General features: G+C 44.4%; 1 protein-coding gene and 1 pseudogene across 1 annotated transcript in view; one reads left to right on the top strand and one right to left on the bottom strand.

The window, feature by feature from the left end:
- LOC140722883 (uncharacterized) overlaps positions 1 to 14,403 on the top strand; it is a 222,387-nt gene extending 207,984 nt beyond the window's left edge. The window contains 1 exon segment of the mRNA XM_073037517.1: positions 13,635 to 14,403. Within this exon segment, the coding sequence (XP_072893618.1) occupies positions 13,635 to 14,403 (769 nt within the window).
- An 18,889-nt stretch (positions 14,404 to 33,292) lies between these two features.
- Positions 33,293 to 94,654, bottom strand: LOC140722882 (uncharacterized; annotated as a pseudogene).
- Positions 94,655 to 144,179: the final 49,525 nt, after the last annotated feature.

Below are 144,179 nucleotides of genomic sequence, written 5' to 3'. Positions count from 1 at the left end.
AGTATCCATTCCGGCACCGGGGAATCATCTATCATAATGTTTTCCAGTTTCAAGCGCATCCTCTTTCTCAGCGTCGGCATGTTCTGGCATATCTGCCTTTTGACGCTGTGTTCACATTCATTAATGTATTCAGTGAGGAACTTGGACTCCAGACACAAGTTTTCCTCTTTTGCCTCTGATCTGCCACACTGTCTCCAGTCTCCTCCTGTTCTTCACAGTGCAACTCGCCAAGGATTTCTCAAATCCCCTTCTAAATGTTCTAAATCCATTACTAAATTCTCTTCTGTGTGCTTTGTGACCTTCCATAACCCTGCCAGATCCTTTTTCCCGAAACCTTAAGTACCTTTCTTTCTTCCTCTTGACGAGTTGTTCCAACATTATTGCCACCTAGGATTACTTTATCCTATCATCCTTGCCCTGTGTCAATGAGACAAACACTTATTGAACCCCATGTCAGTGCTCCCTAAACAATCTCCACATATCTGTTGCACATTTCCCAGAGTGCATCGTTTCCCAATGTACGTTCCCATGTTCCTGACAGGTAGCACCATACACCGCATTCAATGCTCCCTGGTCCTATCCATGTGCAAGTTAAATCGAGGGCAGATCTGCCCTATTGCTCTGAAATGCTGTCCCACCGAGAGATCTGTCACCTGATCCGTTTCCTTTTCTAATATTAGATCCGGTATGGACTGTTCGCCAGTCCGCCTGTCTTCTTATAGTGACATAAATCCTTCCTGGACACAACTGAGTAATTATGCCATACCAAGACCTTTTACCCTGAGGTGGTGCCAGAGAATATTCTGGAAGTTTCAGTTACCCGTGCCAATAACACGGCCGATGTCAAGTATTGGCTTCCCGATCGGATCTTTACCGTTTCCGTTGCACTTATTTGGTTGATCTGGTGGGCGGCTGTATAGAATACTCCAAACGGAGTGATCAGCTTCATGTTTGTGTGTTAGTCGCACTATCTATTAAAAAGCAAACGCTCCACGTTGTCCTCCCTTTCTGCAGCTGCGATACTATCCGTGGTTTCCTATAGCGTCCCCTTTACACTCTGTTACCCGACCCTGTCCATTTTGAAACATCTAAAACCCGGAAAGTCCTGCAGCCATTCCTGCCCTTGTGACAGTCGAGTGTCTGTGATAGTTTCGAACAAACTTCAACCAAAGTGACAATCACGCCAGCAGCATTGAACGTTTGTATTGCTACCTACCTGAACAGTATGAAGTCAGCAATCCTCCGCCAATTCTGCATTTTCCGGATGGCCAGGCATATTATTGTTCGATTTTATGACATATTTGCCAAACCTGTTCATTATAAATCGGCTTTATTTGAAAACTCCGCAGAATTGCAATTGGACACGGGCGTTATCTATACAGATGGCCATTTAATGTCAACACATACTTCATTCCATTCCTCAGCTCTTCTCTGAATTTCCTCTGTGTCAGTGTATAGATACAAGTATTGGTGCACATGCTGAGAATTTGTAACATGAACCCAAGTTGTTGTAGGATGTATACCGGGGAACTCAAATATCTGTCCTGGTAAAAATAGTTTTGCACTTGCCAATTCAGGGAATGGGCTACAAACGGCATCCAAAATAATATGAAATTAGCTGATATAGAAAACAGCAAAATCATGGATTTTCTGCGTTTTTCCACCTCGGCATCTTTGTGATTGTCGCTGCTATACCGAAGCTTTCTGCGGACTCTATTTGCCACAACGATATGCCTTACGGTTAACCCGTTAAACACCAGGATTAAGCCGATTGGTAGCAATGGTGTTAAAATACTGTTCAGTAATTGGTAACCTCTCCACACGGGTGAAGTAGCGTATTCATATGTGATGGTGCACCGCCACGGCGTGTTTTCAATGATGACGTAAGGTTCAACGGCAAAGTATAACGGGACACATCTCCCGCAGCTCACTATAACCACGGTCACAATAACCACCGTTGCTGTTCTCTCGGTGCAATATCGCTCCCGCAGCTTTTGGCAACAAATTGCGATGAAGCGATCGAAGGTAAAACTGACCGTGAACCAAACAGAACAGTCCTGCGTCATGACCCTAAATACAAGTGTCAGAGCGCATACAGGAGTGATGAGCAGGGATCTAGAATAAATGTAGATATTGTTGGTCTGTTCCACTAAAGCAGCAACGATGACAACCAGCAGATCCGCAGTTGCCATTCCAACCAGGTAACGGGTGATGCATTTGGAGAGTCCGCATTTGCCCCGAGAGAGGATCACAATCGCCATTAAGTTAACTGCAAGAAATTTGGAAACAAAATAGAAATTTGGTCAGCTCCCTGAATGCCTTCATTCTACCGATGCTATGCAGGGTATGGTCTATTTGGAAGTGGAAAGAGGAAATCCAGTGTGTGCGGTCTCCGTCGCTGCACTCCGGCTGGAGGACAATGACGGATGTGAGTCTCAGTGGATTGGCGACATTCCGACAGTTTTGAACAAGGCATCCGAGTTCCAGGACTCACGTACCGGTGGGCACTCGATCACTCCTGTTAGCAAAACCATTTCCATTACTAGTGGTGAAAGAACTGAAGGGATTGTTTGCAGCCGTGACAAAGTGGAATCAAAAGATACAAAGCACAAGTTATCCTTTCAAGAACAGACCTACGTGTCGAAAATAGACTGGACCGTCATTTAAATAAGCTGTCACGTTGTTATAAGTCGAAGTGTCTGCACTGATAGAGACACGGACCGAGATAAGCAGTGACCAGCATCACTACCGAAAGCCTAACGAGGTGAAATTATGAAACAGTGACAATATCGGGACCAACTTAATTGAGAAAAGAAGAAAACTCTGCGATCAAAGTATGGAAAATAGAAATAAAACCATTAGATGCCTGAGTCCTCCAATTTCAGCCGAGGGTAGCATCTGTGCTCAGTAGCAGTGCGGATACCGCAGCAGAGTAACGACGGCACCATACATAAAGTAACCAGCTCCGGCATCTTACCGGGGACACCAACCGCTACAAGTGTGGGATAGAAAATGCACGCGATGTGGTAAATCGTCGAATATCCCATATTCCGTCAGAAGCAGCGTTCAGTTGTACGGAGCGTTTCAGCTGCTCAGATGGACTGGTGATCGGTTAACAGACTTTTATTGAGCAGAGAACAATTCCACTGAGGCAATTAGCGTGGCCGATCACGACAAGGACATTAGTGACAACCAACTGCACAAACACTTATCTTAAACTATTTATACTCACTCTGTCCCCGTGTCATGAATTTGACTCCTCAATAGAGTCCATTACTGTAAAACAAAATAGAATGTGTTTTTTTCCATGTTATTTTGGATGATACCTGGCTTCAGCTATTTAAATGGAATTTTTTATATCATTATTGCTTTAAAACAGGCATTCATCTTGAAGTTGATTTATTTTGTAATATTTCACCGTGCACATTCGCTTCTGAAATTGAGTGAAGGAGTTTGTTCTGGCGGGTGAAATGAACAAAACTTCCTTATTAAAGGGGAACATTCGTTTGTTCTTTTCTTTCGTTCGTTCCAGTCATTTCGGTCTGTTTGTGTGTTGGAAATCACAGTTACAGCTGACATAAAATAAAATACACTGCACGTATTCCTGCAAACACTGTAAAGATCCACAGCGATATTCCAGAGACCTGTGATCAAAAGGGGAGAGTGTCCTCGGGAGATTAGCGAGGGCTGTGGATAGTTTGAAGAACAATGTTTTCCAGCGCACACATGGGCCGTTTGGCAGGAACCTGACCTCTGCCAATGAATGACTTGATCACCTCATACCCATGACGTGCCATGCAGTCTATTTAACCTTAAAGATATTCTCAAATCTGCCACTATTCTACCGGTAATTTTCCATCCATTCTGTTTCAGTAAATATAGTAAGTAAAATCTATGGACAATCCGCATGTTTTCAGGCCGTTCTGTCATTTTCCACGAAGTTGTATTTTTTTCTCCTGATTTACTGTCAGGTATATTGCCTTTCGAGCGTCACTATGAGTGTGTGCAGAACAGCGGCTGTGGTCAAGCTCACCTGTCAATCACACTTCCTTCTGCAGTGCACCGCTCCGTGGCGGTTGTGATACTCGTAGCAATGAGCGGCCCTCGATTTATTGGAGAGAGTCTTATCACTCCGTTTCCATTGCTGAATTCGTACTAATGTGCGGCCCTCGATTGACTCAAGAAAGTATCATCTCTCCCTTCAAATTCGTCCTCCCAAAATGGATCACTCCGTAACCTTCCGGGTTGAACTCCATCTGTAACTACTCAGCGCTGCTCTGCGTCCTGTCACTGTTCTGTTGTAATCTGTGACAAACTTCTATACTGTCCATAATTCCACCAACCTCCACATTATTGAAAATACTATTATCCACCTTTCCACCTCCTCATCCAAATCATTCATAGAAACACATAAGCCGGGAGTCTCAGACTGATCACTGCAGGACTCCACTGGTCACCAACATCCAGGGAGAAAACGCTCCATCCACAACTACAGTCTGCCTTCTGTAAGCATCAGTGCTGAATCCACCAGCCACCTCTCCCTGGATGCCAAGCCTTCTGACGCTATGAACGGTCGTACCATGGTTAACCGTATCAAATGCTTATTAAGATCTAATTATACCAGATCAACGTCAGCACTTTTCATTGTCCAGTTGTGGAAGCCTCTATCCACTTGGTGACCGCATCCACTATCCCGAGGATATATTTCAGTCCTCCAGGGGCTGGATGCGAATATCCAACAAAATAAACCTGCAAATCAACACGTGGTCATTCTACGGGACGTGTCTTAAAACTGCTTCTCGAGCCGATTTATCTGGGTTAGATCAACATAGATAAAACCCAATTACTTTCATATTGCTATAGCCCACCAAGAGAAAGTAAAATTCGATAGCCCTGGGCATGGCACACAAAGTCTTTCAAATATTTGGGCATCATTATGCCAAAAGATTTGGCAAAATGATCAGAATGTAACTATCAGCCTTTATATAAAAAGGAAAAATAAGGAAGATGTGGCAAGATGCAGCCTGATTCCTTTTCTCAGTCTCAGTTCAAGGATTGAGTCTATTAAAATGAATATACTGCCCGAACTGTTATATCTCTTTCAGACCCTACAAATAGAGATTAATCAAAATCAATTCAATGAATGGAACAAGACGCTGTCAAGGTATATTTGGCAGGGTAAACGGCCTAGAGTTCGTCTCAAAACTTTGCAATTAGCATAGGAAAAGGGGGGATGGGGCTTGCCTTCTCTTAGAGGTTATAATTTTGCAGCACAGTTGAGAGCTGTGATATGTTGGTGCAACCCATCATCTGACGCTCAGTGGAAAAACATGGAGGAGCGAGTACTTCCCATCCCCATACAAGCAATTTTGTCTGATAACAAACTGCAAAGGTACGTAAATACTATTGATAACCCATGGGTGAAATTGACTCTTAAAATATGGAAAACAACTATAAAAGAATATAATCTAGAGGGAGATATTGCAATTCTTAACTGGTGTGCCTATGACTTGGATTTTACACCGAATAAACTGAATGCTAGATTTAAGGACTGGACAGCTAAAGGAATAACAGTTCTTTGCAACATAATGAAAGAAGGAACACTGTTCAGTTTTGAAATGCTTAATGAGAAACACCTATTAGGAAAACAAGATTTTTATCGGTATTTACAGATGCGACAATATGTTAATAAGACGCTTAAAAATGTAACCAAGGCAATTACATGCTTGATTGAACTCTTTAGAAAAGCATATAATTCAGATAATGGTAGTAGAATCATTTCAAGCATGTATAAGGGGTTGTTAAATCTCAGAACACATTTGACTTCATACTTTAAAACAAAATGGGAGAAGGAAGGAGGGATAATTATATCTGAGGAAGAATGGACAACAATATGGAGGTATCAATGGAAGTGTACCAGTTCACAGAAATGGAGGGAGTTCGGATGGAAAAACTTGATAAGATATATTATTACACCCTCTCAGAAATACCATTATGATAGTAACCTCCCTTCTTGCTGGAGAAATTGTGAAAATCAAAATGCAAATCATTATCATATTTTTTGGCACTGCCCCGTTATCAAAGACTATTGGAGGGGGATACACAATGCCCTACAAGACATCTTTAAATGTGAAATACCCTTAGAGAGTAAGACCATATATTTTCTGTACAAAGCGGAAGAATGGTTGAAAAGAGATAAATATTTAATGAATATACTGTTGGTGGCTCGTTAAAAAGACTCTTGCTAGGAAATGGTTATCACAGGATAGCCCAACTTTAAATGCATGGATGGAAATTACAATGGACATTTACAAAATGGAGAAGAGAACAGCATCTGTTAATCATAAGCTGGAACAATTTGATTCATACTGGGATAAATGGCTTAACTATATAATGCCTCATAGTCCTGATTTTATTCTCAGAAATCAATGAATCTGTTGTAAAAAAAAATGATGACGCCCTACTTATACATAGTTCGTTCCTTTTGCTTATTTTCTTTTTCTTTCAACTCTTTTCTATAAGTGTATACCTTAGATCAAGTCGTCAAGTCAAGTCAAGTCAAGTCAACTTTTATTGTCATTTCGACCATAACTGCTGGTACAGTATAGAAAAAATGAGACAACGTTTTTCAGGACCATGGTTTACACGACACAGTACAAAAAACTAGATTGAACTACGTAATAAAAAAAAAACACCGAGAAAGCTATACCAGATTACAGACCTACACTGGACTGCATAAAGTGCACAAAAACAGCATTACAATAAATAATAAACAGGACAGTAGGGCAAGGTGTCAATCCAGGCTTCGGTTATTGAGGAGTCTGATAGCTTGGAGGAAGAAACTGTTATATAGTCTGGTCGTGAGAACCCGAATGCTTCGGAGCCTTTTCCCAGATGGCAGGAGTGAGAAGAGATTGTATGCGGGGTGCACTGTCCATTCATAATGCTGTTTCCTTTTCAGATGCAGCGTGTAGATAAATACTTTGTGGAGATTTGTGAAATATATGATTATATGGTATATATGAACAATGTCTGAAATACATCTTATGGAAATGTTTGTTTAATGATGAACTTCAATAAAAAATAAATTACAAATCAAACAATTCTTACAATAATATTGTACATCCTCTCGCAATTTCGACATCCAACACAGATTCTTCAACTGTTCCATAATTCTGTCTGCTCCTTGATACCCACAAATGTAATGGTGACAATACATCACCTGGTTTCTTTCACATTCTGGCACAAATAAATACCATTATTAAGAACAATCCCATTCCGTGCCTATATCCCTCGATATCTGCCAAACGCTTCAGAATCCTCGCCTCTTTGTAGCTTTGCTAACTCCTGACCCTGTTAATGAGTCATGACTAAGTCTATATCTGTACAGTTTGCTGGTTTCTCTGTCATCCCTACCTCTACATCTGGATTCCCTTTTACCACCCAGCTTGATTCTAGTTTGGCGACCTCACCAGCCTTCCTGCTCCCTTCCGGGGAAGTCTGTGATTGAGCCTTCACCTTTTAGTTTAATCGATAAGTGTTTCCACTTCCCTCCTCAAATATTTATTTCAACATGGGAGCTGATGGTACTAGTTTGCCATCTTTTGAGATATAACCTCTAGATTCCCATAACGGTAAATATTCAGCCAAAGCACATGAGTATGAAGTGAATGAAGGGAGATGGGTCATGTACAGTCATCGGAGTTTAATCTCATTCGAGTTTTTGTTCAGCGCAGAAGTAGTGAGTCAAAGGGCTTGTTCCCGTGCTGTACTGTTCCCAGGATCCCAACATCTCCAGCTGATGTGTTCACATTGTAATATCAATTTATTAATTATCATCTCTCCATTCTCCTCCATTCATCTCATTCTTCAGCACTGTGTCATATAGGACACGGTGCCTTGCAACACAGGAGCCATCACTTCCTTCCACCCTGTCCCAGACGGGCGGAACAGTCCCGTCTGAGCTGTGACGTAACCAGTAACGTCAAATTCTCAGGAGGTCATCAATGAACCGGGTGCTGCAATGTGGAACTTGGATCATTCGAAAGGTGGAACTTGACTTTCCCTCGCATTCCTATTCACAAACTCTCTCAGTGCTACACAGAACAACGGAGACACAATTTTATCAATGGAAAATGCAAGGCATATTGCAGACAAGTCTGAAGTTATCAAGTCTTATGCAAAAACCTCCATCATCCACCCTGGTGCATTCAAACGACAGCAGACCCGAGAAAGATACAGTCGTATCAGATTGAATGGTTAATAAAACACTGTTGGCCAGAAGATACCAAAGTCTGATCAAGGACAGGGGAAGCAGACAAACCAGTTCTCTCTGTCTTCCCTCATTTTGTGGACTATGAACTGATTCTTGCACTGGAATAATTTAATCAGAGGAACTGTATATGGACACAGGAAGCTTCAGGTAATGATCTGCTAAACCTGAGACCATTCTCAAACAAGTCGCCATTTGTTATGTGAAGGGCGTCGACTCTGAACTGATTCTTGACTCTGGGACAATCTAATCAGAGCAATAAACCTGAAACCATGCTCAGAGGAGCAGCTACTTGTTATGTAAAATGCCAGACATATCAAAGAAGCAATCTGCAGTCTCGTTAGACTCTGTCTGGGTTGCCTCATTTAACTGGTTTGGACTAGTCAGGGTGTAACGATACGAATACACAAGGCTGGGGTGGGCAGAGCCACGTTGATCTTTCTTCAAGTTATGACTCCACCACTCCAGGGATCAGTCAGGTGAATCTTCATAATCTTCCTATAACAAATACTCTTTAATCTCTTTGCTCATCCTCTATGGAATTAATTTCCATCTTCTGCAGCCCGTGTTGCCCTAAACACTCAGCTCCCACCCCTGTCACTATTTCCACCTTCCCACCTCCCCCCTCACCTGGATCCACCTCTCACTCCCCAGCTCTTGCCCCATCCCCACCACTCACCTCTTTTCTCTGACTATATCCCGTCCACACTCAGTCCAGAGGGTGGGTCTCGGCCCGAAATGTTGACGGTCCATTTCCCTCCACAGATGCTGCCCGACCCACTGAGTTCCTCCGGCAGTTTGTCCTTTGGTCTGTATAACCCGTGTTAGTATGGGGAGCGGGATTTTACACCATATTCCAGGGTTAGGGTTAGAGTTAATGGACATCTCGGTGAGAAAACAACATTAATCACGGGTTTCATCTATGAATCCAGTGTTGTGAGATGTAAAGTCCTCTGTTATGTGTCCGGCTGTGCCGTGTTGTTGGTGGAGTGGGTAGCGTGGTGTTTGTCTCGATTCGAGTCACAACACCAGAATTGCCAGCGGGGTCCACACACAGTGTATTAGTCAACAAAAAACCTCTCGTCCCTGCAGACTTTGTCTCCTGGTAAACTCAACACCCTGACAGTGTGGACCATAGATACCCCTTCCTCTCAGAGTCAGGGATCATTCAGACAGCTGATCGCTGAGAGGAATTATATTTATTGGTCATTAAAGTTCACCCAGATTCGTTTGGACGGATTTGATGTGGAGTTCGGGGTGTCACAGTGAAAGGGCCGGACGGCCGAACTCTCCCCGTTGCCCAAACATCCTTCCACGTGAGGCGACACTTCACCTGTCAATATTCTGTGGTCGCCTGTTGTGTCCGTTGCTCCCGATGTGGCCGCCTCGACACTGGTGACACAGTTGTACCGGGTAGGAATGCTTTTTAACGGGTGTCGATATTTTTCTTCCCTTTTGTGCGGGAAGGGTGGGTTTTGGGGGTTGATGATCGGGATGCCGTCCTTTTTGATTCAGGGGGTGGGGAGGGAGTTTCATTTTTTTTCTCTCTGAACGAATTTCCTGTTTTCTTTGTTCCGTTGTTCTCTGGAGAAGAAGAAAACTCAGCGTTATTTATGGATACCTGCTTTGATAATAAATTAACCTTTGAACTATCCACTCCGAGCGGGACTTACTTACTTAGTCACTCAGACAGGAACAGTCTGTGAATGCTCCCACCCAATTCACTAATTCCCCTTACACCACAGATATATCTGTCCAGATACTCCCCACACAAGACAGGCTGGAGCCAAAATTATTTACTACATGACAGACCCTAAAGACAAATTAAAAAATAGTCATAATGGCTTACACACAGAGAACAGACAGAAGCTGTCCTATCTCTACACATGAGTGCACAAGGAGATAAGCATCCTGAAACCCTAGCTAGCTACCCTGAAGAAGAAATATGGCTCAGCACGGCTTAGCAGATTTGTTGATCATCAGAAGTTTCTTTCAGAAAAACAAGCTGCTATTTTTTAATGTAGAGTTAACCCTTTTACATACTTTATCATTCCCTCCTTTACATCATTACATGATCAACAAAGCAGTAACCTTTTACAGAGAAAGCAACCAAGTACAGCATTGACTTCTCAGTGGGTAAAAACGGCATACCTCAGTAATTATAACAATGATATGTACAACCATTTGGACATAATGCAATATCATGCCCCACTTATCACCGACAGGTCTTCGAAGATCAGCATTTCGACCCTTCGGTGAACCCGTGTAAATCCTGCCCTACTCTCTTGATGCTGCCAGCCTCCTTGGCAGTGTGCTTGGAGAGGGATGTAACGTTAGTAGACTCATCAGGGATATAGGTGCAGCATTCTGTGTCAATAATAGCACAGGTTCCCCCTTTCTCAGCTGGGATAAAATCTAAAGCTGTACGATTCTATACGACTGTTTGCCGGATTGCAATCATTTCAGTGGATATTTCTGTTATTTGGGCCTGTGTTTCTGTCAGGGCCCCTGCAGTATTGTGGCCAGCTCCTCAAGTGCTTGTAGCCAAAGTGATTATCTCTCGTGAATTCCTGGCTACTCCATAGGAGAGAAAAGCGATCATCCAAAATCGCTCAGTCTCAGTTATTCCTCTCGGCTGCTGGGCACCTGCAGTTATGGCCAGGATGCATGTTTCCCAGTGTAGGAAGTTCAGTTTGGTGGGGGCCTGCGATACCATCCTTCAAAACACGGACAGCCACAGTCCTCTCTGACTGGACCACAGTTCCTCACTCTCTTCCCCAGGTGTTATTTGAGGAAGGCCAGGCTGAGAGTTCCTCACTCTGGTTGAGCAGGATTACTGACATTGGAATCATAGTTTTACCCAACAGGCCCCTAGTTCTACCAGTTTGGCAAGGTGTGACAGACAGACAGAAAGATGTTAACATGGTGGCCCCCATAAATACATAAACACGAACACCTCTGTTATATTCCTGTAACGGTTTAAATGAACCAGCAGCAATAGACCACACCTGGAGTGTGCTTTTGATGTTAAAACCACTGTCTTAATTCGTATCTACTTATAATATAACAAATTAAGCAAAATAATCAAAAGCTAAAAGTGTTACGAGTACACATATGTGTAAATATAACTCCCAAACCACTGAGCTCAGGGAATACCAAGCTTAAAGTCTTGAGATGGTAAAGTATGAAATTCAGTTGATCCACGGAATCAATGACGAGAGAGAGGTATTTGTAATCCAAGGTGAATGTCGACAGAAGGCAATTACGTTGAATTCCACAAATTCCACAGTGGTAAAACAAGATAACAGTCGCCGTAGGTCTTATCCGTCGTCGTTCTAAATCCACATAAGAATTATCTCCAAAAGTAGCTTATCACAGGCGTACTGTCTTCAGAAGGATCTACCACCGAAGCAAGGGTTAACACACGGATAGATTCGGCAAGGTACTCCCAATCCAGATCCAACACACAAAGTATTACCGACAGTGATTTCCACAGAATATCCCTTCTCACAAGTGGATACCGCATAACACACCCGAATCCAGCTAAGGGTTAACAAAAGTGGTAGCCACGAGATACTTCAACAAAATCCCCAGATGGATTATACGAATTATCACCAACAGTGATTGGTCACAGGGGTACCTCTTCAAGTGAATTACCACACCCAGGCAAGGGTTAGCACAAGTGGTCCTCACAGGATACTCCCAAACCAACAGATCCACTCCTATGGATCAAACAAAGTGACAATCACACATTCGGTATACGCTGGATCAATAGTCAACCCACCTTGTGGGCACAGGAGATTCCAGACAGTGACCTTTGGCCACTAGGCCCTTTGTTTCGAACTTTCCATCTTCTTTCTTTCTCTCTGGCTGACTGTGTTTGTGACTGTCCTTGCTTAAATAAAACAAACTGTGAGCTATGTAAACACAAGCTGCAAGCAAGTGTAAACACGCTGCATTGTCAAATAGTTCCGCCCCTCTCTCTCTCTCAGTAAGAATCAAACAGGAGCCGGGAAAGCCAGGCTTGTATACACAGGAATTTAGAAGGAGAATTTAGAATTTAGTATTTTCTCCCCGTATTCCCTTTTTAGTTATCTTCTGTTGCTCTTTAAAAGTTTCCCAATCCTCTCGCTTCCCTCTCATGTTTGCTATGTTATACATCTTCTCTTTCATTTTTATACTGTCCTTGACTTCCCTTGTCAGCCATGGTCGCCCCCTACTCCTCTTAGCTGGATTTGACCACTGAGATTGGGTGGGACTACAACCAGGGGCCATGGGCTAAGAGTGAAAGGTGAAATGTTAAGGTGAACATGAGGGGAAACTTCTTCACACTGACGGTCATCCGGGTGTGGAATGAGCAGCCAGCACAAGTGGTGCATGCGAGCTCGATTTCAACATTTAAGAGGTTCGTGTAGGTACCTGGATGGTAGGGATGTGGGAGTGGGCAGTTTAATTAGTTTAGCACAAACCAAATGGCCCAAATGGCCTGTTTCTGTATTGTAATTTTCCACAAGAACCTGAAGTAATACTAATATTCATTCTAAATCCTTTTAACAGCTGTGCAAACCAACCATTCACCTCAGCAGGGATTTTTTTATATGGCGTTAAAATTGTGGAACTTTAAGTTAATAATACGTGACAGAAAATCCCAGATGCACGTCAAGAAAGACAATTTGCATAAGAGTGTTTCAGATACTGTAGGGCCAGGCACCCATGCAGCTCAGCAGGAAGAGGGAATAATACCAATGGAGAGAGTCAAACTGAGCCAGGGTACAAATTGCAGATGGCAGAAATGCCCCATTCTTATAGAAATAGGAAGAGCATCGGGAAAGTAATGGTCATTCCAGATACCAGCACTCTGCCCAGTCAGGAGATGATTTCTCTGTCGAACTTGGGTTCAACCTCATTGTAACAGTGAGGAACAGCCAGATCAAAACTTGACGACTCAAGCAATCTCATCTGAAATGTTGTCCTACAGCCATTGATGGACTTTGTAAATCATTACACAGGTTAAAACGAGAAGGAATTTGTCTCCAGGAATCTCAAACACAACACGCCAGTTTTGCTGTCTCTGTCTAGGTATTTAAGAAGTGGAGCGAGGGATTCAATCGACTATCCTTCCTACTCAAGACTGTGGGGAGGGATTTATTCGGTCATCTGACTAACTGGTACGCCCGTCAGTTTACACAGGAGAAAGGCCGGTCACCTGCTCAGACAGTGGGAATAGATTCACTCGGTCATCTCAACTGAAGGTACATCAGCAAGTTCACACTGGACAAGACCATTCACCTGTTCTGTTTGTGAGAAAGGATTCAATTGGTCTTCCCACCTGCGGACACACCGTCAGTTTACGCCGGCAAAGGCTGGTGATCTGCTGAATTTGTGGGAAAGGATTCACTCAATCATCCGACGTAATGGCACACCAGCGGGTACACACTGGGGAGAGGCCATTCACCTGCTCAGAATGTGCGAAACGATTCACTCGGTCATCCGACCTACAGAGACACCAGCGAGTTCACACTGGAGAGAGGCCGTTCACCTGCTCAGAATGTGGGAAGAGATTCACTTGGTCATCCGACCTACAGAGACACCAGAGAGTTCACACTGGGGAGAAGCCCTTCATTTGTTCAGAATGTGGGAAGCGATTCACTCGATCTTCCACCCTACAGGTACATCAGCGAGTTCACACTGGGGAGAAGCCGTTCACCTGCTCAGTCTGTGGGAAGGGATTCAGTCAGTCATCCAACCTACGGAGTCACTTGCGAGTTCACACTGGGGAGAAGCCGTTCACCTGCTCAGTCTGTGGGAAGGGATTCCGTCATTCATCCAACCTACAGAGTCATCAGCGATTTCACACCGGGGAGAGGCCATTCACCTGCTCAGTCTGTGGGAAGGGATTCACTCTATCACACCACCTACAGAGACATCAGCGAGTTCACACTGGGGAGAAGCCGTTCACCTGCTCAGTCTGTGGGAAAGGATTCACTCAGTCATCCACCCTACAGAGACACCAGCGAATTCACACTGGGGAGAAGCCATTCACCTGCTCAGAATAAGGGAAAGGATTCACTCAGTCATCCCACCTACTGCCACATCAGTCAGTTCACAATGGGGAATTGCCGTTGTTATAAATCCCTAGATTTCGTTTGCTGTAGACTGCCAGTTTAAGAGAGAGAAATTAAAAAAGTTAAATCAGTTTGACTTGCAGCTTGTTTACATCGCTTACAGCTTGTTTAGTTTTAACCGAGGACACAGACACTCAGAGTCAGACGGAGACGAAGTAGGTAAAATGGAAGGATCAAAACCAGGGAACTAGTGGCCAAGGGTCACTGATTGCAATTTTCCTATGCCCACAAGGGTGGGTTAATTATCGATTCAGCGTACTCAAATGTGTGGTTGTCACCTCGTTTGATCCGTAGGAGTGGATCTGATTTGGGGTATCCTGTGAAGACCACTAATGTATTAACCCTTGCCTGGGTGTGGTGGGGTAATTCACTTGAAGACGATACCCCTTGTGACAAGTCACTTTCCGTGATAATTCGTATGTGGATTTGGAATGATGACGGATAAAATTTACAGCAACTGTTGTCTCGTTTTACCACCATGAAACCTGTGGAATTCAACATAATTGCCTTCTCTCAACATTTACGCTGGATTACAAATATCTCTCTCATCACGTATTCCATGGTTGAACTGAACTTTCATACTTTGCCATCTCAAGACGCCAAGCCTTGTTTCTCCCGAAATCAATATTATATTTGCACACATATATACACATAACACATTTGTTTATCTTGTTTAAGTTATTATATTATAAGTAGATTCTAATAAAGTTGGTTCTAACATTAAAAACAGAGTCCAGGTGTAGCCTATTGCTGGTGTTCGTTTCTAAAGCGTTAAAATTCATAACAAAATTTGGGCCTGCGTCTGGGATATGAACAGATTTGGGGGCGTAGTCATTAATTATCGATTTCATTGGGGAAATTCCTTTTGATTTATTTGTGTGTGAAAAATCTGTAGCAATGGATGTTGATAAATGTCTCGAAGTGACAGGCATTGGAGGACGCCAGAAGGATCGAGTTGTTACATATTGGTAAAAGGTTAAAACTTGCTAAGGGGAAATCGACAATGAGGAGGGCACAGATGCGGAGTGTAATAGCCGAACATTATGTATCTGAGGGTGTGTTTAAAGTGGAGGAATTGGAGGTGTTTCCTGAACGTAAACCTAGTGAGCTTGAGCTCCAGTACAAGTGAGAAAATTAAATGCGGAGGCTGTGGAAAGGCAGAGGCAGTTCGAGCTGGAAAGGATAGAGAGATTGCAGCAAAGGGGTCAAACGTTAGACTCTTGTGAAAAGTTGAAGGCCAGTCAGGAAGTTAAATTGGTGCCTCCAGATGGCTGCTCAGAGTTTAATGTGGCCAAAAGAGGTTTGGCCTATTCTCTTACAAAGTGTAATTAAGGGAAAGGCTCAGCAAGCCTATTCTGCTTTGACAGTTGATGAAGCAGCTGATTATGACATAGTGAAACAAGTTGTGCTCAACGCTTACGAGCTGGTCCCAGAAGCATACAGGCAGAAGTTTAGAAATTTCAGGAAGTCTGTGAACCAAACTTATATGGAACTTGCTTATGATCAGTTTTTGTGTTTAGCTGCTGTTGCACATATAAAAATATAGATGATTTTAACAGTTTGTAAGAGTTGATTTTAATTGAAGAATTCAGAGGGTGCGTGCCTGATGACATAAAGAGATATTTAGATGAAAAGGATGCTGCCACTTTGCAGGAGTCTGCTGGATTAGCAGATAAGTTTGCTTTAACTCATAAAGTTCTGAACATTCTGTTTGAGGCTCTGATAGGAAAAAGGAAAATGAGTCAGTCCCGAATGCCTGTGATCAGTCTGTTGAAGCACCTGTCAACCCACAGGGTTCTGAACATCCTGTTGAGGCTCAGATAAGGATTTGAGAGGTCTGACCCAGTTAAGATGAGATTCGATCATTTTACGTCAGATGGGATTGTATTATTAAAGGAAGGATCAACCCCGGTACCACTGAAAATTGTTTGAGATACAGGGGCTTCTCAGTCACTTATATGAGACAGCATTCCAAAGTTTGGTGATGAGACTGAAACAGGTGAGGTAAATCTTATTAAAGGGATTGGGGGCGGTGTGGTTTCTGTTCCATTGTACAAGGTAACTTTACAGTCAGGGTTGGTTTCGGGACCTGTTAAAATCGGATTGTGCTCCAGTTTACCGGTGGAAGATGTTACTTTGCTGTTAGGGAATGACCTGGCAGATGTTAAAGTAGTTCCTGCAGTGTAGTTGACAACTAAGCCAACCACTGACGACACACAGATGGATTTTAACATTTATCCTTCCTGCGCAGTAACTCGAAGTATGGTTAAAAAGTCTGCCGACGCAGACGGTTCTGTGCAGCATGATTCTGATACCCATGATAGCCAAAATCGGGATTCAGGTTATGATGACTTGTCAGGGACTTTCCTGCCTTCATTGTTTCAACAGGATTCAGGTGGCAAGTTTGATGAAAAATATTTATCCCTGTCTAGGAAGGAGTTTATAGCAGAACAGAACCGAGACCGTGAGACTGAAGCTTTAAAAGAAACAAATCTCTCAGATGATGAGATTAAGAAAGTGCCAGTAGGGTATTATCTCAAGGATGGAGTGATAATGAGGAAGTGGAGGCCACCTGCTATACCAGAGAGTGAGGAATGGGCAATTGTTCACCAAGTTGTAGTTCCTAAAGTTTAAAGGAATTAAATTTGAACTTTGGCCCACAGTATGCCCTTAGGTGGCCATTTTCGAGTGAATATAACTGTAAACAGGTTTACGAAATAATTTTACTTGCTTAATTTCAGGAAAGATGTGACCTTTTGCAAACCTGTCACACTTGTCCATTTGTGGGTAAACCCCACCAGGACACCCCAGTGGCCCCACTGTAGTCTATACCTGCATTCGGTGAACCCTTTTCTAAAGTTATAGTGGATTGTGTTGGCCCAGTGCCAAAGACTAAACCTGGCCATCAGTAACTACAAAGTATTATGTATACTGCATCCAGATTCCCAGAGGCAATACCTTTCAGAAATATTAAAGCTAAAACTGTAGCGAAAGTTCTTATCAAGTTTTTTTTTCACTTTTTCTGGATTGCCTAAAGAAATCCAGTCTGATCAAGAAAGTAATTTTACACCTGGATTATTTCAGTAGGTATTTTATGAACTAGGAGCTGAACAAATAACATCATCTGCGTACCATCTGGAATCACAAGGGCTGCAGAAAGTTTTCATTCTACACTCAAAACAATGATTAAGACATAGTTTGTTGAAAATGGAAAGACTGGGATGAAGAAATATATTTGCTTTTGTTCTCAGTAAGAGTCAGTACAGGATCACTGGGCTTTAGTTCACTTGAACTATTTGGTTGTAGACTGAGGGGACCTTTGACATGTTAAAAGAACAGTGGATTGATGGGGATGTACATGTTAACTTGTTAGACTATGTTTTGAAGTTCAATAAAAACTACACCAAGCGTGTAGTCTAGTGAGACTAAACTTAAACATTTCTCCAAAAAAACTGAAGTGTTGGTTTGATAAGCGGGCTTGCGAACGAAAATACCAGGTGGGGGATATCTTATCTTTTCTTACTTTATCTCCAATGTTGACGAATCCACTCCAGGTGAAACTCAATGGACCGTATGAAATAGGCTCTCAAATTAACGTTGTAAATTATGTTATTAAAACACCCGACTGACGTAAACTAACACAGGTTGTACACAGAAATATGATAAAGCCTTATTTTGACAAACAGGCACCATCTGTGAGTGTTGCTGTCAAAACATATGAATCTGGTAACCCTGAGAATAAAACAATTGTCTTGTCTTGAGACTTTTCACAAGCCAAACGTTACCCCAGTTAGACTAATGAACTCGGTTGTTCTGGAAAAAAAAATGATAACAAGCTGGGTCATTTGCAGCCAGAGCAACAACAGCTGAAGGAATTAATTCTGAAGTTTAAAGATTTATTTCCTGATGTTCCCAAGCAAACCACAGTCGTAGTACATGATGTAGATATTGGTCAAGCCAAACCGATTAAACAACACCAATATCGTATGAAAGTAGAAAAGAGTAAATTGGCTGAGCAAGAATTTGAAAATATGCTGGAAAATGGTATTATTAGTCCTGCAGCATCAGATTGGAGTCACCCACCGTTATTGTGCCCAGACCTGATGGCAGTATTAGATTTTGCACTGGTTATAGGAAGGTAAATGCAGCAACAAAAACAGATGCCTATCCTATCCCTAGGGTGGATGATTGTATCGATAAAGCTGGAAAAGCTAAATTTCCAACAAAGATTGATCTGTTGAAAGGGTTTTGGTGTGTTCCATTGATGGACAGAGGTAGAGAAATTTCAGCGTTTGTGATACCTTCTGGGTTGTATGAATACAATGTTTTGCCGTTTGGAATGGAAAAATTGTCCAGGATCATTTCAGAGAACGTTTGATTCTGTAATTCGAGGGTTAGAACACACAGATGGCTATATTGATGACTTAGTCACAGGGGGTGACACTTGGAAAGAGCATATCTCTGCAGTAGAGAAGCTGTTTGACAGGCTTTCCCAGGCCAGCCTTACATTTAGCTAAGTTTGAATTTTGCCATGCCACTGTGACTTATCTTGGCTATGTTGTAGCTCAAAGCAAGTTGGCTCCTGTTCCGGCAAAAGTCCAGGCAATTTCTGAAGTTCTTATTCCGACTGGTAAGAAGGCTCTTAGAAGGATTCTGGGAATGGTTGGATAAAGTTCAGCAAGAACTTTACTGATATCGCTCTTCCTCTGACTAATGTCCTGAAGAGGGGTCAAAAGTTTGTTTGTACCGAGCCTTGTCAGGAGGCATTTGATCGATTGAAAGCCATTTTTATGTCATTAACCTGTGCTCAGGGCACCTGACTTTACAAAACCATTTTCTATAGTTGTGGATGCCAGTGATGAAGCTGCCGGGGCAGTGTTATTACAGAAAGATGATGATGATGTTAAACATCCTGTAGCTTACTTTTCGAGAAAATTCAATCAGCATCAAAGAAATTATTCCACCTTAGCCGGCTCACTTTTGACATTTAAGAAAAACTTGGACAGATATATGGATGAGAGGGGCTTGGAGGGATATGGCCCAAGTGCAGGTGAGTGGGACGAGGCAGAAAAATAGTTCGGCACAGCCAAGAAGGGCCAAAAGGCCTGTTTCTGTGCTGTAATGTTCTATGGTCCTTAGAGAAAGAGTTGTTGTCACTCATCTTGGCTTTGCGGCATTTTGATGTTGATGTTTGTCCTGAGAAGAAACCTCTTGTAGTTTATACTGATCATAAACTGTTGGTGTTTTTGATTAAGGTAAAGGGCAAAACCAGATGATTGTTAAACTAGTGTCGGATTTTGCAAGAATATGGTATTGTGATAATGCATATGAAAAGCACGGACAATATCATTGCCGATTGTCTTTCCAGATGAAAGCTTACAGTTTTAATAGTGAAGCAGAATCTGGTATTTGCATATGATTCTGCAATGTGTTACATGATAACCATACATGCATTATTTTACATACTGTAGCTTGCAGTTAAAATTTTTCTCTTTTAGTTCAGAAAGAAATTTCCTTTGTGGGGGGCGAAGTGTTATGTATCTCTCGGTATCGTTTGCTGTGGACTGTCACTTTAAGAGAGTGCCTGAGTGAGGTGGGGACTAACAATGACGTCAGCCGCTGACTTTCTCAGCTCACTTTTGATTTTTACAGAGAGAGAGCTCAAGGAGGCGGGACTGTCTGACTTGCAGCTTGTTTACATTACTCGCAGTTTGTTTCGTTTTAAGCGAGGACACAGACACTCACAGTCAGAAGGACGCAAAGAAAGAGAACAAAAGGATTTAGACAAGGAAGCTAGTGGCCAAGGGTCACTGTTTGGAACTCTCCTGTGCCCACAAGGGTGGTTTGATTATCGATCCAGTGCACATTGAATGTGTGCCTGTCACCCCGAATAATCCACAGGAGCGGATTTTGTTTGGGGATCATGTGGAGACCACTTATGTGTTAAACCTTGCCTGTGCATGTGGTGTGGCGATTCACTTGAAGACGATATCCCTGTGAGAAACACGAGGAAATCTGAAATTCAAACAACAACACACACAAAATGCTGGTGGAACACAGCAGGCCAGGCAGCATGTATAGGGAGAAGTGCTGTCGACGTTTCGGGCCGCGACCCTTCTTCAGGACTAACCGAAAGTTAAGATAGTAAGAGATTTTAAAGTAGTGGGGGGAGGGGAATTGCGAAATGATAGGAGAAGACTGGAGGGGGTGGGATGAAGCTAAGAGCTGGACAGGTGATTGGCGAAAGTGATACAGAGCTGGAGAAGGGAAAGGATCATGGGACGGGAGGATTCGGGAGAAAGAAAGTGTGGGGGGGGGGGTAGATGGAGAACAGGTAAACAACTAAACGTGTCACAGATGGGGTAAGAAGAGGAGGAGGGACATTAACAGAAAGACATTTAATTACACGCCCCATTCCCATTCTGATATGTCTATCCATGGCCTCCTCTATTGTCAAAATGAATCCAAACTCAGGTTGGAGGAACAATACCTTATAATCGGTTGTGTAGCCTCCAACATGATGGCATGAACATTGACCTCTAACTTCCGTTAATGCCGCTCTTTCCCTTCTTACCCCATCCCTGACATATTTAGTTTTTTGCCTGTTCTCCATCTCCCTCTGGTGTCCCCCCCCCCACCTTCTTTCTTACTCCCAAGGCCTCCCGTCCCATGATCCTTTCCCTTCTCCAGCTCTGTATCACTTTTGCCAATCACCTTTCCAGTTCTTAGCTTCATCCCACCCCCTCCGGTCTTCTCCTATCATTTCGCATTTCCCACTCACCCCACGACTTTCAAATCTCTTACTATTTTCCCTTTAGGTTAGTCCTGACGAAGGGTCTCGGCCCGAAACTTCGACAGCGCTTCTCCCTATAGATGCTGTCTGGCCTGCTGTGTTCCAACAGCATTTTGTGTGTGTTGTTGATCCCTGTGACAAGTCACTTTCGGTGATAATTTGTATGTGGATTTGGAACGCTGACGGATAAAATCTACGGCGACTGTTCTCTCATTTTACCACCGTGGAACCTATGGAATTCAAGGTAATTGTCTTCTCTCTGTATTTGCCCTGGATTACAAATATCTCTCTCCCATCCCTTATTCCGTGAATGAACTAAACTTTCATACTTTACCATCTCAAGACTCTAAGCCTTGCTCCACCCCCCCCCCCCCCCACCCACCACCAAGCTCAATAGTTTGGGAGTTATATTTACACATGCATATACACACATATCTTGCTTAAGTTACTATATTGTAAGTAGATACTAATGAAGATAGTGGTTTTAACATCAAAAACGTGCTAGTCAGAGCAGAAATAGGAGGATATTTCAGATGAATACGTGGCTTGAAAAATGGTGCAAGGGGGAGGGATTCACATTTTTGGGGCATTGGAACCTGTTCTGGGGGAGGTGGGACCGGTATGTCTGCGCCTGGGCTGGACTGGAACCAATGTCCTAGGGGAGCGTTTGCTACTGCTGTTCAGGAGGATTTAAACTAACGTGGCAGGGGGATGGGAACAGGTGCAGAGAGACAGAGGTGTGTAAAATGAGGGTAGAAGCAAAAAGTAGTAAGGTGAAAAGTAAAAATGGCAGGCAGGCAAATCCGGGGCAAAAAGCAACAAGAGCCACTTTTCAACATAATTGTATAAGGGCTAAGAGTGTTGTGAAAACAAGCCTGAAGGCTTTGTGTGTCAATGAGAGGAGCATTCGTAACAAGGTGGGTGAATTGAATGTGCAGATATTTATTAATGAATACTATATAGTTGAGATCATAGAGACATGGTTCCAGGGTGACCAAGGATGGGAGGTCAACATCCAGGGATATTCAATATTCAGGAGGGATAGACAGGAAAGAAAAGGAGGTGGGTTAGCATTGCTGGTTAGAGAGGAGATTAACGCAATAGAAAGGAAGGACATTAGCCTGGAGGATGTGGAATCGATATGGGTAGAGCTGCATAACACTAAGGGGCAGAAAACGCTGGTGAGAACTGTCTACAGGCCACCTAACAGTAGTGGTGAGGTTGGGGATGGCATTAAACAAGAAATTAGAAATGCGTGCAATAAACGAACAGTAGTTATAATGGGTGACTTCAATCTACATATAGATTGGGTGAACCAAATTGGTAAGGGTGCCGAGGAAGAGGATTTCTTGGAATTTATGCGGGATGGTTTTCTGAACTAACATATCGAGGAACCAACTAGAGAGCAGGCCATTCTAGATTGGGTATTGAGCAATGAGGAAGGGTTAGTTAGAATTTTGTCGTGCGAGGCCCCTTGGGTAAGAGTGACCATAATATGGTGGAATTCTTCATTAAGATGGAGAGTGACATAGTTAATTCAGAAACAAAGGATCTTAACTTAAAGAAGGGTAACTTTGAAGGTATCAGACGTGAATTAGCTAAGATAGACTGGCAAATGATACTTAAAGGGTTGACGGTGGATATGCAATGGCAAGCATTTAAAGATCGCATGGATGAAGTACAACAATTGCTCATCCCAGTTTGGCAAAAGAATAAATCAGGGAAGGTAGTGCACCCATGGCTGACAAGGGAAATTAGGGATATTATCAAGTTCAAAGAAGAAGCATAAGTTAGCCAGAAAAAGCGGCACACCTGAGGACTGGGAGAAATTCAGAGACCAGCAGAGGAGAACAGAGGGCTTAATTAGGAAAGGGACGAAAGATTATGAGAGAAAGCTGGCAGGGAACATAAAAACTGACTGTAAAAGCTTTTATAGATGTGTGAAAAGAAAAAAAAAAAGATTGGTCAAGACAAATGTAGGTCCTTTACAGTCAGAAACAGGCGATTTGATCATAGGGAACAAAGACATGGCAGACCAATTGAATAACTACTTTGGTTCTGTCTTCACTAAGGAGGACATAAATAATCTTCCGGAAATAGTAGGGGACCGAGGTTCTAGTGAGATGGATGAACTGAGGGAAATACATGTTAGTAGGGCAGTGGTGTTAGGTAAATTGAAGGGATTAAAGGCAGATAAATCCCCAGGGCCAGATGGCCTGCATCCCAGAGTGCTTAAGGAAATAGCCCAGGAAATAATGGATGCAGTAGTGATAATTTTTCAAAACTCCTTAGATTCTGGATTAGTTCCTGAGAATTGGAGGGTGGCTAATGTAACCCCACTTTTTAAAAAACGAGGGAGAGAAAAATCGAGGAATTATAGACCGGTGAGTCTGACGTCGGTGGTGGGGAAAATGCTAGAGTCGGTTTTCAAAGATGTGATAACAACACATTTGGAAAGAGGTGAAGTCATCGGACAAAGTCAGCATGGATTTGTGAAAGGAAAATCATGTCTGACGAATCTTATAGAATTTTTTAAAGATGTAACTAGTAGAGTGGATAGGAGAGAGACTGTGGATGCGTTATATTTAGATTTTCAAAAGGCTTTTGACAAGGTCCCACAAGGAGATTAGTGTGCAAACTTAAAGCACACAGTATTGGGGGTATGGTATTGATGTGGACAGAGAATTGTTTGGCAGACAGGAAGCAAAGAGTGGGAGTAAACGGGACCTTTTCAGAACGGCAGGCAGGGACTAGTGGGGTACCGCAATGCTCAGTGCTGGGACCCCAGTTGTTTACAATATATATTAATGATTTAGACGAGGAAATTAAGTGCAGCAACTTCAAGTTTCAAGATGACACGAAGCCTGGCGGCGGTGTTAGCTGTGAGGAGGATGGTAAGAGGATGCAGGGTGACTTCGGTAGGTTAGGTGAGTGGGCAAATTCATGGCAGATGCAACTGAATGTGGATAAATGTGAGGTTATCCACTTTGGTTGCAAGAATAGGAAAACAGATTATTATCTGAACGGTGGCCGATTAGGAAAAGGGGAGGTGCAACGAGAGCTGGGTGTCATTGTACACCAGTCATTGAAGGTGGGCATGCAGGTACAGCAGGCAGTGAAAAAGGCAAATGGTATGTTGGCATTCATAGCAAAAGGATTTGAATGACAGGAGCAGGGAGGTTCTACTGCAGCTGTACAAGGCCTTGGTGAGACCGCACCTAGGATATTGTGTGCAGTTTTGGTCCCCTTATCTGAGGAAAGACATTCTTGCCATAGAGGGAGTACAGAGAAGGTTCACCAGATTGATTACTGGTATGGCAGGACTTTCATATAAAGAAAGACTGGATCGACTAGGCTTATACGCACTGGAATTTAGAAGATTGAGGGGGAATTTTATTGAAACATATAAAATTCTAAAGGGAATGGACAGGCTAAATGCAGGAAGATTGTTTCCGATGTTGGGGAAGTCCAGAATGAGGGGTCAGAATTTAAGGATAAAGGAGAAGCCTTTTAGGACCGAGATGAGGAAAAACTTCTTCACACAGAGAGTGGTGAATCTGTGGAATTCTCTGCCACAGGAAACAGTTGAGGCCAGTTCATTGGCTACATTTGAGGAAGTTTGATATGGCCCTTGTGTCTAAAGGGATCAGGGGGTATGGAGAGAAAGGAGCTACAGGATTCTGAGTTGGATAATCAGCCAAGGTCATACTGAATGGTGGTGCAGGCTCGAAGGGCCGAATGGTCTACTCCTACACCTATTTTCTCTGTTTCTGAAACCAGATTCCAGGTGCAGTCTGTTCCTGCTGGTTTGTTTCTAAAGTGTTACTGTTCGTAACAAAATGCTGGAATCTATCCTGCCATACCCTATGATCATAGCTTACAACTCTTACCCCACCAGGTGCTGCATTCACTTACAGCTCTTGTCGTTCTAGCTAAAATAAAACGATTCCTGGAAAAATCAGTGAGATAGAAGGTGCAAGCTATTACTTCACAATGAAGTCAAATGTTACAGGAAACTTTACTGATACACTGTACATCATTGCCTCTGTCAAAGTAAGAATTATAAAGCTCAATTGTTTAATCACATATTGTGTACCATTTGTTATTTTGGGGTACAGTACTGATTTGTAACAGGGGACACAACACGCAGCATCCACCCAATTGAGATTTCTTCAGTTTGGCCGGGTGGGGAGGGGACTATCACCTCCTATATTAAGCTGCCAGCCTAAGCGAGAGTTACATAAGGTTAGATGAATAAGCGAATCACTTCCCACATTCACAGTAGGTGAACAGCCTCTCCCCAGTGTAAAGTCAGTGATGCACATTTGGTTGATTTGGCTGAGAGAATCTCTTCCCAAAGTCCGAGCAGGTGATCAGACTCTACCCAGTGTGAATTCGCTGGTGTCCCCGTAGTTGAGATGACCTCATGTTTCCTTTTAGGGATATCGTCTTCAAGTGAATCGCCACACCACATACCCAAGCAAGGGTTAACACAGAAGTGATCTCCACAGGATTCCCCAAACAAAATCCACTCCTGCGGATTATTCGAATCCCTTCCCACAGTCGGAGCAGGTGAACGGCTGCTCCCCGGTGTGAACTCGTTGGTGTGCCAGTAGGCCGGATGACCGTGAATCCCTTCCCACAGTCTGAGCAGGTGAACGGCTTTTCCCCAGTGTGAACTCTCTGATGTACCTTCAGTTGAGATTACCAAGTGAATCCCTTCCCCGCACATGGAGCAGGAGAACGGCCTCTCCCTCGTGTGAACTGACTTGTGTACCAGAGGGAGATGGAGAACATGCAAACAACTAAATATTTCAGGGATGGGGTAAGAAGGGGTGGAGTGGCATTAACGGAAGTTAGAGAAGTCAATGTTCATGGCAACAGCTTGGAGGCTACCCAGCCGGTAGATAAGGTGTTGTTCCTTCAACCTGAGTTTGGATTCATTTTGACAATAGAGGAGCTATGGCTAGACATATCAGAATGGGAATGGGACGTGTAATTAAAATGTCTAACTTCCGTTAATGCTGCTCCTCCCCTTCTTACCCTATCCCTGACATATTTAGTTGATTACCAGTTCTTCATCTGCCCCCCCCCCCCTTTCTTTCTCCCGAGGCCTCCCGTTCCATGATCCTTTACCTTCTCCAGCTCTGTATCACTTTCACCAATCTCATTTCCAGCTTTTAGCTTCATCCCACAACCTCCGGTCTTCTCCTGTCATTTCGCATTTCTCCTCCCCCCACTACTTTCAAATCTCTTACTATCTTTCCTTTCGGTTTGTCCTGACGAAGGGTCTCGGCCCGAAACGTCGGCAGCGCTTCTCCCTATAGATGCAGCCTGGCCTGCTGTGTTCCACCAGCATTTTGTTTGTTTTGTTGTTTGAATTTCAGATTTCCTAGGGGATATAGTCTTCATGTGAATCGCCACACCACATACCCAGGCAAGGGTTAACACGTAAGTGGTCACCACAGGATTCTCCAAACAAAATCCACTCCTGTGGATTATTCGAGGTGACAGGTACACTTTCGATGTGCACTGGATCGATAATCAAACCACCCTTGTGGGCACAGGAGAGTTCCAAACAGTGACCCTTGGCCACTAGCTTCCTTGTCCAAATCCTTTTGTTCTCTTTCTTTGCGTCCTTCTGACTGTGAGTGTCTGTGTCCTCGCTTAAAACGAAACAAACTGCGAGTAATGTAAACAAGCTGCAAGTCAGAGAGTCCCGCCTCCTTGAGCTCTCTCTCTGTAAAAATCAAAAGTGAGCTGAGAAAGTCAGCGGCTGACGTCATTGTTAGTCCCCACCTCACTCAGGCACTCTCTTAAAGTGACAGTCCACAGCAAACGAAACTTAGGGATTCATAACACTTCCCCTCACAGAAAACATTTATCTGGAAAGACAATCGGCAATGATATTGTCCGTGCTTTTCATATGCGTTATCACAATACCATATTCTTGCAAAATCAGACTCTAGTTTAACAATCATCTGGTTTTGCCCATTACTTGAATCAAAAACACCAACAGATTATGATCAGTATAAACTGCAAGAGGTTTCTTCTCAGGACAAACACAGACATCGAAATGCCGCAAAGTCAAGATGAGTGACAACAACTCTTTCTCTAAGAACCATAGAACATTACAGCATAGAAACAGGCCTTTTGGTCCTTCTTGGCTGTGCCGAACCATTTTTCTGCCTAGTCCCCCTGACCTGCGCCTGGGCCATATCAACCCAAACGGCTCTCATCCATATACCTGTCCAGGTTTTTCTTAAAGGTCAAAAATAACCCGCTAAGGTGGAATAATTTCTTTGATGCTCATTGAATTTTTTCGAAAGGTAAGCTATAGGATGTTCAACATCATCATCATCTTTTTGTAATAACACTGCCCCGGCAGCTTCATCAGTGGCGTCCACAGCTACAGAAAATGGCTTTGTAAAGTCAGAGCAGAGGTGAATAACATAAAAACGGCATTCAATCGATCAAATGCCTACTGACGAGGTTCGCTCCGAAGAAACTTTTCACCCTTCTAGAGGAGATTAGTCAGAGGAAGAGCGATATCAGCAAAGTTCTTACAGAACTTACGATAATATCCATCCATTCCCAAAAACATTCTAAGAGCTTTCTTACCAGTCAGAATAGGAACTTGAGAAATTGCCTGGACTTTTGCCTGAACAGGAGCCCACTTGCCTTGAGCTACAACATAGCCAAGATAGGTCACAGTGGCATGGCAAAATTCACTCTTAGCCAAGTTACCTGTAGGGCTGGCCTGGGAAAGCCTGTCAAACAGCTTTTATACTGCAGAGATATGCTCTTCCCAAGTGCTACTCCCTGTGACTAAGTCATCAATATTGGCATCTGTGTGGTCTAATCTTCGAATTACAAAATCAATCATTCTCTGGAATGTTCTTGGAGCATTTTTCCTTCCAAAAGGTAAAACATTGTATTCATACAACCCAGGTGCTGTCACAAACGCAGAAATTTCTCCACCTCTCTGTATCAATGGAACACACCAATACCCTTTCAACAGATCAATCTTTGTTGGAAATTTAGCTTTTCCAACTTTATCGATGCAATCATCCACCCTAGGGATAGGATAGGCATCTCTTTTTGTTGCTGCATTTACCTTCCTATAATCAGTGCAAAATCTAACACTACCATCAGGTTTGTGCACAACAATGCAAGGTGAGCTCCAATCGAATGCTGAATGATTAATAATACCATTTGCCAGCATATTTTCAATTTCTTGCTCTGCTAATTTACACTTTTCTACGGTCATGCGATATGGGTGTTGTTTAATCGGTTTGGCTTGACCAATATCTACATCATGTACTGCGACCGTGGTTTGCTTGGGAATATCAGGAAATAAATCTTTAAACTTCAGAATTAATTCCGTCACCTGTTGTTGTTGCTTTGGCTGCAGATGACCCAACTTGTTATCAATGTTTTCTGGAACAACCGAGTTCATTAGCCTAACTGGGACCATGTTTGGCTTGTGAAAAGTCTCAGACGAGTCAATTGTTTCATTCTCAGGGTTACCAGATGCATATGTTTTGACAACAACACTCACAGATGGTGCCTGTTTGTCAAATTAAGGCTTTATCATATTTATGTGTACAACTTGTATTAGTTACGTCAGTCGGGTGTTTTAATAACAGAATTCGCATCATTAATTTGAGAGCCTATTTCATACGGTCCATTGAATTTCACCTGGAGTGGATTCGTCAACATTGGAGGTAAGATAAGATATCCCCCACCTGGTATTTTCTTTCGCAAGCCCGCTTATCAAACCAACACTTCATTTTGTTTTGAGAAATCTTTAAGTTTTGGCTCACGAGACTACACGCTTAGTGTAGTTTATTATTGAACTTCAAAACATAGTCTAACAAGTTAACATGTACATCCCCATCAATCCACTGTTCCTTTAACAAGGTCAAAGGTCCCGTCAGTCTACAACCAAATAGTTCAAGTGAACTAAAGCCCAGCGATCCTGTACCGACTCTCTTCCTGAGAACAAAAGCAAATATATTCCTTCATCCCAGTCTTTCCATTTTCAACACAGTATGTCTTAAACATTGTTTTGAGTGTAGAATGAAAACTTTCTACAGCCCTTGTCATTCCAGATGGTGCACAGATGATGTTATTTGTTCAGCTCCTAGTTCATAAACTACCTACTGAAATAATCCAGGTGTAAAATTACTTTCTTGATCAGACTGGATTTCTTTAGGCAATCCAGAAATGTTAAAAAAGAACAACTTGGTTAGAACTTTCGCTACAGTTTTAGCTTGAATATTTCTGAGAGGTATAGCCTCTGGGAATCTGGATGCAGTATACATAATACTTTGTAGTTACTGATGGCCAGGTTTAGGCTTTGGCACTGGGCCAACACAATCCACTATAACTTTAGAAAAGGGTTCACCGAATGCAGGTATAGACTACAGTGGGGCCACTGGGGTGACCTGGTGGGGTTTACCCACAAATGGACAAGTGTGACATGTTTGAAAAAGGTCACATCTTTCCTCAAATTAGGCCAGTACAATTATTTCATAAACCTTTTTACAGTTATATTCATTCCAATATGGCCACCTAAGGGCATACTGTGGTCCAAAGTTAAAATTTCAGCCATATAAACTTTAGGAACTACAACTTTGTGAACAATTGCCCATTCCTCACTCGCTGGTATAGCAGGAGGTCTCCACTTCCTCATTATCACTCCATAATGATATAATACCCCACTGGCACTTTCTTAATCTCATTATCTGAGAGAGCTGTTTCTTTTAAAGCTTCAATCACAGGGTCTCGGTTCTGTTCTGCTATAAACTCCTTCCTAGACAGGGATAAATCTTTCTCATCAGACTTACTACCTGAATCCTGTTGAAACAATGAAGGCAGAAAAGTCCCTGACATTCACCATAACCTGCATCCCGATTTTGGCTATCATGGGTATCAGAATCATGCTGCACAGAACCGTCTGTGTCGGCAGACATTTTAACCATACTTCGAGTTCCTGCGCAGGAAGGATAAATGCTAAAATCCATCTGTGGGTCATCAGTGGTTGGCTTAGTTGTCAACAGCAATGCAGGAACAACTTTATCATCTGCCAGGTCATTCTCTAACAGCCAAGTAACATCTTCCACCGGTAAACTGGAGCACAATCCGATTTTATCAGGTCCCGAAACCAACCCTGACTGTAAAGTTACTTTGTACAATGGAACAGAAACCACAATGCCTTTAATAAGATTTACCTCACCTGTTTCAGTCTCATCACCAAACTTTGGAATGCTGTCTCATATAAGTGACTGAGAAGCCCCTGTATCTCAAACAATTTTCAGTGGTACCGGGGTTGACCCTTCCTTTAATAATACAATCCCATCTGACGTAAAATGATCGAATCTCTTCTTAAGTGGGTCAGACCTCTCAAATCCTTATCTGAACCTCAACAGAATGTTCAGAACCCTGTGGGTTTACTGGTGTTTCAACAGACTGATCACAGGCATTCGGGACAGCCTCCTTTTCCTTTTTCCTATCTGAGCCTCAAACAGAATGTTCAGAACCCTGTGGGTTTACTGGTACTTCAACATACTGATCACAGGCATTCGGGACTGCCTCCTTTTCCTTTTTCCTTATCTGAGCCTCAACAGAATGTTCAGAACCCTGTGGGTTTACTGGTGCTTCAACAGACTGATCACAAGCATTCGGGACTGCCTCCTTTTCCTTTTTCCTTATCTGAGCCTCAACAGAATGTTCAGAACCCTGTGGGTTTACTGGTGCTTCAACATACTGATCACAGGCATTCGGGACTGCCTCCTTTTCCTTTTTCCTATCTGAACCTCAACAGAATGTTCAGAACCCTGTGGGTTTACAGGTGCTTCAACAGACTGATCACAAGCATTCGGGACAGCCTCCTTTTCCTTTTTCCTATCTGAACCTCAACAGAATGTTCAGAACCCTGTGGGTTTACAGGTGCTTCAACAGACTGATCACAGGCATTCGGGACAGCCTCCTTTTCCTTTTTCCTATCTGAGCCTCAAACAGAATGTTCAGAACCCTGTGGGTTTACTGGTACTTCAACATACTGATCACAGGCATTCGGGACTGCCTTATTTTCCTTTTTTCTTCCCCAGGAGGCAACAATTAGCCATCATATGAGCAGCTTTCTTACAATAGTAACATGAGAATATTTCTCCTTCAACTGCTTCCCTTCATTCTTACTCTTGTCACTAGTCCCAGCTTTAATTTCTGGATTACACTGTTGAGCACGGCTACTCTTTTGGAAGCTCTTATTCGGAATAAATTTAACCTTATGAGTAAAAACAAACTCATCTGCTCATCCAGCAGGCTCCTGCAAAGTGGCAGCATCCTTTTCATCTAAATATCTCTTTATGTCATCAGGCACGCACCCTCTGAATTCCTCAATTAAAACCAACTCTTACAAGCTGTTAAAATTATCATTTATATTTTTTATATGTGCACCAGCAGTTAAAACACACAAACTTCTCATAAGCAAGTTCCATATAAGTTTAGTTCACAGACTTCCTCAAATTTCTAAACTTTTGCCTGTATGATTCTGGGAAAAACTCGTAAGCTTTCAGCACAGCCTGTTTCACAATGTCATAATCAGCTGCTTCATCAACTGTCAAAGCAGAATAGGCTTGCTGAGCCTTCCCCTTAATTACACTTTGTCAGAGAATAGGGCAACCCTATTTTCGCCACTTTAAACTCTGAGCAACCTTCTCAAAATGCTGAAAGTATTTATCAACCTCTACCTCGTCAAATGGAGGTACCAATTTATCTTCCCGACTGGCCTTAAACTTATCACCAGAGTCTAACACTAGACCCCTTTGCTGCAATCTCTCTATCTTTTCCAGTTGGAACTGCCTCTGCCTTTCCGCAGCCTCCACATTTAATTTTTTTCACTTGTACTGGAGCTCAAGCTCACGAGGTTTACTTTCAGGAAACACCTCCAACTCTTCCATTTTAAACACACCCTCAGATACATAATGTTCAGCTACTACACTCTGCATCTGTGCCCTCCCTATTGTCGATTTCCCCTTAGCAAGTTTTAACCTTCTAGCAATACGTAGCAACTCAACCCTTCTGACGTCCTCCAGTGCCTGGCACTTCGAGACATCTATCAACATCCGTTGCTACTGATTTTCCACACACAAATAAATCAAAAAGGAATTTCCCCAATGAAATCGATAATTAATGACCACGCCCCCAAATCTGTTCATATCCCAGACGCAGCTCCAAATTTTGTTATGAATTCTAACGCTTTAGAAACGAACACCGGCAATAGGCTCCACATGGAGTCTGTTTTTGATGTTAAAACCATCTTTATTAGAATCTACTTATAATATAGTAACTTAAACAAGATAAACAAATGTGTTATGTGTATATATGTGTGTAACTATAACTCCCAGACTATTGAGTTCGGGAGAAACAAGGCTTGGAGTCTTGAGATGGCAAAGTATGAAAGTTCAGTTCAACCACGGAATAGGTGATGAGAGAGATATTTGTAATCCAGCGTAAATGTTGAGAGAAGGCAATTATGTCGAATTCCACAGGTTTCATGGTGGTAAAACAAGACAACAGTTGCTGTAAATTCTATCCGTCATCATTACAAATCTACATACGAATTATCACGGAAAGTCACTTGTCACAAGGGGTATCGTCTTCAAGTGAATTACCACACCACACCCAGGCAAGGGTTAACACATCAGTGGTCTTCACAGGATACCCCAAATCAGATCCACTCCTACGGATCAAACGAGTTGACAACCACACATTTGAGTACGCTGAATCGATAATTAACTCACCCTTGTGGGCATAGGAATGTTGCGATCAGTGACCCTTGGCCGCCACTTCCCTTGTTTTGATCTTCCCATTTTTCCGTCTTCGTCTCCGTCTGACTCTGAGTGTCTGTGTCCTCGGTTAAAACTAAACAAGCTGCGAGTGATGTAAAGAAGCTGCAAGTCAAACTGATTTAACTTTTTAATTTCTCTGTCTTAAAATGACAGTCAACTTCAAACGAAATCTAGGGATTCATAACAACGGTCACTCCCCATTGTGATCTGACTGATGTGCCAGTACTTGGGATGACCGAGTGAATCACTTCCCTCATTCTGAGCAGGTGAACGGCTTCTCCCCAGTGTGAGCTCGCTGGTGACTCTGTAGGGTGGATGACTTACTGAATCCCTTCCCACAGACTGAGCAGGTGAACGGCTTCTCCCCAGTGTGAACTCGCTGGTGTCTCTGTAGGGTGGATGACTTACTGAATCCCTTCCCACAGACTGAGCAGGTGAACGGCTTCTCCCCAGTGTGAACTCGCAAGTGACTCCGTAGGTTGGATGACTGACTGAATCGCTTCCCACAGACTGAGCAGGTGAATGGCTTCTCCCCAGTGTGAACTCGCTGATGAATCTGTAGGTGGGATGACTGAGTGAATTCTTTGCCACAGACTGAGCAGGTGAATGGCTTCTCCCCAGTGTGAACTCGCTGATGACTCTGTAGGTTGGATGACTTACTGAATCCCTTCCCACAGACTGAGCAGGTGAACGGCTTCTCCCCAGTGTGAACTCGCAAGTGACTCCGTAGGTTGGATGACTGACTGAACCTCTCACCACAGACTGAGCAGGTGAATGGCTTCTCCCCAGTGTGAACTCGCTGATGACTCTGTAGGTTGGATGACTTACTGAATCCCTTCCCACAGACTGAGCAGGTGAACGGCTTCTCCCCAGTGTGAACTCGCAAGTGACTCCGTAGGTTGGATGACTGACTGAACCTCTCACCACAGACTGAGCAGGTGAATGGCTTCTCCCCGGTGTGAACTCGCTGATGTATCTGTAGGGTGGAAGATCGAGTGAATAGCTTCCCACATTCTGAACAAATGAAGAGCTTCTCCCCAGTGTGAACCCGATGGTGTGCCATTACTTCAGATGATTGAGTGAATCCTTTCCCACAAATTCAGCAGATCACCAGCCTCTGCCCGGTGTGAACTGACTGGTGTGTCGGCAGGTGGGAAGACCGATTGAATCCTTTCTCACACACGGAACAGGTGAATGGCCTTGCACAGTGTGGACTTGCTGATGTACCTTCAGTTGAGATGACCGAGTGTATCTATTCCCACTGTCTGAGAAGGTGAACGGCCTTTCTCCTGTGTAAAATGACGGGCGTGCCAGTTGGTCAGATGACCGAATAAATCCCTCCCCACAGTCTGAGTAGGAAGGATTGTCGATTCAATCCCTCGCTCCACTTCTTAAATATCTGTACGGAGACAGTAAAACTGGCGTGCTGTGTTTGAGATTCCTGGAAATAAGTTCCTTCTCGTTTTAACCTTTGAAATGATTTACAAATTCCATCAATGGCTGTAGGACAACATTTCAGATGAGATTGCTTGAGTCGGCAAGTTTTGATCTGGCTGTTCCTCACTGTTACAATGAGGTGGAACCCAAGTTGGACAGAGAAGTCATCTCCTGACTGGGTAGAGTGTTGGTATCTAGAATGATCATTAATTCCCCGATGCTTTTCCTATTTCTATAACAATGGGGCATTTCTGCCAGCACCAATTTGTACCCTGGCGCAGTTTGACTCTCTCCATTGGTATTATTCCCTCTTCCTGCTGAGCTGCATGGGCACCTGGCCCCACAGTAAATGAAACACTCTCATGCAAATTTTCTTTCTTGACGTGCATCTGGGATTTTCTATTACGTATTATTAACTTAAAGTTCCACAATTTTAACGCAATATAAAAAATCCCTGCTGAGGTGAACGTTTGGTCTGCACAGCTGTTAAAAGGACTTGTGGAAAATTGCAATACAGAAACAGGCCATTTGGGCCATCTGGTTTGTGCTGAACTAATTAAACTGCCCACTCCCACATCCCTACCATCCAGATACCTACACGAACCTCTTAAATGTTGAAAACATGCTCGCATGCACCACTTGTGCTGGCTGCTCATTCCACACCCGGATGACCGTCTGTGTGAAGAAGGTTCCCCTCATGTTCCTCTTAACATTTCACCTTTCACCAACATGCAACACCTCGCACTTGTCCGCATTGAATTCCATTTTCCATTTCTCAAGCCATATTTCCACCTGGTCCAGGGATATTCTGTGGAAATCACTGTCGGTAATACTTTGTGGTTGGATCTGGATTGGGAGTACCTTGTGGAAGCTACCTGTGTGTTAACCTTTGCCTGGGTGGTAGTTCCTTTTGAAGACAGTACTCCTCTGATAAGCTACTTTTGGAGATAATTCGTATGTGGATTTAGAACAACGACGGATAAGACCTGCAGAGACTGTTATCCTGTTTTACAACTGTGGAATTTGTGGAATTCAACGTAATTGCCTTCTCTCGACATTCACCTTGGATTACAAATATCTCTCTCTCGTCATTGATTCCGTGAATGAACTGAATTTCATACCTTACCATCTCAAGACTTTAAGCTTGGTATTCCCTGAGCTCAGTGGTTTGGGAGTTATATTTACACATATGTGTACTCATAACACTTTCAGCTTTTGATTATTTTGCTTAATTTGTTATATTATAAGTAGATACGAATAAAGACAGTGGTTTTAATATCAAAACCACACTCCAGGTGTGGTCTATTGTGGCTGGTTCATTTAAACCGTTACAGGAAGTAACAGAGGTGTTCGTGTTTATCTCTTTCTGGGGACCCCCATGTTAACACCTTTCTGTCTATCTGTCACACCTTGCCAAACAGGTAGAACTAGGGGCCTGCTGGGTAAAACTATGATTCCAATGTCTGTAATCCTGCTCAACCAGAGTGAGGAACTCTCAGCCTGCGCTTCCTCAAATAACACCTGGGGAAGAGAGTGAGGAACTGTGGTCCAGTCAGAGATGACTGTGGCTGTCGGTGTTTTGAGGGATGGTATCGCAGGCCCCCACCAAACTGAACTTCCTATACTGGGAAACATGCATCCTGGCCATAACTGCAGTTGCCCAGCAGCCGAGAGGAATAACTGAGACTGAGCGATGTTGGATGATCGCTTTTCTCTCCTATGGAGTAGCCAGGAATTCACGAGACATAATCAATTTAGCTACAGCACTTGAGGAGCTGGCCACAATACTGCAGGGGCCCTGACAGAGACACAGGCCAAAGTAACAGAAACATCCACTGAAATGATTGCAATCCGACAAACAGTCGTACAGAATCGTACGGCTTTAGATTTTATCCCAGCTGAGAAAGGGGGAGCCTGTGCTGTTATTGACACAGAATGCTGCACCTATATCCCTGATGAGTCTACTAACGTTACATCCCTCTCCAAGCACACTGCCAAGGAGACTGACAGCATCAAGAGAGTAGGGCAGGATTTACACGGGTTCACCGAAGGGTCGAAATGGTGATCTTCGAAGACCTGTCGGTAATATGTGGGGCATGATATTGCATTATGTCCAAATGGTTGTACATATCATTGTTATAATTACTGATGTATGCCGTTTTTACCCTCTGAGAAGTCAATGCTGTACTTGGTTGCTTTCTCCGTAAAAAGTTACTGCTTTGTTGATCATGTAATGATCTAAAGGAGGGAACGATAAAGTATGTAAAAGGGTTAACTCTACATTGAAAAATAGCAGCCTGTTTTTCTGAAAGAAACTTCTGATGATGAACCGATGTGCTAAGCCGTGCTGAGCCATATTTCTTCTTGAGGGTAGCTAGCTAGGGTTTCAGGATGCTTATCTCCTTGTGCACTCATGTATAGAGATAGGACAGCTTCTGTCTGTTCTCTGTGTGTAAGCCATTAGGACTATTTTGTAATTTGTCTTTAGGGTCTGTCATGTAGTAAATATTTTTAGCTCCAGCCTGTCTTGTGTGGGGAGTATCTGGACAGATATATCTGTGGTGTAAGGGGAATTTGTGAATTGGGTGGGAGAATTCACAGAATGTTCCTGTCTGAGTGACTAACTAAGTAAGTCCAGCTCGGAGTGGATAGTTCAAAGGTTAATTTATTATCAAAGCAGGTATTCATAAATAACGCTGAGTATTTATTCTTCTCCAGAGAACCACGAAACAAAGAAAACATGAAAGTCGTTCAGAGAGAAAAAAAATGAAACTCCATCCCTACCCTCCGCATCAAAACGGACGGCATCCCGATCATCAACCCCCAAAACCTGACCTCCCCCGCACAAAAGGGAAGAAAAATATCGACACCCGTTAAAAAACATTCCTACCCGGAACAACTGAGGAGGAGCCGGTGTCACCAGTGTCGAGGCGGCCACATCGGGAGCAGCGGACACAACAGGCGACCCCGGAAGATTCACAGATGAAGTGTCGCCTCACCTGGAAGGATGTTTGGACAACGGAGAAAGTTCGGTCGTCCCGCCCTTTCACTGTGACACCCCAAACCCCACATCAAATCCGTCCAAACGAATCTGGGCGAACTTTAATGACCAATAAATATAATTCATCTCAGCGATCAGCTGTCTGAGTGATTCCCTGACTCTGAGAGGAAGGGGTACCTATGGTCCACATTGTCAGGGTGTTGAGTTTACCAGGAGACAAAGACTGCAGGGACGAGAGGTTTTCTGTTGACTAATACACTGTGTGTGGACCCCGATGGCAATTCTGGTGTTGTGACCCGAATCGAGACAAACACCACGCTGCCCACTCCACCAACAACACGGCACAGCCGGACACATAACAGAGGACTTTACATCTCACAACACTGGATTCAGTGATGAAATCCGTGATTCATGTTGTTGTCCCACTGAAAAGTCCATTAACCCTAACCCTAACCCTGCAATATGGTGTAAAATCCCGCTCCCCATACTAACACGGGTTATACAGACCAAAGAACAAATTGCAGGAGGAACTCAGTAGGTCGGGCAGCATCTGTGGAGCGAAATGGACCGTCAACATTTCGGGCCGAGACCCTCCCTCTGGACTGAGAGTGGACGGGAAATAGTCGGAGAAAAGAGGTGAGGCGTGGGGATGGGGCAAGAGCTGGGGATGTAGATGTGGATACAGGTTAGGGGTGAGGTGGAAGGTGAAAATAGTGACAAGGGTGGGAGGTGAATGTTTGGGGCAACACGGGGCTGCAGAAGATGGATATTAATTCCATAGAGGATGAACAAAGAGGTTAGAGAGTATTTGTTATAGAGAGCGCAATGAAGATTCACCTGACTGATCCCTGGAGCGGTGGGGTCATCATATGAAGAAAGATCAAATGTGATAACTCTAAATGTCATTTAGAGAATCGAGGACCGAGAGGTGAACACATTGAAATGCACAACATCATTACGGGTTGAACCAGGGATCCCAGTCTCTGAAAAAGGGGGTGGACTGTCCGGGACTGTGATGAGGGGAAATGTCTCCATTCCGAGGGTGGTAAATGTCTGTAAATCCCGACCACAGAGGGCGGTGAAGACTCAGTGATCATCATCACGTAGAAAAGAGGCCGGCAGATGTGTGGAGACCCAAGGGATCGAGGAAATGAGGATGGGACAGAAAAATGTGGCTGAGTTGGGAGAGCAGCCGCCATCTTGTTGATGGTTAGAGGGGCCGAATGGCCACCTGCTGCTGTTTCTCACTTGATGTTTCAGTGTTCCTGTCCACTGAGGCCAGAGGAATGTGAATAGAAATTAGTGTTTATAAACACAGAACCGATTAAAATGAAACGTGAACACTTCCTGTTTGGGCTTGAATTATGTTTAGGAACGGGATGGGAATCGAGCCCTTGACTCTGTGACCTGGGGGTGGAGGGAAAGGGATCGGTGTAGATATGGTGTGGAAAAGCAGACATGTATCTGGTGTAAATATGGAACAATGTGGGGAATGCGGCGGATGGGTCGGGCAGTGTTTGATGGGCGAAGAGCAGAGTCACCGGTTCAGGTGGGAGACCCTCCACGCGTGATCTGATACCGTTTCCTGTTCACGTTTTTCTGCAGATCTGCAGCATCTGCGGGTCACTGTTCTACGTGTCCGTGTAGCTTCACCTTTCCCCCTTCAGACAAGGCAGTGAGATCCGGATCTGTCACGTCCTCTCGTTGTGGGTGGACAATGTTTTTTTTCCTGCAATATTTTCTGCATGTTTCATTCACTGTTTCAACGTGCTGAAGTGCAGCCGATGTTTCTGAGTGTATGACCCATTTATGTGAGAATTTAACCATTTATATTTATCTGAGCTTCTCATAAATGTGTAAAGTTTAATTCAGCTTCACTTCAGAATTTCCAAAGCAACAACGCAGTCAGTCAAATAGTTCCACACAATTAAAATGGTTTATTACATTTACACAATTAAAATAGTTTATTACATTTTTATTTTTGTACTATATATATATATATATACTTATTTTAAATCACAATTGTTAAAATCTTTTGTTAAGAATTAGGTTCTACTGCTACCGCAGAGACAACGAATTTCAAGGCATATGCCGGTGCTATTAAACCTGATTCTGATATTGATATGGGAGACCCAACACCGGTCACCTGATCCCAGTTACTGCAGATCGTAATGTGAGATTGAAGCATCTTCCATATATTTGCTTTCCTCAGAAATGACAACAGTTCAGTTTCCTTCTGTGGTTCCAGAGCAGAAGCTCAGTCTGTCTAATATTTCGACACAATTAAAATGGGGAAATTTGTTTATTATCATCATGTACTGAGCTACAGTGACAATCTTGCCTGACGTACCATCCGCACAGATAGATACATTACAACAGTACATTGAGCTGATATACGACAAAACAATAACTGTAACAAAGCATTAATGCTGCAGAGAAAGTGCAGTGCAGATAGACATATGCTGCAGGGTCAAGTCGAGTTACATTGTTAGGTCGAGTCCATTTTATCCTTCATTTGGCTTATAACTGCAGACAGGAAGCCATCCTTCAGCCTGGCGTTACGCACCTTACGGCTTTTGTATCTTTCCGCCAATGTGGGAGCGGATTTGCAGCAAGAATGTCCAGGTTATGAGCTTCTTTGTGTACATGGCCTGCTTTTCTGAGGGAGGGGAAGTGTAGGGAGAGTCCATGGAGTGGAGGCTTGTTTCTCTGATGTTCTCTGCTCTCGAAAGTTATCTGCAGTTCCTTGCAGTCATAGGCAGAGCAGTAGCCATACAAAGCATGAAGTATCGACAAGAAGCTCAGAGACCTCGGCCTTCACCCTGTCTTGTGTAGCTGGATCCTGGACTTCCTGTCAGATCCCCAGCAGGTGGTAAGAATGGGCTCCCTCACCTCTGTCTCTCTGACCCTCAGCATACATACCCCACAGGGTTGTCTCTTTGGACCTCTCCTTTACTCTCTGTGCATCCATGACTTGTGTTTCCACCCACAGCTCCAATCTGCTAATTAAATTTGCTGACAATACTACATTGATTGGTCTAATCTCAAAAAATAACTTTCAACCGATCAAATGCCTACTGACAAGGTTCGGTCCGAACAAACTTTTCAACCTTCTTCAGGAGATTAGTCAGAGGAAGAGCGATAGCAGCAAAGTTCTTTCAGAACTTACGATAATATCCATCCATTCCCAGAAACCTTCTAAGAGCCTTCTTAGCAGTCAGAAAACGAACTTGAGAAATTGGCTGGACTTTTGCCCGAACAGGAGCCAACTTGCTTTGACCTACAGCATAGCCAAGACAGGTCACAGTGTCATGGCCAAATTCACTCTTAGCCAAGTTAACTGTAAGGCTGGCCTGGGAAAGCCTGTCAAACAGCTTTTATACTGCAGAGATATGCTCTTCCCAAGTGTCATACCCCGTGACTAAGTCATCAATATAGGCATCTGTGTGTTTTAATCCTCGAATTACAGAATCAAACGTTCTCTGGAATGTTCCTGGACCATTTTTCATTCCAAACAGCAAAACATTGTATTCATACAACCCAGATGTTGTCACAAACGCAGAAATTTCTCGACCTCTGTCCGTCAATGGAACACACCAATACCCTTTCAACAGATCAATCTTTGTAAGAAATTTAGATTTTCCAACCTTATTGATGCAATCATCTACCCTAGGGTAGGACATTTGCCTTCCTTTTATCAGTGCAAAATCTAACACTACCATCAGGTTTGGGCACAATAACGCAGGGTGAGCTCCAATCTGATGCTGAAGGGCTAACAATACCATTTTCCAGCATATATTCAATTCCTTGCTCAACTTATTTACACTTTTCTACGTTCATGCAATATTGGTGTTGTTTAATCGGTTTGGCTTGACCAATATCTACATCATGTATTGCGACCGTGGTTTGCTTGGGAACATCGGGAAATAAATCTTTAAACTTCAGAATTAATTCCTTCAGCTGTTGTTGTTGCTCTGGCTGCAGATGAGCCAACCTGTTATCAATATTTTCTGGAACAACCGAGTTCATTAGCTTAATGGGACCATGTTATGCTTGTGAAAATTCTCAGACGAGTCAATTGTTTCATTCTCAGGGTTACCAGATTCATATGTTTTGACAACAACACACACAGATGGTGCCTGCTTGTCAAAATAAGGCTTTATTATATTTATCTGTACCACCTGTGTTAGTTTACGTCAGTCGGGTGTTTTGATAACATAACTCACATTATTAATTTGAACGACTATTTCATACGGTCCATTGAGTTTCGCCTGATGTGGATTCGTCAACATTGGAGATAAGGTAAGCAACTTATCCCCCACCTGGTATTTTATTTCGCAAGCCCGCTTATCAAACAAACACTTATTTTGTTTTGAGAAATCTTTAAGTTTTGTCTCGCTAGACTACAGGCCTGGAGTATTTCATTGTTGTACTTAAAAACTTAGTCTAACAAGTTAACATACACATCCCCATCAATTCATTGTTCCTTTAACAAGGTCAAAGGACCCCTCACACTATGACCAAATACAAATTCAAATGGACTAATGCCCAGTGATTCCTGTACCAACTCTCTTACTGCGAACAAAAGCAAATATATTCCTTCATGTCAGTCCTTTCCATTTTCAACACAGTATGTCTTTTTTTGGCATGTGTGTGCGTGCGTCCGATGATGTATTTGTCAAGCATTTACAAGGCACGGAGCGAGAGAGAGAGACAGTGTGGAACACATTGTGTCTTAATCAGTTTTGAGGGCAGAATGAAATCTTTCTAGAACCCATCGTAATTCTGGATGGAACGCAAAGAATGTAATTTGTTTCGCACCCAGTTAATCAACTACCTGCTGGAATAATCCAGATGTAAAATTATTTCATGTCAGACTGGATTTCTTTAGGCAAACCAAATAAAGTAAAAAACTCGGTAAGAGCCTTCGCCACAGTTTTAGCTTTAATATTTCTGTGAGGTGTTGCCTCTGGGAATATGGATGCAGTACACCTAATAGTTAGCAGATACTGATGGGCAGCTTTAGTCTTTGGCAATGGGCCAACACAATCCACTATAAATTATGAAAAGGTTTCACCAAATGCAGTTGTATATAGACTGCAGTGGGGCACTGTGGAGATCTGATTAGGTTTACCAACAACTTGACCAATGTGACAGGTTCTGCAAAAGGTCACAATATCTTTCCTCAGATTAGGCCAGTAAAATTATTTCATAATCCTGTTTACAGTTTTATTCACTCCAAAATGGCCAACTGAGGGCAGAATGTCGGCCAAAGTTAAAATTTCAGTCCTATAAACTTTAGGAATTACAGCTTGGTGAACAATTGCCCATTCCTCACTCGCTGGTATAGCAGGTGGCCTCCATGTCCTCATTATCGCTCAATCCTTGTGATAATACCCTACTGGCACTTTCTTAATTTCATCATCTGAGAAAGCTGTTTCTTTTAAAGCTTCAAACTTAGGGTTTTGGTTCTGTTCTGCGATAAACTCTTCTGCATCGGCAGACATTTTAGCCATACTACGAGTTCCTGTGCAGGAAGGATAAATGTTAAAATCCATCTGTGGGTCATCAGTGTTTGGGTTAATTGTTAACTGCACTGCAGGAACAACTTTACCATCTCCCAGGTCATTCCCTAACAGCAAATTAACATCTTCCTCTGGTAAACTGGAGCATACTCCGATCGTAACAGGTCCCGAAACCAACCCTGACTGTAAAGTTACCTTGTGCAATGGCACGGAAAACACGTCGCCTCAATGAATTTAGTAAGGTTTACCTCACCAGTGTGAGACTCATCACCAAACTTTAGAACGCTGTCTGATATAACTCACTGAGAATCCCCAGTAACTCGAAGAATTTTCACTCATACCGGGGTTGACCCTTCCTTTACTAATACAAACCCATCTGACATAAAATGATCGAATCCCTTCTCAACTCGGTCAGACCTCTCAGACCTTAACTGAGCCTCAACAGAATGTTCAGAACCCTGTGGGTTTATAGGTGCTTCAACATACTGAACACAGGCATTCGGGACTGACTCCTTTTCCTTTTTCTTCTTCAGGATGGAACAATTAGCCATCATATAACCAGCTTTCTTACAATAGTAACAAGTGAGACCAGAATATTTCTCCTTCAACTGCTTCCCTTCATCCTTACTCTTGTCACTATTCCAGCTTTAATTTCAGGTTTACCATGGTGATCCCTGCTACTCTTTTGGAAGCTGTTATTCGGGATAATCTTAACCTTATGAGCAAAAACAAACTCATCTGCTATTCTATCAGACTCCTGAAAAGTGGCAGCATCCTTTTCATCTAAATAGGTCTTTATGTCATCAGGAATGCACTTTGTGAATTCTTCAATTAAAAGCAACACTTTCAAGCTGTTACAATCATCATTTATATTTTTACATGTGCACCGGCGGTCAAAACACATAAAGTTCTCATAAGCAAGTTCCATATAAGTCTGTTTCACAGATTCCCTCAAATTTCCAAACTTTTGCCTGTATGATTCTGGGACCAACTCGTAAGCTTTGAGCACAGACTGTTTCACTAGGTCATAATCAGCTGCTTCATCAACTGTCAAAGCAGAATAGGCTTGCTGAGCCTTCCCCTTAATTACACTTCGTAAGAGAAAGGGCCAACCCTCTTTTGGCCACTTTAAACTTTGAGCAACCTTCTCAAAATGCTGAAAGTATATATCAACCTCTGCCTCGTCAAATGGAGGTACCGATTTAACTTCCTGACTGGCCTTAAACTTAACACTAGAGTCTAACTCTAGACCCCTTTGCTGCAATCTCTCTATCTTTTCCAGCTCAAACAGCCGCTGTCTTTCTGCTTCCTCCCTGTTTTTCTGCCTCCCAACCATCAAACTGCCTCTGCCTTCCGCAGCCTCCATCTTTAATTTTTCTAACTTGTGCTGCAGCACAAGCTCATGAGGTTTACTTTCAGGAAACACCTCCAACTCCTCCACTTTAAACACTCCCTCAGATACATAATGTTCAGCTATTATCCTCTGCATCTGTGCCCTCCTCATTGTCAATTTCACCTTAGCAAGTTTTAACCTTCTAGCAAGACTCAACAACTCAACCCTAATGCCTCAGAGGTTGGCGCTTCCTGACATCTATCAACATCCATTGCTGCTGATTTTCCACACACAAATAAATCAAATGGACTTCCTCAATGAAATTGATAATTAATGACAATGCCCCAAAACTGTTAATATCTCGGACGCAGGCCCAATTTTGTTATGAATCATAATGCTTTAGAAATGTACCAGCAGCAATAGACTACACCTGGAGTCTGTTTTTGAAGTTAAAACAATCTTTATTAGAATATACTTATAACATAGTAACAAGCAAGATAAACAAAAGTTAACAGTGTTATGTGTATATATGTGTGTAAATAGAACTCCAAAACTATTGAGCTCGGGAGAAACAAGACTTGGAATCTTGAGATGGCAAAGTATGAAAGTTCAGTTCAACCATGGAATAGGTGATGAGAGAGATATTTGTAATCTAGCGTAAATGTTGAGAGAAGGCAATTGTGTTTAATACCACAGGTTTCATGGTGGTAAAACGAGACAACAGTTGCTGTAGATTTTATCTGTCTTCGTTCCAAATCCACATATGAATTATCACCGAAAGTGACTTGTCACAAAGGGTATCATCTTCAAGTGAATTGCCACACCACACTCAGGCAAGGGTTAACACATCAGTGGTCTTCACAGGTTACCCCAAATGAGATCCACTCCTATGGATCAAATGAGGTGACATCCACGCATTCGATGTATGCTGAATCGATAATTAACCCACCCTTGTGGGCATAGGAAAGTTGCAATCAGTGATCCTTGGCCAGTAGTTCCCTGGTTTTGATCCTATTTTCCATCCTTCATTTCAGTCTGACTCTGAGTGTCTGTGTCCTCGGTTAAAACTAAACAAGCTGCGAGCGATGTAAACAAGCTGCAGGGCAGACTGATTCACCTTCTTAATCTCTCTCTCTCTTAAAATGATAGTCCACGGCAAACAAAACCTAGGGAATCATAACAACGGCCAGTCCCCAATGTGAACTGACTGGTGTGCCAGTAATTGGGGTGACTGAGTGAATCCTTTCCCACATTCTGAGCAGGTGAATGGGCTCTCTCCAGTGTGTACTTGCTGATGTCTCTGTAGATGGGATGACTGAGTGAATGTCTTCCCCCAGACTGAGCAGGTGAAGGCCTCTCTCCAGTGTGAACTCGCTGATGACTCTGTAGTGTGGATGACTGTGTGAATCCCTTCCCACAGACTGAGCATGTGAATGGCTTCTCCCCAGTGTGAACTCGCTGGTAACTCTGTAGGTGAGATGAATTAGTGAATAACTTCCTGCAGACTGAGCAGCTGAATGGCCTCTCTCCAGTGTGAATTCGCTGATGACTCTGCAGATTGGATGACGGAGTGAATCCTTTCCCACAGATTGAGCAAGTGAACGGCTTTTCCCCACTGTGAACTCACTGGTGTGCCATTAGGTCAGATGACTCAGTGCATTCTTTCCCAGAAATTCAGCAGATGACAACCTCTGCCCGGTGTGAACTGACTGGTGTGTCCACAGGTGGGAAGACTGACTGAATCATTTCTCACACACAGAACAGGTGAATGGCCTTGCCCAGTGTGAACTTACCTTCAGTTGAGATGACCGATTGAATCCATTCCCACTGTCTGAGCAGGTGAACGGCCTTTTTCCTGTGTAAAATGACGGGCATGCCAGTTGGTCAAATGCCCGAGTGATTCCCTCCCCACAGTCTGAGCAGGAAGGATGGTCGATTGAATCCCTTGCTCCACTTTTTAGACTTCTAGACAGAGACAGCAAAACTGGCATGCCGTGTTTGAGATCCCTGGAGACAAATTCCATCTCATTTTTAACATGTAAAAAGATTTACAAAGTACATCAATGGGTGTAGGACAACATTTCAAATGAGATTACTTGAGTTGCCAAGGTTTGATCATCCAATTTACTATCTCATTTTGAATGCTGAGTGACTGAACCTTCTTGACCAAACTCCCTTAGGGAGTTTGTCATGTGCCTTGCTAAAGTCCATGTAGACAACATCCACTGCCTTGACCTCCCCATCTATTTTGTTTCCTCATATGGATTACCATTCTGATCTTGCAGAGGATTAATTTTTTCCCATGTAATATTTTTTGCTCTTAACATAGCTGCAGATTTCCTGAGGATTCCCCTTCACCTTGTCTGCAGGGGCAAACTCATGCCTTCTTTTCTTTCTTTCATAAGTTTTCACTTGAATTTCCTGTATTTCATAAGGACCCCATTTGTTCCTATCTGCCTGTACCTGGTATGCACCTCCTTTTTATTTATCTGGGAGAGGAAAGCCAAAGGGATGATAGAGCTGCATGCTGGGAGGTGGGGCTAAGGGGGGGGGGTGGTTAAAAGAAAGCTGCAGGGGGAATGGGCGCCCGAATAACTGAACAGAGAGTGGAGTGTTTGTGGAGATAGTTGTTGTTCAGTCCTCAAAGTCAGGAATGAAAAAGTTGAGCATGATGCAGTAAATATGCTGAGCCCTGTATATTTCAATACAACGAGCATTGTAGGAAAGGTGGATGTGTTGAGGGTATGGATCAACACCTGGAATTAATATACTAGGATCTAGCAACTGTGGATTGGGACAGTCTGCTTTATGGCAAAGGTATAGGCAGGCAGAATCTTATGGAGTATAAGAAATGCAAGAGAACACATAAGAAATAAACCAGTATGGCTAAAAGAACGAATAAGGTTGCCCTCACAGAAAAGGTGAAGGATAATCCTCAGGGATTCTAGTGATAGATTAATAGTAAAAGGATTGCAAGGCACAAAGTTGGTCCTCTGGAAGACCGGAATGGCAATCCACGAGTGGAACCAAAGCAGATGGGGGAGATCTTAATTCTTAAATATTTTTCCATCTCTGTTTACTCAGGAGATGGACAAAGAGTCTATGGGAGTTTGGAAAACTGGTATTAAAATCGTGGACCCTGTACAGATTAAAGAAGAGTAGTTACTTCACTGTTCAAAATAGAAGATAGAAATCTACAGCATATTCCAGGCCATTCAGCCGAAAATGTTGTGCCAACCATGTAACCTACTCTAGTAACTGCCTAGAATTTCCCTAGCACACAGCCCTCTGTTTTTCTAAGCTTTTCTAATAGGCTGTTAAAAGACCCCATTGTATCTGCCTGGAACACCGCTGCTGGCAGTGCATTTCACACACGTGTAAAAATCTTACCCATGACATCCTTCAGTATCTATTTCCAAGCACCTTAAAACTATGCCCCCTCGTGTTAGCCATTTCAACCCTGAGAAAAAACCTCTGGCTATCCACAAGATCAATGCCTCTCATCATCTTATACACCTAAAAAAGGCTCTAAACATAAAGAAGGAAATTATACATTGGATTGGAGATTTGTTATAAGTATAGAAAATTATGGGAGTATAGATAGACTAAATGCAAGCAGCTTTTTCCATGGAGGTTCGGTGGGACTACAACCACAGGTCAGGGGTAAGTGGGGAAGGTGAATATTTAATAGGAACATGTGGAAAAGCTCTTTACTGAAATGGTTGTGAAAGTGTGGAATGAGATACCAGCACAAGTGGTGAATAGGAGCTCGGTTTTACCATTTAAAAGAATTTTGGATGGGAGCCTGGATGGTAGGGGTATGAAGGGCGATGGTCCCAGTGCAGGTAGTTGCATTAGACAGCTTAAATGTTTTTTTCAGCATTTACTAGATGGGCCAAATAGCCCATTTCCGTACTGAACTTCTCCATGTTTCTATGACAGAGAAGCTGGCCAAACTTGTTTGGAAGGGAAAGGTAGGAGTGACAACGGAGCAACAATGGCTGGAGTTTCTGGGAGTAATTCGGGAGCTGAGTGATTCCACAGAAGTGGAAATATTAGAAAGACAGGAGGACACAACCGTGGCTAAAATGAGAAGCCAAAGCCAACATAAAGCCAACATAGAGGGCACATAATAGAGCAAAAACTTTTAGCAACCAACGGCAGAAAACTAAAAAAACTCAGATGAGCTCAGTGCGTGGAATCCTGATATTGTAGTCATTAATGGGTCTTGGTAGCACCTAACAGTCTGAGGGATTTAGAGGAACAAAATATCTGGGGCCTCGATATCTCTGAAAACCAAGGTTCCCTGTACCAGTTATCACTCAACTTTTATTTTGGCAGGCACATACAAACTCTACACCCTCAGAATTTCACTTCTGAAGGCCTTCCACTTACAAGTACTCTGTTGCCAGGGGACAGCCTGTCCCAAACCACACTTGTTAGATCCTTTCTCATACCATCAAAATTGACCTTTCTCCAATTTAGCATCTCATCCTGTGGTCCAGACCTCTCTTTTTCCATCTTTATTTTGAAACTCATGGCATTATGATCACTAAATTCTGTCACCAGCCTTGGATCATTTCCTAACAGCTTATTGCACACTTCTACGTCGGAAATTTTACATACTGATTAAAGGCACATTTGACAAACTTTACCCCATCTAGTCCTTTTACAGCATGGGAGTCCCAGTCAATATATGTAAAGTTAAAACCACTTACTGAATAAACCTAAGTTTATTGACATGGTCTACAATCTCTCTACAAATTTGTTTCTCTAAATCCCTCAGACTGTTGGGTGTAAACAAGTCCCAATAATGGCTACAATATCTTAATCCCCTGTCCTGAGCTCATCGGGCTTTCCTACGATGCTTCTTGCATTGTGATATACACAGCTCAGCACATCCATCGCACCATGCTCAACCATTTGATTGCTGACTCTGTCTGAGGTCTGAACAACATCTGACTGGTGTCAAGAAAACAAACTCTCCCACATTGTCATAAAAACAAAGGAGCTGATTGTGGACAACAGGAGGAATGGAGACAGGCTTACCCCTATTGACATTAATCAATCTGTGGTTAAGAAGGTGACGAGCTTTAAGCTCCTTGGCATAAACACCACCGAGGATATCACATGGTGCCCTGACGAAGGGTCTCGGCCAGAAACGTCGACAGTGCTTCTCCCTATAGATGCTGCCTGGCCTGCTGTGTTCCACCAGCATTTTGTGTGTGTTGCTTGAATTTCCAGCATCTGCAGATTTCCTCGTGTGTATGTACCGGCTGTGTTGTGAAAAAAGCACAGCAGCACCTCTTTCACCTCAGACAGCTGAAGAAGTTTGGGATGGGGTCCCAAATACTAAGAACTTTCTACAGGAATGTAATTGAGAGCATCCTGACTGGCTGCATCACTGCCTGGTATGGGAAATGTACTTCCTTTAATTGCAGGAACCTGCAGAGAGTGGTGTGGACAGCCCAGCACATCTGTAGATGTGAACATCCCACTATTCAGGACATTTACAGAGACAGGTGTGTAAAAAGGGCCCAAAGGATATCGGGGACCAATTCCACCACAACCACAAACTGTTCCTGCTGCTAGCATCCAGGAAACAGTACCACAGCAAAATGACCAACAGGCTCCTGGACATCATCTTCTACCAGGCCATCAGACTGATTAATTCCTGCTGATACACTTGCATTTGTATGTTATATTAACTGTTCTATGTACAAACTATTTATCATAAATGACTATATATTACACATTGCACATTTAGACGGAGACGTAATGTATAGGGAGGATCGATGTAATAAAGTCAATTCAATTCACCCTCTCCACTATCGGTTCTGTCATTCCGGCTCCCATTCCCCCTACAACTTATTTTAACCACATTACCCCTCACCCCCCACCCTACCACTAGCAACCATTACCACTAGGATATTAGTCCCCTCTTGTTCTGTTCCCCTAACTATCCAATCCCCTATCACCCCTTTGACTTTCCTCTGCCAGGGAATCCCTCCCTCCCCAACAGTTTCTAAAGTGGTCCACCTGTTGTTGTTGGGGATGGCCACAAGAGTACTCGGCGATGGCTATTTAACGTCATTACCCTTCCTGACTCTCATCCCGTTTCCTGTGTCCTGCACCTTGGGTGTAACTCACCTCTCTTCATGTCATATCTATCACACCCTCCAACTCCTGGATGATCCAGAATTCATCCATTTCTAGCTCCAACTCCTTAAATTGCAGCTGGACACACATCTTGTAGGTGAGGGCATCAGAGACACTGGATGTCTCCCCACCCTCCCACCAGTGTCCCCTCAAATTTCTAATGACCATTGTGCACATAAATCATGTAATGTGCATTCTTTCACCCAGTGACAACATGTGCACAGTGAATTTTATCTGGAGAGGTAGGAACTTGGATCTCCTTTGGGTTCGATCGAGTTCATCTGCACTCTCACAGAACCTATGTAGCAGGCCTGTAATGGGTAATGAAGGATTTGCACATTGCCTATATGTGGTTTGCCTGCTAAATTACACTTTAAAAAGACAGATTTCCAAATATCACTCCACTTCTTCCCACTTGTAAATACTCCAGCAACTTTTGCATCGCCACAATACACACATCAGTTTCTGTATTGTACATATATATTTCCCCTGAAGCCTCCCCCAGGTGACTGACAGTGGTGAACTCAGTGATGGCAATGCCAATGAATATGAAGGGAATGGCAGTAGTTTGTCTCATTGGAGTCTGGCACATTTGCGATGTGAAAGCTACTTGTTGCCCAAGGACAAAGGTTTTTGATGTCATTATCTTCCCAGACAGAATGGGTCAAAACATGTCGTCACGGGCAGAAAAGTCCAGAACAAACGGAGTTAGCTCAAGCAACACACACAAAATGCCGGAGGAACTCAGCAGGCCAGGCAGCATCTAGGGAAAAGTGTACGAATGCTGAGTTTCTGGTGATTTTCTCAACTGGTTATGTAAAAGACCCGAATTTGTTCCCTTTCTCCGAGTTCCTAATCCTTGCATTTTGATAGCTGGAGCTCAGCTCTGTCTGAGAGATCCATCGGGTCCCATTCCCTCAACAGTCGGTGTACGGATCGTGGGGCTGAGAGACAGGGAGGTGAGCAGGACTGTCCCGGGATTGCGGGGTGCAGTGTCGGAAGGTCACAGCAATGGTCCCTCAGTCGGTGTTTAGGACAGTCGCCCGGAGATAATCACTTAACTGAGTACGATCCAGAAGCCGCGCTCCCGAGGCCTTTCGTGAACTGCCCGCATGCGTGATATTCGCAAACGTCATCAATCTTGACGCCTGCGCATGTGATCGATGCTTCAGCGCCGGCGAAATTTTTAATGCAGGGCATTATCGGTAATCAAGGTGCCGTTAAAAGTTTCTGCAAGCTCCGGTTCCATCTCCAAACCTCAGTTTTTTTTTGTATATAGAAAACTCAGGAGCTGTTTTAACGCAGAAAGCGGCTCCCATAAACAATATACTCACTATCAAAGTGTATCTAATGCCCAAGTCCAATCCACAAAGGCAGGTATAAAACACAGGAGATTCTGCAGTTGCTGGAAATACAGAGACGCACACACACACACAATGGTGGAGGAACTCTGCAGTTCAGGCAGCAACTAGGCAGAGGATTACAAAAACAGCAAAGGGAAAAACAGAGAGCTGAGAATACTCTGCCGCCGACCCGAGGGTGCGGCAAATCCCGTACCACCATGGCCGGCATCTGACGGCCCAGTCCTGCCCGGAATGTCCACTGGAATTCTGAATAAAGGACAGGATCCAAAATATCCCTGGTTCCTCCGGACCACATCCCTCCCATACTAGTGAAATGATCCTCGGTGGTGAGGAGCGGAGGGAGAGGCATGTGTGGCTTCCGATTCGGGTCAAGTAGGGACAACGTAAAAGTTTAAATCCCCATACATGTAAGGCGGGATGAATTTTTAGAGAACGGGGAACATGTGATGTGTATGTTGCCGGGGCAGTTTCCCTCATGACTTTAGAGAGACGGATAAAGCGAGGGGCTAGTTTCCGCCATTCCACTTTGAGTGGACGATCTTTACTTGAACAGAGACCCGCTTGTCAATATTGAAAGAGGGGCCAAGCCGCCTGTGTCTGTTGGCCTTGACCTGCAGCCCGGCTAAACTTCCTTTCCGAGTCTCTGTCCTTGAGAACCTTTGAACAAATTACTCGGCGGAGGGGACCCCGACATCTAATTCCTGATCAGGAGACTGAGCGGGCAGAAACTCAATTTGACATGCGAATGGGGTCAGACCCAGCGGTGAATGCTGAAGGGTATTGTGGGCGGACTCGGCCCGGATTAAATGGTCACTCCAAGAGGACAGATTCCCGGACAGAAGGCAGAGAAGGGTTCGCTCCAGGTCCGGGTCCGTCCTCTCAGCCTGCCCATTAGTCTGAGGGTGGAACACCCACTGGCACAAACTGATGGGGAGGATCAGAGACATTGCCGGGTGTTGGTGGCGAAGAAGAAGATTCAGAAGTAGGGTTCAGTGAGGTGGTGTGTGGTCTTTGGATATGTGTAAAACGTGTGCGGTGGGTGTCGGTGATTTCAATGCGAAGGGCCTGTGCTGATGGAATGGACTCGGGGGGTTTCTGTGTAGGAGGACTGGGCTCATTCGGACAGGGTATTGGGGGAGACGTGTGTTTATTGGGAGGTGTGTTTAATGAGCAGGCGAGCTGAGGGGGAATGGTCTCTGGTGGAGGGATGTGGGTACAGCCTGTACAGAAGGCGCTGGGTGATTGGAAGAGGTTAGAGGAGGAGTTATGGTGTCTGTGGGGGCTAAGCGATCCCGATGGTCAGTATCTGTAGCTACTTGGAGAGACGCATAGTCAGTGAGTGAGTGTCGTGGAAGAGGCGTGTTTCATTATCGGGAGTCACGATCTTCAGTATTTTATTTCATCTGCTATATTTCCCATTAACCTTCCTAGTCTATATCTCGGTTATGTTCTCCCAAAGTTTTCCCGCTCTCCATTAGTGATTATAAAAATTTGCAAATGCTACTGACATCTGAGGAAGTCCAGTGTGAATCCTTCACCGGTCCGGAGAAACAGCAACATTTCAGGGCTTGATTCTGCAGAGTCGCGCTCCCCGTTATTGCACGTTATAAAATCTCCATGGCAACCCGATTATCCAGCAGCTTTTGGGAGTCAGTAACTGCCCCGTTGCATTAGCTTGCGCATCTTCTGCTTCACTGAAGGGTTCTTCCGTGTTACTAAGAAGCGATTATTTTTAACAACTTCGTTCTAACATATATCTCAATTGTCCGCGTGAATGCAAATTGAGCCCCTTCCCTGCATCTCCATCCTCTGTGTGGAATGTGTTTTGATTCCCGGTTAGATTCTTCGAGACACATTCACTGTATTCTTCCGGTACCCACCGTCCACAGTCCTTACACCGGCTCTGACTCTGCCTTACAAATTCTCATATCATCCCGGCAGATGCCCCACATCTTCTTTCTTCCAAGGATAATTTATTGTCAGTTCTACTCTCCAAATCGTCCATATAACTGAAAGCCAACGTACTTAGCATTTGACTGCTCTTCAAACCTCAATATCATCCTGGCAGATTCCATCACAACCTCCCGTCTTCCAAGGATAATCTCACCCCTCTCTGCAAATCACCCGTATCACTGATAGCAAACACTCTTAGCAATTATGTTGCAAGTTTATCGCTTGATTGTCACGATAAGAAGACAACATAAATAATAAAAAAAATACTGTGATTGACCTTACTAAAGCAAAATGGCCGGACACACATTAGTCCGACTGAAGATAATGTCAAAGGTGAAAACCAGGCAGCTTCATAACAATAAATGACTCGTGACTGCCCCCTTCAGGAATGGTTGGAGTAACGCATGCCCTTTCGTCCAATTCATTTCATGTCTTATTCCTCAGTAGACCAGCAAGAGCTTCCGGCCCGGAACGTCGACTCTACTCTTTCCCATAGATGCTGTCTGGCCTGCTGAGTTCCTCCAGAATTCTGTGTGTGGAACCTGTAATTCGACAAGAAGTGCATCAGCTGCACGAACTTCCTTCTAAAACCTTCCCTGCACGGAATATAAACATCGAGAAATCGCCATTGACCGCGGTATTCGTGAAATCTGGTGGAAATGATTTCCCGTCATATAGTCAGCATTGAGCATGGGGAATGCTTTCATAGCCTAAGAATGTTACCTTCCGGCCTGTTCCTGAGCAAAAACAACGAGACCGCTCTCACTGCCGACTGACATGTACAAGCAATTTATTCCGTTCATTTACAATTGATATTTGTGGTTGTTGCCGACTGTGTCAGCGACCCTGCACCACGCGATAGGGGAAATGTGTGAACGGGTTTAAACGATGGCTTTGGAGAGCGAGGGGCTGGAAACGGAACTGCAGGAGAGCGAGCAACTCCGGAAAATTTGGATTTAACTCATTTCCTCTGTCCACAATGCCGGTTATGACGTCAGATCTCCATTGCTATTAATTATTCTTCTACATTCTTCAGGTTTTATCTTTCGTCCATTTTAATCTCGGAAAACACTGAAATGAAATGAGTTTACATTTATTGGAATCGCACTGACACTCCCTAATTCCAAACACTACACCTACGGATAAACTCACAGAGCGGGGCTGCATCACCACTGAACGATCCTTTGCTCTAATTGTGTAACATTGAATGCGCTTTCTTCACTAAAAGACATTTAACCCCACTGGGCCGTTACACAGCATCATAATCGATTGTGTCCGGCTCATTTTACCGTCGGATCATGCAGGTAGAATGAGAAAAGGACACCTAGCATCTTCCAGTAGCTTCGGCATTTCAGAATTATTTTCCTAAGCAATGAAAACACCGGGCACGACTTTGTCAGTCAGAGATAGATCACTCACGTCAGGAACGAAACACGCAAAGGAATAGGTCTGAATTTTAAATCAGTAATCAGACTCTGTCGGTACCTGCGAGTAGAAGTGAATCCAGGGTTTTGCTGCATATCAAGTTTAAAATATTCTAATGGGGATCACTGAACTGAAACATACGGCAACTCCACCCTTTCTGCAACTTTTCCTCGAAAAAAGTTAAGGGAAACAAAGCGGCACCCACCTGTGCAGGAATTTCGGGACAATTCTGATGTTTCAGTAATTAGAAACGACTTCTCATTGACCTAACGCTTTATCAGTGATACACCAATTCGGATTGCGTAGTATGTTTCCAGAAATCCCGAATCAGACGAAGGAGCAATTTCAATGGCGGGGACTCGATCGAGATATGAAGTCGCTCCGCTGATTGGGACGTTTCTCCGGAGAGTGTCTTTAAATGCTGCAAACCGGGCAGAGATCAAAATCAGCACGTCAGCTTTATATTGAGTTAATCCCGGGTAGGTAGAGTCAAACATAGTTAATTGAACGCTCTTAATTAGATAATCTGTACTGTTCGTGCTTATTTTAATATACCGGCTGCCAACGTGTCAGTGGGACAAGGACAGACTCTGAATTTCCAGACGTATCGCGCTCTTTTGAAATTGGAGAATGATGACGAATATATTCAGTCCCGCAGGAAAACCGGACAGAAAGTCGCCAGATGATTCTGACTTTGAACTTGCATTTTAAAATCTAAGAACAGGCGTTGAAGGCTTGAGAAACCGGTGTGATGTGTCTTTGAATCAGAATAAATTTAATAAGACCATAAAACCCTTGAAAAGTATTAGACATTCGGCCAGTCGAATCCGCTCCGCCATTCCGTTATGGTTGATTTATAGTTATTTTTCTGCCTTCGCGCCCCTAACCTTTGACGCCCTGATTAACTAAGAAGCTATAAAACTCCGCCTTAAATCCATCCAGTGTCTTGACCTGCACCGCCGACTGTGCCAATCGATTCACAGATTTACCGTGCGTGGCTAAAGGAAAAAAATCCTCATCCGTGTTCTAAATTGACGTCTCTCAATTCTGTATCCTCCCCTCCTAATCTCCCCCACTACTGGAAAATGCCCTTTCAACCCCACTCTATCGAGGCATTGCAACATTCGAAATGTTTCAATCAGATCCCGCCTCATTCTTCTGAACCCCCGCGAATACAGACTCGGAGCCATCAATTCACAGGAATTGTTTACAACCCAGTTGCGTGCGACACGTGACACTGCAAAGAGGTCACAGTTCAATATCATCACAGTCCAACAGCCCTGGGAAACAATGAAACCCGGAATATATAAAGCAGGACATTAGCTTGAATGATCAGGGCAGTAATGGCTCGAACTCAATGTGAATGTATACATTTTAGAATTAGTGTAAGGAACAAAGCGTAAGGTCTTTAAACTTGCTTCTGATCGTTCCCCATGTTCGACATCATTACTGTGAAGGGCCGGTGCTGCAAATCTACTATAACAAGGATAACCTGTATTTACTGTATGGAAATACTGTCAGGCCAATGGGAAATGTGTCCCGATGTGTTGTCAAATTACAGCGAAGTTGGGCCGAAGCAAAATGATTTCTCATTCATACTGTGGGCTTCGACTTGTGCCGAAACTAGAGAGCTTCAGCCAGACAGAGAAAGAAAAAAAAAAACAATCACCCTGCAGAAATAAATTTAGCGAAAACACCGAACAAGAGAGAGAGAGAATGAACGTTGGGTGTCCGGTTCGGCAGCCACGACCAGCACTCTGCAAACTTTTAGGTAATACACACCTCGAGAATGGATATATGTGTTTTCAATATTAGATACCCGGTATTAGATACCCGGGTGATTTAATCTGCAAAGGAACATACATTGCTACGGGAGGGATGTAATCAAACGCCGTTATCAATAACGGGAAAGGAGAGTCTGAATGAAAGGCGATGCAGTCCTGCTGGGAAGAAATGTAATCACTGAAAATAACGATATCAGGGAGTTCAATTTATTACCATCCCTGTGGATCAGGTGTGGGATTACTTCCGATATTGGAACATTATTTGACGCGTTCATCTGAGCGGTACAGACTTCTAAAAAAATTCAAAGCTGAGGTAATGGGGGAGAGCAGAAGAGCTTTCACCTGCTCTCTGAATCTGGTCTGGGTCACTCCGTAGATAAATGTATTTATGCAGCTGCTGAAATTCTGAATCAAAGAACCCCAAAACTGTGCCTGAAAAAGCCAGATTGACATTTCCAGTTCAGTGTAGAGGCATCGCATGAGAATGAAGACCAGAGTGGTTGTCGCCCAACAGAGAAGGAAACTCGCCGACAGGCTGAAGAGCAGAATGATGGATTGTCTCCGACTCTCCATCTCCAGATCTCGCTGTTTCCCGCAATTTCCCCGTCCGTTCAGCCCCCTTTGGACTCTGCTCGCCGCCAGTATCTGTCTGACGGTCAGAGCATTGAGGGTCAAAATGAGGAAGAAAGGAAGTAGCGGATTCAACAGACGGTCACCCAATAAAACCCCTCAAACGATCCCGAGAAAAGAAGTACGGACCTATCGAAACAGACCCAGATACCCCTCACCAACAACGCCTTCCATGTATATGACATAAAATGGTATGTTTTTTTAAAAAAAAGAAACCGATCGATATTGCGCCAATCACTATACCCGCAATTTTGGGGATGCAGTAATTTGTTTTATATTGAGCGGAGCAAATGGCCACAAAGCGATCAAAATTGAAAGCGACAGTAAACCACACGGAACAGTCAACGGCCACGTGACACAGGACGTAGTGGACAAGGCAGAACGGAGCGTTGTCCAGGAATCTGTGAAGTTTGTTTGCTTGACCCATTTGGTAGAACAGGACTTCGATAATCACCACCATTAGATCCGCCGCAGCCATCGCCACCAGGTACCGCGTGACACATTTGGAGAGACCGCAGTTTCCTCGGCAGACAATGATGATCGCCACAATGTTAACTGCAGTGTGACAAAAAAGACCAAAAATAAGAATAAAGAAATGCAAACGTATTCTTTGTAGAAACACAGCCGTCAATTGGTCTCTTGAAATTAAATCTCTGCTGGACATTATCAGTGGAAGTAAAAAGATACTTTGTTTGTTTGAGCACCTGACCGCAGCATAAAGCGTTTTACAGGAGCGTATGCTCACATTAATCTCTTCAAGTTCACCGATGCAGCAGCGATGAGCGGAGTCCAGGAATGATAGAGCACAGTAACGGGTCCTTCGGCCCAATATCTCCATGCTGACCGACATGGTCATCTGATGCCGTTGTCCGTGATTGGGTCAGATTCGTAAAACTGTCCATGTGTACTTTAAATATCGTTAACGACTCTGTTTCTCCCATTTCCTTTCTCAGGCTGTTCAATACACAGAGCAGGTTCTTTGTGAGGAAACGTCGCTCGTAATCCAGCTACATTTCTGCCCTCAATAAAATGCCCCTCGGCCGAACCTCTCCCTGTAACTCAACCCCGAGAGTCCCTGCAGCATCTCTGTGAATACTGTCTGCACTCCTTTCAGCGGACTTCTGCCTTTCCTATAACAGGGCGACCAAGACTGTTCACAGAACTCCAAGCGCGGTATCCCCAAGGAGAGGGGAAGTGTAATTGAAGTGCGCATCTACGCTTCTTTCCGAAAGTCTGAGTTACTATTCGACTGCAAGGTCAGATTCTGAAAACAAGATCTTGCACCGCAGCAACCTTCCCTCTGTTTTATTTTACTGCTTCCGGGACAAACCATTGCTCTGAGCAGAACATTGTTACCCGGTCTTAAAAGTGCTCGGCACTTGTAATGTTTTATTTAAATCTGTAATAGGCAAGTCAAACGATGACAAAACATAACACACAACACACGGAAACACTGTCAGGCAGTGACAATTGACAGGGAGGATGCAACAGTGAAATGTTCTGACGGGACGGCGATGGTGGTTTCTGAACAGTGAGCGACCGACTTCCATTCTGTCTTCATTGTGACCATTTGTGATAGTGTTGTCACTTGAAACAATGACAATGCACGTACGCTGAAGCTAAAATGTTTCAAAGTAAATGTGGTTAGTTTAGTGTTTAGCCATTTATGGATTATACTCATTAATACAGTTAAATTCATCATTATATTACCAAAGATTTCGAAAGATTTTAGCACAATTTCAAAATGATGTTAACATGGTGTAAAAGAAATTCCAGCTGCGTGTCCACAAATGCCATGTTCGGGGGACAATTTCAATCATGGCGAGGCTGTGGTCTGGAATTGATGACGGGCGCAGGAAAAGAAGTCCTGATCCTTCGAGCCGGAATCGAATCAGCGACCTAAGGATTACTCCATTTCCTCTACAGTCCTCCGCTCTACCAACTGAGCTATCGAAGGAAAAGCGACACCAAATTTCTCCACGTTGGCTCCTACCGACAATCATTATGCAGATTTCAGCCTGGCATCTGTCGATCGATGGCAGAAGCCTGCCTATGGCAACTATCTCGTCCTTCCAGCACTGGGGGCCACAGGCCACGGGATGACGCATATCACCGCGCTTCTGACAATTCTAGGGACACTACGATTCCAACACAGCTCTTTGATCGTCCTTGCCCGTTCAAATCAAAGGTGACTCCGCTTTCTCTTTTCACCCAGTAACCAGGGTAATGTCGTTCTAACCACTCACCTGATTTATGCCTGAATCGTCGCCTGCAGCTCACTAGACAGGTGGAGGAGCAGCAAGTGTTGTTTTAAGGAGGGCGGGTGCAGGAGGACATAGACTGATTAAGAGAATGGACAAAGTGGTGGTATGAATCGCTTTGCGCTCGAAAGTTACCCGTCGTCCCAACTCCTACTTCAATGTTGTTGTGAAACTCCGATCGGGTGGAATACCCACCAGATGATGAATGGAAGAAGGTCCCGTGTTCGAATCCACAGACACGAGGTACTGTGGTGTTTCTCCTTGTTGTGAAACTCCGATCGGGTGGAAGACCCATCAGATGATGAATGGAAGAAGATACCGTGTTCGAATCCACAGACACGAGGTACTGTGGTGTTTTTTCCTTGTGGTGAACAGTAACTACAGAGACCTCAAATTTAAATTAATATTTTAAAAAGAACCTACATTATCAGCTGAGCGTTTTCTGCAATTTCTGTTATAATTCGGATTTCCAATATCATATTTCCTTTTCCTTTTCAAAAATCGATTATATTGCAAGATAATGTCCAGTTAGTTGCAGAGAGAGAGAGAGAGAGAGAGAGAGAGAGAGAGAGAGAGAGAGAGAGAGAGAGAGAGAGAGAGAGAGAGAGAGAGAGAGAGAGAGAGAGAGAGAGAGAGAGAGAGAGAGAGAGAGAGAGAGAGAGAGAGAGAGAGAGAGAGAGAGAGAGAGGGAGAGACGGAAAAAGATCAAAAGACGTTTTTTTTAAAGGTGGCTTTGAAAGTTATTTAAAGTGCAACGTACATTTATGATCAGTGTAAATATATGTTCCGAAATGCTACAATGAGATGTATTTTGCTCAGTAGGGGACCAGACGTGTGGTCGGAGAGAAACAGAGATCAGAGGGAGAAGTAAAGCAGCAAATTGTCACGGAGCCTTGGGAGGTGAACACAGATAAAGACAGAGATATGAAAGAACAAAGAGGGAGCAGTCCGGAGATGGAGAGATTGTTGAGAAAGAAAACAAAACACACGACTCTGCTGTGTGAAGGTCCAATAAACACCGTGAACATCACTAAATAGGAAAATGAGAAACAGCGAGGAGGATGGAGAAAAGGGAGCTGATCCACTCTGACTGGACCAGGCCGGAGTAAAACACCGTGAACGTCACTAAATAGGAGAATGAGAAACAGCGAGGAGGATGGAGAAAAGGGAGCTGATCCACTCTGACTGGGCCAGCCCGGAGTAAAACACCGTGAACATCACTAAATAGGAAAATGAGAAACAGCGAGGAGGATGGGGAAAAGGGAGCTGATCCACTCTGACTGGACCAGCCCAGAGTAAAACACAGTGATCATCACTAAATAGGAAAATGAGAAACAGCGAGGAGGATGGAGAAAAGGGAGCTGATCCACTCTGACAGGACCAGCCCGGAGTAAAACACCGTGATCATCACTAAATAGGACAATGAGAAACAGCGAGGAGGATGGAGAAAAGGGAGCTGATCCACTCTGACTGCAACAGCCCGGAGTAAAACACCGTGATCATCACTAAATAGGAGAATGAGAAACAGCGAGGAGGATGGAGAAAAGGGAGCTGATCCACTCTGACTGGACCAGCCCGGAGTAAAACACCGTGAACATCACTAAATAGGAGAATGAGAAACAGCGAGGAGGATGGAGAAAAGGGAGCTGATCCACTCTGACTGGACCAGCCCGGAGTAAAACACCGTGATCATCACTAAATAGGAGAATGAGAAACAGCGAGGAGGATGGAGAAAAGGGAGCTGATCCACTCTGACTGCACCAGCCCGGAGTAAAACACCGTGAACATCACTAAATAGGAGAATAAAAAACAGCGAGGAGGATGGAGAAAAGGGAGCTGATCCACTCTGACTGGACCAGCCCGGAGTAAAACACCGTGAACATCACTAAATAGGAGAATGAGAAACAGCGAGGAGGATGGAGAAAAGGGAGCTGATCCACTCTGACTGGACCAGCCCGGAGTAAAACACCGTGAACATCACTAAATAGGAGAATGCGAAACAGCGAGGAGGATGGGGAAAAGGGAGCTGATCCACTCTGACTGGACCAGCCCGGAGTAAAACACCGTGACCATCACTAAATAGGAGAATGAGAAACAGCGAGGAGGATGGGGAAAAGGGAGCTGATCCACTCTGACGGGACCAGCCCGGAGTAAAACACCGTGAACATCACTAAATAGGAGAATAAAAAACAGCGAGGAGGATGGAGAAAAGAGAGCTGATCCACTCTGACTGGACCATCCCGAAGTAAAACACCGGGAACATCACTAAATAGGAGAATAAGAAACAGCGAGGAGGATGGAGAAAAGGGAGCTGATCCACTCTGACTGGACCAGCCCGGAGTAAAACACCGTGAACATCACTAAATAGGAGAATGAGAAACAGCGAGGAGGATGGAGAAAAGGGAGCTGATCCACTATGACTGGACCAGCCCGGAGTAAAACACCGTGAACATCACTAAATAGGAGAATGAGAAACAGCGAGGAGGATGGAGAAAAGGGAGCTGATCCACTCTGACTGGACCAGCCCGGAGTAAAACAACGGGAACATCACTAAATAGGAGAATGAGTAACAGCGAGGAGGATGGAGAAAAGGGAGCTGATCCACTCTGACTGGACCAGCCCGGAGTAAAGCACCGTGAACATCACTAAATAGGAGAATGAGAAACAGCGAGGAGGATGGGGAAAAGGGAGCTGATCCACTCTGACTGGACCAGCCCGGAGTAAAACACCGTGAACATCACTAAATAGGAGAATGAGAAACAGCGAGGGGGATGGAGAAAAGGGAGCTGATCCACTCTGACTGGACCAGTCCGGAGTAAAACACCGTGATCATCACTAAATAGGAGAATGAGAAACAGCGAGGAGGATGGAGAAAAGGGAGCTGATCCACTCTGACTGGACCAGCCCGGAGTAAAACAACGTGATCATCACTAAATAGGAGAATGAGAAACAGCGAGGAGGATGGAGAAAAGGGAGCTGATCCACTCTGACTGGACCAGCCCGGAGTAAAACACCGTGATCATCACTAAATAGGAGAATGAGAAACTGCGAGGAGGATGGGGAAAAGGGAGCTGATCCACTCTGACTGGACCAGCCCGGAGTAAAACACCGTTGTCATCACTAAATAGGAGAATGAGAAACAGCGAGGAGGATGAAGAAAAGGGAGCTGATCCACTCTGACTGGACCAGCCCGGAGTAAAACACCGTGAACATCACTAAATAGGAGAATGAGAAACAGCGAGGAGGATGGAGAAAAGGGAGCTGATCCACTCTGACTGGACCAGCCCGGAGTAAAACACCGTGGTCATCACTAAATAGGAGAATGAGAAACAGCGGGGAGGATGGAGAAAAGGGAGCTGATCCACTCTGACTGGACCAGCCCGGAGTAAAACACCAGGAACATCACTAAACAGGAGAATGAGAAACAGCGAGGAGGATGGAGAAAAGGGAGCTGATCCACTATGACTGGACCAGCCCGGAGTAAAACACCGTGAACATCACTAAATAGGAGAATGAGAAACAGCGAGGAGGATGGAGAAAAGGGAGCTGATCCACTCTGACTGGACCAGCCCGGAGTAAAACACAGTGAACATCACTAAATAGGAGAATGAGAAACAGCGAGGAGGATGGGGAAAAGGGAGCTGATCCACTCTGACTGGACCAGCCCGGAGGAAAACACCGTGAACATCACTAAATAGGAGAATGAGAAACAGCGAGGGGGATGGAGAAAAGGGAGCTGATCCACTCTGACTGGACCAGTCCGGAGTAAAACACCGTGATCATCACTAAATAGGAGAATGAGAAACAGCGAGGAGGATGGAGAAAAGGGAGCTGATCCACTCTGACTGGACCAGCCCGGAGTAAAACAACGTGATCATCACTAAATAGGAGAATGAGAAACAGCGAGGAGGATGGAGAAAAGGGAGCTGATCCACTCTGACTGGACCAGCCCGGAGTAAAACACCGTGATCATCACTAAATAGGAGAATGAGAAACTGCGAGGAGGATGGGGAAAAGGGAGCTGATCCACTCTGACTGGACCAGCCCGGAGTAAAACACCGTTGTCATCACTAAATAGGAGAATGAGAAACAGCGAGGAGGATGAAGAAAAGGGAGCTGATCCACTCTGACTGGACCAGCCCGGAGTAAAACACCGTGAACATCACTAAATAGGAGAATGAGAAACAGCGAGGAGGATGGAGAAAAGGGAGCTGATCCACTCTGACTGGACCAGCCCGGAGTAAAACACCGTGGTCATCACTAAATAGGAGAATGAGAAACAGCGGGGAGGATGGAGAAAAGGGAGCTGATCCACTCTGACTGGATCAGCCCGGAGTAAAACACAGTGATCATCACTAAATAGGAGAATGAGAAACAGCGAGGAGGATGGAGAAAAGGGAGCTGATCCACTCTGACTGGACCAGCCCGGAGTAAAACACCGTGGTCATCACTAAATAGGAGAATGAGAAACAGCGAGGAGGATGAAGAAAAGGGAGCTGATCCACTCTGACTGGACCAGACCGGAGTAAAACACAGTGATCATCACTAAATAGGAGAATGAGAAACAGCGAGGAGGATGGAGAAAAGGGAGCTGATCCTCTCTGACTGGACCATCCCGGAGTAAAACACCGTGAACATCACTAAATAGGAGAATGAGAAACAGCGAGGAGGATCGAGAAAAGGGAGCTGATCCACTCTGACTGGACCAGCCCGGAGTAAAACACAGTGATCATCACTAAATAGGAAAATGAGAAACAGCGAGGAGGATCGAGAAAAGGGAGCTGATCCACTCTGACTGGACCAGCCCGGAGTAAAACACCGTGAACATCACTAAATAGGAGAATGAGAAACAGCGAGGAGGATGGAGAAAAGGGAGCTGATCCACTCTGATTGGACCAGCCCGGAGTAAAACACCGTGAACATCACTAAATAGGAGAATGAGAAACAGCGAGGAGGATGGAGAAAAGGGAGCTGATCCACTCTGACTGGACCAGCCCGGAGTAAAACACCGGGAACATCACTAAATAGGAGAATGAGAAACAGCGAGGAGGATGGAGAAAAGGGAGCTGATCCACTCTGACTGGACCAGCCCGGAGTAAAACACCGGGAACATCACTAAATAGGAGAATGAGAAACAGCGAGGAGGATGGGGAAAAGGGAGCTGATCCACTCTGACTGAACCAGCCCGGAGTAAAACACCGTGGTCATCACTAAATAGGAGAATGAGAAACAGCGAGGAGGATTGGGAAAAGGGAGCTGATCCACTCTGACTGGACCAGCCCGGAGTAAAACACAGGGAGCATCACTAAATAGGAGAATGAGTAACAGCGAGGAGGATGGGGAAAAGGGAGCTGATCCACTCTGACTGGACCAGCCCGGAGTAAAACACCGTGATCATCACTAAATAGGAGAATGAGAAACAGCGAGGGGGATGGAGAAAAGGGAGCTGATCCACTCTGACTGGACCAGTCCGGAGTAAAACACCGTGATCATCACTAAATAGGAGAATGAGAAACAGCGAGGAGGATGGAGAAAAGGGAGCTGATCCACTCTGACTGGACCAGCCCGGAGTAAAACAACGTGATCATCACTAAATAGGAGAATGAGCAACAGCGAGGAGGATGGAGAAAAGGGAGCTGATCCACTCTGACTGGACCAGCCCGGAGTAAAACACCGTGATCATCACTAAATAGGAGAATGAGAAACTGCGAGGAGGATGGGGAAAAGGGAGCTGATCCACTCTGACTGGACCAGCTCGGAGTAAAACACCGTGGTCATCACTAAATAGGAGAATGAGAAACAGCGAGGAGGATGAAGAAAAGGGAGCTGATCCACTCTGACTGCACCAGCCCGGAGTAAAACACCGTGCACATCACTAAATAGGAGAATGAGAAACAGCGAGGAGGATGGGGAAAAGGGAGCTGATCCACTCTGACTGGACCAGCCCGGAGTAAAACACCGTGGTCATCACTAAATAGGAGAATGAGAAACAGCGTGGAGGATGAAGAAAAGGGAGCTGATCCACTCTGACTGGACCAGCCCGGAGTAAAACACCGTGAACATCACTAAATAGGAGAATGAGAAACAGCGAGGAGGATGGAGAAAAGGGAGCTGATCCACTCTGACTGGACCAGCCCGGAGTAAAACACCGTGGTCATCACTAAATAGGAGAATGAGAAACAGCGAGGAGGATGGAGAAAAGGGAGCTGATCCACTCTGACTGGACCAGCCCGGAGTAAAACACCGTGGTCATCACTAAATAGGAGAATGAGAAACAGCGAGGAGGATGAAGAAAAGGGAGCTGATCCACTCTGACTGGACCAGCCCGGAGTAAAACACCGTGAACATCACTAAATAGGAGAATGAGAAACAGCGAGGAGGATGGAGAAAAGGGAGCTGATCCACTCTGACTGGACCAGCCCGGAGTAAAACAACGTGATCATCACTAAATAGGAGAATGAGAAACAGCGAGGAGGATGGAGAAAAGGGAGCTGCTCCACTCTGACTGGACCAGCCCGGAGTAAAACACCGTGAACATCAATAAATAGGAGAATGAGAAACAGCGAGGAGGATGGGGAAAAGGGATCTGATCCACTCTGACTGGACCAGCCCGGAGTAAAGCACCGGGAACATCACTAAATAGGAGAATGAGAAACAGCGAGGAGGATGGAGAAAAGGGAGCTGATCCACTCTGACTGGACCAGCCCGGAGTAAAACACCGTGGTCATCACTAAATAGCAGAATGAGAAACAGCGAGGAGGATGGGGAAAAGGGAGCTGATCCACTCTGACTGGACCAGCCCGGAGTAAAACACAGGGAGCATCACTAAATAGGAGAATGAGAAACAGCGAGGAGGATGGGGAAAAGGGAGCTGATCCACTCTGACTGGACCAGCCCGGAGTAAAACACCGTGAACATAATCAGATAGAAGAATGAGACCGAACGGAGAGAATGAAAATAAAAAAAGAAAGAACGGGAGGGACACGAGTGACCCGTCCCCAACAGTTCCCATGTTCTACAGAGCGACCATCTGGGTGAACAGCTGAACTGATCCTTACATATTACATATCTGATGATGGGCACATTTCATCTCTACAGGGTAGACAGCGAGTGAACTATATCACCACGAAACGCATGCGCATTTCAGAGAGCTCAGTTGTTAACCGTGATTCCACATATCGGCAGATGGATAGCTTATGGAGGAAACATGGCGTTTGACTTAATTCTACTGCAGAAACCAGCTGGTCTCTCTATGGTTAACGAATGTGGATAACCGTTTCAGCGGGCATTTCTCCGCGTTCATCAGACCGCACGGAGTATTGTGATCGGTCTGGGACACCTCATTAAGAAAGGTGGTGCTGGTATTGGATAAGGTCCAGAGGAGGCTCACTGGAATGATTCCGGGAATGCACGGCTGAGCGTATGAGGAGAGTTTCACCGCGTTCATCAGCCGGCACGGAGTATTGTGATCGGTCTGGGACACCTCATTAAGAACGGTGCTGCTGGTATTGGGAACGGTCCAGAGGGGGCTCACTAGAATGATTCCGGGAATGCACGGCTGAGCGTATGAGGAGAGTTTGAAGGTTCCGAACCTGTACTCGCCTGAGCTCAGAACAAGGAGGGTGGATTTATGGAAATCTATCGAATACCCAAAGGACTAGATGGAGTAACTGTGGAAACAGGACCAGAGGGCACAGCGTCAGTACAGAAAGACGCCCATTTAGAGCAGAGACGAGAAGGAATTCGCTCGGCCAGGTGGTGTTGAACCTGTGTAATTCACTGCCATCGGCGGCTGTAGACGCCAAAACACTGAATATACTAAAGCGCGGATTGGTTGGTCCCTGGTTAGTCTGGAAGCCACGTCACGGGGAGAAGGCGGGAGAATGGGGTTAAGAGTAGTTATAAATGAGCCATGATAGACTGGGAGAGAAGACGCGATCGGCCGAGTGGACTACTGCTCTTGTATATAATGGTCTAATCACACTGGGAAAGATGGGGGATCGAGCTAGAATATGAAGCTGGAGGTCATAAAAGATAGAAGGCGATAGATAAAGCTAATTAGGTGGGGTAGGGGCGGGATGAAAGAAAATAATCGTGTCCCCATTATTCCCCACAGCAGCGCTGAGGTGTCTATAAAATCACAGACTGCTCTGTTTATTGAAGTGGTGTCCTTCTGAAGGTCTATATAAACACAGACTGCTCTGTTTATTGAACTGAAGTGTCTTTTTTGAAGGTCCAAATTACGACTTTGATGGCTCTAACGTGTTGGCATACCGTTCAGTTTGTGTTCGGGTCTGCTGACCTCTTCAGTCGTGGCGGTGTCTCTCCAGGACGTCACAGACACGCGGTCAGTATGCCGAGTGGAGAGTTTGTGCTGATCCAATAGGAATGATTGACGTTCTTCTCCGTCTGCAGATCTGCCTCGATTTGATTCCCTGCTGCGTACAGACTCACATTCACAAATCTTTCAAACGCACCTTCTCAGTTGTTTGGCAGCGGCTATCTGCTTATGTGTAGCTGTTGGGGGAAAATAGTTTAATTTTCTTCCACACCCTCCTGTAACAGCCAGAAAATAAAAAGATCTTGAGATTGGATATGGTAACATATACGGACTTTGATGATAAACTCACTTTGAACCGGTAATTCCTAACGTATCCTGAGATTGGAATAACACAGGGATTCGTGTTTTTATTGGAGATCGTTTAATAACTTGTCTATATTTGATTTTTCGCAAACGCACAACTGTGATTGAGTCATCCCGTGATTGTACACTTCGGCTCTTGACGGAAAATTCACAATTTAATATGCAGAATAAGGGTTGGGTATTTAGAATTAAATGTAATATTGTGCTCGGATATTCAGTCACAGTCCGTGGTCGATGATTGTGGGGTATTATTATTGACGAGTTTAAATATGCTGTGCCCGAGTTGGGACAGGAAATGTAACGGCAGTGTTAGTTTAGTGAGGGAAGTTCTGAATGAGCAATGAGATGATCTGTGCGGATATTCATGGACCTGATACAAACATTTCTAACACGATTGCCGATATTGAGGGAGAAGCCTTGTCCCTCTGGTCAGTGACCGGTCTGAATACACAGTGACAATACCAGAGCGTCAGTGATGCGCCACCAGCAGTCGTGATCGCTCTGTTTACTCCACGTTGAAGTGACAGGTCAGATCACTCGCGTTTCTCCTCTGATTCAGGGAATAAAGCGATAACCTGTTCAAGCTATCCTTATAGCTCTGTCCTCAACACCCCGCAACAGTCTCGTAAAAGCCCTATGAACTCATTCAATCTTATTGATATCGTTCCTTCAGAAAGGTGACCAGATCTGCATACAATACTCCTAATTCGGCCTCAGCGACGTCATAAAACTTCAACATAACATCTCATCACCGATACCCAATACCTTAACATATGAAGGTCAATGTACCAAATACCCACTTTACGGCCCTGTCGACCTGTGATGCGACTTTCGAGAGATTATGGATCTCCATTCCCAGATTCCCCTGTTCTACCACAATCATCGCTGCCCCAACATTCAACGTGTGAATCCTCCTAACGCAACAGCTCGCAGTTCCCTGAATGAAATTACATCGACCACTTCTCAGCCCATTTTACCGGCTGCTCCACTGGCTCTGAATGACTTTGATAGGTTTGGGGAAGTCAGGTAAGTTTGGAACACCCGCCAATGGCATTAGGTCTGCGCTAAGTCTGAAGGAACGCGCAGTTCCAGAGTTTTCAGTCTCTCGATCCCTATAGGTAAAACACCAAAGTATGTGCGCTGTATTTCCCCCGCGTTTCTTTCACATTGGAATCCGGCGACGTGTCTGTCCCCGCCTTCCCCCCTCGACCAGACTGAGGCTTTATAAAAAACGACAGCAATTGCACCCCACATTGCGGACTGACATTCGCATTTCCACAGAACTAGCATCGACTTTTCAAGCTTCCGTTAACACTGAGATTGCAAGATGTTTCCGGAATCCTTGGTCTCGGTCAGCGATACCAGAGACAAGATCTCCAGTCCCGAACTGCGAACTGGGGGAACTGGACCGCTGAACAGGAGAGGTTTCGGGAACACAGAATCTCACGCTGGAGCGGGGCAGTGCATCCGCACCAGGTGGACGGTGGGACTTGCAGGACAGAAATGTGGGTCACCAGGGCGGCGCTGATCTACACTGACAAACGTAGGTCGTTCCACTCGGGAAGAGAGGGGAATATACACTGGTGAATGCAGAAAAAAAGCGATTCAAAGGGTCGTCAGTTGAGCTGGAGTGAGGAATCATGCGCGATAGTAAAGCGAGTGCGGAATGAGACAAACTCGTATTTACACGGGTCCCCTTTGGTGCAGAGTTTGCCTGCAATGAGTGGTGAATTAGTTGAGCCAGGCAGGGAAACATCATTAATTCATGACATCCTTCCAGCAATGAGAGCCAGGGGATATTTTATCGCGTCCTTCAGTTGCTCCCTGAACTTAGTCTGGGTGACGGCGTAAAGAGCCGTGTTTGTGCAGCAGCTCAGAAGCTGCAGCATCAAGCCCAGTTCTCGCAGAGAATCAGGAGGAAGATTCGCCCCAGAGGAAGCAGACAGTCGGTTCCACAAAGAATACACAGTGAACGGTCCCCACAGCAGGACGAAATTACCAGAGATGATCAGCAGTAAAACGAGGGATTTCCTGCGGCTCTCCATCTCCGGGTCCCTGGCACCCTGTCCCTTGTCAGCACACCGGAGTCTCCTGCGCCCTCTGCTGGTGACTAAAACATGCCGGACGGTTAATGCATTCGTCAGGAGAACCAGCAGGAATGGGATTACAGGGGTGAGAAGGTAATGAAATAAGTCTATTGGCATTGCGACAGATAAGGACAAATAATACTCAGTTTTCATGCAAATAAATGGAGCAATTATCGCTTCATAATGTCCTGAGAACCGAAAATACCAGTAAATGTTCTTTAAGCAGCTGATCGCAGTCACTGTCCCCAGAATCACAGCCGCAGTTTTCCCGGTGCAATATTTTGTTTTCAGCTTCTGGCAACAAATGGCCACAAACCGGTCAAAGGTGAAAGTGACGGTGAACCAGACCGAACAATCGCTGGCGGCGTAAAGCAGGACGGCGTGGATTTTACACACTGGTGTACCCGCAGCCCAGAGGAAAAGTTTCACTGGCACGTAAGTGTACGGAATCTTGCTGAATATCAGGTCCAGGACAACGACCATAAGATCCGCCGCTGCCATGGCAACCAGGTAGCGAGTGACAACTCTGGAGAGACCGCACTTTCCTCTGGACAGGATTAAAATCGTCACCAGGTTCACTGCGAGGAGGAGAAAAATAATATTAAAGTGAAACACATCAGGAAGCATTTTCTGTTAAGAATTTATCCGATTTGTGGCTAGTGTGTAGATTTGTGGCTGGCGCTTAGTCGACAGGGCAGTTGGCTGCGAGAATATTGCGGATTTGGATTATATTTCCAAATATTTGGATTTGGAAAATTAATTTGCATTGTAAACACAAGGTCTGGAAGCAACTTGATTCGGCAGCTGATGTTCTCGATGGGAGAAGAAGCGGCAGGAAAGAAGCAACGTTTCCAGAGGCAAAATATCAAAGCCCCGGTCATGACATGATGTGTGCAACGTTTGGACAGAGATTGCCGGTTAGATCACCGACCTGCGCAGTTCCGAGAGTCACAGAGAACAGCATCGCTGCAGAATTTGAAGCTTTCAAAATGTCTTATCCGCAGTGTGCGACAGCAGCAATGATTTCAAATGGGCGATAAACATTAGAAAACAGTTAAATATTGTTGCATAGTTGAGCTTTGGAGAGAGACTTACCGGGAAGAGCAATGATAGCGAGGACGGGAAAGAAAATCATTTGAATTGTTATTAACGCATGCGTAATTCGAAGATCTAAGGTCATCCATTCATAATTAGCAAAGACAAACTGAGCAGCCCAGAAGACATTCTTCGGAATTTCTGCCACACTCCACGCTGCTGTTCCCGGACTCTGATCCATTCCGGAACCAGCAAACCTTCCTTCTGCAGCGTGCTCTCTCTGTCCCGCTGTGTGGATCGGCGAGTCACTGTGAGTGCCGGAGCGGCTGTTCAGTGAGAGCTCAGTGATTCAGATGCTTATTAATAGGAGAGGGAAACTCCCTTGTGACGCTGAAACCCTCCGTGGAAATGACGATATCGGCACTTAATGAAATGACACGTGCAGTTAACCCTTTTTGCGTAGCAGCTGAGGAGCAAGTGTGGGGAGGTGTCAAATAATATCGATGTATGAAGTTCTATATGTCCATAATTTATTGATAAAATATTCAGTAGATTTCGCAAAAAAACTGAGTAAAATTCGAAGATGTTAGAATAAAACGTGCAGATTCTATCATTAAGCTCTTTTAAAGAAAAGCGGTATATGTTTCAAAAGCTTACTTTTGAATATTGTGATTGAAAAGCAGGGTGGCATGAGTATTTGGCTTAAGGAGAGAGACAGTGAGAGCGAGAGAGGGAGAGAAGCGAGAGAGACGGGAGAGGAGAGAGAGACTGACAGAGAGAGGGGAGAGGAGAGAGGGGAGAGACTGAGTGAGACTGAAGGAGGGAGGGAGAGAAGGAGAGAGGGGAGAGTGAGAGAGACAGAGACTGGAGGGAGGGAGAGAAGGAGAGGGGGGAGAGAGAGAGAGAGAGAGAGAGAGAGAGAGAGAGAGAGAGAGAGAGAGAGAGAGAGAGAGAGAGAGAGAGAGAGAGAGAGAGAGAGGGAGGGGAGAGACTGAAAGAGAGACAGTCACAGACAGAGAGACTGACAGAGGGAGGGAGAGGGGGGGAGAGACAGAAAGAGACAGTCAGGGAGAGAGACAGAGAGAGACTGACAGAGGGAGAGAAGGAGAGAGGGGAGAGTGAGAGAGAGACTGTCAGAGAGAGAGAGACTGACAGAGAGAGGGAGGGGAGAGAGGGGAGAGAGAGAGAGAGACAGTCACAGAGAGAGACTGACAGAGAGAGGGAGGGGAGAGAGGGGAGAGTGAGAGAGAGAGACAGTCACAGAGAGAGACAGACAGATAGAGAGAGAGAGGAGATTATTATTCTCAGCCCTCGGTCTTTCTGTTCCTTTTCACGTGTTTCATGGCCAATTTTCACATCATCATAATACAGTAGAATTGTTCATGAAACATGTGGGGGAGAGTTTCTGAATTACAAAACCTTTGGCATTGGGACAGTTCCACTCTTTTGACCTCACTAGTCCGTGTCCAGTGGCACAAACCGACCTCTTTCTTGGTTCCAGTGAAGAACCGTGAGTTCATCTGTGCCTTGACATGCCCTTCGCTCTCTCCGGAGCGTTGCAGTACCGAATGCAAACAGATATTCTCATGATCAAAATCACGTTTAATATCACCGGCATGTGCCGTGATATTTGTTAACTGAGCAGCAGCAGGTCAATGCAATACTTAACATAGAAAAAGTAGATAAATAAGTAAAGTAAATACATCGGGTGTATAGTGAATTTTAAAAATCGTGCAAAACAGAAATAATATATGATAAAATGTGAGATAGTAAGCGCGGGTTCAATGTCCATTTAGGAATCGGATGGCAGAGGGGAAGAACCTGTTCCTGAATCGCTGAGTGTGTGCCGTCAGGCTCCTGTACCTCCCCCCTGATGGTAGCAATGAGGACGCTGACACCGCTCCAAGATGACGTCCTGGGAACTTTACAGGCTAATATCCAAGATGGAGCTGCCTACATTTACGACCCTCTGCAGCTTCTTTCGGCCCTGTGCAGTAGCACCGCACCTACAACCCCCCCCCCCCACCAACAACCCTCCATACCAGACAGTGACCCAGCCTGTCAGAATGCTCTCCCGTCTATAGAAATTTTTGGAGTTTATTTTGTTCACATACCAAATCTCTTCAAACTACAAAATGAAGTGTAGTCGCTGACTGGCCGTCTTTATAGCTGCATCGATGTGTTGGGACCAGGTTAGGTCCTCAGAGAAACAGACACCCAGGAACTTGAAACTGCTCCTCTCTCCACTTCTGATCCCTCTGTGTGGATCGGTATCTGATCCTTTGTCTTGCCGTTCCTGAAGTCCACAATCAGCTCTTTCGTCTCACTGACGTTGAGTGCCAGGTTGTTGCTGAGACACCACTCCACTAGTTGGTATATCTCGTTCCTGTGCGCCCTGTCGTCTCTATCTCATATTCGACCAACAATGGTTGTATCATCAGTAAATTTATAGATGGTATATGAGCCATGTCTAACCACACAGTCATGGGTGTACAGAGAGTAGAGCAGTGGGCTAAGCACAAAGCCCTGAGGTGCACCAAAGTTGATCGTCAGCGTGGAGGAGATATTTTCACGAATCCGCATAGATTTTCGTCTTCCAGTTAGGAAGTCGAGGAGCCAATTGCAGACGGAGGCACAGAAGGCCAGGTTCTGTAACTTCTTAATCACGATTGCGGAATGATGGTATGAATGCTGAGCTATTGTCACCGAACAGCATCCTGCATAGGTGTTTGTATTGTCCAGGTGGGCTAAAGCCGTATGAAGAGCCATTACGAATGCTTCTGACGTTGACCTGTTGTGGCGATAGGCAAATTGCAGTGGGTCTAGATGTTTGCTGAGGCAGGACTTCACTCCAGTTATGAACACCCTCTCAAAGCATTTCATCACTGTAGATGTGAGTGCTACCGGGCGATAGTCATTAAGGCAGCTCACATTAATCTTTTTAGGCACTGGTACAATTGTAGCTTTATTTGAAGCAGTGGGAAATTCTGCCCGGAGCAGTGAGAGGTTGAAAATGTGCTTGAATACCTCTACCATTTAGGTGACAGGTTTTCAGAGCCTTACCAGGAATTCCATCGAACCTTTCACCTTGTGAGGGTTCACTCACTTTAAAGACAGCCTAACATCGGCCTCTGAGACGAAGATCACAGAGTCACCGCGTCCAGCAGGGATCTTCACAGCTGTAGTTATATTCGCGCGTAGAAGACGTTGGGTACATCTGGTAGTGAAGCATCGCTGCCATTCATGCCATTGGGTTTCGCTTTGTAGGACGTAATGCCTTGCAAACCCTGCCAGAGTTGTCGTACATCCGATGTCGCCTCAAACCTCGTTGGATATTGTCACTTCACCCTCCCCAAATCATACCTGTTTTTCTGGTACAGTCCCTGGTCGCCAAATGTAAATGCCACAGATCTAGACTTCAGCAGACAACATATCAACTGGTTCAGCCATGGCCTTTGGTTTGGGAATGTACAATAATTCTTTGTAGGCACACTCTCATCCACACAGTTTTATTGAAGTCCGTAACAACTATATCATACTCATCCAGATTCGAAGATGAATCCCTGATACAGTCCAGTCCACCGATTCAAGACAGTTCTGTAGTCGCTCCTATGCTTCCCTTGTCCAAACCTTCTTGGTCCTCACTCCTCTTGCTGTAGTCTTCGGTCTCTGGCTATACTCACGGAGCAGAAGTACAGCCAAGTGATCAGACTTCCCGAAGTGAGGGCGTGGAATAGGACAGTTCGCATTCTTGGCGGTGTTGTAGCAATGGTCCAGTGTGTAGTTTCCTCTGGTACTGCAAGTGATATGTTGATGGTAATTGCTTAGTGATTTTTTCAGACTGGCCTGGTTGACAATTCCCAAACCACTGGTGAAGGCGTTAGGGGGCGCTGTTTCGTGCATGATGATCCCATTATTCCTTCCTTATGCCACCGAAAGTACGGTTCACACCATTTACGATGGTGATTGATAGGATCGTTGCCTAAGGTAGAGGGAATCAATTTTAGAAAAGCTAGCATATTTATTTTTCAACATAGTTCCCTCCTACACGTACGCACATAGTCCAGCGTGGTGGAGCATACGGATCCCTTCGTTGTATAAGTGGTCCACAGCAGGGGTGATTGATAAGTTCGTGGCCTACGGAAGAAGGGGATGAGTTATTCCCTTCAAACTCTCTGCATTTTCACCCAAAGAGTTGAACTGCACGTGCATGTAACAGAGCGTCTTGGACCTGCAGGTGGGCCACAGCAGGGATTATTAAGTTCGTGGTCTAAGCTAGAAGGAGATATACAGCTCTCGTTACATGCACGTGCAGGTCAACTCTTTGAGTAAAAATGCAGAAAGTTGGAAGTTAACAACTCATCTCCTTCAACCGTAGGCCACGAACTTATCAATCACCCCATGCTGTGGACCACTTCTGGAGGTCCAAGACGCTGACTTATACAAAGAAGGGATCTGTATGCTCCACGACCACTGGACTAAGTGTGTAAATGTAGGAGGGGACAATGTTGAAAATTAAATGTGCTAGGTTTTCTAAAATTGACTCCTTTTACCTTAGGCCACGTACTTATAAATCACCCCTCATAGGTTATTGATTGAAACGTCTGTTTTCTCTCTAACAACCTGGAAACGAGTAGGATGATGATCATTCGTCCCAAACGAGTTCTCCACTGACACAGAAGCCGCTTGACCCGTCTCGTTCCCTCACAAGTGATCGAGTGCAACAGTCTGTCTTTCAGTATAAACTTCATTTCATTTCTCAAAGCGGTGCCGAAGGCACAAAGCACATTTGACCCAATCTTCATCGGTGGCACTTCGGCAGTTCTGGGCAATATTTGGGAGGAATTCATCGGGTATTATTATATTTATTATTATTTTACTCGCCTACCTGTTTCTGAGTTCCACAAGTATTCTCATCTCTACTCTACCCGTAATAACGTGTCGCTCGTCATGTTATTGTCGGACTCAGGCTCTAAAACAGGACGCGGTTTGTATTTATAGTAATGTATGGCACCTTTTATGAGTTTGCCACTTAAAGCAACATTTCGGTGAATGATGTTTGCCCCGTGATTGTGTCCGTGTCAGTAACCAGATGAGAAGCTCCCGCACGGGAGGCTGGTCACGAAGGTTCAGTCGCTCGGCATTCACGATGAGGTAGTAAATGGGATCAGACATCGGCTTTGTAGTGGAAGCCAGAGAGTGGAGGGAGATTGTCGCATCTCTGACTGGAGGCCTGTGACTCCTACAGTGCCGCAGGGAGCAGTGCTGGGTACGTTTTTGTTTCTCGTCTCTATCAACCATCTGAATGATAATGTGGTTTACTGGATGACAACCTGATTGGAGTTGTAGTGGACAGCGAGGAAGGCTGTAATGACTTACAGCGGGATCCGCACCAGCTGGGAAAATGAGCTGAAATGGCTGAAGGAATTTAACGCAGACAAATGCGAGGTGTTGCTCTTCGGTAGAACTAACCAGGGGAGGTTGAACGGTAGGGCACTGAGGAGTGCGGTAGAACAAAGTGAGCTGGGAATACAGGTCCATAATCTGTTGAAAGTGGTGTCACAGTTAGATAGGGTCGTAAAAAATGCTTTGGGCACATTGGCCTCCATGTATCAGAGAGTTGAGTACAGGAGATGGGGTGTCACGCTGAATGATACATTTTTGAGGAAATTTACAAAGATGTTGCCGGGTCTGGAGTTCATGCACTTCCGTTGGTTAACAATTTCTTCTGTCGTGATACTTCCTTCATTTTTTTATCCTTGTGCTTTCATTTAATTTCAGTTCCGTGTACTTATTAGAATAGTATATGTTCGTTGGAGTGGTGAATCATGTTTCCATTAATGAAAATATATCCTTAGAAGTTTTATCTGACTGTTGTATAAAGTATTTATGTTTTATTCTGTTCATCCTTCTTTCCCAGGTGGAGTTAATATAAATAGGTTTGAGTGTACATGGTGTTTTCTAAAATTCCTCATTTCAGTCCTTATTTTCCTTTGTAAGTTTTCCAGATTGGTTTCAGACCGGGTTATATATGTGTTATATATGTGATATATGTGTTATACCGTCAACATGTATTATTTTGTTTTTCTCGGCTCAAGCTGTTAAAACCAGAGGTACGGGCACACTCATTTCTCAATTGCTCAGAACTTTCCGACTATTCTAATGGTGGTCAGTATTGAGCTTTTCTGGAGATTTACTGACATACTGCTGTGTGAGGATGGTGACGGGTGAGGATGACGGGGGAGATGGAAGAGGTGAAGCGTGCGGACAGAGGAGAGAAGATGGTGAGGGAGCTACACACACTCAGACAGCGATTTGAGAAGATGCAATCTCTCTCACCCAAGCACAGTAACCAAGACAGCACAAGGGGAGGGTCTTATGTTTCCCATTCTCGCTCCGTTCGCCAGTTCCTCCTGTTCCCGAGCTGCGGTGCGAGTTTCTGCTGCTCTGAATGGAGCCTTTCACGCGTCGCTGTTCCGTCCACATCTCGTCTCCGATTGACACTGATCCTGACATTCACTGTCTCTCTCTGTCTCTCTTTAATTATCACTCTATTTTTTTACTCTTACTCCCTTCCTCGGCCTCTCACCCTCTCTCTCTCTCTCTCTCTCTCTCTCTCTCTCTCTCTCTCTCTCTCTCTCTCTCTCTCTCTCTCTCTCTCTCTCTCTCTCTCTCTCTCTCTCTCTCTCTCTCTCTCTCTCTCTCTCTCTCTCTGTCTCTCGATGTTACTCACCGTTCTGTCGGACATCCTCTCACTCTCTCCCTCTTGGGTTTGCTTTCTGTTTTTTTCTGTCTCTCTCCCGTATTTTCTGCCTGTCTGACTGTCCATCTCCTTTTATTCTCATTGCCTCTAAATAATCATCTATAACAATTCCTCTCTCTTCTCTCTCTCTCTCTCCTCGCATAACCTCCAGTGGGGAGTGTCTGCGGTTTGGTATTGAGAGAAAGGGACTGCGGCATTAAGGGGAAGGGGGCGGGGAAGAGAGCGATAGATAGATAGATAGATAGATAGATTAATTGAGAGAGAGAGAGAGAGAGAGAGAGAGAGAGACATTTACCCCCACCACACCTGTCACACTCACCGTTACCGTAGATGTGAAGTGGGGGGGGCGGGGCGAAAAGAGGGAAACAGCAGAGAGAGAGAGAGAAGAGGAGAAAGGGCTCTGGGACTGATAGTCTGAGGCAGACAGAGGAGGGTGAGGGAAGAGTTGAAAAGGACCCTGGAGGAAGAAAACCCTGTCTAATTACCATCAGCATAAATATTTTATTGATTCTATTATGGATATTATTTTATTTTGGTTTTCTGGGTATGCCTGCAAGAAAATGAATCTCAGAGCTGTATATGGTGGCATAGATGTACTCTCATAATAAATTTGTTTTTAACTTTGTAAGAGCCTGTTGGAGAGAGAGAGAGTCTGGCAGGGCGGAGAGAGAACGACTGAGGAGGGAGGAGAGTCAGGCGGCTGAAAGGCTAGTAAGGGAGGGAGAGACCGTTTGGAGAAATTCCAGGAGGAGAGGGAGAGAAATCGTACATGAGAGAGCAGCCGGAGTGAGGGGGAGATTTGAGATGCGACCGGGGATATAGAAACAGGGCGAGGGGGCATGGGGAGGGTAGAGACACTGGGGTCCTAGAGGCCTAGAGAGTAAAAGAGGGTAGGAAAAGACCGGTAGGAGCAAGAGCGCGGGAGGGTTAGAGAGACATGGGAACAGCCGGAGAAAAGAAATAAATGGTGGTGAGAGAGGCTGGAGGGCAGGGTGGGGGGGAGAGAGATGGAGCCGGAAAAAGGGACAGAGGGGGAATAGTGGGGAGTGAGGGTGAGAGACTGTGAGTGGGTAATAAACGACGCGGGGGCGATGATCGTTTTACTCATCTCGTCTCCTCTCCGCAACTTTCCTTTCTTCCCTCCCCTCCACAATCCGATCCCTCCCTCTCAGTCTCGCCCCCTGTTTACCAGCCCGCACCGACAGACCTCTCCTTCACCTTCTCCAACAAGCCCGCGCCCACTGCTGCCTTTGGCGGGCCTCAGTGACGACACTTTCCCCACCGGAGAGCCTGAAGGATTCGTGCCAAGCGACCTGAGAAGGGGAGGGAAAATCAAGGCGGTACTTTGGAGATGGGAGGGGCGTTGTAACGGTGCCTAACCCTAAACCTAGCCCTAACCCATTCCTCCCCATGATAACCACTCAGTGTTCCAGCTTCCTTGTTAAGAGTCGCCCTGTCCCATCCTTGGCATCCCGTCACTCCTTAAACACTTCGCTCTCTGTTCTCCCTCTCCACTCTATCACTGCCTATCTCACCCTGGCTGGCGGCCATTTTGTGATGATTACTATTGACAACCGCTCTCCCTGTATCGTAGAATGATATACACCCTTTTCCTCACCTTCCACTCATTTCCCTTCCTGTTTATTCAATCTCAACTCCTCATCCCTTCTCTCCTTTCCCTCGGTGCGCCTTCTCCCGACTCTCCATTTAACCTTCTGCCTGCAGCCAATGTGTGACAGTGCGTGACCCTCCCTCCCACTTCTTCCACCACGAAGTCTGTCACTCCCTCACACTCACCATCTTGTCACCCTCCTTTCCCATCCCATCACTCGCAAACCCCTTCCCTCCTCCCCCTCGCTTTCCTCTCCCCGCCATCTCGATGCTCGGCATCCTATGCTGGTTGGCTGCCATTGTGCGATGACAATTTCCCCCTCTCCTCATCTCCCTCTCTCTCTGTGTTACCCGTTGAGTCACTCCCCTACTCACCCCGTCACTCCTGAACCCTCCCCTCTCTGAGCCCTTGTCCTTTCTCCCGCCATCCACCACATCCTGGCTGGTGATCATTTTCTGATGGGAAATTTCGCTCCCCCTCACCCGATCCCTTCCCTCCGTCGTTGAATGTGTCGCTCCCTCTCCCTCAGCTGAGACGCTCAACTCTCCACCCCATCGGCCCAAACACTTGGTTTAACTACATAATGCTTCATAGGCCTGATTTTATACTCACAAATCAATGAATCTGTTGTAAAAAAAAAAGATCACTCCCTACTTGTACATAGTTCTTCCCTTTTTGTTGTTTTTTCTCTCCACTCTTTTCTATAAGTGTGCACCTCAGATAAATACTTTGTGGAGATTTGCGATATATATGATTATATTGTGGCGACCCAATTACTAGCACACTCGATCCGGCTCACAATTAGCCAGCGTGCAGGCACAAAGGCTAGGTCCGCAACAAAGGGAGAAAACCTGAGGGGGTGTCAGTACGTGCCTCTCGAGGCATCCGCGCGGGGGAGGGCGGATGGAGGGAGGCTTTAAAGCAAGGCTGTGAAGTTCGAATAAACTTTAACTTTGACTGCAGTTTACCGACTCCGTGTCGTTATTTTAGCGCTGCGTGCAGCACACCGCTACAATTGGTGACCCCGACGGTCCAAACGATTTTTGGACCGGAGATGAACGACGCATGTGGTTTCCTTGAAACTGCCAAGCTTCTGGACGCTGCAACCTCACCTATGGTTTCAGCAAGCAGAAGCCCAATTCCACGTTCGGCAGATAACCTCAGAGGACACCCGTTACTACTACGTGGTGAGCTCCCTCGACCAGGACACAGCAGCCCAGGTCGCGGAGTTCGTACAGTCTCCCCCGCGGACGGCAAGTACACGGAATTCAAAGCACTGCTCATAAGGACTTTCGGACTCTCCCGCCGCGAGCGAGCTGCCCGTTTACTGCACCTGGATGGCTTGGGAGACAGGCCTCCATCAGCTTCAATGAATGAGATGTTGTCTCTGGCCGACGGACACACACCCTGCCTCATGTTTGAGCAGGCATTCCTGGAGCAGCTGCCCGAGGACATACGCCTGCTGCTGTCCGACGCGGATTTCAGCGACCCCCGGAAGGTGGCAGCCCGGGCGGACTTGCTGTGGAACGCCAAGAAGGTGAGTGGGGCGTCCATCTCACTGATCACCGGGCCACGCTCCCAGCAGCAGACCAGTCCAGGCCCGGCCGCAGAGCCCGCTAAACCCAAAGGCCAGGGTGTGGAGCCCAACGATCAATGGTGTTTCTACCACCAGCGGTGGGGTGCAGAAGCCCGCCGTTGTCGCCCGCCCTGCCAGTTCCCGGGAAACGCCAGGGCCAGCCGTCGCTGATGGCTACGGCGGCTGGCCATCGGGATAGCCTCCTGTATGTGTGGGACAAGAGGTCGGGACGCCGTTTTTTGGTCGACACCGGTGCCGAGATCAGCGTCTTACCTCCGACGAGTTACGACACCCGCAGCAGGGCGCCGGGTCCCCCCCTGAGGGCTGTGAACGGCAGCACTATAAGGACCTATGGCACCCGTCCGGTGCAGCTACGGTTCGACTCCAGCCAGTTCACGTGGGACTTCACACTGGCCACCGTAGCGCAACCGCTTCTGGGTGCGGATTTCTTGCGGGCTCACAGCCTACTGGTCGACCTGCCCAGGAAGAGACTGCTTCACGCCGAGACCTTTCAGACGTTCTCCCTGGGTGCAGCCCAGTTGCCAGCCCCTCACCTCGGCTCCATCACGCTGTCCGACAACGACTTCATCAGGGTCCTGGCGGATTTCCCATCGGTTTTGGCATCGCAGTTCGCGGCAGCCATGCCCCGACACGGCGTACAGCACCACATCCCGACCCAGGGACCACCCCTCCACGCCCGTGCTCGGCGGCTTCCCCCTGACAAGCTCCGACTGGCGAAGGAGGAGTTCAAGAGGATGGAGGAATTGGGGATCATCCGGCGGTCCGACAGCCCATGGGCCTCCCCCCTGCACATGGTGCCCAAAGCGACAGGGGGCTGGAGACCGTGCGGCGACTACCGCAGGCTGAACGAGGCTACAACACCGGACCGCTACCCTGTGCCGCACATTCAGGACTTTGCAGCAAACCTGTACGGCGCACGGATCTTCTCCAAGGTAGACCTCGTCCGAGGATACCATCAAATCCCGATGCATCCGGACGACGTCCCCAAAACGGCTCTCATCACCCCGTTTGGCCTGTCTGAGTTCCTCCGCATGCCGTTCGGCCTGAAGAATGCCGCACAGACTTTCTGGGGCCCACGCCAAATTTCTCCAACCGTCTGAGGTGAAAGAGGCGCACAGACCACGTGAGTTCCCCGGTGATGTTTATGCCGAGCAACTTAAAGCCGTTCAACCCCTCAACCCAGGTACATTGATGTCAATAGGGAAGAGCCTGTCATTTGCTTAGTACAGCTGAAAATACATTTATTGACATGTTTCGTTTTAATTAAGTTGTGGCACGTTAGTAAATGAATTCAACCGAAACATTTAAAATTCGCCTGATTGCTAAAACGTGTCTTCGCACTTAATACAGTGTAATTGCAGCCTATGATGATGATGATGATGATGATGATGATGATGATGATGGTGATGATGATAATAATAATAATAATAATAATAATAATAATAATAATAATAATAATAATAATAATAATAATAATAATAATAATAATAATAATAATAATTTAGTGATCCCGCGTGGCCTAGTGGATAAGGCATCGGACTAGCAACCTGAAGGTCACTGGTTCGAGCCTCAGCTGAGGCAGCATGTTTGTGTCCTTGAGCAAGGCAGTTAACAACACATTGCTCTGTGACGACACCGTGGCCAAGCTGCTTGGGTCCTAGTGCCCTTCGTTTGGACAACATCGGTGGCGTGGAGAGGGGAAGGTTTGCAGCCTGGGCAACTGTCGGTCTCTCATACAAACCTGCCCAGGCCTGCCCCCTGGAAAAACCTTCTAAGGCGCAAATTCATGGTCTTACGAGACTAACGGATCCCTATTATTAGTGATCCCGAATGGGAAATTCTTTCATTAGAGCAGTAACTTTTAAAAACACACTATTGAAGAATTTAAGACTATTTTGATATATAGAGATTGTGAATGTTCCTGAGGTTTAGCTAAAATCAGCAAGAAGGAGGTTGCGGCGCCGGGAGGGGTGCAGCCAATATGTTGTGATCAAGGTCTAAGTTCAAAGTCAAGCAATGTTCTTGTTAAGTGTTTTTAGTTACACCCGCTGTATCTATATAATGAAGCGTGACTACAAGCTAAGCAGAGCCCTCACACACCGCTCTCAGGTGCAGAGGCTCTCTGTGATATCATGTATAATAAAGTCCTTCAGTTTGAAACAATTCTCTGAGTCGGCCTGATTTGTTCTGTCTGCTGCTCCAGAGATTTATCTGCAACAGATTGGCGACGAGGATGGGATCCTCAATTTAGTCTTCTGGCTGAAAGGGGGAGGCTGGAAGAGCGGGATCCAGAAAAGGAACCCTAAGCGGAAAAGGAAAAGCAAGATAAAAAAGCGCCGACCAACTTGGGAAGGGAAATCAGTCTGCATTCCTCAGTTGGCTTGTCCAAATGTGTGAGATTTACAAACCATTGAAAATTACAGCACAGAAACAGGCCTTTTGGCCCTTCCTGGCTGTGCAGAACCAATTTTCAGCCTAGTCCAATTGACCTGCACCTGGACCATATCCCTCCATACACCTCTCATCCATGTACCTGTCCAAGCTTTTCTTAAATGTTAAAAGTGAGCCCGCATTTACCACTTCATCTGGCAGCTCATTCCACACTCCCACCGTTCTCTGTGTGAAGAAGTCCACCCCCCCCATGTTCCTTTTAAACTTTCCCCTTTCACCCTTAACCCATGACCTCTTTTTAAAAAATTTTTCTCCCCTGGCCTCAGTGGAAAAAGCCTGCTTTCATTCATTCTATCTATACCATGTTACCACTGAGTGACAGGCCCTGAGCTGGAATGATGAACAGACCCCAGCGCATGCGCAAGCATTGTGTAAAACGGCAGCTGACCTGCATGAGAGAGTGCGACAGGCGCTGCCCCCTGTGGGAAGCGAGATTAAGCATCCTTTTCCAACCCGCTGAAGGGGTATATGTAAAGGAGATAAAAAAGGACTCTTTTTCTCCTAGGTGGAAGCGCCCTTACACAGTGCTGATAATAACCAGAACCGCGGTGAAGTTTGAAGGAAAAGGAGAATGGATTCACGCTACTAGGTGCAAACGGCACCAGGAATTAGAAGACAAGAATGCATGAAGCTAACAAGCCAGATGCTTTTATGAGGATTGATACTGCGGGGAGTCAGTGTGGCCTTGTCCAGAAATACCTCTTTGTCCTTATGTCACACTCATGCCAGTCATTAACGTGAAGAGTTGGACTCTTGTTGGGTGTGTGTAAAGATACCTCAGCATGCCGCCCATCACTGGAAGGGATCCCCATGAACGGAAGCGAAAAGCTCTCTGTTCAACTTATGAAACTATTTGACACATCCTATTCCAGCTTTAGAACGAGAGATTGGCAGAAGGACTGTGATGTCAGCGAAGGGGATTGTGGATGGTACCTCCCTACCCCGATGGAGGGAAAAAGGATGCCCTCCTTCGAGTTAGTAAATACACAGAAAACTGTAAATGGAATTTGTTACTGCAATACGGCGGGGGGAGATGGGAGATTTTTGGGTCATTGTTCTTGTACTGAACGGAGGGTGGGTCCTCCTCCGCTTACTCCTAATGTGCCTTACTGGGTATGTGGGGAAAGAGCTTGTCCTTGGCTTGCAAGGCCGCCAGGCGAAAGTCGGAATGTGTCCCCAGGAAACTGGACGAGCTGCTGTTATCTGGCCTATATATTGCCCTCCATGCATCCTATAAAAGATATATCGCAACATCCTTATTGAAGGCGAAGTAAGCGAGGGATAACTGAAAGTGAAAGGTTTTGAATGTTAGCATTTCCCTCATGCGGCGTGGCCCGAAATTCACGAGAAATTATTAGTATGGCAACCGCTCTAGAGATATTGGCCAATGACGATGCCGATACACTAACTCACGCAAGGGAAAGACCTAACAACAAAGGTAGTTGCCCTTAGAATGGTAGCCTTGCAAAATAGAATGGCCCTGGACCTGCTCTGAGCCGAAAAAGGAGGGGCAAGCGCCGTGGTAGGGCAGGAATGTTGTACTTATATTCCCGATGCGTCAGAAAACACAACTCACCTTAGTCAACACATTAGAGGAAAGATTAAGTAGTCTACGAAGATAGGGAAACAGTTTTTTTATTTTCAGGAACGAAATGGTGGGAAATACTAGAGGGTTGGTTTTCTGGCTGAGGAAGCTGGATTACCCATGGGATAATTATAGTGGTAATAATATGTGTTTTAGGATGCTGTGTATGTGGATTATTACGATTGTATTGTGACCAGTTAATGAAAACAGATTTACTCGGACCTGAAAATGACCCTATCATACCCCAGATGGTGAGGGAAATGCGCAGTAAGCGAAACTGGTGGACAGATGAGGTACATCCTGGCAAAGAAATACCCCTTCAGGAGGGATATGAACCCCTTATGAGGAAGAGGAGTAATTACTTCATGAGGAGTGTTGATCTGAAAAGATGAACAACGAGGGAATTGTGGAAGAATTTAAGACACTTTGGATATGCAGGGGTTAACCTAATCGCCTGTGAATACTCTTACAATTTAGCTAAAATCCTTGCAGGTCTTGGAATTCAGCGAATGTCCTTCCAAGAAAGATGTTGTGGCCCCGCATTTACGCAATGCTCTTGTTTGTTGCAATCTCGTTCTAAGATCAAAGTCACGTTGTTGGTTGAAATCTAGTCCTAAGTTCGAAGTCAACCAATGCTCTTGTTAAGTGCTTTTAGTCACGTACTCTGTGTCTATATAATGAAGCGGGTCTGCAAGACAAACAGAGCCCCCAAGCACCGCTCTTAGGTGCAGAGGCTCTCCGTGATATCACGTATAAATAAAGCCCTTTAGTCTGAAACGATTCTCTGAGTCGACCTGATTTGTTCTGTCTGCTGCTCCTGAGATTTTTTCTCAACAAACTATATGTCGCATATGCACTTTATGTCAACTTGCATATGTACAGCATATTCTACCTGTTAATATTATTGTATTGCTTTAATATTATTTTTTGTGCGGTATGTGATATATGTTCTGTGTTTTCCACTTTGGTCTCTGTTTCGTTTCGCTGCATACATGTGTACAGATCAATAAAACTATATCTGAACTTCAGCTTTAAATTGGACTTGAGTGTTGAACAATTTCCATATTTCACTCTGACGCGATCCTTAGACCATAAGACCATCAGCATAATTAGGCCCTTCAGCCCATCGTGTCTGCTTTGCCATTTCATCATGGCCGAGCCCGGAATCCACACAACTCTATAAATCTTCCTTTTTATCACATCCTTCGATGTCCTGGTCTATCAGGAAACGGTCAACTTCTGTCTTAAATACATCCACGGACTTGGCTTCCGCCTCAGTCTGTGGCAGGACCTTCCACAGCGCGCTACTTTCTATCTGAAGAAAATCCTCTTTCCCTCTGTTCCAAAAGTTGGTCCATCAATTTTGATGATATGCCCTCGTCTGGGTCCCCCCACTATAGGAAACATGCCCTCCACATCCACCCAATATAGTCCCTTCAAAATTCGTTAGGTTTCAGTGAGATCCCTGTGTATGCTTTGTTACGTATTCGGGCAACAATAATATAGATGAGTTAGGCAAGGGGTTTTATAACAAATAACACGTTTATTAAACACTGATAACAAACCCCCTTCAAATGTAAACAAACCCAAACAATGGTCCGAGCTCAGCTGCTGGCAGCTGGTCAGACAGTTCTTAATAGCTTTGCAGTCTCAAACAGTCTTTAAAGTAGTATTGAAAAAAAACAGTTCTCCAAAGCGAATTGCCGAATGAAAACAGTTCAAAGAACGATATGCCGACAGTTCAAAAGCTCACGGTACTTTTAAAAGGAGAGACTTTTTAAAGCGATGTAAATTCTCTTCCACGTCGATGTCCTTCGATTCCCAGCGTCGAACTCCCACGTCGAATTTTATTAAATATAACAACTTAAAGTGACTGACCTTCCTTCCAAAATATTCTCAATCTCCCGCTTTTCCCAGCGGAGACTATCGTGAGAATAGTAAACGAAATCCTTCCAAATGAGGATCACACAAGGTCGAAGTCAATCCATCGAAAATCGATTCTTCTCAATTTGTCTTCCAAACTTCACTCTCCATCAGCAAATAAACCGTTGGCTCTGACCTTTTAAACTTTAGGCATTATATAAAACTTCATTTATAACTAAACTGCGTCATCACATTAAATCACACAGTAACATGAAGTCATCTTGGCAAATCCAGCCACGAACTGCCCCACCCGACAGGGTGGGTCTTCCTTTTATACCCTGTAGAAAAAACCTGTCACATGACCTCTACTGGCGGGAAAATGACATCACTCCACCATTACCTCATGCCCAGTATAACTTCAACCCCAGTCACGTGACAAGGGTACCACCGTCACGTATCACGGGTACGTAACACCTCCCTCCAAAAAAAAAACATTTTTGGTCTGACAAGAACAAAAATTTTTAACAATTACTTACAAAAAAAAACAAATGTATAAATTATATAACATACACAATATACAATACAGTAGGAGTGTTACAATAAAAAAAACCACTCCAAAAAAAACATTGTACATTCAACATCGAGATAGACAATCAGCAACCACATTATCTTTACCTTTAATATGAGTTATCACAATATTGTACTCTTGTAACATCAAACTCCAATTTAACAATCTTCTGTTTTTGTTTTTCATCTTACTCAGAAAAACTAACGGATTATGATCAGTGTAAACAATAAGTGGTTTTTGAGTTGTACCAACATATACCTCAAAATATTCCAAAGCTAAAACAAGAGATAGCAATTCTTTCTCTATTGTTGAATAGTTTCTTTGATGCTTATTAAATTTCTTAGAAAAGTAAGCTACTGGATGATCAACCTCATCACCCTCATTCCTTTGCATCAATACTGCTCCCGCAGCTTCATCACTAGCATCTACAGCTAATGAAAAAGGTTTTTCAAAGTCAGGTGCCTTAAGCACAGGTTGTTGACATATCATTGTTTTCAATTTTTCAAATGCTTCCTGATAAAACACTGTCCACACAAACTTTACATTCTTCTGCAGAAGATTAGTTAATGGAAGGGCAACATTAGCAAAATTCTTACAAAATTTTCGATAATATCCTACCATCCCCAAAAACCTTCTGAGAGTTTTTTTCCCCGTCGGAGTGGGAATTTCCAAAATTGCCTGAACTTTTGCCTGAACAGGAGCTACCTTACCTTGACCTACAACATAACCAAGGTAAGTCACAGTAGCATGTCCAAATTCACTCTTGGCTAAATTAATAGTCAAGTTAGCTTTTGAAAGCTTTTCAAACAATTTCTCCACCGCAATAATGTGTGCTTCCCAAGTATCATTTCCTGTCACTAAATCATCAATATAAGCATCAGTATCTTTCAAACCCTGAATTACAGAATTAATCATCCTCTGAAAAGTACCTGGCGCATTCTTCATCCCAAATGGAAGAACATTATACTCATATAACCCAGATGGAGTTACAAATGCAGAAATCTCTCTACCTCTGTCTGTTAATGGAACACACCAATACCCTTTCAATAAATCAATCTTTGTAAGGAACTTTGCTTTTCCAACCTTATCTACACAATCATCTACTCTAGGAATTGGATATGCATCTGTTTTCGTTACAGCATTCACCTTCCTATAGTCCGTACAAAACCTAATACTACCATCAGGTTTTGGCACCATAACACATGGCGAACTCCAATTCGAGTTAGAATGTCTAATAATATCATTCTCTAACATGTATTCAATTTCCTTCTCAGCAAGTTCACATTTTTCCATGTTCATCCTATATGGATGTTGTTTAATAGGTTTGGCATCTCCAACACCTACATCATGTGAAGCTATAGTAGTCCTTCTCGGAACATCTGGAAACAAATCCTTATACTTAAAAATCAATTCCTTCATCTGTTGTTTCTGCTCTAGCTGTAAATGTGCTAATTTCTCATCCATATTTTCCAAAATAGTCGAATTAGGTAACCTAACAGAAACAATGTTAGATTTAGAATGAAAGTCAGATGAATCATCTATCATGTTCCCAGTTAAATCCAACTCATTCTCACTAACCACAACAGTCACAGTATCAGATTGTTTCTCAAAATATGGTTTAATCATATTTATGTGGCAAAGTTGTGTTGACCTTCTACGATCTGGAGTTTTTATTACATAATCCACATCATTAACTCTAGACACAATTTCATAAGGTCCATGAAATCTAGCTTGTAAAGGATTTGTCTGCACTGGGAAAAGAACCAACACCTTATCTCCAGGCTTAAACATCCTCATCCTAGCTTCCTTATCATACCAAGTCTTCATTTTCTCCTGAGCCAACTTCAAATTTTCCTTGGCTAAGCTACAAGCTCTATGTAACCTGTCCTTAAATTTCAAAACATAGTCCAACAAATTAGTATGCACTTCCTTACTAATCCACTGTTCCTTCAATAAAGCTAAAGGTCCTCTAACTCTATGTCCAAACACAAGTTCAAATGGACTAAAACCTAAAGAATCCTGTACCGATTCCCTTACTGCAAATAAAAGTAAGTTTATACTCTCATCCCAGTCACCTTCATTCTCCACACAATATGTCCTAATCATATTCTTGAGAGTAGAATGAAACCTCTCCAAGGCACCTTGCGATTCTGGATGGTATGCAGACGAAGTAATTTGCTTAGCTCCCAATTTATAAACTATCTGTTGAAACAATCCAGACATAAATTTACTACCTTGATCAGTTTGTATTTCCTTAGGCAATCCAAAATAAGTAAAGAATTTTATAAGAGCCTTCGTCACAGTTTTAGCTTTTATATTCCTAAGTGGTACTGCCTCTGGAAACCTAGACGAAGTACACATGATAGTCAACAAATACTGATAACCAGTTTTTTGTCTTTGGTAATGGACCAACACAATCTACAATAACTTTAGAAAACGGTTCACCGAATGCTGGAATAGGTTGTAATGGAGCTACTGGTGTAACCTGATTTGGTTTACCCACAATTTGACAAGTATGGCACGTCTTACAAAACATCGCCACATCTTTTCTTAAACCAGGCCAGTAAAAATGTTTTAAAATCTTGTCCACAGTTTTCCTTACCCCTTGATGTCCACCTAAAGGCACACTATGAGCTAAAGTCAAAATCTCATTCCGATAAACTTTAGGAACAACCACTTGATAAACAACATTCCATTCCTCACTTGCAGGAATTGTAGGCGACCTCCACTTCCTCATCAACACTCCTTTTTCCAAATAATATCCTACTGACACCTTCTCAATTTCACTACCTAGTAAAGCTTGTTCCCTTAATTTTACAATCTCAGGATCTCTATTCTGCTCTGCTATCATCTCCTTCCGTGACAGAGATAAATCTTCATAGTCAGACTTACTCCCAGAACCTTGTTCAGACAACGAAGGTAAGAAAGTTTCTGACACATCCTCAAAACTCAAATCCTGAGTTGAACAGTCATGAGTAACAACCTCATTCTGCACATCAATCTTTTTAGCCATAGCTCTAGTCACAACACAAGAAAAATCTGTGTTAGAATTCACCTCAGGTACCTCTGACTCCATTGTCAAATGCACTTCAGGAAAAACTTGTCCACCTGCCAAGTCATTACCTAACAATAAAGAAATACCCCTCACAGGTAAGCTATGCTGTAATCCTACCTTAACAAATCCTGTAACTAACCCTGACTTTAAATTTACTTCATGTAAACATACAGGCATAAAATCACTTCCAACACCTCTTATGTAATTCACCTCACCAGTATCACTCTCTTTATTAAACTTCAACACACTATCTAACATCAGTGATTGAGAAGCTCCAGTATCCCTAAGAATCTTTATTGGCACCAGAGTAGATCCTTCTTTCAAGGATACAAACCCTTCAGTTATAAAATGATCATATCCCTTTCTAACTTTGTCAGACTCTAACAAATCCTCATTTGTGTTTACCAAACCCTGTAACTTTACAGGTGCTTCAGTATGTTGCACACAAGCATCCGGAACTGCTTCCTTCTCTTTCTTTTTCAATTTGAAACAGTTAGCTATTACATGGCCAGGCTTCTTACAATAGTTACAAATAAGACCAAACTGTCTTTCCTTCACAGGTTTTCCTTCCTCATTACCTCTCTCATTAACCTCTGATTTAATTTCTGATTTACCTGGAGTCTCCATATTATTTTTCCTCTTAAAAATTCTACCCTGAGGAAATTTATTCTTATGGATTAAAACATACTCATCAGCTAATCTAGCACAGTCCTGCAATTTATCAGTATCCCTCTCATTTAAGTAGGTCCTTACTTCAACAGGAATGCTTCTTTTAAATTCCTCCATTAAAATCAGCTCTCTCAATGTATCATAGTCCTCATTTACATTTTTAGAAGAAACCCATCTCTCAAAACACATAGCTTTATCATAGGCAAATTCCACATAAGTCTTTTCCACAGACTTTTTCAAACTCCTGAATCTTTCCCTGTACGCTTCTGGGACCAATTCATACGAATTGAGAATATTTTCTTTCACAATATCATAATCTAATGCTTGCGCAGCAGTTAAAGCTGTGTAAACGTGTCGTGCCTTGCCTTTGATTACACTCTGTAATAACACTGACCATTTATCTTTCGGCCACTCTGACATCCGAGCAATAGTTTCAAAATGTTGAAAATATCTCTCCACTTCTGTTTCACTAAATGGAGGGACCAATTTAATTTCTTGGCTAGCAACAAACGGTTTTCTAGAATCAGCAGACTGTTCTACAGACCTTAATTTCGCCATTGCATATTCAAAATCTCTCTGCTTTTGCTCAATTTCCAATTTATAACGTTCCAACCTCATTTGTTCAATTTGCAACTGCATCTCCAGATTACTTATTGGAAACGATTCTAAAATCGATTCTTCAAAATGACCCGAAGCCACAAAATGTGATGCGATCTTTCTCTGTATTACAGCTTTTGATGTAGTTGGCAAAATCCCTTTAAGATGCAACCGATTAGCAAGTTCAGAGACTTCAGTTTTTTTCGCCTTCGCTAACAAATCCGCGACTGGCGAATCCAGAAACTCATCAATATTCATCGTTGCCGAATACCACTCACAAGCCAATCAAACAAAAAAAAATCGAGCAATCCCCGTTACCAATACACCGATTCAAAATTCAAAAAACTTTTTAAACTCAAATAATTCAATCCCGAACGTAGCCCCCATAATTATGTTACGTATTCGGGCAACAATAATATAGATGAGTTAGGCAAGGGGTTTTATAACAAATAACACGTTTATTAAACACTGATAACAAACCCCCTTCAAATGTAAACAAACCCAAACAATGGTCCGAGCTCAGCTGCTGGCAGCTGGTCAGACAGTTCTTAATAGCTTTGCAGTCTCAAACAGTCTTTAAAGTAGTATTGAAAAAAAACAGTTCTCCAAAGCGAATTGCCGAATGAAAACAGTTCAAAGAACGATATGCCGACAGTTCAAAAGCTCACGGTACTTTTAAAAGGAGAGACTTTTTAAAGCGATGTAAATTCTCTTCCACGTCGATGTCCTTCGATTCCCAGCGTCGAACTCCCACGTCGAATTTTATTAAATATAACAACTTAAAGTGACTGACCTTCCTTCCAAAATATTCTCAATCTCCCGCTTTTCCCAGCGGAGACTATCGTGAGAATAGTAAACGAAATCCTTCCAAATGAGGATCACACAAGGTCGAAGTCAATCCATCGAAAATCGATTCTTCTCAATTTGTCTTCCAAACTTCACTCTCCATCAGCAAAGAAACCGTTGGCTCTGACCTTTTAAACTTTAGGCATTATATAAAACTTCATTTTTAACTAAACTGCGTCATCACATTAAATCACACAGTAACATGAAGTCATCTTGGCAAATCCAGCCACGAACTGCCCCACCCGACAGGGTGGGTCTTCCTTTTATACCCTGTAGAAAAAACCTGTCACATGACCTCTACTGGCGGGAAAATGACATCACTCCACCATGACCTCATGCCCAGTATAACTTCAACCCCAGTCACGTGACAAGGGTACCACCGTCACGTATCACGGGTACGTAACAGCTTCTAAATTCTAGTGAATACAGACCCAAAGCTGCCGAACGCTCTTCATATGCCAACCCAGTCCTTCCCGGAATCCTTCACGTGAATGTCCTCTTGAATCTGTCCAATAACAACGGATCCTTTCTGAGATCCGGGGCTCATAGCTGATGACGTCACTCCAAGTGCGGACTGACTACTGACTTATAAAGGCTCAGCATTATCTCCTTGCTTTTATATCCTGTTCCACCTGAAGTAAATGCTGGCATTGCATTTGCCTTCTTCACCTCAAACTCAGCCTGTAGCTTCACCTTCTGCAAGTCTTGCACGGGGACGCCCAAGTTCATCTGCATCCTGAAGTTTGAATTTTTACCCATTTTGATAACAGTCTGCACTATTGTTCCTTTTACCAAAATGATGGCCATTCTTTTCTCCACACTATATACCATCAGCCACATTTTTGCCCACTCTTGCAATTTGTCTAAGTTCTGCTGTAATCGCTTTGCTTCCTAGGCAGTACCGACCCCTCCTGCGATCTTTGTATCACCTGTAAACCTTGCCACAAAGCCATCAATTCCATTATCCAAATCATTGACAAAGGTTTGAAAAGTAGCGCACCCAGTACTGACCTCTGAGGAACACCACTAATCACTGGCAGCCAGCCACTGCTGCCTCCTGTCCGTCAGCCAGTCCACAATGCATGCTGGTATCTTCCCTGTAACGCCGATACTTCCTGAAAATGGAAGTCTTCGCAATTGTAACAGAATTTGAATCAATTGGAATGATGAAGGACATTGAGAATGGCTGATGTTCAAATTGGCGAACGTGCTGGTTTACAAAAACTATCTGATATGTTTGTAGAGAATTGCTTAATGTAAATAACCCCGGCACTGAGATGGATTCGACATTTGACTTACCTCAGCTCCGAAGGCAGACAGAATATCATACATCATCGACCTAATTTCGATGTAATCCGACATATTGATGAACTGTGGACATTATCTCACGAACAGTGGCCGTTCTGCATGGTTGTTGGCGTACTCACGTTTCGTATCACATACCTGCCAGCGCACATACACACTGTGGTTCATCACCACACTGCGCGAATTTATCTAATTTACAAAATGTACTTTTCAGGAGTGGGGATCACTGATAGTGTTCAGTGTGCATCACCACTCAAACTTGTAGTCTGACACCTTCTGAGGCGCCGACGTCGCTCCGCTGAAGCACATTAATTCCCCCGTCCCAGCACTGAGCCGGTAACTTTGTATATAACATTTTATGAGATCATAACAAAAAAAAAACAACATTTTGTGTCTCTCTACCTCCAACAGTGCGTGATGTAGGAAGTTCCTTATCACCCATATACTTTGTAGATGAAAGGTGTAAGACAATCTTCCACATGGCTCTTTAAACCCTGAATATCGTAGAAAATACTCGGGTCATACTAATCTCTGCTCACGGAAAGAAAGCCTCAGTGACATCCTCTTCTATTTCATTGGTAATATCGATTGCCCAGTGAAGGGGCAACTTTGTAATCTCTCCGACGAAGTCTGAGAAGTTTCATGGGAACAAGCGGCTTCGGGACCCACACCGAAGTAATGTGAAAGCACAGGCGGCTCTAAACGCTTAAATATCAGCGTTTTCAGTGCTGATGGAGGTGATTTATATCTGCTTGTTTGGAGTAACCATATCATATATAACAGTGACTCTCCACCAGCTATAACAGAATATATCATCAGTGACGTCAGAGTCCCGTCACTACCCCATTGCCGGGATGCTGCATCAATTGTTTGGTTTCAATGACGTCACATTCAGGAAGGAATCACAGCCTGTAAGGTTAGACAAAGACTAACGGGTTGACATTAGACTGGACGCATGATGAGAAAGGTTATTGAAGAATTATGTGTAAAGTAAAGGCAAGCGCAGCATCAGTAATGTTATAGTCAGTGGGAATCAGCAGAACGCTGTGTAACAAATGCAGTTACGGAACCGAGCGGGACCTCTCTACTGAGTTACTGTGGGACAACGAAAGGGCCCTCCTGGAGCGATGCTCTCCGCGGGCGAGGGGAGCGCTGACGTCACTCCCTCGGGGGTGGGGGTGTTCTGTTGTGGAATGTGAATGAAGGAGCTTCATGATCCAGCTGCTCAGTCCATCAGCTGGGGAACAGGTGGCACCGGAGCGGAACATCAACCCTTGTTTGTTCATTGGCTGTAAGTAACGTCATTCATTGCACAACCCGCCTACCCGTGACGGAGAATTCGTGTTCCCTATAAATTAGCAGGGTATCGTGGTCCGAGTCACACGCTGATGTAAACTGCACAACGGGAGATAATTCAAGCAATCGGACATGAGTCGACCGGCGATCCTACAGGTGAAAGACGTTTGTTACCCTGTTCTAGCGGTGTTTGGTTTACCCGGTAAGTCGTATTAATACATTGTCTAATAGCTACTGTTTTTCGGCAGGACATTGTTATTTTTAATGAAGTATGATCCGAAGATGCGCCGCAATGTGTCCATTGTACAAGCTGCTCAATAGGCGCTGTATCGTTCCCTGTCCACACGGCCGGTGAGGAGACATTCCTCTGGACACAGGAGGCCGTCTCCTCATGACAGGTGCAAAGAGAACGGAGGGATGCCATCGCTGAAATAGCAGTAGTGTTTCACTCAGGAGGAAATGTATTTTCTATCGTGCCTGTCCGAGAATAAAAGTGTACTACAACAGCAGTAGTGTTTCGCTAAATATTTTGAAGTCTGTCGCGAATTTTGATATAATTCCCATACGAAGGTGAGTAGAAATTTAAACAATACTACGAATTCGGCTTCAATTTTGTATTGCGCAACTCCAACTCAATAACTCAACCCCAGTGCTGAAAGTCCTGATTTGTGATGGCCGATGTGCAAAATGATCTCTGTGCCACCCGGTTTACCCGTTGTTTTACTTTAAATGAATGATGGATCTGTATTTACATCTCCGTTTCTTTTATGCGGAGCACCTCACAACCTACCATTCACCATGCAATGGTAACCTGGTTTACCCTCCAGCAGGGCGGCACATTACCCAGGCTCCCGGTAAATTACACGTGCTGTTTGTCAGCCCGTTTCCAGCTGGTGAAGATCACACTGCGAAGATGCCTTTCCGTCCTGCCTATGCTTACTCTCAGACCACCGTACTAAACAGAAATACATCCAGACATATTTCAGAAATAAGTTGTAAGATTCCGCTGTCTTCCTCCGTCAGTGATGTCTTAATCTGTTATTGTTTTTTTTTCTGTTGCAGCCAATTTGTTAACAATTATTATTCTGTCCCGGGGGAAATGCGGTCTTTCCAAATGCATCTCTGCCTACATGACGATGATGGCTGTGTCAGATCTATTGGTCATTCTAATCAATGTCCTTGTCTATGAGATTTTAATATTCCGCCTGTCGAGTTCATTTCTGCATTATACGGAAGTCCTTAAAGCCACGATCTACGTGCTGGCGGTCACTCTGGAACTATCACGGTGGTACACGGTGGCCTTCACCTGTGATCGATATGTTGCCATATGTTGTCAGAAGTTTAAAACAAAATACTGCAGAGTGAAGACAGCCAGAATCCTGGCAGCAGTAATACTGGCGGTGCTTTGCTTGGAGAATATACCCTTCTTGTTTGCATTTCAGCCTCAACGAATAATTGGAAATATTTCGTGGGGTATTCGCCCGAAATTGGACATCGTCAACTCTCCAAGTTTCGTCGCGCTCAGCAGATTCAAAACCTTTCAAAACCTGCTGTGTGCATTTGGTTTAATACTTCTATGTAACGGGATGACGGCCAGTCACATCTTAGTGGCCAGCAAATCCCGGAGGAGCTTCCGAACCCATAAGAGTAAGACTGAACGTGACCCGGAAATGGAGAACAGGAAAAAGGGCATCATATTACTCTTCTGTGTATCGGGCAGCGTTATACTACTTTGGCTGCCGTGGGCAGTGACCGATTTTATCGCCAGCCTAAACATGTATTTTGATCGCGACTATTACTCTGCCCGATATATCGCTGCTCAAACCGGGGTTCTGCTCACGAACATGAGTTCCTGTACAAACACGTGTATTTATGCAGCCACCCAAACTAACTTCAGGGCAGAGTTGAAAACGTTGATACTGTCTCCTTGGACGCTTATCCGGGAATTGATCAAGAGAAATGTAAGATCGTCTAAGGCTTTCTCCCCTAAGTAGAACTCAGTTCCAGCTCGCACACGTCTTACAGCAGGCAACATTTTGTAGAAGATCCGCGTTTTAAGTTTGATAATAAAATAAAAATTATCATTTAATACATCCCGATGCTGGTAACTGAAAGTGTCTCATTTGTATCTGATAAGAATTACCTCGAGGAAAAAATAAAATGTATGAATGCGTGGAATGGGCCGGATGGAACACAGTATTGAATTAGGAAAATCGTCATTTCAATGTTAAAGAAAACAGACTATTTGCACCCAACATTGGATCCCAGTAAAGCAGCAGAGAGCTACAGTCAATAACATCCTTATTCCACATTTCCCGATCTGTCCAGCCGTATCATATGAAACAGCGAAAAAGAGAAACAAAAACTTTTCGAATGCTGCACAACGGCCTCCAAAAACTTCAGCAGATATTGAGAATAGAAAATATTCTTTCTCAATAATTAGTACAAGAATACAAATTTTGGAAAGGCGTTTCAAAAGATCCTGTGTCATTTTAGCTTACGTTGTGTCGTTCCATTCATTTCGTGATCGGCAGTGCCACTCAGCTGTACCGGAACCTCCTCAATTGACCAGCCACCCCTCAGCAATAGAAGGCGATCTTCTATTCCCGATCCTGTAGACATTATATTCGATGCTACCCGGCGATATGCCTGGTTACGGAAATCAGCCCTTACAGAAGTCAGAGATCAACGCCTAAATATTTGGGTACCTTCTATGACAACTAATAAATAAGCACACGATGTATTCCTTTTCAAATTGATTTTATTAAATCATGTACAGGTGACCCACATTCACTTTCTAATTAAATCTGAATATGGTTCATATTTTAGGGAGGCGATACTATCACCAACGATCCACAGCACGCCAAGCAAACCCATCCCCAAAATGCCGGGACTCCGTGAAAACTGATTTATTCAGGTTATTAACAAGCAACACGAGAAGCTGATTCTCCTGGAGTCTCAAGATGGCGCTTATGGAGTGAAACCGTTTTAGGCTTCGCTCCAATCCTTTTTTTATTTTCTACCTACAAGCACCCCCTAATTGACCTGGTTATACCTATTCTAAAGGGGTTCATACTTATGAAATCTTTTTCAACTGTTTGAATCATTTTCAACCCGTTGAAATGTCTAAACAAAAGGAATCGAAACAGACGAAAGAACCGTTAACTCTGGAAGCAATTGCGAAACTTATGGACGAGAGACTTGAAAAACCGGAGAATAAATTAACCTCAAAGCTTTCTACGTTCGATCAAATTATAAAGACAGTCGATGGAAAACGTCAATTACTTTGGACGTTTTCGTCTCAGAAGTACTGGATACCCCTCCAATAATCGAACGTGCACATTGCATTTCCCGTTTTCAACCAGCTTCAGGTACGAAACCACGACCAGTGATACTCCGGATTCATTACCCTCATACCAAAGAACGTTTGATTCGGGCTGCCCGGAAAAAGGGTATGATCAGTTTTAATGATTTCAAATTTCGTATTCTGGAAGACTATAGTCCCGAAGTTTTAAGGGCAAGAATGGCTTTTAAATCGGTTATGTCGGAAATTCATCAGGACGGCTACAAGCAAACGCTGTTATTTCCAGCACAATTGAGAGTTACTCTCAAAGATGGGACCTATCGGCTGATCAAATCTCCAGCGGATGCTCAAAGTTTCCTTGAAGTATAGTACTTTTTTTTTTAACTACGCGTTGACTAATGTAATAATTAGTCTATAGATCCGGATCTTTTATAATTTGATGATTTTTTACGTGATGGTTAACAGTGTATTTCTTACCAACGGTAAAGGTCCGTTTTTTTGGTTTATCCCGAGTTCGTTCTTTTAATATTATTATTCTGTTAGTTCTGAAAGTAATTCATTAGGTTTTTATTTTAAGTTTATATACACTTTTTATACTTTTTACGTTAAAATATTCAGGTTTTTTTATAATAAAAAACTTTTCTAAGATGTCGTTTCTTTTCCTCAAAGACCTTAGTGCTGGGATACGTCACATGCGTTCTGATGTGTCTGAATGAGTTTAAGGACTTTCTTTTAAAACACTAATACACAATTATTCATTTATGGATTTTAACGTTTTAATTTTTTTCTTTTTTTAAATATTTTTTATATATAGAATAATAATTTTATAGTTTAATCTTTGTTATACTAACCCTTTCTTAAAATATGGGTGGTTTGTATCTTTTTTTACCTTTTGTGTTTGAGTTGCCGTCTTGAGACATGGGGATAAATTTAGAATTAGATTGCCTGCTTGCCTCTTTTTGGCTTTTTTCCCTGGGGTTTTGAGGGTGGAGGGAGGGAGATCTTTCTTTCAGCTTGCTTCACGTTTAGTTATACTTCATGGGCTGACTCGAAACTACAAAAATGGTTCCAGTGTCAGAACTTCCGGTTCCTCCTTGAACTTACTTCCCTCTTCCGGATTCATGAGTTCATCGTTTTTTTTTAACCTTATGTGTTAATTGTAATAAATATTGGCAATATGGATAAGATTATTAATTTTGTTTCTTGGAATACTAATGGTTTAAATCATCCGTCAAACTGAAAAAAATATTCAAAGTATTCCACAGAATGGATGCTAATATTGTCTTTGTACAAGAGACTCATGTGAGGAAGGTGGATCGTCAACGTTTTTTTCAGGTTTTGGAAGGGAAAACAGTATCACTCGAATTCCCAAGCCAAAGTAAGAGGCGTTTCCATTTTTATAGATTCTTCAACCTCCTTTATACACTATGAAACAATTTCGGACCCACAAGGTAGATTTTTACTTATTACTGGTTTACTTTTTAATCAAAAAGTTGTTTTAGTTGATGTTTATGCTCCAAGCACTGATTGTCCTGAATTTTTAAGTGTCTATTTACATCCTTTCCTAATTTGAATCAGTACATGCTAATGATGGGTGGGGATTTTAACTGCTGCTTAATCCCTTCGATAGATAGATCTAAGCCCACCCTAGCTCTTCCGAATAAATCGGCCTCTCTTATTATTCGTTTATGACTGATTCTGCAATTTCCGAAATTTGGCGTTTTTTACACCCCAATGACAAATAATTTTAATACTTTTCTCATGTTTATCATAATTATTCAAAAATTGACGTAAACATCGTTTACGTACCGATGTTATTGATTGTAAATATGATTATATTACCATTTCTGGCCATGCCCCTTTGAAGCTATCTGTTAAGAGAATGGATTCATCTTCTAACGCTAAATCTTGGATGTTCAACTCCTTTATTGCAGGACTCAGACTTTCTTAATTTTATTAAACAACAAATTGATTTGTGTTTCTCAACAGATTCTACTGCAGAGATCTCTAGTGGATCTTTATGGGACACTTTTAAAACGTTTATTCGTGGACAGATCATTCTATACTCTGCTGGAGTTCAGCTAGACCGTTCTTCTGTGGTGGACTCATCACTCTGGCATGATTGGACACACACACAAGTCCCCACCGGCCCTGCTATAACACTGTGAGTTTAACTGACCGAGCTCCTGCTTCAGTCTCCGATGCCCACACCTTCCCGTCGGTTCCAACACTCAAACAGTGTCCACTAGTATGTCTCCTGTTGTGACTGAAGGGTGTCTCTCCAGACCTGACTTTTATCCCTACTCACGGGGTCCCAGTTGTCAATCAATTTTGAATGGCTGTGTCCATCAAACCAGCCCACTCCGGCTGTCCACTGAGGAATGTTTATGAACAGAATGGTACAAGATAAATAACCCTCTCAGAAGCCATAAGTCTCTCAGAAGTCATAGTAAGGTGAATCAACAAGTCTCTCTCCCCTCTCTTATCTCTCCCTTATCTGTAGCAGATGTTCTTGCATGTTTTCTTTTCCAGCTCTCTCTCTCATGAGCAGCATAGCAACAGTAACGGTTTGTGATTCTACCGGGGGGGTGGGGGGACATGCGCAACTCTGCACCCTTCTGCCCTTCAGAACTGTTCATCCTTCATAACAGGCATTAAAATTACCAAGAAACATAAGGATTTATTTAAAGTTAATTTTTTACCTTTAATTGACCAAATTAAGCAACTTGTTAGTAGGTGGTCCCCATTATCTTTGTCATTGGTTGATCGAATTAATGGTATTAAGATGATAGTATTACCCAATGTTTTATATTTATTCCAACCATTACCAATTTTTTTCCTAAATCTTTTTTGATGTTATTGACTCCAAAATATCCTCGTATATGTAGCAGAATAAAAATCCTAGACTAAGCAAAAAAATATTTACAGAAGTCTAAGAAGGAGGGTGGTTTGGCTTTGCCAAATCTAAGATTTTACTATTGGGCAGATAATATTCGATATTTAATATTTTGGACACAACAATCGATTATAGCATCTTGCCCACAATGGGTTATTTTGGAATGCAAATCTGTACAAGACTTTTCATTGTTTTCAATTTTAGGATTTTTACTTCCCTTTTCTCTATCTAAATTGAATAAACAAATAACTAATCCTATAGTTAAACATACATTGCGAATATAGTTCCAATTTCGTAAATTTTTTAGATTGAATAAGTTTGTCCTATCAAGCCCTATTATATCTAACTTTTTTTTAGGCCCTCTTCTATGGATCAAGCCTTTGTATTATGGAAAATAAAAGGTATAACATGTTTTCGTGATCTATTTTTAGATAATAGTTTTATGTCCTTTGAACAGCTATCTAATAAATATAATTTACCTTAAACACTGTTTTTAGCTCTGAATCCTTGTGAGAAGGATTTAGTAGCCACCCTATATAATATGATCATGAAAATACAGCCAGAAGTATCAGAAAAAATTAAGAAGGAATGGGAAAAAGAACTTCATTCACTTATGCCCACTGAGCAGTGGGAGAAAATTTTACAATTAGTCAATTCTTCCTCTATTTGTCCTAAATATGCCCTAATACAATTTAAGGTTGTAAATAGGGCTCACATGTCCAAGGATAAACTCGCTCGATTTTATTCTTGTGTTCATCCAACCTGTGACAGATGCCATTCTGAAGTTGCTTCATTGACCCACATGTTTTGGTCTTGCCTTTGCTTGCAAAATTATTGAAAAGATATTTTTGGTATTATTTCAACAGTTCTGAGTATCAAATTGCAACCTATTACTGCAATTTTCCGTTTACCAGTGGTGGATAATAGTTGTTTATCCGCCTCAGCCTGGCGGATGATTGCATTTGTCACATTAATGGCTGGAAGATCTATCCTATTGAACTGGAAATAAATTAATTCTCCAACTATATTTCAGTGTTTTTCTCAAACTATCTCTTGTTTGAGCTTAGAAAAAATTAGAAGTGTTATATTTGACCATTCAGTTAAATTTGAAGAAACTTGGAGACCATTTATTCAACATTTTCATATGAGCTAAACTGACTTTCCGTGAAGTTACTTTTATTATCCTTAATTATTTTGATGGAGGTGCGGAGTTATTGACATAATATTTGACATAATGCAATGGCCCATGTTGGTTAGGTTTCTTCATTTTTTGTTTTTTTTTTCTTATTTACTCCATTTGTCGTAATTACTATGAGTTTGGGAGGTTATTATATACGGATTATTAGCTATTTGTATTTGTATTTTAAGTTATTAATTAAGTACTCTCAGACTCTTTGTATTCATGTTTCATTTATTTGTTTAAAATTAATAAAATATTTAAAGAAAGAAAGACAGGCGCATAAATGTGAGGAAAATGGAGAGAGGTGGATATTATGCTGGCACAAAGAATCAGTTTAGTGGCCATTTGGTTGCTAATTTCTTTGGTTCAGCACAACATTATGGGCCGAACATTGTTGACGTACTTTCTTACGCCAACGATGTTTCAATGTGATTTCCAGTTCTGCGCGTTGTTTTACCGTACCGAACTTCAGAACTACTTTCAGCATTTTGTCCAAATTTGCTAACTTATTCAACATTTCCACAAAAGATTCCCACATCACTCCGTGGGACTGGGAGCCTTTCCTCATCACCAGGTCTGAGGAGGTGCGGGGAATCCTCTGTTGCGGGTTCCTTCTCTGTGAGTTCTGTGATTTCCTGTAAACATGGAACGAGTTGAGTGACAGACTTAGTGAAAGAGAATGGAGGAGACAATATCTGCTCAGTGATGGGACGTCCCAGTAACACTGAGCACAGGAAGAGTCACTGGGCAGCCTCTTCACCCATTCTGTAAATTACCGGGTTCGGTCATTAGCAGCAAAGCACTGACTGTGGAAATTACAAATCAGAATATTATTTGAGCCACAGAGCCCAGCAACACTGAAACAGGCCTTTCGGCCCTTCTGGTCAATACCGACCCGTTTTTGTTTTTACTGCCAACTACCTGCATAAACCTCTCATCCATGTCCTTACCCAAATTTATCTTCAGTGTCTCAATCGAACCCACATCTACCACTTCCACTGGCAGCTCATTCCACACTCTCACGAACTTCTGAGTGAAGAATTCCCCTTCAGATTCCCCGAGAATATTTCACCTTTCACCCTGAAATACCAAGTGTGACAGTGGAGAAGTATGTATGGAACCGGAGGAAATAGCAGAGGTCCTTAATGAATACTTTACTACAGTATTCACAAAGGAAAAGGATCTTGGTGTTTGTAGTGATAACTTGCAGCAGACTGAAAAACTTGAGCATGTAGATATTAAGAAAGAGGATGTGCTGCAGCTTTTGGAAAGCATCGAGTTGGATACGTTCCTGGGACCGGATGAGATGTACCCCAGTCTTCTGTGGGAGGTGCGGGGAGAGATTACTGAGCCTCTGGCGATGATCTTTGCATCATCCATGGAGACGGAAGAGTTTCCAGATGATTGGAGAGTTGCGGGTGTTGTTCCTTTATTCAAGAAAGCGAGTAGAAATAGCCCAGGAAATTATAGACCATTGAGTCTTACCTCATTATTTGGTAAATTGATGGAGAAGATCCTGGGGGGCACGATTTATGAACATTTGGAGAGGTATAATATGATTACTAATAGTCAGCATGGCTTTGTCATGGGCAGGTCGTACCTCACTAGCCTGATTGAATTTTCTGAGGATGTGAATAAACACGTTGATGAAGGAACAGTAGTAGATGTAGTGTATATGGATTTTAGCAAGGCATTTGATAAGGTAACCCATGTAAGGCTTATTGAGAAAGTAAGGAGGAATGGGATCCACGGGGACATTGCTTTGTGGATCCAGACGTGGCATGCCCGCCGAAGGCAAAGAGTGGTTGTAGACGGGTCATATTCTGCATGGAGGACTGTCAGCACCGGAGTGCCTCAGGGATCTGTTCTGGGCCCTTACTCTTTGTGATTTTTGTAAATGACCTGAATGAGCAAGTGGAGGGATGGGTTAGTAAACTTGCTGATGACACAAAGGTTGGGGGTGTTGTGGATGGTGTGGAGGGCTGTCAGAGGATACAGCGGGACGATGATAGGATGCAAAACTGGGTTGAGAAGTGGCAGATGGAGTTCAACCCAGATAAGTGCGACGTGGTTCATTTTGGTAGGTCAAATAAAATGACTGAGTATAGTATTAATTGTCAGAATCTTGGCAGTGCGGAGAATCAGAGGGATCTGAGAGTCCGAGTCCATAGGACACTCAAAACAGCTGCGCAGGTTGACTCTGTGGTTAAGAAGGCGTAAGGTGTATTGGCCTTCATAAATACTGGAATTGAATTTAGGCGCTGAGAGGTAATGTTCCAGCTATATAGGACCCTGGTCAGACCCCACTTGGAGTACAGTGCTCAGTTCTGGTCACCTCACTACAGGAAGGATGTGGAAGCCATAGAAAGGGTGCAGAGGAGATTTACAAGGATGTTGCCTGGATTAGGGAGCATGCCTTATGCGAATAGGTTGAGTGAACTCGGCCTTTACTCCTTGGAGCGATGGAGGCATGAGAGGTGACCTGAAAGAGATGTTGAGAGGCATTGATCGTGTGGATAGTCAGAAGCTTTTTCGCAGGGCTGAAATGGTTGCCAAAAGCGGACACGGATTTAAGGTGTTGTGTAGTAGGTACAGAGGAGGTGCCAGGGTTATGTTCTTAACTCAGAGAGTGGTGAGTGCATGGAATGGGCTGCCGACAACGGTTCTGGCAGCAGATACGATAGGGTCTTTTCAGAGACTTTTGAATAGGTACATGGAGCTTTGGAAAATAGAGGGCTATAGGTAAGCCTAGTAATTTCTAAGGTAGGGACATGTTCGGCACATATTTGCGGGCCGAAGGGCCAGCATTGTGCTGTAGGTTTTCTATGTTTCTTTCACCCTGAACGTCTGCCCATTGCGGGGTTGAGAGAGAAGACGGGGCAGAGAGGGAAGACATTAAGGGGAGACTGTGGTCGAGTGTGGAGCGAGAAATAGAGGGGAGTGTTTATACTGACACTCTTTCAAAAACAGTAATTGTTTGAACTTACTTGCTGCAAATTCACTATCCATTGCCTGTACACTCTCAACCAAATTATTGGTAGAGATGACAAGTTGCAGTGTTCAAAGTTCAAAGTCAATTTCATTTTCAGAGTACATACATTTCACCACATGCAACCCTGAAATTCCTCTTCATGCGGGCATACTCAGCAGATCTATAGAATAGTAACTGTACAAGGATCAATGAAAGATCAAGTAGAGCTTAGAAGACAACAAACTGCAACAATGCAGATATAATTAAATAGCAATAAATAACGAGATCAATGAGTGTAACCCCGGGGAATACCACTAGATACGGGCCTCGAGTCCAATAAACAGCCTCCCACCGTTACTGTCTGCTTCCTACCATCAAGACAACTGTGCATCCAGTGAGCCAGCTCTCCCTGGATCGTGCGTGATCTACCTTTCCACAGAATATTACCATGCTGAACCTGACGAAGCCCGAAACGTCGACTGTACTTCTTCCTATCGATGCTGCCTGCGTTCTACCAGCATTTTGTGTGTGTTGCTGCAGACCAACTCCTCACTTGAGACGACTGCCTAAACCCATGACACAGGAAATCAAATCATTGTCACTGTATTCCAGCTGCTACATCCGGGAAGCATAAAAGCCAGGACCAACAGGCTCTGGGACAGTTTCTTCCACTGGGACATCAGACTGATGAACTCACGCTGATTTGAGAACACTCTAGATTACATTGACTATTATATTTGTTTTAAACTATTATAAATTACTATAATTGCACATTTCACATTTAGATGATTTTTACTCCTCATGTATGTGAAGGATGTAAGAAATGAACTCCACTCAATTCAATTTCTGATTCCGTTTCTGACCTGCTAACCTCCGGGTATCCTCCGTCAACAAGATTCTTTCTCAGTCACCGTCTGTGAGATTATAAAAAGGAATTATAACAATCTATCAGACAGCTTCTGTACCTCTTTACCCCTGAACATGTTCCCCTATTAAAACTCTCTCTTTAGCCCCTTGCCTACTCGCTTTCCCTTTCAGACTCCCGATATGCCACCAGATCTGAATCCACTCTAAGGACATTGATATCTCACAGGAGGCTGTCCTTCTCTGATGCAGAGGTCAGTGACCCCATTTCCAATCTGCACTCGCTGTTCATGACGGTGACAGCTGTTCCCAGACTCTGGTGCTCTGTAACAAACACAATCTTAACAGCAAGGTTGGACAGTTCCTGTAATTAATATGAAGAGAGGATTGATGTTTCCTGAATCTGTTCCCAGACTCTGCTGCTCTGTAACGAACACAATCTTAACAGCAAGGTTGGACGGTACCTGTAATTAATATGAAGAGAGGATTGATGTTTCCTGGAAGGACCCGCGAGCTGAGCTGGCTGACCCAATTCACCAGATCCTTCCTTATTTACAACTTAGTTTGTCACGAAATTTCCTATCATCCCACCTTCACCCAACAGACCCCAACCCGCCTACGACCACACACCATTCCAACTACTCACCCCCCACACACACGTCCACCCATAACCTCTACCCACACACAGACAGATCCCCTTTACCCCAAACCCCTTGGGGATCCACAACTAACTGATCCCACAGCCCGGTCTCCATCGCAAAGCTAAAACCGGGGCAGCGGGACAGGAGATCACAGAACCTCCAGCCGTCCGACAGAGCTCAGTCCCGGCCTTTCACACAGCAATCGGCCCCCGATTTACACAAACCCGGTAATAGCTCCTTCCTCAGCGCCGCCCGGACGGTACAACAGGGGGCAATACTTGGTGTCGGCAGCGCGCCTGCGCAACTCCGAGGGTCCAACGGCGCCAGCAATGGCTCGATGTTCCCACAGCGCAGAGAGCTCGGCTGTCCGGCTCTTTCACTGGGACACCCCGAACACCATGTCAATTCCATGTCCAAGCGAAATTTAATGACAAACAAATATATTTCCTGTCAGCGATCAGTTGTCAGAATGATCCCCTGACTCTGAGAGGAAGGGGTATCTATGGTCCACACTGTCAGGGTGTTGAGTTTACCAGGAGATAAAGACTGCAGGGAATAGAGGACTTCTGTTGACAAATACACCGTGCAGACCCCGCTGGAAATTCTTATTCGTATTTTTTTTTAAAAGATAAAAGCAGTTGTTTATTAAAATACTAGACACCAAGATACTGCACTGACTGAAACCATCCCAAACCGGATCAGTCCCGAAAGTCCTCCCCTGAAACATTTCACATACAAGAGAAAATCTGCAGATGCTGGAAATCCAAGGAACACAGACAAAATGCTAGAGGAACTCAGCAGGCCGGGCAGCATCTACGGAAGATATACAGTGGACGTTTCGGGCGGAGACCCTTCAGCAGGACCGCTGTGTTCCTCCAAAATTTTGTTTGTTGCCCAGAAACATTTGTGGATTTTTGACTCAACTCGAGACAAACACCACGCTGCCCACGCTCCACGAATAGCTAGACACATAGAAAGGACTTTACATCACACAACAGGGGATTCAGACATGAAACCCTAATTAAATTATGCTGTTCCAAATCGTACGAAACGAAAGGAGTTTTTAAATAGAAGCACTCCCCCTCACGTGACGTCACAGAGCAGCCCCCACGCACCAGACGTCACGCATGATCTCCCAGTATCTGCATCTGCTGTCACGAGCACCGTGCCTTACGTCACACACGCACTGCTGTGCTCGAGCTTTTTTGGTTTAACGGCTGAACTACTAAGCACGTGCCAAAGACCCCCTCCCTGCTCCCCACTCCCCAACAGTCAACAGAGGAATTGAATTGAATTGATCTGCAAGCGGGACCAATGGTTCGGGCAAAGTGACAATTATTTGTACTTTCTTGAGATTGTACCTGGAATATGGTGTAAAATGCTGCTCCCCATACTAACACAAGGTTTATATAGAACAAAGAAGAAACTGCCGGTGGAACTCAATGGGTCAGGCAGCATCTGTGGAGGGAAATGGACCGTCAACATTTCGGGCCAAGACCCTCCCTCTGGACTGAGAGTGGACGGGAAATAGTCAGAGAAAAGAGGTGAGGGGTGGGGATGCGGCAGGAGCTGGGGCGTGAGAGGTGGATCCAGGTGAAGGGGGAAGGTGGGAAGGTGGATATAGAGAGAGTGGTCGGCGGAGAGTAGTTGGGGCAACACGGGGCTGCAGAAGATGGAAATTAATTCCATAGAGGATCAACAGAGAGGTTAGAGAGTATTTATTATAGAGAGTGCAATGAAGATTCACCAGACTGATCCCTGGAGTGGTGGGGTCATAATATGAAGAAAGATCAAATGTGATAACCCTTTCATTTAGAGAATCGAGGACTGAGAGGTGAACACATTGAAATGCACAACATCATTACCGGTTGAACCAGGGATTCCAGTCTCTGAAAAAGGGGGTGGAATTTCCCGGACTGAGATGAGGGGATATGTCTCCACTCCGAGGGTGGTGAATGTCTGAAAATCCCCTCCACAGAGGGCGGTGAAGACTCGGTGATCGTCCTCACATAAAACTGCGGCCGGCAGATGTGTGGAGACCGAAGGGATCGAGGAAATGAGGATCGGGCAGAACATGTGGCTGAGATGGGAGAACAGCCGCCATCTTGTTGATGGTTAGAGGGGCTGAATGGCCACCTCCTGCAGTTTCTCACTGATGTTTCAGTGTTGCTGTCCAGCGAGGCCGGGGATATGTGAATAGAAATTAATGTTTATAAACATGGACCGATTTGAAAGTGAAAAATGTAAGCTGGTGATTTCCGGTTTGGGTCTGAAAACTGCGTCGGACGGGAATGGGAATGGAGCGCATGACACTGTGACCTGAAGGTGCAGGGAAAGGGACTTGGAAGATAAGGCGGGAAAAACTAAACACGTATCTGGTGTAAATATGGAATTATGTGGGTAATGCGGCGGATGGGTCGGACAGCGTGTGAGGGGCGAGGAGCAGAGTCATCAGTTCAGACGGGAGACCCTCCACCCGTCACCTGATCCCGTTTACAGCAGATCGTAATGCAAGATTGAAACATTTTCTAATTATTTGTGCTCCTCAGAAATGACAACAGTTCAGTTAAGTTTCCCTCTGAATTTCCGAAGCAGAAGCTCCGTCTGTCTAATATTTCCACACAATTAAAATGGGGAATTTGTTTATTCTTATCACGTACTGAGCTACAGCGAAAATCTTGCCTGACGTACCATCCACACAGATCGATACATTACGATAGTACATTGAGCTGATATACGACCAAACATTAACTGTAACAACGCATTATGGCTGCAGAGTAAGTGCAGTGCAGATAGACATATGGTGCAGGATCACGTCGAGATACATTGTGATTTCGAGTCCATTTTATCACTCTTTTGGCTTATAATCACAGGAAACCGTCCTTTGGTTTGCAGCAATAATATCCCAGGTTGTGGGTATCTTTGAGTGCACGGTCTGCTTTTCAGATGCAGGGGGAAATTTAGGAAGTGTCCAGGCTTGTTTCTATGATGTTCCCAGATAAGACCCAAGTACTCTGCAGTTCCTTGCAGTCATGGGCAGAGCAGCAGCCATACGAAGTCGTGAAGTATCGACAAAAAGCTCAGAGACATCGACCTTCACCCTGCCTTGTGTAGATGGATCCTAGACTTCCTGTCAGATCGCCGGCAGGTGGTAAGAGTGGGCTCCATCTCCTCTGTCTCTCTGACCTTCAGCACACATAACCCACAGGGTTGTCTCCTTCGCCCCATCATTTACTCTCTGTATACCCATAATTGTGTCGCCACCCACAGCTCCAAACAGCTGATCAGATTTGCTGACGATAGTAGACTGCTTGGCCTAATGTCAAATAACAATAAGGCAACCTACAGAGAAGCTGCTACCTCCTGGGAAACGGTACCTCAACACAAAACTAGGATTTCCTGCTCCTCTGGGAAAATCACTGTACAAACTGTATCCCACCACATCAATGATATATATCAACCATCTTGTCCAACCTCTGCCCAGTCTGTATCCCATCACCTCAATGATATATATCAACCATCTTGTCCAAACTCTGCCCAGTCTGTATCCCATCACCTCAATGATATATACCAACCATCTTGTCCAACCTCTGTCCAGTCTGTATCCCATCACCTCAATGATATATATCAACCATGTTGTCCAACCTCTGCCCAGTCTGTATCCCATCACCTCAATGATATATATCAACCATCTTGTCCAACCTCTGTCCAGTCTGTATCCCATCACCTCAATGATATATATCAACCATCTTGTCCAAGCTCTGTCCAGCCGGTATCCCACCAATGATTATCTATCAACAGCCTCTCTCCTACCGTTCTCTTCGTTGTGACGTATTTTGCCTCACTCAGTTATTTCTGAAATCTGTGTTTGTTACCTGGAACTAGGAGAAGATTTATTGAATACAGCACCAGGTAGGGTAAAGACAGCCATTACGACTTCAGCTTCAACGTTGCCAAATGTCCGCCGTGTTAGTCTTTGTCGGAAGGAGGTTTGGAAGCAGAGATTGCAGATTGATAGTGGGGTGGGGAGGATGTTGTGTGCATTGACTGCATTATCCCTGTATTGGATTGAAGAGAAATCTAATGTATTACATTTGCGCTACTTTGATCAGGCCGTTATGAATAACTTGTTAACAGTTAATAGTTGTGCATCATTTAAAGTAAAAAAAAAGAGAAAATGCTGGAACCGTTCAGCTGATCGGACAGCATCTTGGACAGTCCCAGTTCTGACACTGGGTCTTCCACAGTTTCTCTTTGCACACATCCAATCTGATGTACCGAGTTTCCAGCTCTTTACTTTCAATTTTATATTAAACGCGTTTTATTCCTGTTGGCCTACAGGAAATGTGGTGGTAAATTGTGCTGGGCAAGATCTCATTCAACAATAGGATAATGATAAAATGTGTTCAGTTTAGCTGGTGGAGACAATGTGAAAGATTATACCCGCCTGCTGATGCCCCACGCCCAGGTTTTCCAGCCCGCTCTCTGGCTCAGTCAGAGGATCATCAGGTTCCCGTTCTGACACAGGTTGATGTCGGAGTTTTAATGTTTGAACTCTGAATGGCGAGAAACTGCAGCACATTACTGGCGACAAGGACTCCTGGGCGAGTTGCTGAGTGAGCTGTAATCCTTGGAAACACTGGGCATTTAGACCTGTCAGTATCTGGGATTTGGCCCAGGTCAGTACTTCCACAGATCGGGGCTGGATGTTCCTCCTTTCACAGTGAATCAAAAGGCTTGGGGTGCTGGGCATTGGTTGTGGGGAGATTTCTGATTACACCACTCGCTGTGAGATGTGGGGACGATGTCTGTGGATTCGGGGTTCGGTGAGTGTCAGATTCAGCAGTGCGACACTGTGAGGTTGGGTCCTGAGTTAACACAGTTTTAGATCCAACTACAATGGATCAACCTGCCCAGGTTTATGAGGTGTGGAACGAGTATTTCTGTTCTGGGTTCAGATGTTTGTTTCAGGAGTTCCTTTGGAAGTAATGACTACTTTTCTGAGGAGAGGATATGTTACCATCCCATCCCTTACAGTTAGAAGCTGTGGGAATGGACTGTTCCGTGTTTGCAACAGTGGAAATAGACCCGTGAGTTTGGCGTTCAATCTGTGTTTGGAAATTCCTCCCCGCCCCCCGCCACTGTCACCTGTCTGTCAATCGGTGGAAATTCGGCAGAATCTCAGGATGCTGGAAACTTGCACCAAAAACGAAAAATAGTTGAAGCCATTCTGATGAACGATTGTGAACCCAAATCACTAAGCTTGTTCCTCTGGAAATGGACGTATGCACAAGTGCATGTTTGGTGATACTTAGTGGAACAATGAAGAAACCGCAACATTTTCCCTGTAAATTATCCTGGCACCAGTCCCTGTAATTCCCTGTAATTCCTGGAAATGTGTTCATTAGAACTGTTGCTCACGTGGTTCACAAGAGTGATCTCAGGAATGAGAGCGTTTATGTATGACAAGCATTTGATGACTCTGGGCCTGTACTCGATGGAGTTCAGAAGTATAGAGGAGGACGGGATCATATTTAAACCTACAGAGTGCTGAACAGCCAGGATATAGTGGACATGGGGAGGATATTTCCATCAGACGGAGAGTCTGGGGTCTGAGAGGACAGCCTCGGAATAAGCAAGCTTCCCTTTAAAACTGAGATGAGAGAAACTTCTTCAGCCAAAGAGTCGTCGATCTGTGGAGTCTGTTGCAACAGATGGTGATTGAGGCTGTCACTGGGTATATTTCTGGCAGAGGTTCATATATTATTGATCACTAACTATTGATCACTTTTGTTAGCCAGACTACTAGAGAATTAAGTGAATACAGAACGTTAAAGGCAGACTTTACAGTTTTAGATTCTTCATTCCAAAATGGCTGCAGTGTTAACCTTTGTCATAATGAAAGTCACAGCATACGATGTTAAGTTTGTTAATTCCCTTTTCGGTTATTTTTGGTGAGCTTCTTCCTCCGTTTCCAGGGTAACAGCCCACCAGAGCTGCAAGAAGAGTTGCACATTTTTTTATCGCTCTGTGGTCACCGCCTCTCAGGGTAGGGACAGTGGCCTCAGGAGCAAATGTAACAGAATGATAGTGGGAGGAAAGGATGCTGTGAGTATTGACAATTTGCCTGACATCGCATTTAATTTACACCTACATCAAACGTTTTTTTTATCAGTGACGGATGGAAAAACTCTGAACATTAATTTCACTGGGACTCTTATTTGGCTGAGGCTGCTGCTGGCATATTGGATTAGTAGCAGGACATTCGGCCTCTGTTCTGTTCCACCATTCTCTGATTCTCTGACCTCAACTGAACTCTGATTTCAGCGGTCCAAGCCTGCACAGCCTGCAACACGTCACTCCATTGATTGTCAAGAAACTGACTGTGTTCTGCGGAATTAAACATTTAAAAAAAAACCCTGCTTTTTCTTTTTTTCCTTTGAGGAAGAGAATTCCAAAGACACACTATTCCCCCTCGTAAAAATAATCTCGTCTATCTTCACCTGTTTGAGTTTCCCTTACAACAGCAAACATATTGTCCACATTGCTGTCAAGATGTCTCGTCATGTTACGTATGAATAGCAACCGCCTCAACTCATTTATGTAAACAAGCGGATAACGTCTCCTCTCATTGATATCAATAGCAGCGAGTACCATCGCCTCCCAACCTTTATCTACGAATACAGTAAAAAACCCGACATTCATTCAATTCCTCAGACACCTCCCTCTGCAACAGAATCCTCGAATTCCTGAATGGGTGACCTCAGTCAGTCCTGAACAGGAGCAGCATCCCCAAAACCATCACACTGAGCAGGCACCCCGCCAGGCTGTGCTCAGTCCACTGCTGTTCACTCTCCTGACCCACGACTGTGCTGCAACACACAGCTTGAATTACATAATCAAGTTCGCCGATGACACGACCGTGGTGGGTCTCATCAGCATGAACGAAGAGTCAGCTTACAGAGAGGAGGTGCTGCGGCTAACGGACTGGTGCAGAGCCAACAACCTGTCTCTGAATGTGAACAAAACAAAAAAGAGATGGTTGTTGACTTCAGGAGGGAACGGAGCGACCACTCCCCGCTGAACAGCGACGGCTCCTCGGTAGAGATCGTTATGAGCACCAAATTTCTGGGTGTTCACGGGGCGGAGAATCCCAGTTGGTCCCTCAACATCAGCTCCATAGCAAAGAAAGCCCAGCAGCGTCTCTACTTTCTGCGAAGTCTGAGGAAAGTCCATCTCCCACCCCCCAACCTCATCAGATTCTACAGAGGTTGTACTGAATATACTGAGCAGCTGCATCACTGTCTGGTTCGGAAATTGCATCATCTCGGATCGCAAGACACTGCAGCTGATGGTGAGGTCAGCTGAGATGATGATCGGGGTCTCTCTTCCCGCCATTACGGACATTTACACTACACGCTGCATCCGCAAAGCAAACAGCATTATGAAGGACCCCATGTACCCCTCATACAATCTCTTCTCCCTCCTGCCATCTGGGAAAAGGCACCGAAGCATTCGGGCTCTCACGACCAGACTATGTAACAGTTTCTTCCCCCAAGCTATCAAACTCCTCAGTACCCAGAACCTGGACTGATGCCTTACTGCCCTACTGTCTTGTTTATCATTTATTGTAATGCCTGCACTGTTTTGTATACTTTATGCAGTCCTGGGTAGGTCTGTAGTCTAGTGTAGTTTTTTTTTTCTGTGTTGTTTTTTACGTCGTTCAGTCTAGATTTTGTACTGTGTCATGTAACACCATGGTCCTGAAAAACGTTGTCTCACTTTTACAATGTACTGTAGCAGCAGTTTTGGTCGAAATGACAGTTAAAAGTGACGACTTGACTCGACTTGAAAATTGATGCAAAATTCTTATTCAGTGCATCCACCATTTTATTATCCCCCATTACTGCCTCTCGATCATCGCTTTCCACTTTCGCCTCGCTCGTACACTTTGTGTATCTGAACAAAAAAACTTTTGGTATCTTCTTTAATCATATTGGCTAGCATTATGCAGCATTCCTTCTTTAACCTTTCAATGAGTTTTATTTTGCCTTCTGCTGGCATATAAAATATCCCAATCATTTAACTTCCCGCTAATACTTATTGTATTGCATGCCTTCTCTATGTCTATGATATTGGCGCTGAATAGTATTCTGTGCCACGGTTGTATCATCTTCCTTTATAACACATCTCCAATTTAGAAAGTATATATTGTGTGCTTTCGAATTTCCTTTCGGAAACTACAGACTGTTCTGCTGTCATGCCTGCCTGTGTTCTTTTCAAATCGATATTGGCGAACTCCTCTTAAATGGCTTTGTAATTCCCTCTACTCCACTGTAATTTTGATGCATCCTTTTTTTTCAATTTTGAGAGTGAGTTCGATCATATCGTGATCATTTTCACCAAAGTCCTCTGATCAATTCCGGTTCATTACACAGTATCTTCCGGTGGGCTCAACTTCGAGCTGCTCTGAAAAGCCACCGCGCAGGCATTCTCGAAATTCTGTCCCTTGGAGTCCAGGATCAGCATGATTTTCCCAGTCTTGCGGAATATTTTAAACCATCATGACGATTGTCATACTGCCCTTTCGGCAGGCGTTTTCTATCTCATGTTATATTTTGTAGACCAAATCCTTATTCTGGTTTGGTTGTCTGTAAATATAACTCACATAATGGTTTTTATCCTCACAGTTCGTTGTTCTATCCACAATGATTCAACACCTTGCAACCCCATATCACTTCTTTTAAATGATTTAATTTCACATTTAACCAACAGAGCAACACTGCCCCTTCTACATTCTTGGCTAGCCTTTTACTGCAATGTATATTATTGACATTCTCCCAGTTATAAGTAACGATTCAATGATTCTTACAACATCCTATACTCGTATTCCCATATGAAACTCTGCGGGAAGTTCTTCAACCATGTCCAGTACACTACGTGCATTCAAATAGAACACCTTCAGTCCAGTATTCACCCATTCCTATTTTTCTAGACTTTTACGTTCCATCTTATCCGACTGAATGCAATTTTGTTTAAACCCCCCCAGAAAATTCCAGCCTACCTGCCCGCCAGCACATTAGGCTCCTCTGCTTCAAGAGTAACCCGTCCCTTTGGTAAAGATCGTTCCCTCTCCAGAATCTCCTCCAGAAACTGCAACGCGATATCATTCTAGTCGTCAATGTCAATTGACTGAAACAGCAATAAATCGTCCCTGTGTTCGATTACCCCAGCAACAATCAGCACACTTCAAAGATTATCTGTCAGACGTTAGTGGATGGTCGCATATCCGGGTCCTGTGATAGACACCAGCTGCTCATACGACCATCTTCCACCAACTCACATAACTGCATGTACCCCTGATCGGTGGGGTGGAGGGTGGAAGTGGGCTAAGCAGGTTTGCTAACCATGTTTGCTCAAATGTGACCTGCAGTCTAGCGGAGGAAAGGAGATCTTTACAACTCTTTTATTTGGTCCATATTCAGAAAAAAAATCTCTTGGCATTTTCCAGTGAAGAAGCGGGTAAAGAACCTAAAGTATGAAAAAGGTGCAACTTGTTTTCAGTGGTGCAGATAATGGAACACACCGGGAAAAATAAAAATATCCTGTTTACTTCAATTACAGCTTTCTTCAGATGTATTTTTTTCTGATGCCCAAAGCTGTCAATGATGTAGTAAATATAATTGTTAATATATACTCTCTGCGTCTAAAGATACGTTTAACACGTTTAACATATTGTGATACTGCAAATAAATGTCGTTTCAACTAGGCTATGCAGAAAAAGAAAGAGAATTATTTCACATCACATATCAGATTAATTACTGTCAGAAATAGATGTAGCTAACCCTTCTTAGTTCAGCACATGCAGAAGCATGGAACACGCCGCATGTTTGTATATAATGAAATAACACACATTACTGATAATGATTTTGCAATAATTAGAAATGTTTGCTACAACAGGAGTGAACATTCAAGACAGAGTTCTCTGGAAAAGGGGACGGATGGGAAACACGGTCTTGATCAATCTGCCCGAAATCTTCGCCGATCACAATCAGACTCATCTCTGGTACCTCATTAACAGCCACTCTCTGAAATGGAACTACAGATCAGCGGACAGGAAGCAGAGACGAACACGAGGAAATCTGCAGATGCTGGTAATTCAAGCAACACACACAAAACGCTGGTGAAACGCAGCAGGCCAGGCAGCATCTATAGGAAGAAGTACAGTCGACGTTTCGGGCCTTGTCTGTTCTCCAGCTCCCTCTGGTGCTCCCTCCTCCTTATTTTCTCCCTAGGATTCCCGACCCATGATCCAGTCCCATGATCCTTTCCCTCTCCCTTTTGCCAATCAACTTTCCAGCTCCTCCCCCTCCTGTCTTCTATCATTTCGGATTTCCCCTATCCCTCCCACTTTCAAATCCCTTACTATCTTTTCTTTCAGTTCGTCCTGACGAAGGGTCTCGGCCCGAAACGTAGACTGTACTTCTTCCTACTGACGCTGCCTGGCCTGCTGCGTTCCACCAGCATTTCCTGTGTGTTGCGGGAAGCAGAGTGTAATAATGGAACGTCGGAATGATCAGGGGCTCTTTATTTCAATAAGTAAAATGGCCTACACTTTCAAACAGGTCGCTGCTCACACTGAAGATATCATTGCTTGAATTACATCACTGTCACTGCTGTTCAACCTCAGCCGACTGAACTGAGATGATGATCTCACTACTGGCCTCGCGGATAACGTCATTACTATTTCACGCCCATCGTTGACCATGTTACTCATGTTGTTGTGTCTGGAATCTTAAATCTGACGACAGTGATGATGTAACTGCGATTCCTGGTCACTCGCTGAACTCCATTCCAAAGACACCAATATTTGAAATTCCTCCTTTATGCGTAGAATTCAATTGGCGATTTATTCACTGCTGTTGTGACCCTTGCAGCCAGCTGATTTTCGATTCTCCAGATGAAAGTGATCAGCAGAGTGCAATCCTGTTTTCTGTACATTACTCGTTTCGTTTTTAACTGCGTGGACCGCAATGACAATACTGCTCAAAATGACAGCGGAACTAACAGCACAGGTAGAGAATTATTCCAGCTACTACTGCCCTGCAGCTTCACCGCTAATCTCTAAAGCAGGATCACCGCCTACGCCGTGCACTGGATTTTCCCTTAAAGGCGCAGTTCATATAGCGTTATCATAATGCTAAAAGATTGGAATTCGTCAAATTGCATCTGGTCTGGTTTTTATGCAGTATAGGTATCCACTGCGCACTAGATTGGAAATTATATTAAATCCACATCAAAAGATAGTTCTTTTTTTTTTTACAGAACGAGCGAGGAGGCGAAGTGATTTAAGATCGCAGTAATGTAGTTTCGTGGAGACACGATACTCATTTCAACTTTAGCTTCCACGCAGACGATGTTTAAAACTCTACCTGTCTACCATAAACATATGCAGTGGATAAATCATAATCAGCATTTACTACATTACATCTGGTGGAGTATTGCATTGTCACAGGTTACGAAGGACAGATGTAACAATATTCATAATATCAATGGCCGCTCACACGCCGACAAATATAAAGGCTGTTTGTTCAGCGAGAATCAAACTCAACAGTCAACACCTCAGCATTTACATCATTGATGGGATTTCCCTTACCCTAAAAATCATGATCATATGCTGATTTTTTTTCGCAAGAATATCAGTAAACACTGAAGTTGTTGCGGAAGAACGTTTATTGTGTTTAATTTTTATCATTATATTCGGCAGGCGTAGCACACCGAATAGACCGGAGAAAGCGCAGGCTGGTGGGTTGGCAAGTTTGCAGACGACACACAGGTTGGTGGTGTAGAGGATTGTTGAAGATTGCAGAGAGACATTGATAGGATGCAGAGGTGGGCTAAGAAGTGGCAGATGGAGTTCAATCCGGAGAAGTGTGAGGTGTTACACTTTGGAAGGACAAACTCCAAGGCAGAGTACAAAGTAAATAGCAGGATTCTTTTAAGTGTGGAGGAGCAGAGGGATCTGGGTACATGTCCATAATCCCTGAAAGTTGCTTCACAGGTAGGTAGGTAGGGTATTTAAGAAAGCTTATGTGGTGTTAGCTTTCATAAGTCGATGGATAGGGTTTAAAAGTGATGTAATGATGCAGCTCTATAAAACTCTGGTTAGGCCACACGTGGAGGATTGTGTCCAGTTCTGGTCGCCTCACTATAGGAAGGATGTGGAAGCATTAGGAGATTTACCAGGATGCTGCCTGCTTAGAGAGTATGGATTATGATCAGAGATTAAGGGAGCTTGGGTTTTCCTCTTTGGAGAGAAGGAGGATGAGAGGAGACATGATAAAGGTGTACAAGATATTAAGAGGAATAGATAGAGTGGACAACCAGCGCCTCTTCCCCAGGGCACCACTGCTCAATACAAGAGGACATGGCTTTAAGATAAGGGGAGAGAAGTTCAAGGGGGATATTAAAGAAAGTTTTTTTTTCACTCAGACTGGTTGGTGCGTGGAATGCACTGCCTGAGCTAGTGGTCGATGCAGATACACTAGTGAAGTTTAAGAGACTACTAGACAGGTATATGGAGGAATCTAAGGTGGGGGGGGGGGATTATATGGGATGCAGGGTTTGAGGGTCGGCACAACGAAGGGCCTGTAATGTGCTGTACTATTCCATGTTCTTATCACTCAGGGTTACACATCAGTAGGACTAAAGGGATTCTTTGCAAACACACCGAAGAAATTTGGGATTAATACGTCAAATCTAAATGTGATTGCTGTTCAGTTGATTAGCATATAGAGAACCTGAAGTTACATAATCATCTGCCGTTTGTATTCAGTGGCTGGACGTAAGGGTGCCTACAGGAGCATGCAATGATATATTTCTTCGGCACTTACTCTGCAATGGTTTATTGAACGTTACACGACTGTGCTTGCCTGACTTTTTTTGTGGCAAAGAAATATGTTTAATAGAACATATATACTTTTAATCAAAATTTTCCCAGCTTGAAACACATTCTTTTTCAAATTTATTGCTATCGACAATTCGAATAAACGTGCCCGTTCCGCTGCTTCTAGATCTCTAAGCTGAATTCTAAGGGAATTCATTGCAAACACAACAGAGATAAATAACAGTCAGGAAGAGAAGTTTTAGTTCAGCCTTTGCAGGCTTACAAATATACCATGTCTGTGGAAAATGAAAACAATTCTAGGTTCCATAGACTTTGTTGAAATGCCATAGGATTGCGGACACTGCTCAAGTGAGAGGAAACATTCCAAGGAACCGAATAAAGAGGAAAAAATAATAATAAAATAATCCGAATAACACATTTAGAGCACTGGTGGTTGTTTATTTCTGTGTAATCTTCAATCGAGGGTAAATTGTACAAAGGTAAAGCGGCACGTTTGCTTGCCAACAAATACAAAGTCACTTTATAGAAAAATGCTGATTCTGCCTGGATTAAAGCTCATCCTATCACTCCGACACATTGCAGACAGCAGGACAGCATCATCTGCCATACAGTGGAAATCTCTGTTTGTCTGCGGCCTGGGCTTTGTATGCGGTGTGGGGAGGCTTATGATCATCGGCCATACAGTGGAAATCTCTGTCTGTCTGCGGCCTGGGCTTTGTATGCGATGTGGCGAGGCTTATGGGCCGTAAGTAAAACACACTATTTTTCTTGCTAATTTCTGGTTCAACAGCATCAGGATTTTAGAGGAAAGTGAGATACAGTGCCCATGTTGAAGATTGGTAATCTACTAGTATATCAGGATGACATGAAAAATAATAATCAGCCTCTTGTGAAACCACAGAACGACCGTCGCAAAGAGTATTTATTGACCACTCAGTGATCTGATCCGCATTGCGCTGGGGGGACCCCAGTTGCCGACAGTTAACTCCATCGTTATTGTCGCTGTATCTCTCCCTCTCCCTCTCCCTCTCCCTCTCCCTCTCCCTCTCCCTCTCCCTCTCTCTCTCTCTCTCTCTCTCTCTCTCTCTCTCTCTCTCTCTCTCTCTCTCTCTCTCTCTCTCTCTCTCTCTCTCTCACTCTTCCCTTCCTCCTCTCGTCTATCTTTCTTGTCCACCTGCTACTCCTGCCGAACATGAGAGCACATTTTCACAGATGGCTGACAGTCCTTTTCTGTCTAAACCTCTACTTTCCACGCTAATACCGCTCTCTTTCAGAACCACTGTTTTCTTCCATTCATCTTACACCAGCCAAGATGGATCAAATGTGATTTTGACTAATTTACCGCTTTGCTAACCCGGGTGTTTTAAGGAAAATGCATATATTTGCTCATTTTGGACTTATTTCCACTTCAAACTGTGTAAAACCAGTGCAGTGGTATATTTTTAAAATTTATTTTAGTAATTTCAGGATAAGTGGCCACAGCAGCATTTATCTACACACTTCTCCCTCTGCCACCTGGTAGACCAAGGGTTAACTCTTCCTGTAGCTTTACGGAAAATAATTAGAGTCTTTTCAGGGTAGACTACTGACGTCACCGGAGATTATTTTTCTCTCTGTTTAATAAGTGCCCCGTTCACTCTGTTCCCTCAGTTTCAGCGAGAGCAGCCTCCCCTGCCACGGACAGATAACCGGAGCTGCAGTGTCAGGGAGAGTGAGGACGGACTGCCTCGTTCTGTCATGGATCGGAATCCGGGAAGCGCAGCCTGGAATATAACGGGAAATGGGAGAAGTGTCTTCTGGATGTTACCATATATCTCTGCAGACTATTGGGTGCCGGTCGATTTTCGAGTTACATATGTTCTCGTCGCCATTCAAGTGGTTTTCTTCCCCGTCCTCGCCATTATTGCTCTTCCTGGTGAGTCTCTTTAATACGTCACCGCATTTTTCCTATCACGTGTACTTCTCATTATAATAATTAATGATGCTGTCGCACTACAATGTGTTAATTAAACAAAGCTTTTTCCTATGCACTTTGGTGGTTTTCAGTCCTGACGATCTCTGTTCAAGAAAATATGTGTTGGCAGTGGTGTTGATCCAGAGCAGGTTTACGAGAATGATCCAGCGATTAAACGATCTCACGTATCAGGCGCGTTTGATGGCCCTGTGCCTGTATTCGCGCAATTTAACCGGTTGTTAACTGAGACATCAATGTTCATGTAGAGAAGTCAAGAAGACAGTTTTGGAAGGGAAACACGTCAATCCTGATTGAGTAGCTTATGGTCCTGTGGCGTGGTCAGGCTGGCTCAGATAATGCTCCGGGTGTAATAGTGAAATTTCTGACGAGTGAACTTACTGACAGTCGCTCAGCTCAGCAGCCTACCACCGAGACGTTGAACCATTGCATATTAAAATGGATCTCCGCTTTCCATTCACTTTCTCCTCGCCGCGAGAATTTCTGCTATGAATCAAGATTTTTTCCCCCTCACTTGAGGGTCAGTTGCAAATAAACTGGGTTCCAACATGTAGTCTTTCCGTGGCCAATCGGTCTGATCGGTCATCTGTAGTCCAGGATTTCCGTGAACTTAACCAGGTCCCTCTGCTGTCAGGACCTTCGGCCGTGCCGACCACATTATCGAAGTGTCTTTCGCATTTTCGCTCCTATCTCGCCCTATAGGCTTGCGGGAGTTCCTCAGAAAACGTCGTTCGTTCTTCACGTTTCCACATTGGGTGTCGTTCAGCAGCGGCATTACGTTCTCTAAACTGTGAACATTTATCTTAATGACTCCGCTTCCGCGCGTTTTGCGTTCGCCAGGTCTGTATCCACATTTCTTTTGCTATCGTTTCAGTCGGCAGCGTGAGGCTGCCGCAGAATTGTTTTCGATAAATCGTCTAATTATCTGCCTTCCAGCAGAAAGAATGACGTTAGTGTGACGACCCCTCCTCCGTTTCTCTCTGATCATCTCCAACAACATCGGTCGGATTAGAAAGTTAATAAATTCGTTAGTTCCTTTCCAACTTCCATGTGCTGACCGAGGTGCCGCTGAAGCAAAGGAAGCATTGTCTCCGGAATATAATCACTGGTTGCCTCTTCTGGCTCTGGCCACCCTCCTGCCCACTGTGTTCATCAAATGCATTTTCCGACTGGGACCCAAAAATTGTAAAATGCAATGATCTTTAATATATATTTTCACGCCAGCTGCATTTGACCGTGTGTAAAGCCTAAGGAACATATTTCTGAAAACATGACTTTTTTCTGAAAACATGATAGACCACTGTAAGTTCTTGAAGTGCTGACCATGACGTATTGTTCTGGTGACAAATCAGTTTCATTGTTGCTGAAAAAATAAGGCATTTTCGAGACATTCATGACTGGCATAGGATTGTAAAGACAGAAGTACAAGGAGGAGCTGGTGAGACTCGTGGCACGATTTCAAGGTAATGCTCCCTCAATATTGACAAACAGGAAGTGTTTGAAAATAAGGCTTTGTCTACAACTCCATCTGCAAATTCAGCCGCCCTGGCTAAGTATCAGGGACGGGAATTTGCGCCTCAGCCAGAGATGGTGAGTGTCAAGGATAATTATTTCACGGAGATTCCGCGGAGCAACATTCGGATCTTTTTCCCTCAGCATGTACGGAATTTCACAACCATCGGCCGTCGTTATCTGTGTTCTTTTCTTTCCGTTTCGTTGCTGATATTCGATCGAACAGATTGCACTCAGATTACACTACTTTGCAAAGCTGTTTAATTTTATTCAACTGGTAATCGCTACGATTATATTATTCCGTCAGGTACAGTCACTTCAATCATTGATAGATAGATAGATAGATAGATAGATAGATAGATAGATAGATAGATAGATAGATAGATAGATAGATAGATAGATAGATAGATGGATGGATAGATAGATAGATAGATACTTTATTCATCCCCATGGGGAAATTCAACTTTTTTTTTCCAATGTCCCATACACTTGTTGTAGCAAAACTAATTACATACAATACTTAACTCAGTAAAAAATATGATATGCATCTAAATCACTATCTCAAAAAGCATTAATAATAGCTTTTAAAAAGTTCTTAAGTCCTGGCGGTTGAATTGTAAAGCCTAATGGCATTGGGGAGTATTGACCTCTTCATCCTGTCTGAGGAGCATTGCATCGATAGTAACCTGTCGCTGAAACTGCTTCTCTGTCTCTGGATGGTGCTATGTAGAGGATGTTCAGAGTTTTCCATAATTGACCGTAGCCTACTCAGCGCCCTTCGCTCAGCTACCGATGTTAAACTCTCCAGTACTTTGCCCACGACAGAGCCCGCCTTCCTTACCAGCTTATTAAGACGTGAGGCGTCCCTCTTCTTAATGCTTCCTCCCCAACACGCCACCACAAAGAAGAGGGCGCTCTCCACAACTGACCTATAGAACATCTTCAGCATCTCACTACAGACATTGAATGACGCCAACCTTCTAAGGAAGTACAGTCGACTCTGTGCCTTCCTGCACAAGGCATCTGTGTTGGCAGTCCAGTCTAGCTTCTCGTCTAACTGTACTCCCAGATACTTAGATAGATAGATAGATAGATAGATAGATAGATAGATAGATAGATTGATAGATAGATAGATAAATAGATAGATAGATAGATAGATAGATAGATAGATAGATAGATAGATAGATAGATAGATAGATAGATAGATAGATAGATAGATAGATAGATAGATACTTTATTCATCCCCATGGGGAAATTCAACATTTTTCCAATGTCCCATACACTTGTTGTAGCAAAAACTCATTACATACAATACTTAACTCAGTAGTAATATGATATGCATCTAAATCACTAACTCAAAAGCATTAATAATAGCTTTAAAAAAGTTCCTAAGTCCTGGCAGTTGAATTGTAAAGCCTAATGGCATTGGGGAGTATTGACCTCTTCATCCTGTCTGAGGAGCATTGCATCGACAGTAACCTGTCGCTGAAACTGCTTCTCTGTCTCTGGATGGTGCTATGTAGAGGATGTTCAGGGTTTTCCATAATTGACCGTAGCCTACTCAGCGCCCTTCGCTCAGCTACCGATGTTAAACTCTCCAGTACTTTGCCCACGACAGAGCCCGCCTTCCTTATCAGCTTATTAAGACGTGAGGCGTCCTTCTTCTTAATGCTTCCTCCCCAACACTCCACCACAAAGAAGAGGGCGCTCTCAACAACTGACCTATAGAACATCTTCAGCATCTCACTGCAGACATTGAATGACGCCAACCTTCTAAGGAAGTACAGTCGACTCTGAGCCTTCCTGCACAAGGCATCTGTGTTGGCAGTCCAGTCTAGCTTCTCGTCCAACTGTACTCCCAGATACTTGTAGGTCTTAACCTGCTCCACACATTCTCCTTTAATGATCACTGGCTCCATATGAGGCCTAGATCTCCTAAAGTCCACCACCATCTCCTTGGTCTTGGTGACATTGAGACGCAGGTAGTTTGAGTTGCACCATATCACAAAGTCCTGTATCAGTTTCCTATACTCCTCCTCCTGTCCATTCCTGACACACCCCACTATGGCCGTGTCATCAGCGAACTTCTGCACATGGCAGGACTCCGAGTTATATTGGAAGTCAGATGTGTACAGGGTGAACAGGACCGGAGAGAGTACGGTTCCCTGTGGCGCTCCTGTGCTGCTGACCACTGTGTCAGACCTACAGTCTCCCAACCGCACATACTGAGGTCTATCTGTCAAGTAGTCCACTATCCAATCCACCATGTGAGAGTCTACTCCCATCTCCGTTAGTTTGGACTTGTAGGTCTTAACCTGCTCCACACATTCTCCATTAATGATCACTGGCTGCATATGAGGCCTAGATCTCCTAAAGTCCACCACCATCTCCTTGGTCTTGGTGATATTGAGACGCAGGTAGTTTGACACACATTACACACGTTTTAAGAGAACTCTTCCTATTTTATTTACCCTGATGGTTTATTCTGCTTCGCAGTGAACATGGTGACCATATTCATCCTGTCTCGGGGAAAGTGCGGCCTTTCCAGAGTTGTCACGTGCTATCTGGTTGCCATGGCAGCGGCGGATCTTCTGGTTCTTATCCTGGACCTGATATTGAGCAAGATTCCACTTACGTACATGCAGCCCGTCGTCTTCATCCGCTCAATGCCCAAGGGGTGTAATATCCACGCTGCTCTGATTTACACCGCGACCGACTGTTCTGTCTGGTTCACCGTCACGTTCACCTTTGATCGGTTTGTCGCCATTTGTTGCCAAAAGATGAAAACAAAATATTGCACGCGGAAAACTGCGGCCGTGGTTTTGGGGAAAGTGACTGTGATCAGCAATTTAAAGAATATTTACTGGTATTTTCGACTGTCAGAAGAATACACATGGATAATTGGTCCATTCCTTTGTCAACAGAGATATCAATATTTTACTTTAATGTATCTAATTGACCTATTTTATTCCTTCCTCACCCCTGTACTCCCATTTGTGCTGGTTCTGGTTACGAATGGAATCACTGTCAGGCACGTCTTAGTCACCAGCAGAGCCCGCAGGAGACTCAGGGTTCCCGGTAATGGACAGAGTGCCAGAGACCCGGAGATGGAGAAACGCAGGAAATCCCTTGTTTTATTGCTGATGGTCTCGGGTAATTTCATCCTGCTGTGGGCACCTTTCAGTGTGTTCTCTGCGTGGGATCGGCTGAATTACCTTCCCATGCGTTTGCCTCCGCCAGATTCCCTTCGAGAGCTGGGCATCATTCTGCAGCTTCTGAGCTGTTGTACAAACACGGCCCTTTACGCCGTTACACAGGCCAAGTTCAGGGAGCAGCTAAAGAATGTGGTAAAATCTCCGCTTGCCCTCATTGTTCCGAAAAAATCGTGACTTAGCGGCGTCGGCCGTCCGGATACCACTACGTTCTATATATTGCGGGCACGTTCTGTCCCTCTTGGCCCGGCGATATCCTTATTCCTATCACACCTAACAAGCGGAAATTGCATAGACAAGCCCCTTATGCAGCTGCATTGCTGGTCCCGAATTCGCTGGCTCATTTCCCTTCTCTGCTCTACTGATTGTGGTGCATTTCGCCCCATGGTTCCACTGTACATTCCTCTGTCCTCCCGATTCGTTGGTCCAGCTGCAAGGCCATATTCCTGCGAGGGCATCCGTGTTCCCGAAACAACCCGTTCATTCCCGACAGTGGCGACTGAATTGCTGCTGCGAGTCCATTGACAACTGAATCGGTGCCTCTTCCTGCAGCCACGCTGAGCTCGTCAGTCTCATCTACACGGCCTACAACTTGCCACACCGCCCTCAGATCAGATTGTCCCCGTTCTGACACCAATCTTGTCTCTCGATCTCTCTGTTCCCAACTCCAGGGAGAGATTATCTACCGACATCTTTTCCAAAGTCATGCTACTGACTCCAACAGTTATCTTGACGATACTTTCTGCCAAACGGACACTCGCCGAAGTGCTATTCCATTCTATCATTTCCTTTGATGAGAATTTCATCTCCAGACATTTTACAGTCAATGGAGATTCCCTTCCGCCACGATCGATGCTGCTATCACCATTCTCTGACGCATTTCCCCCAGGTACCATCACTCCATCCCACCCAGAATAATAAAAAAGGATTGGGTCTCCTTGTCCTCAGGTAACACGCCACGAGCCTCCGCATGCAAAATATTTTACCGTAACTTCCACCATCTCCATAGTCATTCTACCACGAGCCACGACTTTCCCTCCCCCATCTCCGGTTTCTGCTGATCGTCCTCTGCGCGACTCCATTGATTACCAGCGGTAATCTCCCTTATTCCTGTAACCATACTGCAGACATTATTTCCAGCAGGTACTGGTTATTCAAGGACAACGGAGATCACACTGGCGACACACTGCATTTCCAGTGTCCGCTGACATGCAAGAAATAAAATGCTGATACTCCATCCAGCTGCCATCGTCAATGATGTCATCTACAATCCCTGTCAGACAAAGATGTTACTGTTGCCGATGACAGAATTGTCCTGAAAGTTGTTATGAGCTAGATATTATCGAGTTTGGAGGAGAGATATTTATGAACAAGGGCCCCATCGAGTGGCCACACGGACAGAGGAAGATAGATGCATTTAACATTAATTGTTGTTATTCTGATCTCAATATTATCGGGAATAGCTCAAACTGTTGACAAAAAAAACTCGCTGTTTTCTTTTTAACTATCACATTGTATCGTGTTTACACTTGGAGGGATCTGATGTGACGGGTCTTCTCGTGACACATAAATAGTTCTACTAGTGGTGACATTTCCTCACATGAATCAAATAGCTGCCTCAACGTCCAAAATCTAGAACTAGGTTTTGCTCTATGTACATTTATTATGAATGTATCTATAAACGATACGACCTTGAGATTCATCACACACCACAATCCACCAACATCACCAAATCCGCGTGTACCCAAACCTGCCGCGTATATCTCCAAATCTCAGCGCAGCTCCAAAATCGAAGGCGGCTCTATAAGTACAAATGTTTATCCCAGAGCGAGAATCATTTCAAACTTTTCACAAGATAGCTTAATCCACATTAACAACAGCAAAGAATCGAAATGGAACGTTAAAGTGCATTATTTATTGAAGTGTTTGTAAAAGAAACAACCTTGATATTTTCCATTACTCCAAATCCACAATTGCTCAGAAATCCGTGAGGACGCACTTGAGATTCCTCACGTCCCCAAATACACCACATTCCGGAATCTGTGAGCACCCGAGGACCGTGTACACCGTCAACCCGACTGAAACCCAGGGATGCACATTTGATTTTCCCAAAAGAATCATTCACAAAATAACAGCCTTCACCTGAAAGAAATAGCTAGAACAAAGTTCAATGTTTAAAGATCAGTTGTTATTAAAACTCAAATAAATGAAACGACTTTGAGATTTTAACAGCTCGAAATCCACTGGCACCCACAAATCCATGTGCACCCATATGCGCCGACCAACACCTAAACCTGCGGACATCACCAAAACCGTGTGCACCCCAAACGCGCATGCACCCCTATACTCCCTGTGCGCACATACTCGGCGTCATTCTCATCAGTATGTGCGCACGACGTAATCCGTATGCGCCCCCAAAGCTGCTGACATACCCACTTGCACATTAGATTATCCCAGAGCAAGAAACATTTCCAGCAGATCACAAAACAGACTTAAACAACCAAGTAATACTGTATAAAGTACAAGATTGAAAGTACATTTGTTAATAAATTATCACAAAACGTCCACCGATAAGCTAAATCCCCATGCGCAATGACGGCCATCAGCGGAGCGGCCATTGCACACATGTAGGCTACTCGGCGAGAGTAGAAGCGACAGGCTTTGTCTCAAAGGAGCCTTCGGCTCGGAGGAGCCGTCGGCTCTGTGTAAAGCGTCTGTAAGGTTCCATTTTTGTCATTTTTCCCTCTCTCACTGGACCATTTAAACGCCTGTGGTGTGCTCTTCATGTCGGATGTTGGAGAACTGGGGGTCCCAGGGTGTCCATGAAATGCATTCGGCTGCAGCTCCATGAAGACCGTGTTAGGGATCTGGATTGGAAACGGGATGACCTTCAGCTTGTGCGGGAGAGCGAGTTACAGGGATGTAGTCAACCCGAAGTTGCAGGAGGCGATTAGTTGGGTGCCCGACAGGAGAAATGGTAATAGGCAGTTACAACAGAACACACCGTGGCCATTATGTCACAAGGTGTGGCATTGGGACCGGACCCAAATGCAAGACACAGACACTGAACTACCAGTAACAGGACTGGGCGAGAGAAGGAAGCAGGGGAGGAGAGGAAGAAAGGACGCTGGACACGACACAGGCCCCGGACGAGACAAGGACTCCGAGCCTGGGCTAGGACCTGACTAGGACGACGAGAGGCAACAGGACTGGTCGTGAGATTTACGGGAACCCCAGCACTGGGCTGGGCAAGGTACTCCTGCGCTGGGCGTGGCACATGACAAGACGTGAACACAAAACCGTGGCAGGACAAGGACCTTGGACGTGACTAGGACTGGATGAGGCCCCGAAGCCTTACCATGGTCGAGGAAGAGACAAGAACGCAGAACACTGAGCCTTGGACGAAGGAGAGTCAGGAGCATGGAACACTGAGCCGGGACCCATCCTTGGGTACAGGACCTAGGACCGGGTCTCATCACACCGAACACAGAACCCGACGAGACAGTTCCTAACGCTAGTTAGCGGCAAAACGGCCGGACCTACCTCGCGAAGGCATGGACACAGACAGTTCCAGTGAGGGCGGAGCTCCAGGCAGAGGGAAGACGAGGCCAGGCGAGAATCCAGGCAGAGGCAAGCTGAGGCCAGGCGAGGCAAGGCTCCAGGCAGAGGCGAGGCAAGGCTCTTGGCAGAGGCGGGGCGAGGCGAGGCTCCAGACAGAGGCGAGGCAAGGCTCCAGGCAGGAAGGTAAAGGGAAGGGACGCAGACAGGGGGGTTTAGACAGGAACAATCCAGCAGCCAGAGGCTGAACCCTGAAGCTATTTATGAAGCCAGCCCAAACGAGAATCAGCTGCCTCAACAGAATCTGAGGAAACCCGGAAAACCTGGAATAAGGTACATAGAGCAGACAGTGAACCGGAATGCGGATTTCACGGACCGTACCATGACACATTCCCATGAAAAAAAAGTATACCGCTTTGATACATTTGTCAGGGATGACCTCCTGGAAGAATGCCGCGGCAACCTGGTTACAGGCACAGAACATGGGACGGTGGCGGAGAAGGGAAAGGGAGAGAAGAAGGAACGGTAGCGATAGAGGATTTGATAGTGTGGGGAACAGACAGGAGACACTGTGGACGTAAACTGCACACTCGGAAGGTATACTGCCTCCCAGGTGTCAGGGTTGGGACAGCTTAGATCGCGTCCACAACATTTTTGGGGAGGGAGGTAAAAGTAAAGATAGCATGCAGACACGTTGTCAGGAAGGGCAGGCAGGTGATGGGACTTATTTGCAGCCAAAAGGTTGAGTCTCAAATCATTAGGTGTGCAGGATCAGGAAGGACAGCAAGTGCGGTACTCAAGGTGTTGTATCTAAGTGCTCGTCGTGTCAGAAATAAGGTGGATGATATTGTGGCAATATTACAGATTGTCAGCCATGATGTTGTAGCCATCACTGAAATGCGGCTGAAAGATGTTTGTAGTTGGGAACTGAATGTCCGAGGTTACATGTTATATCGGAGGGATAGAAAGTTAGGTAGAGGGGGTGATGTGGCTCTACTGGAAAATAATGCCATCCAATCAGTAAAAGGATGTGATCGAGTATGGGAAGATCTTGCATCCTTGTGGGTTGAGTTAAGAAAAGTACAAAGGAAAAAGAATGTTGATGCCAGTTTAATACAGCCTCCCAACAGTGGCTGGGAGCTGCACCATAGGTTCCAACAGGAAATAGAAAAGGCGAATCAAAAGGAAATTATATGGTAGTCATGGGTGAATTTAACATGCAGGTCGTTTGGGAAAAACAGTTTTGTAATGGTTCTCAAGCAAGTGAGTTTGTTGAATGCCTAAGAGATAGCGCTTTAGAGCAGTTTAGCATCGAACCTTCTAAGGGTTCAGTTATATTGGACTGGGTGTTACGTAATGAACTGGAGTCGATTTGGGAGCTTAAGGTAATAGAACGCTTAGGAACCATTGATCACAATATGATTGTGTTCTACTTAAAAATTTGATAAGGAGGAGGGGAAGTCTGAAGTAGTATTTCACTGGAGTACGGGAAATTACAGTGGTACGAGAGAGTAGCTGGTCAAAGTACAGTCAATTGGAAGGAGTTACAGGCAGGGAGGTCAGCAGAGCAGAAACGTCGTCCATTTCTGGGAAAATGAGGAATGTGCAGGACATGTGTATTCCAAATTTGGATAAATACTCGAATTGTAAAATAGTACAACCGTGGCTGACAAGGGAAGTCAAAGTTATTGTAAAAGCAAAGAAAGGGCAGACAACAAAGAAAAAAATAGTGGGAAGATAGAGGATTGGGAAGTTTTGTTTCAACCTACAGAGTGCAACTAAAACGATCATTAAAAGGGAAAAGATAAAATATGAAAGCAAGGTAGCAAATAATATCAAAGTGGATTGTAAAAGATTTTTCACGTATGTTAGAAATAAAAGAGAAATGAGAATGCATATAGGACCGCTAGAAAATGAGGCAGGAGAAATAATAACGGGGGACAAAGAGATGGTTGATGAATTAAATCAGTATTTTGCATCAGTGTTCATTGTGGCAGATACTAGCTGTATGCCTGATGTTGTGGTGTGTGAAGGAAGATAGATGTGCGCAGTTACTGTTAAAAGAGAGAAGGTGCCCATAGAGCTGAAAGACCTAAAGTTACATAAGTCACACGGATCAGAAGAACTGCACCCTGGGGTTCTGAAAGAGATAGCGTCAGAGATTGTGGTGCATTAGAAACGATCTTTCAGAAATCATGAAAGATTTCTGAGGACTCATGATGCCAGAGGACTAGAAAATTGCAAACGTTACTCCTCTCTTTAGGAAAGGAGGAAGGCAGCAGAAAGGAAATTATAGACCAGTGACCCAGCTGCCATACCGTCAGGAGTACTGAACTGCAAACATTCCCCATCCTCTGCCAAACGGTTCTGATATCGACTTTAAATGATCTTGTAACTCCATCCACATATTCCAGTTTCTCCTAATACTTAAACCATCTGAACCTCTCCACTGTCAGAGACTCTGAATACATTTTATCATCGAGGAAGCTGACGATCCACTTTTCTAAACTCCGCTGAACCTGGACATAGATCAACTGGAAACTCATACCAGGACAATCCTTTCATCGAGGGAATTCTGAATCCCTTTCAGACTGACCCAGCGGATCTGCTTCCCAGTCAGGGGATTAGAACTGTCCCCGTTTCTCCAGATGTGGCCTCACCAACTCCCCGTATAAATGCACTGTCTTGAAAGAAAAAAAAACTATTCATGTTCTTCTTGTTACGTACCCCGTAACGGGTTAAAAGATGGAAGGAAGTCCCCAGAGGAATAAAGTAAGAAACAATAATGATGGAGATAACGTTACTAATGGAAAGTGGTTTCAGGGGACCCTGTAAGGCTGCCATTATGGGGAAGCCATAGTGATTTTGAAGAGGTTGCCAGGTGCAGACAAAAAACAAGAGAAAATATGACTGACTGTGTTTCCCGTTTCCTTGACACATGGGAATCATCTGCTGGAATAGTCTTGCAGGACAACTCTGCGCTACCGTGCAGATAGTCCAGACATTCTTAAACTGCGGAACGACGCTTATTATCTACGGCAGTGTATTCCGACATGCCGACCTCTGATGTATTTCCATTGCACCGTCCGATACACTGAAACATCTCAGCCGAGCGATCACCAGAAGCTCCTTTCCGTGACTAACAGAGCAGAAACTCTTACTCTAACCGGACGCATCTACTATGGTCACAGAGGGCGTAGTGGCAGAAGTGTTTATGAGTGAAGAATAGAATGAGCGGTTTAAATTGCCAAACCGGACATCTCATGTCACCACAGCCATCAAACTCCCTGCAACTCTTGAACTACTCGAACCCGCGCTTCAGACTTTACAGGGTTAAACCTCACACTGTCTACATCACTGCCTAATACTAACGCTACTCTACAACATCATTCCGGAAATTTAATCTTCGCCCTTTTCAGCGTTAAAACAAAGTTTTACCTGCTTGCTCCTCCTCCTTCGCCCGAGCGTGTCGTAAACCTTTTGCTTTCGCAGTCACCTCCCTCCCTGTGGTCGATACACAAGAACCATGTGGGATTGTACATTCCTCCCCACCACAGGAAGACCAATGCTGTTCCACCCTCTATACGGAAATATAATTTGTCACCAGAGGGGTCACCTCCCTCCCTGTGGTCGGTACACAAGAACCATGTGGGGTTGTACATTCTGTCCGACCACAGGAAGACCAATGCTGTTCCACCCTCGATACGGAAATATAATTTGTCACCGGAGGCAGTGAAAGGTATGAAGCCTGGCATAGAAGCGCTGTTGGATAGTTGTACCTCTTGGTCCTGTCGTGCCCGATGGTAACGTCATCCTCTCCAGTATTCCTGCCGCATCTGATGTTATTCTGTTATAGACCCAGTTCTGCCTTTTTCTCCATCCCATTACCCAAGGACAGTCAGTATTTGTTTTCTTTCACTTACAGTGGTGGACAGTAAACTCGGACCAGGGTGCATCATGGGTAAACTGAGAGCCCCTCGGTTTATGCCGCAGCAGTCACACGGGATTTAAGCGCCCACCGGTTGCCAGGGGAAAGTAGAAATTTACAATCTGCCGATTATCACTCTCGGCCGAGCTAATTGCGAAAAAATGACATTGCGGCTTTATTGACAACCCTGGCTGAAAAGAGACAAGAGGTATCCCTCAACAATCATCAGCTTTGTCAGCCCTCTCTACAGGATTTGGGAGACATGGTTTCTCAAGGAACGGAGCAAATTGCAAAGAACGAATTGCAGCTTTTATTAATGCGCCACCTCCCCGCACCCGAACTTAAATGCTTCCCGTTTTGTGAATGGTCAATTACTGTAGGCATTGGATTCCTGAATATCGAATGACGGAGGCTCCTCGTCGACATTACCGAGCATGTCTGCCGAAATACAGTGGACTCAGGAAATGAACACAGCCTTTAATGCTCTTAACACCGTTTTGTCAACCGTCCCTGCTTTGGGCATGTCTGACTATCCAGCTCCTTCCCAATTATTTGTAAATAAACACCAAGGGTTTGCTAGTGGCAATTTAGCACAACGACATCGGGGTCTCAGACAACCCGTTGCATATTATTCATTACAATTACCTCTATTTGTAAGAGGCATGTCTGTTTGTCTCAAATCTGTCGCCGACCCTGCAGTTGTGGTAGAAATGTCTAATCCTATTGTATTGGATCACCCTGATGAAAGGTCTGGGCCCGAAACGTCACTGTTTGCTCTTTTACACAGAGGCTGCCTGACCTGCTGAGTTCCTCCAGGATTTTGTGTCCATTACTTTGATTTCCAGCATCTGCAGATTTTCTCTTGTTTCTGATTGGACTCAGGCAACAGTCAACAACAGAAGGACATGTAGTGCATTGACACAACAAAGTTAACCCCGGGTCATTACCATCTCCGGATGCAATGGTCTTGTCGTTTAATCTTGCCAGGCAGTTGTGTTGTAGTCAGTAAACCTCTCAAACTGATTGGGAGTTAAATTGACCAAGACTAGAATGAAGTCCCTTCGGATTCAAACTGTGATTGTGCTCAAGGGGTGGGCGGAGATGGGACATAATCGTTACGTATCACTGGAACAGTCATGTATAATAAAGTTTTGAGTTACTAATGACTGGCGCGAGGCGCATAAATCTATTCTGCGCTCGAAAAGTTATCTGTCGGGTCAACTCTCACTTCCGTCAAACCCCGCAAGTGTAGAATCACCGAAGTTGTACAACGCTGATCGGTGGCAGGTCAGACATCAGTGAGACGGAACTGGAAATGCAACAGAGTAAGTAATGTTCGATCAGAGAGCGACACTACATTGTTTAAAGTAATTCTGCGATATTTCTCTGTATGGCTTGCCGCATCCGCTAATCAATTTGAAAGATACAGGGTCCGAATCCACAGATACGAGGTATTTGACATTTCTTTTTTTACCATTGTGATGAAAGGTAAGCACAGAAATATTAATGAATATTTAACCGACCGTACCTCACAAGCTGAGCGTTTCCATTAATTTGTCTGAATTCGGATTTCCAGTATCATTCTTTATTTTTCCCAAAAATCGATTACACTTGCAGATGGAGATCAGTTCGTTCAGAAAGAGAAAGAGAGAGAGAAAAAAGGGAGTTGATCCCTCCTGACTGAACAAACCCGGGGAAAAGCACGGAGGGCATCACCAGAACGAAGAATGAGATGTCACGGAGGGAATGAAATTAAAACGGACGGGACCTGACTGGACCGTCCCGGACAGTTCCCGAGATCTACAGAGCGGCCACCGGGTGAATTACCGCTGAGGCGAGTATCGCATATTTGGCAGGAATCTGATGAAGGACAATTTTCATATTTACGGTGTAGACGGCGAGTGAAATGTATCACCATTAAACGCATGTGTATTTCAGAGCGCTCAGTTGTTAGCCGTGGTTCTACATATCGGCAAGTGGATAGCTTATGAAGGAAAATGGCGATTGATTTAATTCTACTGCAGAAACCAGCTGGTCGCTCTACAATTTAACGAATTCAGTTAACAGTTTCAGCGGGTATTTCACCGCGTTCTTCAGCTCCTCTCTGAACTTGCTCTGAGTCACGGCGTAAGTACACGTGTTGGTGCAGGAGCTGAGGATCTGCAGCATCGTCGCCATGGATTCTACGATGTAAATCGTACCCACGACCGAGTAGCGAGGGATGTTTACAATCCGTACGTAAATATCAAATACTACCCGTGTTAACCACAGAAATATAAAACTACTGGTTATACTGAATAGTAAAACGACCGATTTCTTTCGGTTCTCCATCTCCGGGTCCTTGTCATTCTTTCCGTTGCTGCGGCCCCGGATCCCCATCCGGACTTCACTGGCGGACAAGATCCGTCTGACTGTCAGAGCATTGAACAATAACATCAGAACAAACGGGAGACTAGGCATGAAAATGCGATGTATCATCTCAAGTACGGCCCACAAGGGGGACGTAGAGAAACTCTCTTTGGTCACACAGCCATAGAAAACTCCATTAATTATCATCAAAGGCTCCAATGTAAAGTAGAAAGGGATACTTTCTAAACAGCCCAGAACACTCACTGTCCCGATAATCACAGCGGCCGTTCTTTCGGTGCAATATTTTGTTTTCAGCTTTTCACAACAAATGGCCACAAATCTGTCATAGGTGAACGCGACTGTCAGCCAGACAGAGACCCCGGTATTTGCTAGGAGCAGGCAACGGGCGGCCCTGCAAGCGGGAGTTCTATAGAGGAAGGAAGAACTAAAATATATGAATACAGTCCAGTTCAGCAGAGGGTCAGAGATAACGACCAGGAGATCGGCCGCTGCCATTCCCAGCAGGTAGCGAGTGATGCATTTGGAGAGACCGCACTTTCCTCGGGACAGGATAACAATCGCCACCAGGTTAACTGCAAGAGAGAGGGAAGGAGGCAGAGACATTACTGACTAGTCAGGGAAATCGAGCCGCAGTGTGACAGAATCAGATTAGTTCTTGTGTTTTGTTATCTGCCTCAGAGGGTAGAAACCGGACCAAGGACATATGGAGCGACTGGGAGTGTGCATTATCGGCGTGTCAGAGACTTACTGCAAGTTCTGTTAAATCTGGGTGAATTACCAAAACTGACGAGAAATGAGCTGCTTAAATGCCACCTTGGCCGCAGTAAGGGATGGGCATTAAATACCGGCAACACTGGCTCTGAGCCGCACAGGAATGAAATGAAATCCATATCGGCCGTTTCCGCTGCTCACTTTTCTAAAATAAATGAGCCACTCCCGTCGTTCCGTCACCCAGTCAGGCGATTCATAGGGACCTAAAAGAAGGACGGCTGTTTCCCACGGATGCAGTGCAGCCCGGTGTGTTCGTTTTCAGACATTTCAATTCACGATTATTCCTCCACATCAAGGCAGCGAGAGGATTTCAGTCAAAGGCAGCATCTCGGCTGCAATATAGAGCGCTGTCTGCTACGAAAGCAATGGGATTAATATTGTCAGCGCCTTCCGCCCATGACTGAAATGCGGGGACTGGACAGGTGGCTGTGGAAACAAGTAGCGAGAGAAACACTTCAGAACATCGGAATTAACTCTCAGTTTCTGCCGTTTGCAGGTTTGACAGCGGCTTACCGGGAATTCCAACGGCTGAAATAACAGGGTAGTAAATGTCTTCAATCCGCCAGATTACTGGATATCCCATTTGAGTGACGCAGTGACCGCTATTGCTCTGAATTCCACAGCTCGGCAAGACACTCTGGGCTGACGTACTGCAACAGGCTCTGATTTATACAGGGGATCGACCTCCAGTGACAAGGTCCCACATCTGACCATTGTTATTGAACAAACAAATTACATCACCGGCAGTGTCTCAGGTGTGAATGTTGTGGACATGTAACACAAACGCAATAATACCATTGGCATTCCCTCAGTCAGATCCCTCTGCTATCCCTCTGCGATCTGACTGAGGTGATGCCAATGGCATTAGTGGTTACATGGTGTTACATGTAACTCGACCAAAATGTGTAATGAGACCAGTAAGTGAGCAATAATCGGCTCTGTTTACAACTTTCCACAATAGTGTTGGCAGCGGTCACGGCTGATCCTATTTTCCTACATGAAACTTTCACTTCGGTTCTCTTTCCACGAGCAATCGGGAATCGGTGTGTCCGGCATTTTTGGCATTTTTCACTGTCACTCCTATTGTTTCATTTACAAATAGCCCTGTTTTCCTCTCAGTGTGCTCTGGATCCAGGGACATTCTCAGTCTCCTTCTGAAGACTTCCAGTTAATGTCATTCACTTCGTACTTTTTTTTATTCAGCAGCTCCACTTCGGCCACTCAGGCAACAAACCCACCCCACACCATCCACTTATGTGCTCCCGGATATAACACATCCCCGTTGTGTACACAGACACTCTGTCCAGTTCTCCATCAGCCCTGGGCGATATCGATGTTTACATCATTTTGATCAGCCTCCCCCGTGTAATGTTTATCTCCGACACCTTCTCTAAGTCTAGAGGTGTCGACGGTTCAGTCCATCTGGTAAACTACGTTTTCCACATATGTAGTTTCTGTGTGTGTGTGTGTGTGTGTGTGTGTGTGTGTGTGTGTGTGTGTGTGTGTGTGTGTGTGTGTGTGTGTGTGTGTGTGTGTGTGTGTGTGTGTGTGTGTGTGTGTGTGTGTGTGTGTGTGTGTATGCTGAAATAGCTCTTATACATCTTATAAAGTATGTGAATAAAATTACCTGCTCGTGCTGTGCATTTTGAAATGGTAAAGTGACGGACAAAGCCTCTGTTGAATCCGCCTGAGGAACAGTTAGATGCTGAAACACTGTGGGGTTCAATTAGCTGTAGGAATATAATGGGCTGATAAGCCTGCCATTCACTGCCCTTGGGTTACAGGCACAACCGTCAACACAATTTCTCTCTGGTGTAAATACCGGCCTGATTTAACAAAATCATGTACAGATTCCATTCCGATATGATCTCATGGTTTGTCATAAAAGTACCCGTTTCTTTGGCATTTCCTTTACAGTGCCCTTTGCAGGGTCGTCAAATAAAGCCTCGTCATTAAATAAAGCCATATTAAAAAGTATTATCAACACACACACACACACACACACACACACACACACACACACACACACACACACACACACACACACACACACACACACACACACACACACACACACACACACACACACACCACTCCCTGTCTCTCCCATAGACTGTGTCTATGCATTTCATGCCGGTTTCTCCTCCAGTATGAGCGTGTGGGTTTCATTCTGTATCTGTCAGTCTCTGTTACAGTGTGAAAGTGTGGGTTTCATTCTGTGTCTGTCAGTCACTGCAACAGTGTGAGAGTGTGGGTTTCATTCTGTATCTGTCAGTCTCTGTTACAGTGTGAGAGTGTGGGTTTCATTCTCTATCTGTCAGTCTCTGTTACAGTGTGAGAGTGTGGGTTTCATTCTGTATGTGTCAGTCTCTGTTACAGTGTGAGAGTGTGGGTTTCATTCTCTATCTGTCAGTCTCTGTTACAGTGTGAGAGTGTGGGTTTCATTCTGTATGTGTCAGTCTCTGCTACAGTGTGAGAGTGTGGGTTTCATTCTGTATCTGTCAGTCTCTGTTACAGTGTGAGAGTGTGGGTTTCATTCTCTATCTGTCAGTCTCTGTTACAGTGTGAGAGTGTAGGTTCCTGTCTGTATTTGTCAGTCTCTGATCGAGCGTTAAGTGTGTCGTCTCAGTCCTGTACCCGGAAGCCACCGATTCAGTGACAGTCGGTGTAATTTTTCTCTTACTTTCTCAAATCCTGTAACTACTCTTTAAATAGTCGTTGTCTTCCCTGAGTTGGTTTATGTTATAATTGTGTGATGGAGAGATCATTAAGGAATAGTGTCGGTTGTTCGAACAGTACATTCCGGATAATAGTCATAGGGTAAACAGACCATTCGGCCCGGCATCTTTCTGCATGTTATTTCTTTCTCAACCAGATACATCCAGTAGTACCGCACCTGGTCTGTAATTTTCTATGGTTTGGCAGCGCAACGACTTCAATGTTCAATGTAAATAAACACTTCAGATAAGTGCTTTCATTTAAATATTTAAGTGCGTAAGTAAATTCATGATTTGATAGAAATAAATCCCACAGAGGCAGAATGTTTCATGTTCCAGCACCATGTATATCAATAGATGTTCCTCAACAATTCTAAATTGCTACTTTCACCGAGTCTCTCTGCTCTCTTCAGTTTGCCGATTCTTTTATCCGTTCCTCAATGTGCACAACTGTGTGAGTTTGTTCGAGTGATGTCCCACTCAAAAATAATGTAATATTCATTTTGATTTTATTTTTATATGAACTTCAGACTGGTCCATGTTTTATTGATTATATAGTGGACAGCCATGTTCTGTGTGGTACTGAGAGAGTTTGTGAGTAGGAATGTGAGGGAAGCTCAGGTTTCACATTTGGAATAATTCAATGTTCCACATTGCAGCATGCGGCTGACTGATGAACGACTGAGAAACTGGCGTCTGCGCTCAGCAACAAACCCACCCCACCCCGCCCCACTATGTGCCACCAGATACAAACTATCCCCGCTGTGTACACAGACACTCTGTCCAGTTCTCCATCACACCTGGACGACATCAGTGTTTACGCCATTTAGATCAGCCTTCCCTGTATCATAATTATTTTCGATATCTTGAGGTCCAGAACTGTCCATCGATCCCTGCATCTCTTAAACTATCTTCTCCATACCTCTGATGTGTGTGTGGGTGTTTATTTGTTTGCTCCTGTATGCATATGTGTGTTTGTGGGAGTGTGTATGTATCTATATATGTGTGAGTGTGGGCTGAAATACCTCTGATACATCTTATTATGTATTTGAATTAAAAAATTCTGCTCGTGCTGTGGATTTTGAAACCCATCAAAACCGCGGTTGAATCCGCCTGAGGAACAGTTAGATGCTGAAACACTGTGGCGTTCAATTAGCTGTAGGAATATAATGAGATGATAAGGCTGCCATTCACTGCCCTGTGGGTTACGAGCACAACCATCAGCACGTTTGACCCTGGTGATGTCAAGAACGGGGGCCGGATGGACCCAAACGCAGGACGCAGACACTGAAGTACTAGGGGTAGGACAGGATGGGGATGCCATGGCACGTGAGGGGTAAGGCAGGAGGATCCTAGAGTTTAGACGTGGCAGGGCAGGAGGATTCCTCATGGCGGGCCGCAGGGATCCCGGGCAGGGCTGCCTCCCAGGCGGAAACACAGAGGCCTGGGCCAGTCGCGGACACCTGGGCAGTTGCGGGGCACAACCCATGGGAAACGAGGGGAGGAAAGTGTAGGAGTCCTTAGGGCGGGCCCCATGGATCCCGGGCAGGGCCGCCTTCCAGGCGGGAACACGGAGGCCTGGGCCAGTCGCGGACACCTGGGCAGGTGCGGGGCACAACCCTTAGGGAGCAATAGGTGGAAAGGGCAGACACCCCGCCGGCCAGCGGCAATCCGGCCGGAACTGCCCGACGGAGGTAACGGAGAGGCAGGGGCAGAACCCCCGCCGGACAGCGGCAGACCGGCCGGATCTGCCCGACGAAGGCAAGGGATAAGAAGGAAACTGGGTCCAGGGTGAGCAGCAGGACTACCGTGATACAACGGTACATTGGGAAAAGCAACCGACAGAGTGGCAGCGCGAGCAATGAGAATACGGCAGAACCGCGAGACCAGCGCACAGGAGAGAAGCAGCGGAACAAGACCAACCGGATAGAGCATATTCAGAACAGGCCGGCAACCAGGGCAGAGCAGGATTCCGAGCAGGGCGGTAACCAGGGCAGAACAGGATTCAGAGCGGGTTAAACCGGCTTCAGAGCAGGACGACCCCACAACTAGGCTCAGTCCCCGAGCCTCTTATAAACACCAACCCCCTAATAGGCAACAGGTGTACCTCCTTAAGCCAAGATGATTAAATGGCTCCGTGTGACAGGAGGGCTGGCTGCAAGGCCTGGAGTCCGGAGTCCGTGGACCGGAACAAGACCCGGAAGGCGGGCTTCGGACCGGACCCCAACAGGTGTAAATACTGGCATGATATTTTCTGTTATTTATAGATTCAACTCCATAAACAGATCTCTTCATCTCCTGCTTTAACATAAAATAGCTATGTCTTTGGGATTACCTCCGCCGTGCACTGGTAGAAGTAAATGCCGGATCGCCAATTAAGGACACACATTAGGAAAATTCAACTTAGATGCCATTATCACCACATTGTATAGCTGCACCATTACCTCCCGCTCTTAAACTCAATCTCACAATTGATGAAGGCCAATGCACCGTACGCCTTCTTAACCACAGATTCAAACTGCGTAGCAGCTTTTAGTGTCGTATGGACTCGGACCCCAAGATCCCTCTAATCCTCCAAACTGCCAAGAGTCTTGTCATTAATACTATATTCTGCTATAGTATTTGACCTACCAAAATGCATCCTATCAGTGTCCAGCTATAACTCTGACAGCCCACCACACTATCCACAAAACCCTGACCTTTGTGCCATCAGCAAATTTACTAACCTATCCCTCCACATCCTCATCCAGGTCATTAAAAAAAACACAAGGAATAGGAGTCCCATAACAGATCCCTGAGGCACACTCCTGGTCCCCGGCCTCCATGCGGAATATGACCCGTCTACAATCACACTTTGCCTTCAGTGGACAGCCAGTTCTGATTCCACAAAGCCATGCCCACTTGGATCCCATGCCTCCTTTCTTCCTCAATAAGCCTTTCATGTAGCCTGGCTGTACATCCCGTCCGGTCCCGGAGACTTATCCAAATGGATGCTTTCCAAAATCTCCGGCACATTCTCAAACTTCTCAGTCCACTGCAAGTCATCCCTACAATCGCCAGGATCCTTTTCCGTAGTGAATACTGAAGCAAATTATTCTTTAAGTACCTCCGTTATTTCCACGGGTTCCATAAACACTTTTCCATTCTCACACTTGATTGGTCCTATTCGCTCACATCTTATCCTCTCGCTCTTCACATACTTGTGGAATGCCTCGGGGTTTTCCTTAGTCCTGAATTATGTGTGATTTTGTTTTCTTTAAGCGGGTTCTTTGCTTTGTGGCCGCCTGCAACAAGACGAACCTCATGGCTGTCTACTGTATATATACTTTGATGGTAAATGTGCTGTGAACTATGAACATGGTGAGAAAATATTGCAGATCTGTAACGCACAGGTTAGACCACACTTGAAAAGTTGAGCTTAGGGAGACGGTGGAACCGTTAAAGGGGGTGAAGAGCAGATTTACCAGGATACCACCTGGGCTA

The sequence above is a fragment of the Hemitrygon akajei genome, unplaced genomic scaffold (assembly GCF_048418815.1).
Source record: "Hemitrygon akajei unplaced genomic scaffold, sHemAka1.3 Scf000092, whole genome shotgun sequence".
Lineage (NCBI taxonomy): Eukaryota > Metazoa > Chordata > Chondrichthyes > Myliobatiformes > Dasyatidae > Hemitrygon > Hemitrygon akajei.
The sequence above is the reverse complement of the archived record's forward strand: the minus strand, read 5'-3'. Positions and strand labels throughout refer to the sequence as shown.